General features: G+C 37.8%; 14 protein-coding genes and 2 pseudogenes across 20 annotated transcripts; 6 read left to right on the top strand and 10 right to left on the bottom strand.

Annotated features, from left to right (window-relative positions):
• Window positions 1-1,709: 1,709 nt before the first annotated feature.
• Window positions 1,710-8,059, top strand: LOC149026112 (eukaryotic translation initiation factor 4E-1-like). The gene is made up of 6 exons (XM_089146355.1): window positions 1,710-1,814; window positions 2,263-2,790; window positions 4,592-4,757; window positions 4,967-5,092; window positions 7,232-7,297; window positions 7,389-8,059. Exons 2-6 carry the CDS (start codon window positions 2,513-2,515, stop codon window positions 7,437-7,439), a joined length of 687 nt encoding a protein of 228 aa, XP_089002481.1. The 5' UTR covers window positions 1,710-1,814; window positions 2,263-2,512; the 3' UTR covers window positions 7,440-8,059.
• Window positions 8,060-8,158: 99 nt separating this feature from the next.
• On the top strand, window positions 8,159-16,347 carry LOC149026111 (uncharacterized; annotated as a pseudogene). The gene is made up of 5 exons (XR_016171817.1): window positions 8,159-9,386; window positions 9,476-9,556; window positions 14,149-14,251; window positions 14,995-15,069; window positions 15,159-16,347. The product of XR_016171817.1 is annotated as an uncharacterized LOC149026111 (transcript).
• A 13,074-nt stretch (window positions 16,348-29,421) lies between these two features.
• Window positions 29,422-32,302, bottom strand: LOC149026110 (uncharacterized). Its single transcript, XM_089146354.1, has one exon. The coding sequence runs from the start codon at window positions 32,213-32,215 to the stop codon at window positions 30,908-30,910; it is 1,308 nt and encodes a 435-aa protein (XP_089002480.1). The 5' UTR covers window positions 32,216-32,302; the 3' UTR covers window positions 29,422-30,907.
• A 1,124-nt stretch (window positions 32,303-33,426) lies between these two features.
• Window positions 33,427-36,023, top strand: LOC149026109 (uncharacterized). Its single transcript, XM_089143620.1, has 4 exons — window positions 33,427-33,688; window positions 34,542-35,131; window positions 35,224-35,739; window positions 35,883-36,023. The coding sequence occupies exons 1-4, from the start codon at window positions 33,427-33,429 to the stop codon at window positions 36,021-36,023; spliced, it is 1,509 nt and encodes a 502-aa protein (XP_088999746.1).
• Window positions 36,024-42,135: 6,112 nt separating this feature from the next.
• LOC149026108 (ABC transporter B family member 9-like) lies at window positions 42,136-48,758 on the top strand. Of its 2 annotated transcripts, XM_089146351.1 has the most exons (13): window positions 42,136-42,194; window positions 42,276-42,612; window positions 42,790-42,844; window positions 43,178-43,353; window positions 43,437-43,658; window positions 43,740-43,978; window positions 44,063-44,588; window positions 44,701-44,974; window positions 45,059-45,707; window positions 45,851-46,079; window positions 46,618-46,884; window positions 46,968-47,231; window positions 48,102-48,758. In XM_089146351.1, the coding sequence occupies exons 2-13, from the start codon at window positions 42,334-42,336 to the stop codon at window positions 48,744-48,746; spliced, it is 3,825 nt and encodes a 1,274-aa protein (XP_089002477.1). In that variant the 5' UTR covers window positions 42,136-42,194; window positions 42,276-42,333; the 3' UTR covers window positions 48,747-48,758. The 2 variants fall into 2 exon arrangements, with proteins under 2 accessions (XP_089002477.1, XP_089002478.1); XM_089146352.1 differs by having other exon boundaries at window positions 42,145-42,612.
• A 239-nt stretch (window positions 48,759-48,997) lies between these two features.
• LOC149026107 (SH3 domain-containing protein) lies at window positions 48,998-53,188 on the bottom strand. Its single transcript, XM_089146353.1, has 10 exons — window positions 52,970-53,188; window positions 51,684-51,812; window positions 50,814-50,883; window positions 50,425-50,573; window positions 50,237-50,338; window positions 49,925-50,122; window positions 49,759-49,821; window positions 49,576-49,665; window positions 49,411-49,485; window positions 48,998-49,274 (listed from the first exon to the last, which is right to left on the bottom strand). Exons 1-10 carry the CDS (start codon window positions 53,027-53,029, stop codon window positions 49,155-49,157), a joined length of 1,056 nt encoding a protein of 351 aa, XP_089002479.1. The 5' UTR covers window positions 53,030-53,188; the 3' UTR covers window positions 48,998-49,154.
• A 1,602-nt stretch (window positions 53,189-54,790) lies between these two features.
• LOC149026106 (uncharacterized) lies at window positions 54,791-60,186 on the top strand. 2 transcript variants are annotated; one of them, XM_089146350.1, is made up of 4 exons: window positions 54,791-55,432; window positions 55,588-56,507; window positions 56,666-56,764; window positions 59,762-60,186. In XM_089146350.1, the coding sequence occupies exons 1-3, from the start codon at window positions 55,342-55,344 to the stop codon at window positions 56,756-56,758; spliced, it is 1,104 nt and encodes a 367-aa protein (XP_089002476.1). In that variant the 5' UTR covers window positions 54,791-55,341; the 3' UTR covers window positions 56,759-56,764; window positions 59,762-60,186. The 2 variants fall into 2 exon arrangements, with proteins under 2 accessions (XP_089002476.1, XP_089002475.1); XM_089146349.1 differs by having other exon boundaries at window positions 59,759-60,186.
• A 255-nt stretch (window positions 60,187-60,441) lies between these two features.
• LOC149026105 (membrane protein PM19L-like) lies at window positions 60,442-62,154 on the bottom strand (annotated as a pseudogene). Its single transcript, XR_016171816.1, has 4 exons — window positions 61,849-62,154; window positions 61,022-61,241; window positions 60,875-60,920; window positions 60,442-60,759 (listed from the first exon to the last, which is right to left on the bottom strand). The product of XR_016171816.1 is annotated as a membrane protein PM19L-like (transcript).
• Window positions 62,155-65,560: 3,406 nt separating this feature from the next.
• Window positions 65,561-68,359, bottom strand: LOC149026104 (uncharacterized). Its single transcript, XM_089146348.1, has 2 exons — window positions 68,257-68,359; window positions 65,561-68,101 (listed from the first exon to the last, which is right to left on the bottom strand). Exon 2 carries the CDS (start codon window positions 68,091-68,093, stop codon window positions 67,083-67,085), a length of 1,011 nt encoding a protein of 336 aa, XP_089002474.1. The 5' UTR covers window positions 68,094-68,101; window positions 68,257-68,359; the 3' UTR covers window positions 65,561-67,082.
• Window positions 68,360-72,135: 3,776 nt separating this feature from the next.
• LOC149026103 (uncharacterized) lies at window positions 72,136-74,371 on the bottom strand. The gene has a single exon (XM_089143248.1). The coding sequence runs from the start codon at window positions 74,231-74,233 to the stop codon at window positions 73,805-73,807; it is 429 nt and encodes a 142-aa protein (XP_088999374.1). The 5' UTR covers window positions 74,234-74,371; the 3' UTR covers window positions 72,136-73,804.
• A 5,502-nt stretch (window positions 74,372-79,873) lies between these two features.
• Window positions 79,874-87,496, bottom strand: LOC149026102 (mitogen-activated protein kinase 10-like). The gene is made up of 10 exons (XM_089146347.1): window positions 86,847-87,496; window positions 85,235-85,643; window positions 84,942-85,069; window positions 84,740-84,799; window positions 83,658-83,807; window positions 83,332-83,487; window positions 82,880-83,091; window positions 82,684-82,785; window positions 82,306-82,472; window positions 79,874-81,216 (listed from the first exon to the last, which is right to left on the bottom strand). The coding sequence occupies exons 1-10, from the start codon at window positions 86,868-86,870 to the stop codon at window positions 80,765-80,767; spliced, it is 1,860 nt and encodes a 619-aa protein (XP_089002473.1). The 5' UTR covers window positions 86,871-87,496; the 3' UTR covers window positions 79,874-80,764.
• An 8,413-nt stretch (window positions 87,497-95,909) lies between these two features.
• LOC149026101 (large ribosomal subunit protein eL32z) lies at window positions 95,910-98,169 on the bottom strand. 2 transcript variants are annotated; one of them, XM_089146346.1, is made up of 4 exons: window positions 98,005-98,169; window positions 97,815-97,915; window positions 96,345-96,526; window positions 95,910-96,227 (listed from the first exon to the last, which is right to left on the bottom strand). In XM_089146346.1, the coding sequence occupies exons 2-4, from the start codon at window positions 97,902-97,904 to the stop codon at window positions 96,098-96,100; spliced, it is 402 nt and encodes a 133-aa protein (XP_089002472.1). In that variant the 5' UTR covers window positions 97,905-97,915; window positions 98,005-98,169; the 3' UTR covers window positions 95,910-96,097. The 2 variants fall into 2 exon arrangements, with proteins under 2 accessions (XP_089002472.1, XP_089002471.1); XM_089146345.1 differs by having other exon boundaries at window positions 98,028-98,168.
• A 2,534-nt stretch (window positions 98,170-100,703) lies between these two features.
• Window positions 100,704-102,778, bottom strand: LOC149026100 (large ribosomal subunit protein eL32z). Its single transcript, XM_089146344.1, has 4 exons — window positions 102,681-102,778; window positions 102,478-102,578; window positions 100,950-101,131; window positions 100,704-100,838 (listed from the first exon to the last, which is right to left on the bottom strand). Exons 2-4 carry the CDS (start codon window positions 102,565-102,567, stop codon window positions 100,709-100,711), a joined length of 402 nt encoding a protein of 133 aa, XP_089002470.1. The 5' UTR covers window positions 102,568-102,578; window positions 102,681-102,778; the 3' UTR covers window positions 100,704-100,708.
• Window positions 102,779-103,856: 1,078 nt separating this feature from the next.
• On the bottom strand, window positions 103,857-106,089 carry LOC149026099 (large ribosomal subunit protein eL32z-like). Of its 2 annotated transcripts, none has more exons than XM_089146342.1 (4): window positions 105,980-106,089; window positions 105,767-105,867; window positions 104,437-104,618; window positions 103,857-104,323 (listed from the first exon to the last, which is right to left on the bottom strand). In XM_089146342.1, exons 2-4 carry the CDS (start codon window positions 105,854-105,856, stop codon window positions 104,194-104,196), a joined length of 402 nt encoding a protein of 133 aa, XP_089002468.1. In that variant the 5' UTR covers window positions 105,857-105,867; window positions 105,980-106,089; the 3' UTR covers window positions 103,857-104,193. The 2 variants fall into 2 exon arrangements, with proteins under 2 accessions (XP_089002468.1, XP_089002469.1); XM_089146343.1 differs by having other exon boundaries at window positions 105,957-106,080.
• A 3,439-nt stretch (window positions 106,090-109,528) lies between these two features.
• On the top strand, window positions 109,529-111,147 carry LOC149026098 (L10-interacting MYB domain-containing protein-like). The gene is made up of 2 exons (XM_089146341.1): window positions 109,529-109,899; window positions 109,993-111,147. The coding sequence occupies exons 1-2, from the start codon at window positions 109,540-109,542 to the stop codon at window positions 110,578-110,580; spliced, it is 948 nt and encodes a 315-aa protein (XP_089002467.1). The 5' UTR covers window positions 109,529-109,539; the 3' UTR covers window positions 110,581-111,147.
• A 430-nt stretch (window positions 111,148-111,577) lies between these two features.
• Window positions 111,578-122,622, bottom strand: LOC149026097 (16S rRNA processing protein RimM family). The gene is made up of 10 exons (XM_089146340.1): window positions 122,375-122,622; window positions 122,067-122,203; window positions 121,837-121,971; window positions 121,317-121,427; window positions 120,330-120,611; window positions 119,066-119,265; window positions 117,082-117,382; window positions 114,346-114,459; window positions 112,491-112,682; window positions 111,578-112,077 (listed from the first exon to the last, which is right to left on the bottom strand). The coding sequence occupies exons 1-10, from the start codon at window positions 122,574-122,576 to the stop codon at window positions 111,733-111,735; spliced, it is 2,019 nt and encodes a 672-aa protein (XP_089002466.1). The 5' UTR covers window positions 122,577-122,622; the 3' UTR covers window positions 111,578-111,732.
• Window positions 122,623-125,506: the final 2,884 nt, after the last annotated feature.

Genomic DNA, 125,506 nt, shown 5'->3' with positions numbered 1-125,506 from the left:
GATTATTTTGGAGGTTTTTGAAAAAAATGCAAACATGTCATATCATTAATTAACTTACAAAGCTTAATATTAGGGGTAAGGGTGTTAATTGCGTACTGAAACTGTTTAACTGTACCAAACCACATCGTCTAAAACTGTATCGTACCGCACCGTTCAAAATTTGGTATAGTACATATCAAAACTAAATTTTTTTGGTACAGTTATAGTTTTAAGTACTCAAACCATCGGTATGTATCGAATTGGTACCATACCAAATTAAAAGATATAAATGTAATTTTACAATTAAAACACTTTATCTTTACCCTCCCCATAATTCCTTATTTCAATTTTTCGTTTCATCTTGCACTCTTCTTCTTATATTTCCTTTATCTCTATTAATATCAAATTATATCGATTGTTTGATCCCAATTTCATTATGATCGTAATGAACTAATAACAAAAGTGGCATGGGTTTGTTTGTACTAAAATTGTACCGTCTGAAACCGTACCGATTGACACCCTTAATTAGGGGCACTGGTAATTTCAAATAAAGTCTAATGTTAAATTAGTAATTTCAAAAACTATAGAAGATAATGTTGTAATCAAGCTTAACTTTTTCTTTCTAGCGGATAAGTAATTATCTATTGTATAACATTTTTTGTCAAACATGTGGAAGCAAGGAGCTGAAGGATGAAATTTAAATATGAGTGTAATCCATTTTTGTCTCCAACGAAAGTTGTTTTGTAAAAATATTTTTTTAATACAAAAATTAAACTTGTTCATTTATGAAGAATGATAAAATACATTTTGGTGCTCCGAAAATGATAAAATGCAAAAAAGAGTTTGCCATTTAGGTTGACTCTGATTGTATATTCCAGTCCCTGAGGTGTACACGGGAGTCGGACGATTCATTTGAACCGATTCAATTTGATCCCTAGCCCTATTTGAAAGCAGGGAGCCGGTCTACCCAATTGGTTCTATTAGAGTCGTAGAACCGATTTTTATTCTTAGAAGTACCATGGAAAGTAACGCTGGTTTCGCTCACCGGCGAAACGAAATAAGAGGGCGAAACGATATCTGCCGGATATCGCCGAACTAGCGATATCCGGCGATATCTCGCCGGATAATCAACACTGTTTGCCTCTTTCAGTCTTTCTCTTCTTTCTCTCCGTCAATCCGAGGGAGGTCTTCATCAGTGCTGTCTTTGGTGTTGGTGGTGGTAGTATGTCTTTTACCGGCACCCAGAGGCACCGCCGCAGCAGCAGGCCGCGGAAGGGGGGGGGGGAGGGGCTCAAGGGGAAGAATGGAGGCGACGAAGGGTGCCTACCTGAGCCTCGCCAAGCTTTATCATCCAGATGCAGATGCAGTGACTTCCGGCCACTGCTGGTGAGAGTTCGCCCTACCGTTCATGGTGAAGATGAAGATGAGAAGATGAAGATGAGATTCAATCTGATCCTATAAAAAGCAACCGTCATTCTCAATCATTTATGAAAGTATTAAACATTGGTAAATCATACCCTCCTTTTGGCTTTGGCCTCATGTCACATGGCTCTTCATGACCATGATTGTTTAAAAGTACAAAACAGAACTTCACGTAACTGAATCGTTTGACTATCGCTTTTCGTTTTCACATATTATTATTTTATGTAAAAAAAACCAAAACTCATACATATGTGATATGTTTTGAATTTTTAATTACTATTTGGGGTGAAATATCTCCGAAATCGCTCTTTCGCTCAGTTGAATTGAACGAACTATCGTTCCATGCTTAGAACCATGTCCAAGACCAAACGGATTGGTTCACGATCAAACTAGATACAAATGGCTGGTCTAAGGCTCTTTTTGGAATCAATTATCATTGTCAATTATGAGAAATTTTCATTATTTTAAATTGTTTGGCATCTATTCGAATTTTATTTTTATTTAAAATAATAGAAAAACCCCAAAATCCATAATGAACTTTTTGTCAATTATGGATTATGATGAGAATTTCATTATCTTCATTTGTGTAAGTTTACTTAAAGTTCTATAAGTAAGATGAGGGTAAAATAGTCAATACACATTCTTTTATAACAACCATACTTTTTCCTTCTTTTCTCACTTGTTTACTATCATTTTTAACAATTTTTTATCTTGACACCAAACTTATTTTCCATTTCATAATTTATTTTCGATAAAATTCACCAAACCATTTTTCATTCTTGACCAAAAATGAATTCTTGTACTTATTTATTTTAAATAGGCATAATAGAGAATGAGAATTGATACCAAAAAGAGCCTAAGAAACCAAACATGACCAACGATTTGGGCCTTCTTTTAAGTGTTGCCGTATAAAAAGCACCTTGCGAACCAGACTTGGCCAGCTAGATATCACCAGTCCTAAAGCCATAGAGGGTTCCTCCTTTGTCTGTTGTTCGAAAGTGGTCTGTTTGTTAAGCTTTCTGGAACGGAAAAACAAATCTAAAGAAGAAAGAAGAAGAAGGAAGAAGAAGGAAGAAGAAGAAAGAAGAAGAAAGAAGAAGAAGCTGAGAAGATGACGGAGGAATCAGAGAACTTGAAAGCTGGACTAGGTTCCAAAGCTGCAGAAGAAGAGAATGATGGGGTAGGTGGTGGTGCTGGTGGGGAAGAACCCGAGGAAGGAGAGATCGTGGGGGACGATTCTTCTTCGACGCCGGTGGCACCGCAAAGTCACCCTTTGGAGAATTCATGGACTTTCTGGTTCGACAATCCTTCATCCAAATCCAAGCAGACTTCCTGGGGTGCCTCAATTCGTCCCGTCCACACTTTTTCCACCGTTGAGGAGTTTTGGAGGTACCCTTCTTTCGTCTTCTCTCTCCCATATTGTTTTTATTTTCTTTGGTTAAGTCATTCGTAATACCAATCCTTTTTTATCCGGCCGACCCCAATATTATGGAAGAAAGGAAATTGTAGGTTCTTTGTGAGGAAGAAATGTTCGGTAATCATTTCATGATCAAGAAAAATCGCTAGAATTATTTTTCAAGAATTGATAGTAGGATTAGGAACTAATTTAAGACTCAGCTAGGTATCAAATCAATCAGTTATTTATTAATTTATTTATTTTCTATTTTTTCCTCCTCCTGAGCTTGCAGGTATGTTTTAGTATCCCCCCTCTCTTCTCTAGCTTTTATTGATTGAACCTAATTTTCTTAAGAAAATTGTATTTGCAACTGGGTTTCGAAATGATCTAGAGGTTCACAACTGGGTTGTGGATGATCTATAGGTCTTTTATATGGAATAATACATGAGCTGATGTGCTGCCTTTTTTTATATTGAATTTCATAAGTTGTTGATTTCCATCTTTGTCAAGATTTACAAGATCAGTAGAAAATTAATTGCTAAAAGTTGTAATGAAGCTCTATTTTGTCTGATTGATGTTCAAAGATTCAACCGTATCATAGTTTGTCAGTGGCCTTACAACTAATGCAAGTTCTTGATAGGATATTCAACACCTGTCTACTGTTGCTACGCTTAGCAGGACAGAAGTATTCGTGTATGTTATTACATCATTTTAGTGAATTCGGAGGGAAAGCCTTAGGTGGATGAATGATGAAGATGACCTGGTGGTAATTCGTATGTGGTCATAAGGGGGCTGCCCCTATGTGTGAGTGTGTTATTTTAACTGAGTTAAGAGTTGAGACAACAAAATTTTATTTCATATTTCAAATACATGTCCCCTTGCAGAACTACGAAGAATTTTCAAATGAAGGAGTATCCCCATACATTTGGTAGATTAATTCTGTTGACTGCTGTAGGATACTAGGATTAACCTGTTTAAGCATGGTGCACATGGTGCTTTGTTGTTTGATAAGATGAATCTTGATCTTTAAAGTTCTGCCCTGAAACAATTACCTGATCTTTTTCTGGTTGTTGTTGTTGTTGGAGAGGTGTGGGGGGAGTCAACATATATGTAGATTAGTTCTGTTGACTGCCGTAGAGGATTAACCTGTTTAAGCATGGTGCACATGGTGCTTCTTTGTTTGATAAGAAGAATCTCGATCTTTAAAGTTCTGCCCTGAAACAATTACCTGATCTTTTTTTCTTTAGTTGTTGTTGGAGAGGTGTGGGGGGAGTCAACACATATGAAGGGCACTCAGAAGCTCTCTTTTGACATTATTAAAAAAAGAAAAAAAAAGAAAAGAAAAAAGATGAGTTTCCTATTCTACTAAAAAGAGCTAGAGTTGTAGATACAACTTTTGAGAGTGCATTTGAACTAGATGTGGTAAATGGAAGTGCTAAACACAAGCTTAGCTACTCTGTCACAAAATGAAGAATCTCCAGAAGTCATGGCAACCCAGATTTGTTCATTATAAAATGCATATCAATTGATCTATGGACCAATTACGACAAGATGGCCAGTCCACATGGGTGTAGATCATTTATTTGTATTTGATCTGCATTATGTAGAGATTGAACACTTTGGGCTCCCAGTTTTTTCCTGCTGACTTTGCAATAGCTTCTTTGGTAACTTAATTTTCTGCACTGGCGAAGATTGCTGAAATATCTCACTTTCCAACAAACAATGTCTTTCTTCCAATTTTAGGTTTTCATTTTTATAGTCGTGACAAATTTATTTCATTTATTTTGCTTTCAGCCTTTACAATAATATTCATCATCCAAGCAAGTTCGGTGTGGGAGCAGACTTTTACTGTTTCAAGCACAAGATAGAGCCAAAATGGGAGGACCCTATTTGTGCTAATGGTGGGAGATGGACAATAACCTTTCCTAGAGGGAAGTCTGATACGTCATGGTTGTACACAGTATACTTCTGCTTTTAGTAAAGTTCTTGTTTTTTTTCCTTCTTTTTTCTGTTATGGGTGGCTTCAGACATTCCATATGGACTTGTACTTCCTTTCTGATTCGTTTTTTGATAGGAGTTGCTTCTTATTAGAGGGGGTGGGTGGGTGGTGGAATCTGATTGTCACATGATCTCTATATAATTTATTATTTTCTACGCCAAATTTTCTAGTTGCTGGCAATGATTGGTGAGCAGTTTGACCATGGTGATGAAATCTGTGGAGCTGTTGTTAATGTCCGAGGGAAGCATGACAAGATCTATTTATGGACTAAGAATGCTTCACATGAAGCTGCTCAGGTAAGTTAATTACTTTTTAGTGGTATTGGATTCATAGATGCTCTATCAAATATTTTTTAGTTTCTCTATCTTATCTTTTGGATTAATATGATATAGTTTTAGTTGAATGATAACAGAAAACACCTTTCTTAGTTGGTAGCATTTTTGAATTGGATGGTGTCTATAGATACAATCAATAGTTTTTTATTGGGTGGGATGATAACATTTATAGTGTTGATGAAATTTACAAGCTGCCTGGCGCCTGCACAATTTCACACCTTATCATTTTGCAATAAAATTAATCAAACATTTGAGCATATCCATATTATAAAAGGCTCTTCACCAATTTAACTGGTCAAATTCAAACAAAAAAATGATGCAGGAGCAATTTCTTGAGTTGGCTGATTTGTTGAGGGGCCAACCTGAACCAGGCCTCTCTCCTCCTCCTTCTCCTCTGCCCTGTCCTTCTATATCTTCCTTCAATCCCATGCCCACCTTGGCGCTGCATGCTAGCATATCACATATAGGTGGTGTGCCTGTCTCTCTCCCTTATTTTATTAATTTCCTAGTTTGTCTAGTTTCTAATTAGATTTTGTTTCTTTTAAATGAGCTTGTAATGCAATTCAACTTTTTTCCTAGAGTCCAACTAGTGGTTTCAACTGAGATATCTTGGTTTCCAAGTTGGACACAATATGACCATGTACTCCAATTTCAACCAAACCAGTTTCTGTAGTTTCAGCAGTTTTGAGCAGCATTCAGATGTTGAGTTTTACCCAAAAATACCTGTTTTGGACCTGGTTTCTACCAAATTTCAATTTCTAACTAGTCAAGATTGGTCAGCACTGGATTTTTTTTAATCCTTAGGATGTCTTTAGTGTTGTCTGATCCTTATGAAATTGATTCTCTTTTGGGCAATCTAGCTGCTTTCTGTTTGGTTTATGATTGGTATGGTTCATTTCTAGCTTTTGTGTGTTTGGGTTATGTTTTACAGAATATTTACTGTTAATTTAGGTTGTGATATGAGATGCATGGTTTTGAAGATGGTTTCCCCCCTAGCATATGCAACCTGGAATTTACATATAATATAATGTTATTTCTTTGCTGAGGTTGAACCCAGGGTACCATAATATGTTGCAAACACCAGAAACCTAAGCCCAGTTCTCCCTGAGCTACCCATGACCCAGCTAGTTGTGGGCTTTGAGCATTTTGATTTTGAGTTTGGCTCTGGCTGGGATGGGGAGTATAACATCTGAGGGATGTTGAGGTTGGTTCAACTATACTGCCAGCTTGCTTAACTCGTGTGATATCCACTCTGCGCTGACCCGTAGCAGTCTGATTTATTGTCCTTTGGACTAGTGCTTGACTACAAGTGTTTTACCCAGTTAGTATAAAATGTAGCTTTTAAGTGTCCTCTAGGACTTTCCTGTCTTTGGAATGTTGTTTCCATCACTAACATAGCATTTGTTGATATGCTGCATCAAGAGTTATTCCCTTGACATTGCGCTATCATAATATCCTGTCAGTCTGAGGCCTTTCCAAGGTGTGTGAACAAGAACATTGAAAATCCCCGGTGGATAAAGTTTTGGTGTCATGCAATGGATATGCGGGTGCTAGACTAGATTTTATTGGCTACTTCATAATTAAAGATCATTTGGACTAGTCATAATTTCCCCCCTTGATTATCACTTATCAGGTTGCCATTGTATATGTACTTGTTCATTGAATGTTTTGACCAGAGTGATGATAGTATGATAACTCGAGTACATGCTTCAATTTTTTGGATGTTTGTATTTGATGATGCACTTCTATTTCGGTTTTCTACACTGCAGCCAACCCCATTTAGTTGGGACAAGGTTTATTGTTGCTGTTGTTGTACACTGCTGCTGCATCAGTATATTTCTCTGTGTTTCTGCTGCCCTTCTAGGGAAATGCTCAATTACTTTTTCCTGCAGCAAGTACTTTATTTATTTACAAAAAGTCTGGAGAGTCATTTTCCTTTATTTAAACATCATTTGATTGGGAAATAATTTGCGTAGTGTTTTTTATGGCTAACAAGTCGGCGCTTAAGGTCATTGTTACCCTGACTGATTCAATATTGCTTGTGGCTTGTCTGTAATGATTGCATTATTCTGATCTTATGGCCTGCCTTTTTATTTGCAGATTAGCATTGGGAAGCAGTGGAAGGAGTTTCTTGATTACAATGACAATATAGGCTTCATCTGTCATGTAAGATCCCACAATTTTAATGTGTTGACACATGCATTTCTGTTGCACTGAAAATTGAATGGGTAATGATTTGTTGAATGCCTAATTTCAGGATGACGCGAAGAAGCATGACAGGATGGCAAAAAGTCGCTTTACTGTATGAGTAGAAGCCATTCTACTCTGAGGACCAAGCAAATACAGAAAGTTAGCTAATCAGCCTATACTTTGTAGATTTGTCTTTTAGGGCTTTGCTTGCATTTTCTCTGGTATAAGCGAATTTGCAATTAAGAACTCTCTTTTTCTTTTTAGTTTTTGGTTCTGGAACTAATTTCATTGGCAGTAGGTAGGAATTCCTCTGTTCTAGTGACAATGAGTTTGCACCAATATTTTGTATATAGGTTTGAAGTGTCATGTCATTACTCCTTCCCTCTCCCCACCCCACCTTACCCCCTCCCAAAATAAGGAAGAAGAGGAGGTGCTAACAATAAATGTGAAGATGAGATTTCCTACCTGATAGATAGGGCCATAGGGGCCCCTAACCAGGGCTGTATTCCCATTCGGTGTGCTGTAGAGGTGGGCCTGGAATTGGCTGGTTTAACTCTCGACAGCTGCTTCCATGCTGCGAGATATACAAGCATCAGTCAAGTGAACTGCTAGTCCAAGCATTAGTCTCGTCAATGTAGCCCCATTGGAGACTTAGTATAATTCATAGAAGTCGGTAGCAATCTCATGCCTAAGTCAAAGAGAACACAACTCCCTAGTGCTTGAAACAAATGAGAAAAAGAGATTCGAACCTAGGGTAAGGGACTATTAAATTGCATGAGAGTGACCTTGGGATCACTTGGTCTCCAGTACAATAGTTCGATGAGAATATGGTATATATAAGTATATAACCCCTTTGCATACTTTGTTGTTGCAACAATTTGGAAAGTGGAAGATGAAGAGGAAGGAGAAACAGAAGGGAGGATAACGAAACATGATTTTGGTTTGAAAATTGTTGATGAGAATATGATCCTTAACATCTTTAATAAACCAAGAGCCAATACTTTCTCATAATATGGCATGGTATCATACATTTTAATTGAGCCCTCCTAGAAAAGAAAAAAGAAAAAAGATCAACTACAGTGATATAGAAGACCTTGTCTCGACTGATCTTTGAGTTTTTTTACTGGAGGTCTGTACTTTCGTTATGTCATCCCGTCACAAATTAGGAAGGGGATTTAGGTCTAAATTATGATAAGGAAAATCAGAAGTGAGTTCCCTTCCTAAGATAAATGAAAAAAAAAAAAAAATACTAAAAAGCATAAACCTCTACTTTTCATGATAGAAGACCTAGACCTCATCTTAAAAGGGGAGTGCTTATATATATGGGAGTAGCTCCGGTTCTCAAAATTTTTGACATCTTCTTTGTGAGGTGTTGGTGGGTTTTGCCCTTAAGTCCTTTGAGAAAATTAAAAAAACCAAGAATATTTTTTCTTTTCATTTCTTTCATACAATCAAGCCCTTAATTCCCTGCAAAATCTAAAACCCTCATTGCTGCTGAGCCGTCTTTGCTGAAAATTGGTTAACTGAGGGAGAGGTACCACTGAGAAGAGGTCATTCATGGCGAATAGGCAATGCCTCAGTACTATCGCTCGCCATTGCCAATCTCTGTTATCCCCCAACGCTTCCCTTCAAAGCCTCAGGACTTTACCTCATCTCCCCACACTTGTAGCAGCGGAACCTCTTTCGGTTGGTCCAACTTCCCACTTCCATGACATCCGTGACTTTGGTTCCACTTTTGTGACTCAGTCCAGATTTCTTCGGCATTTTTCAATCGGAAGGAGAGGTTCTGATGAGTGATGACAACGATGTAGATGATGATGGGGGTGAAGTGGATGAGGATGAAGATGAGGACGAGGATGAAGAAGAAATGGGAGAATTTAGTGATGGAGATAATGAGCAGGAGGGAAATGTCCCGGTGTCAAATTGCGCTGAGTAGATCCTACTCATTGGAAGAGAAGGAGGTGGAAGCCGCCGCTATTGGGTACAAGGTGATTGGCCCTCTCGTTTTCGATCCTCTAGATCTCGACCCTTTAAGCTGCGGGAGGAGGCTTTTGCTGTTATTCAGGTTTGCTCTATGTTTCATCTGCTGGCTAATTTTAAATATGGCGAAACATGCTAAAAATTTGGTTTGGTTTTTCTTCCCTCTGCCTGTAGATTGGTTCTCACCAGTTTAAAGTGAGTGATGGGGATACTATTTATACCGAGAGGTTGAAATTCTGCGAGGTCAATGACAAGGTATGTAGCACTATTATTTATTCTGAATGGGTATTTGGCATTTACAGTGTGTCTATACGATTGTAGCTGTCATTTTTTTTGGGGGTGCGGGGGGTTTAAGATTGTACCTGTCATTTCAATTCTGAAATTGTTCTCACTCTCATGGTTCAGGCACATATTAGGCTTCAACGTCTTGTACGGTTTACCTTGTCAAGGGATGTCCACTAAAATCAATGAAAAAACAAAAAAACTTATTGCAATATTACCTGTATAAAAGGCTTACCTTGATGCCAAAAAAGGACCTTTGCCTGGTGCAAGTCCTGCCATGTAGTGAGCCTGGTGGAGCTTGAGTTGGTCCTATCCTTGGACAATATTTGCATATGGCCCCCCTTCAAATAAAACCAGGTCTTCATGCTACCAGACGAACACTCAAATCGAATTACTTTCCATACTTTTTATTTTATTTTATAGAATGGTCTCTAGTGTGGTTAATCTGATGGATGTCGCTATATTCTTTTCCATTGCATAATAAGAATCACTGCATCAATCTCTTGGAAGGGAAGGAATGAGAAGTGTGGTTATGCCCTATTTGATTCTCATACTTCTACTTTTTGGGGGATCCTGATTTACTTAAATTTTACTTTAGGTTACTGTCTCAGTTTGTGCTTTTGGTGCGGTTGTTGCATTATACAACCTTCCAATGCCACATTCTGATGTTGCTCCTTTAAGTTGATGCTTTGAATAATTGGTCAGGAAAAGCCTTCATCGGTTGAACTTTGTCATTATTTTCTTTCCACATATTCCACATCCCTATGCATTAGAAGTTGCAGCTTTACTTGCCACATTATCTGAAATTTTTGTGTATCAGTAAATAGTCAGTAGTGAAGTAAATACTGTACTGACGATTTGCTGTTGCATGAAAGAATCACTTTAGAATCATTTGACTTGCTTTTGTTAATGATTTAAACCAAATTAGTGATCACAAAGGGACGGGCCTTGGCGCAATGATTGGTGGAGCACAATTGTAGCCTGAGGTCAAGGCATCAAAAGCCTCTCAGCAAAAATTGTTGGGTCAATGCTGTGTAGGAAAATTGCCCCCCAGGACTCTGCTTGTGTGGAAGCCTTTAGCACTGGCTTTGCCCTTTATATTTTTAGTGGGCTGCCTAAACATTCGCCAATGCTGTCAAGTTTTATTTATCATCAAAGTTGTTATCAATGATAAGTATGTTTTATGCAAAATCAATCTATATCTATTAGGTGCATTAACTCTCCTCAAAAGAGAGCTGAGCATATTCAACATTTCTCTATCATAAGATAATAGTGGATTGGCAACTACATATAACACCACTTTTTGTTAATGTTTTATTAAGAGATCCCAGATCATCCTTTGGCAAATTTAAATCCCCAGCACTACAGAACTTGTTTAGTAACTTAGCTATGCTGGCTATAACGGACAGCACTAACTGTACCCAATATAGACTTCTATCTTAATATAAAGCTTTTATTTACTATAAAAAAAAAAAGGTGGATTGCAGAAATTTCATCTTATAATTGGAAATGGAAAGTGGTGCTGATCATTCAACATTTTCTGTTGGATATTTGGGAATATACCATCATTCTTTGTGACGTGTTAATTATAATTGTTCTTGGGATATGAACGTCAGCCTAATTTCACCCTGTGGGATAGCTGGTAGGGTTCAAAATGTGCTTGTAGATTTAGTTAGTTATTTTCATGGGGTCCTGATGCGGTTACTGGTTACTTGGTCCACTATGATTAAATAAGCATTATCCCAGTCAATTGGTAGTCATAATTTCTTCAGGAGTTTCTTTCAAATTCTACTGTACTTACAGAATTTGGTTAGGAGACTTCCTCTTTCCTCCCCTTGCTTCCTGTTATACCTATAATTAAATCTGTCAACTCTACTGCTAAGAGCTGCAAGTGTGGAAGGGTTGTGGTTCCTTTTCCTCTGTTCCCCTTCATGATGCAGGTCTTATACACTCTGATCTCCTTTGATTTTCTCTTCCTTCTCCCCTTCTTGTCTTTTCAGCTTCCACCTTCTTGTTGACATATCTGTGTTCTGGTGGTACTTTGCTTGGTAAGAAAGAACTTGATCTCTCTCAAGAAAGTACCATCAGTTATGGTAAATGATACTGCTGTGGTTGATCCGTTAACTAACAATCTACTTAGTTACTAGTGTTCCCTTGCTAAGTGATACTGCTGTGGTTGACACCACCTCCCCTAGGTTGGTTGATGATTAGTAGGCCACAATCACATATTTAGAAAAGAGAGTGGGGTCTGTGGCATTGCAGCTTGAACAAATCCTGTATTCCGGTCATAGTATACAAGATCTTGACCAAATGGATCTTTGAAGGGTCAGCCTAGATATACTTGACAAGGGAGGGTCTCAAATGTTAAACGGCAGTAGGCCCTGTAGGTATACTAGAAACACAGCTTCTTCTTTTTTTTGGGTAAGGGTACTAGGCACAGCTTAAATCTCATATAATATGCAGCCTTCAAACTGGATGGTGAGGGCAACAATTTAATTTCCTAGATACAAGGACAATTTTGGTTTCAGGCTCAGAGTAGGAAGGTAGAGGAGAGAGCAAACAAGCAGTCAGTGTACATGGAGGTGGAAAAACTGAGGGAGAGGCTAGGTTTGGTGTTATCTTGAGAAGTAAGTTTCCTGTCTTGATTCTGAAGCCTTGCATAATGGAGTAAACAAAGTGGGTTTCCCTGTCATTAATCGGTTTGCAATCCATGTTCCATATCTAATGTTGCATGTCCTTCCTGAGAACAGAGATCAGGCTTTCTGATCTATAAAATTTTGAACCTTCAAGAAAATTAGGATATATGCCACAGGTGGCAGATGAAACTAGAGTGATCTTGGAAGACAGATTTCTCTTGGTCTTCGGAAGATAAAGAAGCAAGAGCCAACTGCATGCAAGAGTGAACCCTAACTGTTTTGGATATGTTGGGCACAAAGTTGATGCACTTCAGATGCCAAAATTTTGAAGCTCAGGATACCTTCAGTGCACCTCACCCGTACCCTAATACCTTAGTGAACACCGAATAGTGGTTCCATTGGGTCAGAAGGTGCAGTTCTGGCTTTGGGCTCCTGACAACTGTTTCGTTGTTACTGAGTTTGTTTCATTTGAACTCTTTCTTGATTGGTTCTGCATCCATATCTTGTTCTTTCTTGGATCCTTGCTTGCTTCTTCATCTCCCCACTCCTTAAACTTGCAAAAGAGTCTGATATTTTGGGATGCATCAGTAATCATAGCTGTCAAGGCACTAGGCATTCAGCTCTTAAGCATCTCCTGAGCAATCCCCTAAGTGGTATGAATTGCATTTAAATATTATTTAGTAATTACTTATAGTTTAATAGGTTCACAACTTCCAACATGATGGCATTTAAAACATAATTATGAAATATAAGGGAAAGAAGGCTGTGAAAGACTTTAATCACTGATATCACAGATTTATATTCACAACTTGATGACATAAAAACAGAATTAAAATGTTATGGGGAAAAAAAGGCTGTTAACAACTTGAATCCTAGATTTACAATTCATGACATGATGACATAAAACGATGGGGCTAGGGGAAAGGAGAAATCGGAAAAAAAGGGTGGGTGTATGTGGAAGACGATAGGGCGGGGGAAAAAGGATCGGAAGAGAAAAACATTTACTCAAGAGTATGTAGAAATCAGTTTCCTAAAAAGATTAGGAGAAAAATAAGTTAGTTCCTTTGGTTTAAGGCATACCAAGGTGTCCCCTAGGATGCTAAAGTGATGATTCATTAGCCAAAGCAGATGGTTTTTGGCTTTGAAAAAGACATACAATTGCTTTTGACCTTGAACAAATTGCCTTTTTGCTTTGACCAATATGACCATAATGCAATTGCTAATTGCTGCAAAAGGGTTTATTGCCTGAAACATCTCTATGCTCTTCTTATATGGCATAGAAGAAGTGTCGCTCACATGAAAAGCTTATAATTTCCAAATTTCCATGAAGCAGGACCTAGCTATAACTAGTTTAACTTGTCAATGCATTGATTAACCCTTCACTTTTTTCATTATAGTTAGAATGTCAATGATAACAAATATAACTAGCATTTGTGTATTGGTATATCGTTATCTTCATCTTACAGCTGATTTTTTTTCTTCTTCCCTGGATGAATTAATAATTTCATTGCCGAAACACCGAAGGGGAAAGAAACAATGTCACATTGGAAGAGGTGGGTGGGGGAGGGAGCAAGTCTTCAAGGGGAAGGCACCTAAGTAGAACCTAAACCCCAGATATGAACAATAAGCTTGTTCCTTGGGGTGTCTGCAACAGGGGGATGGGGGAGTAACTGTAATCTGGAAACATCAAGAAAGATGGCTTTCCAAATCATGTCCATGGATTTATTACGGTTGATATTACCTTGTTGTATATTGGCCTAGCTATGGTTGATTCATCTGCACACTTGCGGATTTTAAAACTGAGTAGCCAACATTTGGTTTTAACATTTCTTATACATTTGTTGCTTTATTTTCTAGCTTGTGCCATGATCCTTTCCCTTCTATATGTTTGTGCACACTGCCATGCTTTCCTGACTTTTCCGGTTGCAGTTGATTCTGGACAGGGTTCTTATGCTTGGATCACGGACCCAAACAATCATAGGCAGGCCTATGTTGCCAGAGGCAGCTGTTCATGCAGTTGTTTGAAGAGCATGTAAGAAGCATGGATTTGTTTCCTTTTGTGGAGATTGCTTGCAATCCTTGTCCATTATAATTTTTGTAAAAAGAGCATGCGCTCATGAAAGCTATCAAAAGTTAATCAAGCTTCATAAAATAATTGAATGCACTGCAAAGTAATTAGTTAATTAACATTAAATGCTCCCATTTGGTAGAGAGTTATTTTAGGCAATGCAATATGATTTCCACGAGTTAGGGAAGATGGCAGCTTATCGGTTTGGTGAAAGTTTGGGAACGTACCACTGTCCTGGTCCCCCGCGGGAAAAAAAGGAGAAAAGTGAAAAGGAAAGAGAAGACCAAAAGATGGGGGTATTGGGGTGGAAATTTTGATTTACACTTCAATTAATTAGAAACAATTAAATTTGTTCCATCTGCATCTCAAATTATATAATGGAATGTGACAAAGGTGCTGCAATCTAGGTTGCCTGTTTAACTGGATATTCCTTATGGCTAGGGTCTGTTCACTCATCTGTGATCTACTTGCCCTCGTAAGGAAAAGAATTTGATTTTTTATGTCTGACCTGCAGGTTGGGAAATCAGCCTCTATGGCTCTATGTTCCTTTGTTTTCATCTTCTTTTCATGAGTTCATAACGAGTCTAACTTACTGAGGTTTGTCGCTTTCCCTGCCCTTTAATTAGATCTGTCTAGTGCATGGAATTGCATGAGCCATGCCATTTTTCTGAAGATCCATTTTGATCTGTAAACCATCTGTTTTTCAGGCATTGGATGCCAAGGTAATTATATTTAAGAAAAAGAGAAGAAAGAATTATTGTCAGACCAAGGGGCATCGCCAAGTAAGTCAAAGATCTACCCATTAGCTTGTGAATTTTCTTGCCATTTGGTTAGATTCTTGTTTTCATGAAGCTTACGAGTTCCCTTCCAGGAATTGACGAGGCTTAGAATTACTGACATTGAGGGAATTCAGAAACCACAAAAGGCAAAAGTTGAGAAACCAGAGAAGGCTGTACTTGAGAAGCCAGAAAAGGAAGCAGTTGCGGCATAAGTGAAACCCTACATCTCTGATTAGCAAGATTCCATTTGCTTTTCTTGTTGTGGAGTTCTCCATTTAAGTGTTCAGCAGCAACCCCTGCCTTCTTAAAAGTTGCATGAAGTGGACAAAAGGGCAGGCAAAGGATCTACCATTAAACTGGTATCTCAGGAAGATTGTTGCTGGAGGAACTATAAACCAAAGCGGACTGTATTCTATTTTCTCTCAATATATGCTTAAACATTGTTTGCTGTGAAAAGGAAATTTAGTGTGACTAAAAGATCAATGGACGATGAGAAACTTTTTCTATTGATCATCTGAAGCAATTTTTTGATCTGTTTCCTGGATTATTCATTTGGTCCCAGATGCTGTATTGGGTTTCTCTTGTTGCAGGGTTTTGTACACTCTTTTTGAGTGCCAACAGGTTCTAGAACTATAAATTTTTATTGCATTAATTATGCTATGCTGTCACAGTAAGGCTTCATTCTTAGTGCAGTAGTTGCGTATCAGAGTTTTCTCCCAATTTTTTTTAACTAGCCTCCATGGGTTACTGATGGGAAGAGGACGAAGGTGAAGGTAATGCTGGTTGAATCGTCATCTCTGTTTTTATGGGATGTTAGTAAATGGTGGTGGTCCAACGGTTCAGCCGCTTAGTGATTAACTTGTACATTGTACGGTGATAGAAGTTCATCGTCCATGTCAAGATAACACCTGATAAAGATGGGTGAGAAATGTTTTTGTCATTTCATTTTAAGTAGGTATATCATATCCCATACATGTTTTATCAATACATGATGACAGATCTAATACCATGGACGCTCTAAATCATAAAATCTTCTCCTTTCTTTTTAGAACTTTTTGATGCAATACCTCTAAAGAAGAGAGACAATAAGTGGAGTGGATCTTAAGAGTTGAAGCCTTGAAGGAGTACGCATTGGGTGGCCAAGGACAAGACCTGCATGTCCACTGGAGATGAAAACTCTCCCATGCCAAGTCCTCTAGCCCACTTTAATGCCTTGGTCTTTTCGTAAGAACTCATACTCATTGTTCGTTTACTTATATAAAAAGTAAATTAAAACCATTCGAAAAGGACATATAGGGTATTCAAAATATTTGATCAACTTCAGAATAAAGAACAAATTCTGCCTATTATGTATGTTAACACACTTTTCTTCGTAAATTATCTCTTCGAATCTTATTTAACGATGCAATCTACATTTCAATTCAGTCATATTATGGAGAATGTGACGACCATTCTACAACCATGAACATAAGAGAACAAAACGAAAACACTACTTGAGAAACACAAGCTTTCACTGCAGAAGTAGTTGATTCAATTCAAACCCATTTGGCATTTGTGATCCGAATCTCCAACAGAGTTTTTTTTGGCATTGTTCAGATTTAGTAGGTGCGGATTTAATTGCATCTCCTGAACAGAAGCTGGTAGGGAATGAGAGTCATGAGCTCTTTCACTAGTATTTCTTGACCCCAAGTATGACATCTAAATCCAATGGCTTGGAGTAATCATATTTTCAAGATGGGACTTTTCTGACACTGGAATAGGAAAGAGTGAGAAATCTGGGTACAAAGCATCATTCAGTGGTTCTCACGGAAATGGTTGTTTCGATCCGGGATAATAATCATCATCAAGGATTTTTGGCAACTCCATCCACCTAACTGAGTAGGACAATCAATTGTATAGATTAGACATGAAAGAGAAAAGTATTTCGTCTACCTTGTCATGTCCATATCTATATCCAACCACCCATTGGAGAGAGATTTTCTTCCACAGGAAGTCTATCAAAAGCGCCAACAAGGGAGAATTCTACCAAACAGAGATTTTCGTTCAAGTGATGAATCACACACCTCGTTCAGAACAGTCCTGTTTACTTATAAATCTTAGCAGAATTCTACCAAAAAGAGATTAGCGGAATTCATGAAAACATTTAATACCTATTGAAAGGTAACTGCACAAGAAGAGCAATTCTCGTATGGTTGACCTCATAGACAGACCTCTAAGGATAGTAATGAATGTCAAATATAAATGTGAACGATTTACCCAAAAATAGAAAGATTTAAGTGGAGAAAATAACAAAGAAAATGCAGCACTGCATCCAAGATGTAAAGAATTTCAAATAGCTGAATTCATTTTAACAATTCAAATATAGTACAAAATTTTATCTACTAAACGGACCAATGGCTTCATTCCCTATTTCAAGCTTGGTGAATTACCGATTCATATATCCCGAACAGTAGTGAAAGGGATAGAAATTTCTTTCATCTATGATGTTGGAACGTGTGATCCTTGAAGAAAGTGCCACCATCATCTCTGAACCTAGCAATGAGAAAAGGAAGACGGTTAAGTGTAGGAGAAAAGCTTTAGATTCAGATCGTAGACAAGAGATGCACCAAAATTGAAAAAGATTTACAAGAAAAATGTAATGACAGATGAGCAAACACCATCCATAGTGCAAACGATTTAAAACCACATGAACATCATGGGAGAAGAGGCTTGGGACACTGCCAGGGTGAGCAGCATGTGTACTCCTCTTTCCTCCCCCTTAAAAGCTGGTGGCATGTCCAACCCTCTCCATAATGTGATACCAAAACATCCCTCAATATTTCTTCAAAGCAGAGACAAGGAAGCATACATATTTCTCAAATGCAATTCAAGCACTAAACAGAACATTGGGAAAGTCATGGTTAGATGCACCGGACAAAGAGTATGATTCACATCTGTATTCATCGTACTCTTTGTACAAGTATGTTGCTTTAATGATCATATCAAGCATACGCTAAATAATGTTTAGATTGTGGTTCAGCAGAAAAAATTATTACATAATAGCACATTCGTTCCAGCGGGTCACTTTGGGGGTTGTTTGAAGAACAATAACCTGCATAATCTAACCAAAATAATTATAGACATTCACAGTCCATTTGCAGAAGAATATGTGCGTGTTTTGTTCAATCTGGGGATAAATAATTTGTAGAAATTTCTTGCATAAACTTTACTCTGATTTTATGGTTTCAGTAATGAGCTGAGACTGGTAACCTTCCACATAATTATATACTGCTTTGTATGGAATTCCTGATCACACTGAAAGGGATTAAATGTAGGAGGAGCAGTGTGCTGTATCGATAAATTCAATGACGTAACCATATTCAGTTTCTTGGTCAAAAGTATCTACTTTGAGGAGTAGCCTAAGGCAGTCTGGAAATTACTAGGAGAGGAGCAGAGCTACAATGTCTAAGGACCATGTCAGCAGTTGCTTTTCTGGCATTAGGTCAATCAGTATATTAATATCATATTGCACTGATATGCCTTATATATTCCATATAAGCTCAACAATACAAAATTATCATTTCCAGATAAATTTACTCATAAACCACACTGAGACCTTAGCAAGCCCCATCCCCTCCAAGGCCTTGAGTTGTCTAGTTGCTGCCATAATTGTTCACAATGTAAGTTAAATTTCAAAATGGGCTGAGGAGTGAGAACTGTACATTGAAGCATGACAATGAAGCTAGAGCCTGAGAGTTGAAAACTCAAGAGTTAATACAGTTTGAATTTCACAACCCATAAACATATAAGGAGTCTTCAGACACGGTAAAGCCAACAAGAGTAGAGTCCTTCAAGTGGTAGACTGAAGGGTTCACATGGAAGAGTTCCTAGACATGAGATGGAGGGATCATATAAAGAATACATCAGGTGATACATTTCTTCAGAGTAATAAGCATGCCAAGCAAGCCCTGCTATACATTTCTTCTCCACCAACCATAAAATAAAATTGCAGGATGCTGATACAACATAGCCAAAGAGTCTTTTTTACAGGAGAAGTGGTTGTCTGTGTTCCCCTTTCAGTTGGGTCTCAAAATCTAAATTTGGTTCTTCAACTATGTGTTAACTGTTAACCCAGTCCAGAAAAGGAAAGACTTTGAGATCAACAATTAGCCCTAACCCAAAAAAAAAAAAAAAAAAAACCACAGATGAATCTCTCTTCCAGTTGATGCCAACAATGAAAATATCAAACATGTTCAATCATAAATGCATCCAGGATATCACTTCTGAGTGCAGAAGGAGACAAAATCTCAAAAGAGGCAAAAAGCCCTTGCAGCGACAACTCTTCTGGAGAGACCGCGGAAGTTCACCCTAAGACAGTTTTAGCATCAAGTTCGTTTAGCAAGGCACTCACACAACTCATGTAACGAAAGCATAAGAACCAAAACCCTCATGGACTAGAAACCAAAAGCGAGATTCAACCACAAACATGAGACACAATCAAGTGACAAAGAAAAAGGTAGTCAGTTTCAGCAAAGAATCCAAAATTTGCTATGCATCCCCACTTCACATTCTATGTTTTCAGCATAACAAGAACGAAGAAAACGCCGCTAACGTCAAGCTTAAGTCCGACATTGCATAACAAATAGAATCAAACTTAAATCATTTTATAAGCCCAAAAATAAAAATAAGAAAAACCTAGTAAACGACAAAACCAGAGGGATTTGTAATACATTACAAAACAACCAGTACAGAATAATGCAGAAGAGTTGGTTCACCTTCGTCACAAAGAGAGAGATCTTTCTGGGAGCTGCTATAGAGGCCCTCCCAAATAAGGAGCAGAAAAGCATAACGGTGGAAGAAGAAGACGATGACGCCATAATCAGCAAGAGCTCCGGTTCGAGTCACAGCTGGGGACATTGTTATTTGTTGAACCCTAATGCCTCCACAATAAAAAAGAGGAGTGTAGAGAAGAGAAGAGCGTCTCAGAAACTTGTGCAGTAAGACTAGTAGCCGTAATAGTAATAGTAGCAGCAGCAGTAGTGGGATTTAATTCGATCTTTCAGTTTCTTCTCTCTGGGTGTGTATGTGATGTGAAGACTACGGAAAGTGGAGTTTAAAGAGAGTTGCAGAAAGAGAAAGAAAGCAGGAAGGAAGATCACGCGCATACGGAGACGCAGAGACACAGTTTCGCCTTGCTAGCAGCATTGTCTGTCGGATATTTGTCTTGGTGTCTGCCGTGCGTATATGGGAAATGTGGTCTCTGTGCAGAGAGAGAGAGAGAGAGAGAGAGGAAGAGAAAGAAATGGATTTTTAACGGAAAGATGCAAGCTTTGCACGAATCCAGAGGCGCAAAGGGTGGTAGAGGTGGAGAGAACAGGAGAACATAGGTAAAAAAAAAGGGATTGTCGTTCTCCTTTGCAGTTTGCCAGTTTCGAGGTTTTGGAAAGAAAAATCAAATGGCCCCCCCTGCTGTTTGGATCCCTTTTGCCCACTTTTTGTTTTTGTTATTTTTTTTTTCTTCTTTCTCCTCTGAAATCGCAACGGGCACCTACGTCAGTAGGAGTAGACCCCACAAGACAAGACCACCATGACAGAAGGTGCACAGAGAGAGATTGCATTTCAGAGAGGTCTTAATAAAAGAGATGCCAGAGAAGCTCCTCTATTGTCTCCTCATTTCAGGCTCTCATTTCACCGCTAATGCCTCTTAACTGGCTTCACCAGTTTCCAAGAAGTACACTTCTTAATGCTACTGGTCCTTATTAATTGCTCTCCCATCTTCCTTCCTCCTTTCTTTCCTTCCTTCCGGAAGGTGTATCTTCCAGGTATGAACTCTGCCTCAGACTTGAGGACCTCAGGTGGGCAGCAAGTCAAGTTTCAACTATCAACATTGAATTAACTGTGATGGATTAAAGTACTTCGAACCGAGTGACCCAATCCAAAAATGATCTGGGTATGAACCCAAAAACTAGATTGAATCAAAACCAAAATATAAGGAATTACCCAAAAAAGTGTATAAAATTATTAATTTTTTATAAAACCCACTTTATTGAAATCCACTGAGTTGAGACAAATACTGTCACCAAAGAGTGGATAAAGGCCATTGAGTCATAGTTGAAATCGAAAGCCTTTCTTGCGAATCCGGATCTTCTCCTCGTCGGAGGAGCACAACCATGGTTTCTTGACCACAAAAACCAATGGGTCCTTACTGGTGAAAAATAATAAAATTTTTTTTTTTTTCAAAAAGTATTTTTCACCGTGGGCCCCACTGATGTTTGTGCTCCCCATCGGGTCGCTGATCCGGACTCCTTTCTTGTTAGGTGGTCTGCAGCAAAGTTGATCATCCTTGGGGAACAAAGATATATGATGTCAGCTCTAATAAGGCTAATGTCAAGTGGGGGTATTGAAGATCCTGTAATGGTGAGCTTGATCAGCACCTCGCAATCCGATTCCACCACTACTCTGTCCATAGCCTCCGCCATTGTGTAAAGAAGCCCCGGTCGAAGTGCTAGGGCTTCGCATATCAAAGCCAATGAAGCTTGCTCCGGTTCTAAAACTGCAAAAATTGGGTGACCCATACAATCTCTTATGAGAAAGCCCAAGCCCGCTTTAATTTCACATATCCTTGGGTTGGGCATGTCCATGTGGTCCGACTTCCTTCTAATAATTGTAGCCTCAAAATAATGCTTGAAAAATTATGGGCTAAGCTTTCTCCATCAAGGTCCTGGGCCTGATGCGCTCCAATAAATTCCTGGGCCTTCAACACTGCATGAGCTCGTACTTCATTAGGCATCCAGATGCGCTACCTAAATATTAATTCATTTCATGCAGTCCAGAGATTCCAACACATACATTGCCATACAGATCACCATATGCTGTTGGGCCTTGGATTGATCCTGCCCAACATTGCTAGATGGAAAGAGTGAAAGCTTAATCTTCAAGATAACATCTCTATCATTGGCATGGAAATATGCATTCAACAAATCATCTTTCCAACGTCTATTCTCATTATCAATCAGTCCATAAACATATTTGATTGGGCAATCTGGTGGTTTTGGGTGTTCTACTTTATGACTTGGCTTTGTTGGTAACCATTGGTTAGTCCATACTTCTATCTCTTGCCCTAATTCCACCCTTCATATAAGATGCCATTTCAAAATTTGTTGCCCCTTCCATAATACTCTTCCATGCCAATGAGTCCTGAGATTTCACCTTGGTATCTAGAAAGAACCTGTTGGAAAGTAATTAGCCTTTAAGAACATAGCCCAAAAGGAGTTTTGAGTACTCCATAATCGGTATGCTACCGTCATAAGGAGTGCCTTGTTTTGTAGGAGAGTATCCTTATACCCCAGTCCCCCTTCACATTTAGGCTGACACATCCAATCCCATGACTCCCAATGTGTTTTAGCTTAGTCACCCACCTCACCCCAGAAAAAGTTAATTTAAATCCTTTTAATTTGATCATGGTAGGATTTAGGTAACTTAAAAATGAGAGCATGCATATTGGGGTAATGCAAAGATCATGGATCTAAGAAGGGTGTCTTTCCCAGCATGAGAGAGTAGCTTCACCTTCCATCCTTCTAATTTCAGAACCACTCTATCCATCACTTCTTTAAAAATTTGTTTTTTAGATGTGCTTATCTTCATGTCCAATTTCATGGCTAAAAATTTCTTCTTCCCTTTCTTCTTTTTCTTACCTAGTGAAATATTTCATGAGCCAATAAAATGTTATCTGAGATGACCCTTGTTGGGATGAATGCCGATTGAAATGGAAATAGAGATGGTCAAGCACTGTTTGTAACCTGAGAGCAAAGATCTTAGAAATTAATTTGACTGCAACGCCTCCTAGATTGATAGGTCGCTATTGCTCAGCCAATTCAGGGCAATCATTCTAAGGTAAGAGGCAAATATATGAAACATTCAAATCTGCATTCATAACACCATTGTGAAAGAAATTTGTATCCAAAGAAATTATATCACACTGAATCGAATCCCAAAGTTTTTGAAAGAAGGGAGGAGAAACCATCCGCCGGCTTTAAGACGGCCCTTGAGATAATGCCTTTGATTTTCGTCGATAGCTAGATGTTTATGTCTCTCAGTTTTTTTTTTTTTTTTTTGGTAAACCTTATTTAGAAATAAAAAAGTAAAGCGCATGAGTTCAAAGGTTCAAACAAACCAGGGAGACCCTCTCTCTGCGGTGGGTTGGGTCAATATCCATCCACAAAACCCTTAGACAAACACACCACACCCCTGGGGGTTCACACCCCGGGGATCCGCTTGCTTGAGTGTTTTTGTTCTTCGCTCGGACTTGTGGTTGTTTGTGTGAGCCACGAGTTGTTTGTTCATAAAAGTAGATCTGGCCTATCTGTTTTGGCGGGGGGGGGGGGGGAGGGAGGGGGGGGGGGGAGTGAGGGGGGGGATGGGGGTCGTGTTGGGGTGGGGGGGGCTGGTGAGAAAGGGCGGTGGGATCGAGTGCGAGCGTCTCTCCTCCCTTCCAATGCCTTGCTTTGTGGGCCGACTGATCAATAGGCTGTGAAGTCAGGGCAGAAGTGAAGCGATCCACAAAAAAATAAAATAAAAAAATAAAAAAGTATACCATAATATTATTCCCTTCCCTTCTCTCTTCTTCCCGTGTTCCACACAACCACGAATTTGGATCATCACCCCTGACGGGGAGCACTCGATGCTCCCTGACGGTTTTTCCACCACAAAACGGTGGGCCCCCCCCGCCCCTGTTTTTTGTGGTGGTAAGCGGTCGGGGAGCACAACCACCCTTGGTTTCAATTTCTACTTCAAAGTCCAAAGATTTTCAAAACCATTCTTCAAAACCATTCTCAGAAACTCTTTTTTAGGTAAGACATTCTCAGAAACTCTAGGCATAGGCATTATGGTTAGGACTTAGGAGATGATATAGTTATATTAAAAGTTCAATTTGAATTTTAACGGTCAGAAACTGGAGAGAGTCTTTGTAAAGTTCTGAATTTGGAATAGATATGCCTTGATTTGATAGAAACGTAGAGCCTAGGTAAATAACTCTGTATCATAATGTTTCAAAGGCATTAATTGTTTTGAGGAGTCTAGATTACCTCTCCGTCAAGGGAAAATAATATGTTTTCCCATTACACAATACTGGTAAGACCCTCACTAGGACTCACTAGGGGTTCCACTTATGATTTATTTTATTGATATTCATAGATAAAATCCACCACTATTATGTGATAAAGAAGCATCACGAGAGCCAGCACATTTAATCCTCACCACTATTGCGTGGGGAGCATGAGGATGTGATGGGAGATGAAGGAATTATAATAAGTGTTCTTGGAAAAAACCCAATTCAACCTGCTATGATAAGCTACCATGGTGAAAGCATTTGTTTTTTAGTGATTGAAAAGAAAAAGCCTTAGTCAGAACCTGGTATAGAATAGAGATTGTGGTTCCAACCTTATAGTAGAACTATTAATTGCATCCTTAGCTAAGCTAACATAAATTACCTATAGCATGGGGTATCCAAACATAGAGTACTTAATTTGTTTTGTTGCTTCAGCCATTGTAACTAGACTATTAATATTACTAATTGGCCAAGGTTTAGTGGGATTGGGCAAAAAGGTTAAAAGTTCAGGATTGTTGCTCCATATTTCCTTGATCTCAATATTCATTGCTTTAGCTTTGTCCAAGTCCTCTTGGATTGCTACCAAAATTGTCTCCCCCGCATTTACATTATCAATTCTTCCATACCTGCAATAGTGTATATGACTGCTACTATACATCCCCATGTTCCAACTTGCGCTATCTATCCGTTTGTTAGACATCCTTGCACAAAGCAACATCGGATGATTAGTATCATACACGCACAAAATGGGTCTAAGTTGATTACCAGTGGCAGGTGCATGAGGGTTTTGCAGTAGAGCTATAGGTTTAGTGATCGATGCTGAGATTTGTAAATCTGAGATCCATTTTTGGGATTTACCCTAAAACATTTATAGCATTGGGTTGAGCTTTTTTGAAAAGGAAAGGTTTCCATATAATGTAACGAGTAATTGTAAATAAAGAAATAAACCAAGTTTTTAATTGCTTATTCATTTGGTTGGTGGCATGAAATGCTTGGCAAAAATGTAGTACAGATTGGTACGTCCAATTATCTGTCCTCAGCCCAAGTGATTTTGCTGCATGACTCATCTTTGTTCAACAACAAGAAATAAAAACATGCCATGTTGTTTCTCTTTCTTGGTTACATAATAGGCATCTCCACCACTTCGAGAGCTCATTCCTCATTCTTGGGAATTTTTGTCTCACTTAACCACAGGTTGCCAACTTTGTGGTAAAACTTCCCTTTGAAGAGAGTAGAGAGGACCAAGAGTCAGATTGATTAGAGATTAAGATGGGAGAAATAGAGTTTTTTGGGGTATCGGATTGAAGATCCCCTACCACGCAAGCCACTATCGCATTTCTTGGCCAAATGGATAAGTCCTATTGTTCAGATATGCTTCTTTGCAGAGAAATGTTCCATGGGTCAAACCGTTTTTTGTCCATTCCCTATTTTTCAAACCACCATAATCCTTATAAAATGACATGGTTACTCCCACCATCTAAGGAGATGAGATGGTCTAATCCGACCAATTATCAAATTTTAGACTCAAATTCAATCAGACTCCAATAACGTATGCTTATGAATCTTAACATACAAATCCAAGCATGTCTACACTTCTAGCCACTGCAGTAAACTTCAACAGAACCATGGAAGACATTGAAAAAAAAAAGGAAAAGAACTTTTTATAATTATATACCATATAGCTAAGATGGACCAGATTCCTTTCATACTGGGGGACTAGACTAGATTCCTTTATCCTTTTGAACTCAACAAATGTATTTCCATTTCTCATCTCAATGCTTTAAGAAGAACTTGGATGTCTTACAAGTATTTGCAAGATGGGAAGGAAAAATTCTACCATCCCAACATCTGCAATTGTATCACTTCAGGACAGAAATGGTAACAGATGGGAAATGCTAGGTGACTGATACCTGTGTACCACCCGAAACAAGGTTCCATCCTTGCTGTTGCACTAGCTGTGCATTGTGAAAAGAACCTGAATCAGTTAAGAGCAAAATAAAACATCACATTTAGAAAACTTGTTTGTTCCACTTGAATGTGCAAATCATTTGGTCAGTACAATAGTGTAACCACATAGACATTGCTAATTTAACAACTGGAATTATAATAACTTCAACAGTTAATTTAGGCACCAAACATAGAAACCAAAGCTTTTAAAGCACATGAACCAACACGACCATCTTTCAGTGATACTATATTCAGGAAACCCGAGGACACAGATGCAGTATGGGAAGAACATGATGGAAGAAGGCAAAAGCTCTGGTTCCCGTAACAAGCGGAAACCTGAAGAGTCAGACGACCCAGAAACAGAGACTGAAGATGCAAATGACCCAAGCAATTGAACATTATCAACTGAAATGAAATGTAAATATCTTAAATTAACCAAACAATAAACCTGGTCCAGTTACACTAAACCAAGCGGGAAAAAAAAGTGTAAATCATAAACAGAACAGGACTAGGAAATCCCCATTAGATGACTTTTCACAGGACAACCTCCTCACATTCTTGTAAAAGGTGTGGATCTAAGCAATTAAAAATAACTTAAATTGACCAGACACTGTACCTCGTCAAATTAGCCTAAATCAAGAGGAAAAAAATCTATAAGATAAACAAAGTATGGAAACACAAAAAGCAGTAACTATTGCCTTGACAGATTGATCACCTCTTGGGCATCTTCCACCTAGAATACACCTTAAGATCTGTGTCACTTTCAGCTGTGAAGAAGAATCTCAGAACAATAAACAGAAACAGGGGTCAGAAGTACCAACATCAAAAGAAAAATATAGCAAGAACATTTCCTTCAAATCTGAGATCTACCAATTCTTTCTTCCCTTTTATTGTCATTATCTTTTTTTATTCTACATTCAACTTTTAATGGTTAGTTTAGACATCTGTAGCTGTCAGCAGGTAATTTTTACTGGTTTCCATGGAAGCCAAATAGATTCTTCCTAACTAGAAGGTCGGATAGATTGTTGTGCAACGATTGCAAGGTGATACTAAAGAGAAGCTTGACCACACAACATAGACTAATGGTCTCGCATGTACACAACAAAAAAAGTTAAGTACTTAATCATCACTTTTAGGGCATATCTAGGGACTCAGTGTTTTGCTGATTAATTTGTTATAATTCATTCAGAAGACTTTTTCAGACTTGGGCTGGTATTCTTCAAACAAGTTAAACTTGAGGAATGGACCTTAAATATATAGTTTTGATCTGATATTAATAAGAATTAAAAGCACATCATTATTGGCAATTAGTAATGCTAATATGTGAGGGAAGCTATGTTTTGCAAATTTTTACAACCTTTGGTGTACCCTTATCCATGGTACAAGTTTCAACCATGATGGATTGAAATTTCGGAAAACATCTCAGATTTGCAAGAAACCAATAAGAGATGGCTCTGTACTCTATAAAGTCCTTGGTTTTGATTGGCTTCAACAGGTTTCAACAAGTTATGAAAATTTTGATTGTTAGTCCAATAGATAACAAGTCATGAACAATTTAAACAAAATTTCAACCAAGGCACCCAGAGGCCTAGGTGATACCTTGGTAATCATGTAAACCATACTTCAGCATACATCACACTTCTAACAGGAACATCTGCATGACTGAAAATTTGAATTTCTCCACTCAATGTCAATCACCAAAGACAAACCCACAAATATGAAAGTAAACTGAAACAGATGGACAATTCTTTTATGGCTTCGGCACTCAACTTGTAAGTTAAACTTTTCAAGGGGATTCTGAAACTGGATACCATTTAAAAACTTATTGTAAACCCAAATTAACTTTCTTGTGCTGTCAAAAAGATTTCAACTGGTCACACTAATTTCAGGTCAGATACCATAACAGGCTAGAATGTTACCAGTTCACACTTGTTTTATGGTCTCAAACTTAAATTATCCATATCAATCAGCACAACGTAAGAGAATCCTAATGATCTGTATCCTTTCCTAACACAAAAATGGGCAAAACTGAGGTTCTCAAAATGATTACTTTCAATAAAAATCTCAAATCTATGATTCTTTCTCCCTCTCTAATGGGTTTTTGCTCCATGCTGTATGTTTAATAATAATTAAAGCAGCCAACGAGACCATCTCAACCCAGAAAACTTCAATTCCTCCAATTTCAAACAGGAAATCTAAAAGATAGATAACCATACCAGAACCAGCCTTACCACTTTCAATTGAGGCAGATACTCACTGTCCTCAAATCTACCACAAGAATATAGTTGTCAAAGGAATACGAGATATGCCACCAAAAGTCATTGAGAGGAGTTGTTGAATGCTATGATTTCATCTGTGGTTTTGTATAGGAAATTACCGTCAGCTCACAAAACCAAAAGTGGAGGTCATAAGCATAAACTTAGTTCATCACACAGTGGTAGATATACATGTAGTGTGCCTTGAAGATACGCAACTCTGCACAAATGAGCAGCAATTCAGATTGCAGCATTGCAAACAAGGCCAACCATAGGATAACAACATTTGGAGTCCATACTCCATGCCTTCAGAATTTTGTTTAGACATCTCTATACTTTACACTGAGCCACAATAATCAATAATTGTGACAGTGCGTAGAGGATGCCAGCAAAAATGGAGAATTAAGGCACATATCCCTTTGAAGCATTTTTTTGTTTTTCAGTTTTATTTGATTCAAATATTAAAGATTTATTATCTCTCTATGATCATCATAATTCCTAAGGTTCCAAACCATTTCTATAATAACAACACAAGGGTTCATATACTGCCTTCTAACTCTTCATTAAATAACAACTACCACTAAGCACTTATTCAAACTACTGCATGGGGCCAGCTACATCTGTGAAGATAACATATCAGAAGTTAAAATAAAGAACAAGAACACCATAGAGTAGGAAACAAGGAGAGGACAAAAAATTTAGAGCAAATTGCACTGGCACCCCAAAATGGAGGCCTTAAAGCACTGACACCCCACTTTATGTTTAAAAAGCACAGAGACCCTAAAAGTGGATTTTCATTGAATATATTTGTCAAATTTATCACTGAAAACAGTTAAACCACTTTTATTTTTAAAAATATTCCTATAATTAACAGTGTCTGAAAGGTTTTCAGTGACAAATTGGACAAATATATCCAATGAAAATCCAATTTGGGGTCTCTGTACTTTTTAAACATAAAGTGGGGTGTCAATGCTTTAAGGGCTCCATTTTGGGGTGCCAGTGCAATTTGCTTTAAATTTTATTACAGCCCAAGGGTCCTTTTCAACCCCACAACACAGTGTGGCCAGAGCTCTTAGGACATATGGTTCCATTCTGTTCCCAATTTAAATAGACCTTCATGAATATTAAAAATTTGTTATACATGTGAAACTGTACAAGGTTCAGAATGGAGATAGTCCATGGTGGAAGGAGAAAGAGAAAGCAATACATAGAGTAGCATGAGCACATAACAAGCACAGGCTAGCCAAGTTATACCTAGAGCATTATGTAGATAGTTATGCATACCAGATCCTTCTTTCAGCGGCACCATTTAATATAAGTGGCAGCAAATTTAAACCATTAAAATCACCTTGCAGATCTTTCATCTCTATCTAAACTGGTTACAAATTCGTTAGAGTGCATAACAGATAGGCTGTTCAAAATTTTTTGGAGGAAAAAAAAACTTGGGATTAGTACTCAGATATGCATCATGGTAAGACTACAAATGAAGGCCAATAAAAAAATATAACAATAATATGAAACACAACACTAATACAAATCTTCCCACCACAAATGAGACATTATGCGATAACATGACAGTGAGTGCTATTTTGCAGTTCATTTCACTTCTTGTGTCCCTCATTTGGCTCTCTTTTAAGGATCAGAAAGTCCCTGCAAGTTACTTCCTTCATGATATATGATTTAACAACCTTTTTCTTTCTTACTCGAATATTTACTGATAACAGCTGACCACTAATCTGTCCAAACAATATATTGACAATATGTGATCTGGCTTCCAATTAATTTGTTGCTTTGGAAATGGATAATGTAAACAAGAAAATCCTTGCAGACACTCATCCCAAAAAGAATTGTGATACCTTTTACCTAATTAAAAAACAAAAATGCATTCGCTATACAGAGCAGCTGGTACAGGTCAATGAGCATCTTATTTATAGTTTTATCTTCCCCTGACAAAAAAATCAGTTGTATACACATTTTAATGGCCTACTTCTCCAAAGCATTTCTTATTTGCTTGCTATGATACCACATTCACACATTATACAGAGCCACGGGTAACTAAGACCAAACCAAGATTCACTAAGCCATTATTTGAAGTTCAAATCACCCGGCTACATAAATAATTAATATATAGAATCCCACCACGCAATTAAGAGGCATCTTGCACTGCAGCAGACAAAGCTTGATCTTGTCTTTCCCAGCAATTAAAACCAACTATACATCATCCACATAAAAAAAATTGCGATGAAATCTGACATCATTGAATATGAAAAGAATGTGAACAAAATTGGAGTTTGTATCATGTTACAAAGTAGAAAAAATTAACACAGTTAGAAAACTCAGGACACCACAGATAACTAATGGAGTCAAAGATTATATCCCCAATAAGTAACAGAGAAACTCTGATCATACAACCTCAAATTCTTGCAGTAATCACTAACTAATAAAAAGGAACAACGACAAAATACCAAAATTGACTGCAAAGATGAAATACTAGTGTACTTGGTTACAGGGAGCCCAACCAGCAGTAAAGAGCCCAGCTTCCTCAATAGAGATATTACTCTGTTTGTTTACTCTTAATCTTCTTATTCTTAGTCTTCATTCCAACATCCTTCAGCTTCCCTATTTTACTTTTCTTATTCTTCTTTGGCTCATCAGCAACTGTACGACTGATTTTATCAACTGCGGCTTCTTTGATCCCACTGTCTGAAGAAATTAGGCTCCTCCTCTTTTTAACAGCATCTCCCTTCTTCACCTTCTCTGACTTCCTTGGTTGTTTCTCACCATTCAACTCATTAAGAACCCCGTCCACCTTCACCACATGTACCTTCTTCCTCTTTGAACCCATCAACTCATCGGTACCCAAATCAGGATTCTCATTATCCTCGCCATTGTCAGAATCCTCATCACTACCCAATTCATCGTTGCCCAGCAACTCATCAAGATTATTATCCATGTAGCGCACTTCATGAATCCTTCCCTTCTTGGAAACTTTCTTTGCCGACTTCTTCTCATCCTTCAGCTTACCTGACTCCAATGCAGGTGTTTCTTCTTTGGTTTCCTCTTCTTTCTTCTTAAGCCCCTCGATTTTCAAACCCATGTCAGGAACAGACTGATAAAGTGGCAACGCCAGAGACTCAGTCATCTTCAAGTGAAAAGAGCGAACATTTGCCCACTTCTTTGGGATGATCTCCGCAATACCATCAATGGCAGAAACAACATTGGCAGCAATCTCATCCCGATCCAGAGAGACCTTAGCGACTTTAAGAACGCTACAAGTGCCAGTCCTCAAGTACAGAAGGGCAGACCCACAAGCAAACTCAATCTGCTCCTTCCAGTTCTTGTGGGTCAAATCAACTGGTATCGGAATCTTCTTTTTCTTAAAGAACTGCTTACCCAATAGCTTTGGAAGGAGAGGAATGACTCGCTTATCAGCGAAAAAGAGATCATAGGAGTGGCAGAGCTTCCGTTTGGCCTCAAATGGACGGTAATCGGTTTTGAGCTTGGAAACCTTGAGGACCTTCGAGACGGGGATTCCGTCGGCCTGGATTTTCTTCTTTGCAGCTTCGGAGGTGAGACGAGTTTTGGAACGATCGTCGATGATGAGACATAGTTCCTCTTCTTGGGAATGGAGAGGATGTGGTAAAGGGATCTTGTAAGGGTTTGTCCGGCCATTCGCAGGGATCTTCTTGAGGGTTAGAATGAGGTAGAGAAATTCATCCGCCTCTAATAGCTGCGCCTTCTGTTGCTTTTTCCTTGATTCATTCCATTTCAGAAGAGCATCAACTGCGTTTCCAACCGTTGCCAAGCTAACCCTCGACGAAGTTGAAGAAGGAGCAGGCACAGCAGACTCGCTCGAAGCCATGAAAGCCTTGCGACGATTCCACAACTACAACAAAGAGAAAAAGTTTCCCACTCTAAAACCCTAGAGACTTAAAACACTCTGTTAGTAAAACTTGAATCGGCTTTAGGGTTTCTCGGCATGAATCGGTCCCATCTGACGAGCCGGAATAAAAAATCGATCAGTCGGATCCCAATTCGAGTACCGATTCATAGATCCGAAGGTTTTTTGTATGAATCATGGTCACTTGGTCCGTTGGGCTGCAACCGGAGGCCCATGGCCCAACAAAATTATCTGTAAATAAAGGATCTCACTATCTCAGTGAGTAATCAGGAAACAATCCTCAAATTGGGATCTAAATGAATTTACCAAAAAGGGCTTGGACGCCAAAGATTTTTGCATAAGCAACATGTTACTCCTACCCCAGCAATTTTTTCTGAGACTTGAGATATGTTTTGATACTTGGACGCAAAATTATGATCCATCTAAATTGCTTAGTTGGCAATGGTCAATACCTTCCAGTGGATCCCTTTTAAAAAGATTATGCGTCTCTAGTCGCTTGTCTCCTAAATCTTCTAGTATGACTTTTACTAAATATGACCATTGTACACCGTCACGATTTCTTTATTAATTATTGTTCTTATCTTCTTGTTTTCAACAAGTCTTTTTTCTAAATGTATATGGAATTAATGAACTTTCCATTCGTCAATAAAAAATGTATTTTTCACTTATTTGAATAGTGTGGTCAATCACTCCAAGGAGTTGTTTCAATTAGTAAAAACCAATGTATCATAGTATGACGGCAACAATTTGAATCTACCTGGAGCCATAGAATAGTTATCTATACAAATGGCTAGGAGTTCTCAAGAAGAAAAAATAGTGTGCTAGCTTGAAAAAACAATTCCATATATGGGAATATTACTGGATTCATTAAGGGTAATGAAGAATGTAACCCTAATAAATTGTAGGATAACATCTCCACGTAAGAAAATGATGAGGAATAAGGCTTATGGAGGTAGATATATACAAGGGAAGACGCTAGGGTGTCCTAATTGGAAGCTTAATTAGTTAATCATATTAGAAGGATGAGGAGGAGAGAATTTTTAGGACATTCTCACTTCCATTGTTGTCTCCTAGTTTTTGGCAAACAAGTTCAGGGAATGTATCCATCTGTGTATTGAAGAGTCAGTTTTATCTCAAAGAAAAGAAAAGAGAGAAAAAAGAGTGAGTTAAAAATGGGGGGCTGGATAATCAGTAGCTTCATTTTTCTTGCTTTTCTCTGTAGTTCTAATTGTGAAACATCATCACTTGCTGTATTCTCCAACAGAGGAGAAGAAAGATATGTATCTGCAGTTGGCGATCCTGGAATGAGAAGAGATGATCTAAGGGTGGCAATAGAGGCGTGGAATCAGTGTAATGAGGTTGGATTTGAAGCTCCCCTCATGGGTAGCCCCAGAGCTGCTGATTGCTTCGACATTGATAATTCTAATTTTCCAGGTGATTGTTCTTTCTTGTACAACTTCCTTCAGGTCCTAGACACAAAGGTTTTGCCAAATTATCACTTCATAGAGAACTCTTTATGAAAAATAGAAATCCCACATCTACTGATGCTTCTCTCATTGGTCTCATGCTGGCAAAGGACCCATGTCTTCTGACAAAGAACTCTTCACCTATTGTTATAGCTGTTTGGGCTCTCTATATCTAAAGTTGGTCATTTCCCACTAGTTTTATAGTTCTTCAAACCTGAGTCGGGATTATCTCCTATTAGGGAAGAGGTATGTACTCCCCTAATGCTTCTACGTGACACCTGGCCGGAGATCTCACCTTTGATTAATTTTATTGATATTCAAAGTGAACCTCACTCCTATTGTAGACTTTTGTGGTAGAGAAACATCAATAAAGCACAACCTCTCCGGCTCTCTTTGACGGGAAGGTGATTCGGACTCCTAAAACCCATCAAATGGGTCTTCCAACGCTGTAAATCTGGAAGACCAGTTTGTAAGGCCATTAACTTGAACATATTCATGATGATGTAAGACGATTATAATCTAGATTCTAGAATGTAGATTTGATATTGGTGCATGGTTAATGTTTTGGAATTCTTGGTATAATACACTAAATTTTCAAACCCATTAGATAAATGGTCTGGTTCTTATGATGCTATCCGTTAGGATTTCAAAACTGATCAAGAACCAGACCGGTTGCCCAAAACTGGATCAATCTAAGAATTGGAATCACCAACCCTGCTCAAGACTTGCTGTTTCATCTTCACTTCCAAAGAAGAAAAGTCATTTAATTTTCATGGCCAGTGTAAAGCAAGTTCACTCTTTTCTTCTTGATCTTATTTTAGATATCAGGTTAATGCACAAGGTGGATGAGACAGACAACAGGTTAGGTGTAAGTAACTCTACTATTGATGGAGTAGCGCACAATGTAGACGAATTTGCAGCCGCAAAAGAGCTCTACCTGGGTAACAAATGCCAAGTACGGGATGAACCAAGGCCATGGCAATTTTGGATGATTATGCTCAAGAGTGGCAACACGGATACACTTGCAGCAGCGTGCCCGGAGAATGGGAAGAAATCAAAACCTTTCCCACCTGAACCAAGGTTCCCATGCTTTGGCAAAGGTTGCATGAACATGCCATTAATATACCATGAATACACAAGCTTACATCAAAATAACATGGGGATTACCACCCTAAGGGGTAGATTCTATGGGACTTGGGATCTGGATGCAGATGTTAAGAATGGACCAATTTCAAACACTTCATACTACTCTGTGACTTGGATGAAGAAGCCTGGTACGGGCAGCTGGAACTTCCATCATGTGTTGGGGACAAATCATAAGTATCCATGGCTTATGCTCTACTTAAGATCCGACGCAACCACAGGATTTTCTGGTGGATATCATTACCAAACAAGGGGAATGTCAAAGATTGTAAGTTCTTATATCTATACTACTTGTTCTGCTAAATCAATGATCTCTACAGTTGTTACTGAACTAAAAATTGGTATATAAACTGTTTGCAGATCCCAAAATCTCCTAATTTCAAAGTGAAGTTCAGTCTAGACATAAAGAAAGGTGGAGGTCCAAATAGCCAATTCTACCTCATGGACATTGGAAGTTGCTGGAAGAATGATGGCACTCCTTGTGATGGCAATGTAACAAGTGATGTCACAAGATACAGTGAGATGATCATCAATCCCAGCACCGAGGCATGGTGTCGGCCGGATAATCTTAAGATCTGCCCACCTTACCATACACTTTCTAATGGCACCAGAATCCATCGAACAGACAAAGAGAACTTCCCTTATGAAGCTTACCATGTGTATTGCTCTCCAGGAAATGCAGAGCATCTAGAGGAGCCGTTTAACTATTGTGATCCATATAGCAATCCTCAGCCACAAGAGATACTGCAAATACTACCACATCCAGTCTGGGGAGAGTATGGTTACCCAACAAAGAAAGGTGAGGGATGGGTTGGTGATGCCAGGACTTGGGAGCTTGATGTAGGAAGGTTGTCTCAGTCACTGTATTTCTACCAGGTCTGTTCCAGATTCCTTCTATTTCTCTTACAGTGTTCTGATCTGTTAAGAGTATGTTCAACTCTAAAGATGAGATTTAAAGTAGATGTTGCTACAGTTTTAAGTACTTAAAAAGTCAATTTTTATTGGGTTTTGTCATGCAGGATCCAGGCACTAAGCCAATAGAGAGAAGCTGGCCATCCATAGATTTGGGTACAGAGATATATATAAGCAACACAGATGAAGTTGCAGAATGGACTGTTAGTGACTTTGACATTGTTGTTCCAGATGGGACTTCGTATTAATTTAATCAAGAATTAACAAAGGCTAATACACCATTAAGGTGTATGTACCTCTACACAATAATCTTTAGAGAGTTTTTTTTTTTTTTTTTTGCATGGCATCCAATATTTCAAGACTATATAAATGATACATACAGATTCAACTCAATTTGACAGCTTCCCTTAAAATGACCATTTTGCCCCTGGTGTGATTCTCGTTTTCCATGTCATAAAAGTTGGCCAAGATGCTTTTATGACAATATAAATTGGTCAAGTTGAGTTACTTTAAAATACTTTTTCTAACTTTTGTAAAATGACCGTTTTACCCCTAGCAAAGCTCTTTTACAATTTTGGGCCTTGACTGATGATTTCATATTTCCCTACAGAATAAATGGCTATGATAGCAGGATTAAGAAAGCTCAACCAACACAAACCACAAACTTCACAGTATCATGTGGAGGAATCACATCATCATCATCAAGAGGAACCTGGTTCACATCCTCTACAATTTTCCTTTTTAAAATATCTAGTAATTCCTTCTAAGATTGTGACATGTAACATCTAATAATCGTGTCACAATTGAATGCCCAATCACAAAAGAAATTTGCATCGAATTTCGAGCTTGTGGTCCTCCTTTGAGTGTGGGTTTAATTGGATGAATCTGTCAAGTCAATGTCATCATATGTACTAGCAAGGATGGTGCATTGCCTATTTCTTGTTCTCGCTCAGGAGCCAAAATGAACACACCTGCTACCTACTGTACTAGACCTTCGACTAGGCATTCTAACCTTGTCAAATTGGAACCAACCACTGCATTGCTCTCAAACAGTTGAACGACCGCCTACAACTTCCGTGCACAATTAAAATTCCTAAAATCTTTCTCTATTTTTCTCTATGCTATCTCCTCGATCACTATATTGAAAATATCCTTAAAATCTCTCATGATTCTATTTTCTCTCTCATGAAATCTTAAAAATCCCTAAGGGCCTGTTTGGTTACATGAATCCAGAGATTTCAAATCTTTGGATTCATGAATCTGAGAATTATACCCGTTTGGTTGTAAAAATCTCTAAATTCATGAAATCTAGAGATTCAATCAAATAGTTTTTTAGGATGAATTCACATATTTCATTCCACAACCAAACATTTAATTTTATAAATTATGACTCCATAGATTTGAAATCTCTAGATATTTAAAATTTTCAGACTCATGTAATCAAACAGGCCTTAAGGACCTATTTGGAGATTTCAAATATCTAGAGATTTTAAATCTATGGAATCATAATATTAACTGTTTGGTTAAACTAAATATATAGATTCATCTAAAAAACTGTTTAGTCGACGTGATTTTATGAATGCACAAAATCTACAGATTCACATTTTTAGTGTAAAAAGATGAATATCTAGATTTCATAAATCCAATGAAATTCACAACCAAACAAGTATAAATCTTGCATTTATGAATCCAAAGATTTGAAATCTCTGGATTCATGTAACCAAACAAGCTCTAAAATTCTCTCATGACTTTCAAATTCTCTCCTCTCTCCTCAAGGTGAGTTATCTATATTTTGGTCTCTATTTTCAACCTCAAAATATAAATAAATTGCAACCTATCTCTATAGCAAACATAGATTTTCGAACCTCGTTAAAAGCTAAAATTGTATTCCTCTCTCTTTTACAAAATACACATTGAGACATGAGAACTCCATAGAGAGACGAAAATTGAGAATTGCATGCAAGGATAGATTTTATTTATTTATTATTATATTTTAGTACAAATGTGTTTTTGATATATAGAAGATGAGAATATTACATATGCTATCAACATATAAGTCCAACGAATCTATGATCTCTTCACTAAAAGGTGTCGGATAATTAGATGCTACATATCGCACTCTTTAGAGAAATTACAGGAATTGCAAGGAGGGGAATTATATATAGAGAATGTAAATCCCATAAATCTGATGTTCATAAAATATATATATAGTTGGTGGGCTTCAACCTATGAACAAGGAGCAAGCTTAGCTGTTTCCCCAAGACTTACCTTTCCCATGTCTGCACTTTCAGAAGCCTCAGTGCACTAGGCATGTCTTTTTCAAAAGAAAATTTCAACTTATTTATTTATGTCTTTCCATATCTCCTAAAATCCCTCTAGATAATCTCCACTTAAAAAAGATATTTCTTATCTTTACTCTCTTTGAGTCTCTTCAATCTTCTTTTTCTTCTTATGTTATTCTCTCCTTTTTTTAAGTTTAATACCTTTTCTGCATGCAATAGTAGAACTGTTCATCATTTTTTTCCCCGACAAAGGTAGCTTTTCTATATAGATATGCATAGAATTAAAAGATAAGAATTTGTAGTATTTCTTTCCATTGAGATCATCTCTTATTCTGTCAAATAAAATAGTTGAAGCATACTTTGGAAGTTTGAGTTCAAATCAATTTTCTGTGTAGAGCCCAGCTGAAAAATCTGTACAGTAACTTGATTTTCCAACATGATGAATAAACAGCACTCTAGAAATTTTCATGCTCGCTCCTGAATGCAAGAGACTCTATGTAGAACTCAGTTGCCCAAAACTAGCCAGATCTGTTCATCATATTATATAATCGATCAAAACCATCAAGATCTGTTCATCATATTCTTAGACTTCAAAATCTACGTTCACTGTATCTTCCTCAATGCCAAGTGTAACAGATTTGATTCGTACCACAAATCTAAAAACCTTTCGTATCCCACTAGCCCAAAAACTAGAATCTTGAAAACTATTCCTTGGGTCAAGATTCTATTATTTTTTTCTTCCCCCGATCAAAGGGCATCTTTGGTGAGCCTTATTAATTTCTATACCTGAAAAACTTTTCCATTTCGATACAAAATCAGCCTTCGCTTTCTCTCTGACCTATTACAAGGGAGATGAATGAAGAAGGAGACGAATGAAGAAGATATGTTCTTCACCTTTCTGGGTTTGATCATATAGTATCCAATACTAAAATTCTAGGTTGGAATAGAAGAAATTAATCTAAAAAGGTTGGTCAGTTGCCACTTTCTGTGATGTAAACACAAGTATTTTTATGAAGATAAAACAATTATTGGAGAACTTTTCCCAAATATGATTAAGTATTTTCTTTGGCTCTTGAGAGCTTAAAAAACTTTGGCTCTTGAGAGCTTAAAAAATAGAATGTAGATATAAATATCTAATCACTTGAAATACTATTTTATTCTTTCTTTTTGTAATCTCCCTTCATCCCCTAAATCAAATGCACATTCACTTCAGAAATATTCTTTACTCTTTATCATCCCTTATTCCTAGCCTCCATAAATGCTAAAATCTAAACCCATGACATCAGCGTATTTGATTATACATCGAATGAATCAAGAGGGAAATCTTTTGCTTTGGTTCTTCAGCTTTTATCATGGAAATTGAGCCAATTAGAGTAGAGACGCCCTAATTTGTATTTTAAATCTTAGGATCAATCAGGTGGAGATATTTTCTTATTGCTTACTTGCCGTCAAGGCCTTAAATGGCCAGGTGCAATCTTTGGATTAGCCTAACAACGCCATTATCCTAGATATTTTAAAGTTTTCAGTTGCTTTTTCTTTTATTAGATTCAGTTACATTAGCAGGTCCTTCAATGCTCAAGCAGATTTCTTTGCCAAGGGCTCAAGGGATTTTAAACTTAGTAGGTTTTAGAGGTTGTCCCCTCCTTCTTGCATTGTAATGCCTTATTTGCTTGCCTTGAATCTTCGACTTCAAAATCTAATATAATTTTAGCTTTCTATATATGAATCAGGCTTCCCCACAAAAAATGCTGATCTATTTTAGTTTATCTAAACAAAGTACATCCCTTTCCTTTTACACGATCTAGAAAATTATAGTTGCAATATCTTTTTCTATCAATGTGTAGAGAATCAGATTCTTTTGAATTAGTCATTGTTTGAGTAAACTAGATGGTTACCTAATACATGTCCATCATAATAAATATATATTTATATATACATACAGAAAGTGTAGATACAAGAATAGAGTAACTCTACGACTAATTACAATAACATTCTCTATTCCTTAATAGTCATACATGCATTTAAATATTTTTCTAGTCCATTCATTTAACATTTGGCCACATCCAGCCAGCCACATCCCATAGTTGACATCAGATTGATTTCAATAACTCAAAAGAAAATTCTTATTTCTTATAGAGAATATATAAGGATTTCAAGTAAAAAACTTTTTTGCTTTTCAAAATCTTTGTTTGTTATTCTCAATTTCATTTCTTAAGATTTAGTTGGATCTCAGGTTCAAATCAAATCAAATTAGATAGAGGATGATCCATATCTATTTTGGGTTTTAAAATTTTGATTTTAGTCTTATGATCAGTGAATTTTGTGGAATATTTATTAACCATTCTGTTGAACTTTCTCTGTGTTTTCTTCCCCATCACTGCAGCACCACCTCAAGTGATACCCTCCCTCTTTGTCTCAGACAAAAGAAGAATAAACAAAAGAACTCTCATAGTTTGTCATCTCTGCTCTTAACTTTTTCTTATCAATAATTTATTTCTTTATCCTTATTCCTGATGTTTTATATTTGGAGTTTCATTGTACATTGCTTTCAGGGTAGGATTAGATTAATCTGAGAATTGCATTTTATTTAACTTAATATTTAGGTTATGAATTATTAAGGCTTTACAATATTTATAAAATTTTAAAAATATTACACAAGTTTATCTTTCACTCTAGAAATATGTTTTTATATAGGTTTCCTACTTATTTTTATTCTATTTTAAAAACTGAGATATGGAATGCAATATTATTTTTATTTACATATCCGGATTTGTTCTAGAAAGTTTGATGGGATTCAAGGTGGACCAGTGGAAGAGGACTAAGTATTTGACACTTGTCTTTGAAGGTTTTAAAATTCAACAGTTTCTTGGCTTATAGGTTACTTCCAGTGGATCTCTTTCAATTCCTTTCATTATGTCGTGTCATGGTTCGAATTAGCTTTCAATTGGAGTTGATTTTTATATAAACTTAAAAAATTATGTTCAGGTAAGTTCTATATTATAAATAATAAGTCCTCAATTTTTTCTAATTCCAAATTCTTACATTATACAAAACTATGAGCTACATATTCCTCTATAATAATTCTGCTGGTACTTGTTAATCAAAAAAAAAAACTCAGTTGGTTTTTTTTTTTTTGGTTTAACTTAATATCTAACCATTATTAAGATTTTTAAATTACTTGTATCTAGTATATAATTTGCTACATATTTTCTATGTAGATATTATTAAGAATTTTATATAGGAGAGCAAGATTTTGGATTGTGTTACATTGGATCGAGACGAAAACATGTGTGTGTCATATTTATACATTATATATTTTAAATTTATTTAATTTCTTACTGGCCCAAATAGTGGAGGATCGAGGAAAATTGATGAGCTAGAGCGACGGCGGACATCGAAAGAACCCTAACGAGAAACCCTTCTAGGTATGAAATTGGTATCAGTGAGGAATAGAGGACCCTAGCTAATCACTTTGTAAAATTAATGGAAAGATTTTCATACTACAGGTGATTGATGCACATGCATTGCTGACAAGCATCAAAGTACATGCAATTTGTGGAATTAATAAGCTGTTATATTCTCATGCATGTAGATGATGAAGGTGGTGTTGTTGGAAGAAAATTAATAAAGGAGTGTTGACAATAAATATGCTGCTCCACCACTTTTTGAAGCCTTTTATGTCTGCTTGAAAGTAACTTGTTAACAATTGTAAGTCCACATATATAGGATCTTCATGCACTTCTCTTTACTTTGTTTCAAAGTTAACAACTCATACTACGTAGGCTGGAGATGAATGGATTCGTAGGATATAATGAAGAACCCATCTTTTAATCCTGCACAATCTTTTACACCAAATTGCTTAGAACAGTAGTGTCTGAGAAAAGCATATATCCATTCCATAATGATCTCATTCCATGGAAATCTCCAGTGAATTGAATTTGTTCAGTCAATGAAAGAGAATATAATAATCTCATGTGATCTTCTATCCTTTGTTATCCATTGCAGTCCCCACCAGCCCAGCTAACCAGCCTTTTTAAAGGCCTACTGTTTCAGTTATTATTCTTTGGCCTTGGTTTGCGTTCGGATCAGTGTTCTTGCGGTCAGAATCCCAAGACAGTTCTTCCTCCATCTGTTGAGGTCTCTATTTGCTTTTCTGAAGATCTCGAAAAGTGAAATTCTGCATATATAAATGCTAATGGTAGTGGCTCATATTGTCAGGTTGTAGTGATCTTTGATAAGCAGAAAGAGAAAGGTACAGCAAGAGATCAATAGATTGATGAAGGATATGAAGGAAGCTTCAGAGCAAACGAAGCCGCCACCATATGAAGGGAATGGAGCAAAAGGATCAAAAACGGGAGTGGATCAACAATTCAAGGTCCCATTCTACAGGCTCTTCTCTTTTGCTGATAGGCTTGACATGGCACTGATGACTGCTGGCTCAGTTGCTGCAATTGCAAGTGGGCTGGCAACGCCCTTCATGACTCTAATATTTGGTCAACTCATTGATGCCTACGGTTCATCTAATAGATTACACATTATGGAAGCTGTCTCAAAGGTAGGCTTATTCATTCCTGCTTGGTCAATTAGTTTAGACATACATACATTCTTCCATGAATAACTTTCAAAGGACGTCTAATGCTAGCCGATTCAATCTTTCCTTGAATCTGGAAAAGACTGAATAGGTTTTGTTTTGAGCTTTCATGTAAATTTGGGCTAACTGGGATACTTTCAGGTGGTCATCAAGTTCGTGTACCTCGCTATCGGAATAGGCATCGCCGGATATCTCCGTAAGTATTCATGATTATCTCTTCCTTTTCTGATCAAACCCAGTCAAAATAAGAGGAGATTTTTCTTTACAATAATCCGTACTGAAATTTATGGGTAAATCACGTTTCATAGCTTTAATAATTGGTCCACAATCAACATTATGCAGAAAATGTCACTAAGTTTAGATGTGTCAGATAGATAATGCGTTTGGTTCTGTAGAAAATTAGTGCTGACAAATTGGACATGACCAGTCATTTCTGTATAAAGCTAAACTGGTTAGCAATCAGAGAGTGAATGCTTTACTTCTTTTAGCTGTAAATAGTGAATTAATCATACTCCACTTGTGATACTAGAGGTGTCATGCTGGATGGTGACTGGAGAAAGACAGGCCAACCGAATTCGATCTATCTACCTGAAAACTATTCTCCGACAAGACATCACGTTCTTTGATACCGAAACAACCACCGGAGAAGTCATTGGCCGAATGTCCGGCGACACTATTCGAATCCAAGAGGCTATGGGAGAAAAGGTAACTATTATCTTGATCTCTTTTCCCTTTTCAGTTTTCATCTCAATTTTTAATTCCTAACTGAATGTAGTTCTTTGTTCCAGGTTGGGAAGTCTATACAACTGATGTCCACTTTTCTGGGTGCTTTCGCAATAGCATTTGCAAGAGGTTGGCATCTAGCAGTGGTGATGCTGGCTTTCATTCCCTTGTTTGCAGTCGTCGGCAGTATCATGGCAATGCTGGTTTCAAAAATGTCAAGCCGTGTACAAACTGCATACGCTGAGGCTGGAAATGTTGTAGATCAAACAATTGGAGCCATTAGACTGGTAAGGATTCTGAAGACAACTTCACTAAAGTTCTCTGCTGTTGCTACTTTTAACTAACCATAATTCTGGTTTCTGTTCAAGGTTGCATCTTTCACCGGAGAGAGTCAGGCTATCAACAAATATAACGAAGCACTGAAAAGAGCCTATGCATCTATTGTTCAACAGGGATTGATCTCTGGTTTGGGAATTGGTTCAGTGCATGGATTAAACTTCTGCTGTTATGGGCTGGCCATATGGTATGGTTCGAAGATGATCATCGAGAGAGGATACAACGGCGGGCAAGTAATGAATGTCATTATTGCACTAATGAATGCAGGAACGTAAGTCCCAAATCTGAGTCTTTTTAAGTAATTTTTGTGCATGCATGCATCCATTCCTCTGAAATTCCTCCTCTTTCCTGTTAGGGCCCTGGGCCAGGCATCTCCCTGCTTTGATGCCTTCGCAGCAGGTCAAGCTGCAGCATATAAGATGTTTCAGGCAATTGATCGAACCCCACTTATCGATATAAATGACACTAGAGGGGTCACATTGGATGACATTGAGGGTGAAGTGGAACTAAAAGATGTATACTTTAAATACCCATCGAGACCCGAAGTTCAAGTGCTTGCTGGTTTCTCATTGCATGTTCGAAGTGGATCCACTACAGCTCTAGTTGGAAAAAGTGGAAGTGGGAAATCAACTGTCATCAGCTTGGTCGAGAGATTTTATGACCCAGAAGCAGGTGATATTCTCATAGATGGTGTCAACCTAAGGAAGTTGCAGCTCAAATGGATTAGGGAGAAAATAGGACTCGTTGCTCAAGAACCCATCTTGTTCACAACAACTATAAAAGAGAACATAGCATATGGGAAGGAGAATCCAACTGATGAGGAGATAAGGATAGCAATTGAGCTTGCTAATGCTGCAAAGTTCATTGATAGGTTACCCGAGGTAGACTGCATTCATTTAGATCACTTTACTTTTTACTCTATTGTAGGTTTCGACAATCCTTCCATAATGATAGCAGATGCATATGATAGGATTGAATCCGGTGTGATCACAGGGGCTTGACACAATGGTAGGTGAGCGAGGAACACAACTGTCCGGTGGACAGAAGCAGAGGATAGCAATTGCAAGAGCTATCTTGAAGAACCCAAAGATCCTGCTTCTAGATGAAGCAACCAGTGCATTGGATGCTCAATCCGAACAGGTGGTTCAAGAGGCACTCGTAAGAATCACGTCCAGCCGAACGACCATCGCTGTGGCACATCGGCTGACAACCGTCAGAAATGCAGATATTATAGCCGTAATTCACAAGGGAAAAGTCGTGGAGCAAGGTAATAACAAAACTTCCATTTTCAATGTTACAATCTACACAAATGTTTGTCCTATTTTGAAAATTTTCAACCCTTGATCATCAGGTACACACAGTGAATTAATTAAGGATTCAAATGGGGCATACTCTCAGCTTGTTTATATGCAAGAGGGTGCCCATCAAGCTGAAGGAGGATTATCTTTGGACTCGTGTAATATAGACCAGAACTCTATTGTTGAGGGGGCCATGAACAGATCTGCAAGATCCATAAACAGAGGTTCTTCAAATGGCAGCAGCAGGCACACCACCTCACCTTCAATTAGTATTCCACATCCTGTGACCTTAGCTGATGCTGAAATGCAAAGGGATGATCATGGTAAAGTAGGTGAGGATGAAAGGATACACAAAAAGGTCTCCATCAAACGACTAGCTTATCTGAACAAGCCAGAGCTCCCAGTTATGCTGCTGGCATCCATTGCAGCAGCTATGCATGGTTTGGCCTTTCCTATCTTTGGACTCCTGATGTCAACTGCCATTAAAATCTTCTATGAGCCACAGAATGAACTTCGAAAAGATGCAAGGTTTTGGGCCCTAATGTTTATGAGTCTGGGTTGCATTACATTGGTTGCAATACCAGCACAACACTACCTGTTTGGAGTTGTGGGTGGTAAACTGATCTTACGCATCCGATCCATGTCCTTTGAGAGGGTGGCTCACCAGGAAATCAGTTGGTTTGATGTTCCTGCACATTCAAGGTTAGCTTTGTTCATGGTAACCTAAACACTAAGCACAGAATTGCCACTGTTAGTTACAATCCAAACCCCATAGGTACTGCATCCCCATCTCCCCCAAAGCTACAGTATATACTTTCTAATAGCAAAATTTTGGCCTATTACAGTGGTGCAATAGGGGCAAGATTATCAATAGATGCTTCAAATGTGCGGGGTCTTGTTGGTGACACATTAGCCTTAATAGTCCAGAATATAGCATCACTGGTAGCAGGGCTTGGCATAGCATTTTCAGCAAATTGGCTACTTGCGATTATTATTCTAGTTTTGTTTCCTATGCTGGGTCTGCAAGGGTATGCTCAGACAAAGGTTCTACAGGGTTTCAGCGGAGATGCCAAGGTTTGTTCCTTCTTGTAACCCTAACTTGCAACTAATCAATGTGAAGAACTGGATTAACCCAACATTACAAATATATAACAGACCATGCCTCTAACAGATCCAAATTACCAAAACCCAGCCCCCACACCCCCCCCCAAAAAAAAAGAAAAAAAATGTACTATTTGAGACCTTAGATTTATAGACTATTGATGGCCTATAACGTTTTTATTTAGGTCAGGTAAAGTAATCACTCCCCACCCAAAAAATGAAGCAGAAGAGAATCTAGGGAGGATCATAATGTACATAGCCCTTACCACTGCTTTCATAGAAAGGCAGTTTACAGACTTGAACCGGGGACCACTTTATCACAAAGGAGTAACATTACCCAGCCTAAGGCATTGACATTCAACTTAAATTTCCTCCTGACCACATCTATCTGTTATATTCAACCTCAAGCTCTGGTGTCTCTCTTCTTGCACCCTCTCTAACAAGTGCCAAGTGTAGAAAACCCCAATCTGGACCTCTAATTTCACTAAGAGAAAAGGAACATTTTTTGCAGCTCATGTATGAAGAAGCAAGTCAAGTGGCAAGTGATGCTGTAGGTGGCATCCGAACTGTCGCATCATTCTGTGCAGAAAAGAAGGTCATTGAACTCTATAGGAAGAAGTGTGAGGCCCCAATGAAGCAAGGAGTTCGGATAGGAGTTGTAAGTGGTGCAGGGTTTGGCTTCTCCTTCTTTGCTCTCTACAGCACAAATGCCCTCTGTTTCTATGTCGGAGCTCTTCTCATAGAACATGGCAAAGCAACATTTCAAGAAGTTTTCAAGGTAGTGAATAAATTGGCTATTTCTTCTATCATCATCCTAAGATGCATTTTATTTTAGACTCTGAAACAACTATTTGTCTACAGGTTTTCTTTGCTTTCACCGTTGCAGCATATGGAATTTCACAGACCAGTGCAATGGCCCCAGATACTAACAAAGCTAGGGATTCAACTGCATCTATTTTTGATATTCTTGACAGCAAACCCAAGATTGATTCAAGTGCTGATGAAGGTACAACTCTACCTAGCATCAGAGGTGACATTGAATTCAAGCATGTCAGCTTCAAATATCCTACACGACCAGATGTGCCAATCTTCAGGGACTTCTGTTTAAGCATCCCGTCTGGAAAGGTATCCAACAACTGACTCACTACTTTTAAATACTCCTTACAACACAACCCTTCTAAACCTAGAATCTGCAGATTTTGTTACCTTCTTCCCACCACCCCACTAGGGTTCACTACTGAAAAATATGACCTGATATCGATTGACAAAAAAAGAAATAAAGTAAAGATATGAACAAGATCCACATAACCCATGGGGCTAGAATCCCACCAGGGTTCACTACTGAATCTCACAGCAGTCAAACACTCTTAATCCGCAAGAGTCAACACACATGAATCCCACCTATGCAAACACACTTTGAAATTCACAGATCTAGCCTGAAATCCACAAGCCAATTGAGTTGAGGCCCGATAGCTTCTTCTATGTTTTTTTGCTGTATCCCTTCCATATAGTGACAAGTTTCAGCAAGACAGAATAAGACGGAAAAGGAAAGGCTAAGGTCAAACCTGACACGAAAAAGAAATGAATAAAACAGAATGACTATGAACCTGACAAAAAGAATAGAAAACCAAATCAAATAAGGACCAGATTTATAGTAGCCTAATGCATTTCAGTTATTCTAGGAAACAACAATTCAAATACAAGATTTAAAAAAAATAAAAAAACTGAAAAGAAATTGACATGGATAGTAAATGGGAACAGTAACCCGGGCTGTCAACACCACGCACATTTTTACAGTGCTTCAGCAGGGTTTGACCTTTATTTGTTATACTTAAACTCATGTCGTACAGCAAAGTGGCAAGCGTACCATGCTGCTGTGACAGCTGCCTTGTTGTAAAAACAGGCTCTTTTTTTTTTTCCCTCCCCTTCTTCTTTTGATGCTCAGATGGCTTAAATTTTGCACCAACCGATAACATAATTCTTTACCACCTACAGACTGTTGCTCTTGTGGGAGAAAGTGGATGTGGAAAATCAACAGTGATTTCACTACTGGAGAGGTTTTATGATCCTGATGCTGGCGAACTGCAGCTGGATGGGGTGGAAATTCAGCGGTTCAGGCTAAGCTGGCTGAGGCAACAAATGGGTTTGGTGAGCCAAGAGCCTATATTATTCAATGGGACAATTCGAGACAACATTGCGTATGGAAAACAGGGAAATGCATCCGAAGATGAGATCATCGCTGCTGCAAAGGTGGCCAATGCACACAACTTCATATCAGGCTTGTCACAAGGTTATGATACCTCCACTGGGGAGAGGGGAATACAGTTGTCTGGAGGGCAAAAGCAACGGATAGCCATTGCAAGGGCAATACTGAAGGACCCAAGGATCCTTCTACTTGATGAGGCAACAAGTGCTCTGGATACAGAATCAGAGCGTATTGTTCAAGAGGCATTAGACAAGATTACAGTGAGCAGGACAACAGTGGTTGTTGCTCATCGCCTCTCAACAATCAAAGGCGCTGATATCATTGCCGTGGTAAAGAATGGTGTGGTTGCTGAGAAGGGAACACATGAGATGCTAATGAAGAAAACTGATGGAGCCTATGCATCTCTTATAGCACTCCACATGAGATCCAAATGAGGAAACATAAATACCAAAGTAACGTTTACAAGCCAGTGTATTGCATACTTACAAAACCATAAGTCAGTCAATCAGGAATTAATGAGAAAGCCTGCATGATGTTTATTAGAAGGAAGAGGAGTGATAAGAAGAAACTAGAAATAGGCTTTTTGCTCTTCTTGAAGTAGCCATATTGACCTAGGTCCAATAAATACAATATTCCAATGTACAAAAGAATTTTCCATTCATAGAGTGAACACAAAACCTTTTCTGTTTAAGGTAAAACCATGCATATAAATACAACTATTACAAGCACCATATTTTAACAAATACCATAATGGCCAATGGCATATCCATTTAGCAATATCTTGTGCATTTGATTGCCCAAATAGATCAAGGGAAAAAAAATAACACCGCACAACATGACAATTAAAGAACTTCAGCATCCACCTTATTAGTGGGAAGCCCTAGGCGTTTCTCAACATATGCTGATGGAAACCATCCCGCTTTACCTTTGCACTCCCCTTCTGACCATCCTGATGGAGTCACCTAAATCAATATTGAAACAATGAAGGATTACAGAAAAGCAAAACAGATCCTAAACCATTGTTTATAAATGAATAATTTCCCTGACCAACCAAACAGAGGCAGCAGCTAAAAGACAAGAAAAGATGGGGAAAGAAACCTTCCGGACCACAACATAGTCACCAACAGCCAAGCTCAGCTCCTTTTCTGATTCAGCATAAAATTCATGCATTGCCTGTGACAAACAATAAAAAAAAATTTTGACAAGTTCATGCTTGAACAACTAGAATGAGAAGTTTGAAAATTTTAGATGCGGGGAACATACTTCAGCCAAGAAATACATCGTTTTCTCTGGGCGTCCAGTCAATGGAACTGAAGGAGGAGCAGATTCTTTTCTTTGTTTCTCTGAGACCATCTAACAAAAGGATTTCATGCTATGATATGAACTTAAATTTTTTTAATACATCGATTTAACTCTGTAAGGAAACAAGAACAGGAAGAAAATCACCTCAGCTTCAACTTCACTGAATATCGCAGCTACTCTCTGATGATATGTTTTTTCTCCCTCAACCTTAAATGATTTTAAAAATAAATAAAAAAACGTTAGAACTTCAAATACCTAGATTATGGAAGACATAAAATGGAAAACCAGAAAAACTCCAATAGATGCATACCATTGCCACAAGTCTCTGGAAAGTTAGTCTCTGCTGTTGAGCTTCAACAGCAGCCAATGCAGCAGCTGCTTCTTTACCCAGAACTGCCATGTTTGCTTTCAGCTCATGCATTTTAGACTCTGCAGCATGCAGCTTTGCAGAATTTTCAGCGGTGGGAGCTTCCCTTCCTCTTGCTCGCCTTCTAGAGACTTCTGCTGCCTGTTTGCTTTTCGTTGTCAATTAAGATTACAAGGGGGAAACAAAAACTGGACAAAATGATCATCCAACCAGACATCAATTATAATAGCACAGTAATCCCATCCATCTCAGTACCTGTGTCTCTGCCTCCTGCCTCATTTTACTGTAACGCTGAGCAAGGTGACGAGCATCTTCCAATGGAGTACCAGTGATCATTGCACTCAAGGGTTCAAAAATCTAAAAATGCAAAAAATATGAGGCCTGAATTTCTACTGCAGGGGAAAATACCCGATAACCAACAAACAAGAAAACAGCAGAAGCACCTGGGAAGAGAGCTGATTATTTAAGTCTTCTTGCTCCTTCTGCACATGATTAAGACCATCGCCATATAGAGCAGCAGCCTTGGCTAGAACGTCATCATTATTTATATGCTCTCTTCCATATCTGCTACAATCCTCTGCTAGTTTGGTCCCTATCTAAGGAAAAAATGAAAGGCTAAAAGCATGTGGCTTTTTTTATATAACTGGAAAGAACTATTTTGTCACAGACAATTGCAATTAAGTATCAGAATGGAAAAAGATTACAGCACAACTATTTCCATCTTTATCTAATTTTCACTTGACGAGCATTAGAGATTCTAGTATTCTACAATTTACATTGAAAGGTATGAAGCCTACAGGTTACATGCAGAAAACTAGAATCAGTTCCTCACCTATTTCAATTTTCTTGCTTCCTATTACATTCAATGCTTCAACTGCTCGTACAATATCCTTTTGAAAATCCTGAAACCAAGAAATGTAAAGTGTAGCATATATTGAAACAATAATCCAATTTGCAATACTCAAAGCCAGTTACCAGATAGAAAGCTGAAGACAATTTTGTGAGTATCCAAAATTCAAAATTTTGGCAAAGTTAAGAACTCAAATAAGTAATCTTGGAGTAAAAATCTCCACATGAAATTGATTAGCACCCACAATTTTGGTCAAATACCCCTACATTCAAGGAAAGCACTTCTTTTCTTTTGGTTTCTTATATGAAACCCTTGGTTTTAAACCCAATTATGTGGGCCGAGGGGTTAGGGGGTGTCGAGAACGTGAACTATGTGCACCCCCATAGAACAGGTTAGAATTACAAAAGAAAAAATAAATAAATAAACACACACAGAGATTCCATTAATCTATGGCCATTAGTTTTCAAAAGAAAATTTCAACATGGCCATATTACCCTTCAAATGCGCAATATGACCATCTTACCCTTAGCTGATGTGAGGTTTAATTGAAAGCTGAAAAGGTCAAAGAACAATTAAAATGGAGTAATGAAATACCACAATGGCGAGACTCTCCCTACCATGATAAACTACAAAATTACATTGTACCACCATGGTTGAATAAAATACCCTCATGATACCAAGTTAAATATTAAATGCAATTCTCCAATGGAGAAAATATTCACACAGATACCTACCAATATCAAATTTGGTACAGATATTTTTCAAGTTTCAATAATTATTATGGCACATAAATACGGACCATCAAATTCAGAAATTGAACCAGGATACATTATCATAACCAGATATTCATACCCTGCCTGCACGAGTAGATCTGTACAATTTCTCTAGTTGTTGATGCCTCTGTAACTCAACCTCATCTATAACCATTGCATCAGAACTTTCATAACCAGTCCCACTGAATTGCTTTATTACAGCCTGCAACTGAAGGAGGAAAAAATTTGGAAAAAGCAACATGCGGTTCAAATAAAAAAAGGAGGGAAGAGGATGAGCTCAGATAGATAATATGAAATAAATTATCCCTCAAAAGAAAATAAGGATTGCAAAACTAATCTTTCCACCAAAATAAGTACTATTTATTGCTTTTCATTTTCATTTTCTCTTTTTTTTTTCTTTCTTTTTTTGTGGGTGGTATCTACTATAATCTCTCATTTACCTTTCCTAGAACCTTCTTTTGTCCATAAAATAAACCTAAAGTGCAGTAGAAGTCTAGTAAATCCAAACGTGATGCACCGAGGGTGTTTTTGCAATATCTTACCACTATCATTGTATATAGCTTGTATAGTACTCCTTCCTCTTGTGAGTAAATATAAAAGGTTCTACTTTATCATAATTTATTTTCAACGAATAACAATTTATAGGGCCTTTGGCCAAGAAGTGGACATGTTCGTGTAATATCTCCAATAGTAACCCACCAAATGCAGACCTCCTACAATCACACCTTGAATCACATCATACATTTGGATAAGGCCTTGTGTACTTATATACATGTACATTTCTCTAATCATCCTGATCCTAGCTAGTACATCTACTAAGGAGTTAGAATTTGTTAGCCTCCTTGTTAATAAGTTTTCTTTCCCCTTCTTTTCAATGACTTTTTTTTTTTAAGGATAAAGGTACGAGCTCTCAGATGCTGCACTGACCAAGGAATTTGCTCCCTTCTCCTTAAAATGTCAATATTAAACTTGGAATCCAATCTAATAGCAATTCTCTACGGATTGAATGCATTGGTTTCTTCCCCAAAGAGATTAGAAAAATTCGAGTTCGCACTAAATCGATTCTATATAGTTATGTTCTGTTTGTGGGTAATCCAGATTAACAGCTTGTTTAGAAATCAAACGCAAACTAAATGTAAGCACCCCCGCCCCCCATCCCACCCACCGATATTGTTTATCTCAATAGTTGAAAGATCGTATAACAATACAGATATCGCAAACGATTCTGCTTTCTTATAATATTCTACCCATAAACAATTAGGGTTTTGTTCAGTTGGGTTAATTCCTGGGGTTTGGAGAAAGAATTCTATGAGATGCAAAGAACGAAATAAAGATAAAAATTAAGGTCAGGGATCGCAAACTCACCTGCTGCTGTTTGGCAACTTGCTCCTTGAGCTTGCTAGCTTGTTTCTTCAGTGCATACATCGTTAGCAGTCACCTACCTCAGAGATCTCACCACCACTGTATGTAGCTTTCGCCCTTGACCTCCTAGAGCTTCCGATCTGCGATACGAGTTCTGATAAATGAATGGATCGTCGAAGTCGAACCTCTATTTTTTTTAACTGATTGATTTAATCCCAAACGAATTGCCTGGATGGAGGGGGACTATTAAATTATATTTTGGCCCTTACAGTTTATGATAATTTGAAAGTCCTCCCTGAGTCGTTGATGGAACCATTTCTGATACCCAAACACAGTCCTTGTCAAACCGTCGGTCCATTCTGATTTTGGCCGGTCTAATTTGGTTTTGCGTAAGGGTGTGAATTAGCTTCGTTTCATTTATTGATTTGGTTCGGCCTTAAATCCTCCTAGGCAGCCTTAGCCCTGTCCATTTTTACTGAGAGATTGTTTCAATAACTTATCTTTAGACCACAACTATTTCTTAGATGTTTTCAATACATTTTTACTACTTGGTAGGATGATCGAAAAATCATCGAATTTTTTTTTTTGGTAAGTTAAAAGCATCAGAATTATCATATCATACTATTATATAAAAGAAAAGCATGAAAACAATTATAGACGATCTTGTATATACCCAAAATACCCTCACTATACCCCTACTAAAGCACAGTTACTTTGGAAGAGCCATGTCCAAACATCCCAGCAAATACCCCTTGAAATGGGCACACCCCAAATTGCCTTCAACCCACCGTTACCCGTACTTCGCTTATGCACACATCATTCAACACTGCCAAACCTAAGCTAGCAAACACACACCTACAATTGAGTCATACATACCCGAGCCCAATGACCATCCAAGTCCTCCAAAAAAATAGGACATGTCATTTTTAGTCTCTGGAGTTTTGGTATTGAGCTATTTTGTTTAATCACTACATTGCTCGACATTGGTAGGTTCCTGAGCCTTATTTAGAATGATTTTGAATCTTCTATTTTGTGATCCAAAGCCTGCCGAAACAATTCAATTGTACTGGGAGCAAATCAATGGTAGAGCAGCTCCAGTTGTATATTTTTAATTCTCTAACTTGACCTTTGTCCATAATTTTGTGAAGATCTATACTAATAGGGATACGGTAGAACAGTAATTACGGAGCATCCTCCTCCCAGGATTAGCTATAGTTACCATTGTACCACACCTTGTATGCACTATGAATAGTGTATTATAGTTATAATTAATATATAAGTAAGTTTAACATTACAATCAACAGATTGTTCAGTTAACAATGATCAACGTTACTTAGTGAAGAGACCATGGGTTTAATTATCTATAATGATACATTGACTATAGTGATATATTGAAATGACATATAAAAGTTACCTGAATGTAATCAAAGCACACAAATAAACATGACTCTAATCATCAATCATCTACCGGTCAAGATAAATGATGCAAGTTCAGAAAGTATTATACTTAGTAATTAATTATTTTAATAATTATAATTAATATATTAAATAAATTATTTATTTATTTCTAAATGTATGAAGATGTGACAGAGCATAATTTCAATCCTCAATGCATCATGTATAAAGGATCCAAATTCTGTAGAGTAATTAATTTTGACAACGACAACTGTTAATACATTAAATAAATATAGTGGATTTGAATCTTCCGCGTCTCACTCCCTCCCAAGTCTGTGGTGGTGATGATCCCAAGACAGATGATATTCGTTGGTAGCATTTAATTTGAGAGCATGAGAAGGAAAAGGTTATGGGGTTTAGAAAACGAAAAACCTATTTTTATCCACCTTGAATCAACAGCAAAGCTTCACAGAAGATTGAGTAGTTGAAGCAATGGCCCTAAACTCACAAAATTTTGTTTGAATGAACAACCTTGCTGCTTCATGCCTTCATCACTTATCATTTTTGCCCAGATAGAGAAAACAGTTCCTGAATCACCTGATTATTTTCTTTCTATATTAAAATTGGGTAGTAACAGCTGGGCAAAATTTTGTCTCTTTCGTTTCATTTTCTAAATTCCCGCCCTCAAAAATTCAATGTTCATATGTTCACATTTGCACTTCGCTTTTTGAGTTTCAAACAGACCCTTCACTTCAAACTCTCCAAAAATCCAGAGGACTCCCTTGTTTTCTAATCTATCTTCTACTGTTTTAGACTATACAAGAGGTTAAAGCATCATCGTCTAATTTCAGAGCAAACGCAGATAGGAATTTGAGAGATAGCTTGCTTGCAGGGCCCGTTTACAGAGTGTCAAGGAGAGGATTCTCTATCGTCATTCTCACACAGAGACACACACACACAAGAGCCCACAGTAATCAATCATGCCATCAAGCAACCCAAAGAAGCGAAAAGGTAAGAAGAAAAAGAAGGGAAAGTCCGCCAACAACCATTCAACACCTAACTCTCAACAGGGTAAGGGCATACCACTAGTTGCATCTTTATCTAAATCGAATCCATCTTCCCTTTTCGTTTTTCTCTACTTTAGTCTTTAGCTTTGTGGGTTTCTTTCTCTTGCTAACATTTGAGCTCCTTCGGTTGATTATTGCTCTGTTTTTCAATCCAAATAGCGTTAAGGATTGGTGATCAGAAAAGACATGATGGAATAGACAGTGATGGAGGTCAAATCAGCCAACCCAGATCAGAACCAGATTATTCCCAATTAAGGGAGGTACAACAACCGAGGATTGTCGATAGCCAGGGTAAGAGTCATCTTGCTCCTGCATCAGTTTTCTTTCTCACGTTTAACGGCATGGAAGTTTTTATCGAAAACGGCAACGGCAATGGTGGAGCGAAAAGTAAGCTGAAGGAGGTGGTTGAGGTCGTTCAAGACGTTGAGAGTGTGGACGTTGAGGACTTTCAGGTTCCAAGCGAGTTGAAGCCTGATAAGAATTCCCAAATTGAGTCTGTTGAACAAGATGCCGGTAGTAGTGGCAATTATAATGAGGAATCTGGATCGGGGGATAAGGATTCCGGGGCAAGAGAGTCAGAAAATATGCAAGAAGGGGAGAACAGTGGTGGTTCAGTCATGGAAAACGTGATTGTTGATAATTCGACAAAGGAATTGGTGGAAGAGAAAAGTGTTGATTCAGTTACAGACACCGTGTTCGATGTCGATTCAACAGCGAGGTTGGAGGAGGCAGAACACGAAAAGAACAGTGATGGTTCATTTAAGGAAGCTTCACCTGCTATTGACTCGGCTGAGACAGTAGAATCGGTGATTGAGGAGAAGAATCAGGCTTCTGCACCCACTGTGGGTGTGGATGCTGGGGTTTCTAATGAGATCGGTTCGGAATCGAAGGATAAGGAAGAGATATCACTGCCAGTGTTAACCGAAAGTACTGAGGCATCGGATTTAGTTGATTCGACTGCAACAAAAGATGAGGAAAGGATGGTGCAATATTCTGATGCTCCAAATATTGAAAGTAGAGATTTTGGCAGCGCTGAACTACCCAAAGAGCCCGAAATTCCAGAAAGCTCAGAAAACCAGGTCAGCAACTTTAAACAATGAAAAGAGGGCGATTTTATCCTTTTATTTGGTTTTGGATTTAGTTTTTACCCTTAATATCTTCATTTGTATTTGTATTTGTGTTTTATCAAAAGTTGAAAACTGACTGTTTTATGTTCTTATTTCTAAATTTTCTGCAGCCGCTGTTGCAAGCAATTCCTCCACCTGTAGAGAGGACTTCTTGGAAAAGTTGCTGTGGCATATTTGATGTTCTGAGAGGCCCAGACAGATAAGACCAGGTGAATAAAAACCGTGGAAGGGAGAATATGTTCCTTCTTAAAATTAAGATCTCCCTAATAAATTTCAATGAATTCTGTATGTCATGTCATGGAAATTCTTACTTGGGATTGTAAGGGCTATGTGCAGATACTTTATTTGCTGTTGCAGATGCATTCCGCATGGTATCACAGTTTCATTTTTCTTGCTTTTACATCTGATTTGCTTGAAAAGCAGTTACAATTTATATGCAAAATGGGCTTCTCCTTTTAACATCTATCAATTTTCACAGATAAATTTAGAGTAACAATAGGGGAAAGATAGTAAGACGCTTCCTACCTAAAAACTACTAGAACTCAGTTAAGTTGTTTGTTGTATGTGATAGCTAAAACTAGAATTTTAAGCAATATATCAGATGGTTTTATACCCTTCTTGCATATACTGAAGTACTGGTAAAATTGTCTGACTGCTCTGTGCAGAGAACTATTTTGGCTGGGCATATTCTCTTAAAGGAGTGACCACTAAATTCTTTTCAAGATGCAGAATATCACAATCTTTCCACTTTTTGTAACACGATAATGTGAATTCATATTATCTTACTTAAAAATAAATAGAAGTAACTCATTGTTTAACCTTATTTTTTTGTTATGAATACCCTGATGCACTTTGTAAGAATCATCCATTTTTAATTCTTATTCAGACATATTGTAGGTGCATGTATGTTGTATATTCAACTACCTTCAGAACTTCCTTTTCCCCAAATAAATCTTACATATGAAGCACTTTTTAGTTTTTACCATATTTAATTTTATCGTTAGCCTTGTTTGCCTCCTATTGAAGCTGGATTGGAACTGCCTCAAACCATATCTAGAACTCTGTAAACTGGAAGGTCACTTCTTATACAGGGGAGTCAATGATATTGGTGACTTTTTAGCCCAAGGCAATTGCAAAAACTGCCTTTAAACATAGATCTCCCTTCCAATGACAAGAAGACTTATTTTGGGATGCATATAGTAGCACAAGAAATAGGTTATGATTGAGGGTTTAACGTTTTCCTGCTGTTGGCTTTGCTGAAGATGAGACCTTATTTTTTTGTATTTGTAGCAGGTAGGGAATGCCCTTCCTTCTTCCATTGTTATTCTTTTCCTTAAACTTTTAATAAATCTGACCTTTGTAGGAAAAAAAAGAAAAAACTACTTTAAAAGCTTGTTACCTTGTGAAATAGTTTTTTTAACATTGGAGGTGTACCTTTTTTCATTTCAAGATGAATAAACCTCCTATATCAACTGTCCGAATTTATAATTTCACGACTCGTACATTGTCCATTCACCAATCTTGATATTTCACCTCATTTGCGCCAGAATTCTCTCAACCTTCTCTCTTTTTTAATGATTGCCCAGCCTCATACTTAATAAACAATAATTCATCTTCAAAAGAAGGAACAGTACACTTCTATTCGCCAACAAATAGTATAATCATTTGACTGCAACCTCACTTTTATGGAAATTTTTGGAGTCTTGGAGGGCATGTAGAGCACAGGGCCTTATTCAATGGACTGATATTAGAACACTTATGTGAAAGTTGGTGCTGCTCCATTGCAGATGTTTGTGTAGGCAGTGTAATTTTGTCTGGCTTCTGTAAAGATTATTTTTGGGAGGCCATTCAAGCTTTAAAATATTTCTGTAAATTCTGTTACCCATCCCAAAAAAAAAAGTAACATACTGTTTAACCTCTAATTCTGACATCCTAAAATGCATCAGCTTTTCTTGAAGTTGGCTTGTCAGCTTCTGGTTTAGAAGTACTGACTAAAGAGATTGAATACATTCAGAGTCTAGAAGTAGCTGAGCTGTCTGGGTGTTTTGTTACTATCAATGTCTCAAAGAGCTCACTGGGACTACTTCAAAGGAAGGTTGCCTTGATATGTCAAAAGATTGTGTTTGTGAGCACTATTAGTAGCTTATTTACTATGTAAATTATGGAAGTACTTTTGTAATGGTCCCATGATTCTTGCTTCAGAATTGCGGTATCATTGGATCTTCTATAAAAAATTTCAGGAAGATATAACAGATTCTTGCTTCTAGTGCCTTCCCCTTCTTCAAATTTTGATTTTAGAAAATCATAAGATTATTGAGGCAAATTCAAGTTCTTGTAGGCATGGAGAAGCTTGCTGTTTTCCTGCAAATGGCCAACTACACTAGAGGGCCTTGATTTTAATCCTTGAATTCTAAGATAAATGTTCAACTGCTTTGCAATTAATCCCACTCAATGCCTTCTCCCTGGCACTTATTTTAGATAGTATTTTTTTGGCAAAAGGTGTGGATCTTCCGGCAACCTACATCTTCAATGATTATAACTGCAGATGAGGCTGAGTTTGTGTATTCTTGGGCCTGTGATACTGACTTTTTTTCGGGATCTGAATTGTCAGCTGCAGATATGCTTGGATATAATGAATGTTTTGAGGGGAATTCAGATTGAAAATCATGTTCTTCTTCAGTAGACATAGCCCATGATCAGCATGTGCTTGATTTACTAATATTATGGCCCATAAAGTGAATGATTATGCTGATTGAAAGGCAAGGATGCATGTAGCATACCCCATTTAGTTGGGAAATGATTTGTTGTTGTTGTTGTTGTTGTAGTAGAGCCCATCAAGTGAAGGTTTATATTAAGTCCAGAAAAGTTATCTTTATGTTTGGAAGTAGAAAATTAGTCATAGATCCATTTACAGAAGTTCATGTCAACTTTTGAGTTTTCAAATTGTTATTAAGTACTCATTATCTACAAGTGGCTTAAATTTTTCTCTGCTACTCAAAAATTTTCCTCTCTTGTGGGAGATTTTAGCATTAGAATTGGTGGGAATGTTGTCCTTCAAACCTCATTCTTCATGTGAAAATTATGAGAAAGATACCATAGACTTGGTTTTTTTCGTCTTACTTTTCATACGACTTCCAGTTGTTCCAAAGATCTAGTCTTGATTTAACTTATGTTTGACTCCCATTGGTTTTCTTTGATGGCAGCAGAGAGGGATGGCAGGGAATTCATATGAATGAGGAAATGTCAATGTATTGATGAAGTTGATGAAGCAAGTCTGGGAAGATTTCAGTGTATGAAGCTTTGATGTGGTTTGAAATAAAGTTGTTCCTTGTGATAGGTTTGCCTTCAAATTATCTTTGGAGTAATAATAGACAAGTGAGCTAATTGATTGAATAGCGTAAGTGAGATAGTTTCATGGTTAATTGGCTGCTTGAACTTGCTACCTTGGCAGAGTTCCTTTGCTTCATGATGGCTTTTGTTTTATTGGACCAATATTCATTTTATTTTTTTAAGGCAGATAGTGTTCATCAGTGTGCTTCAGTAAGGTATTTGCTCCTTTCCAATCAGACTGGTGATGAAATTCATTACTGTAATTGGTATTGCTCAATTTCGAGTTGCTAATTGTGTTCAATGCATGCATGTTGTTACCTTGGTTCATCCATTTACTGTGTACTGTCACTTATAACTGTAAGCAGGCTGATGCTGCAATTTTTTCGGTTTACTAGAAAAGGTATTTTCATATAGGTGTTCAAAGGAATTCAGCCATAGGTGTTCTTGGCAATTGATCCTTAAGAATCTACTTTCTTTAGTTAATTAGATGCTTTAAAACAAATTAAGATTCTGAACCAACAAAGACAATTATCCAGCCTTATTCTAACAAATTAAGATTCTGAACCATTGAGCCATAAAAACTGGTAGGTATGAGTTACAATATCTGAACTTCCATAAATAACTGAGAAATCACTCATCATATCCTCTCTTTACATTAATTTTTTTTATTATTGATTAAAATAAACCCAATCAAATACAACCACAAAGCAATCTGCGCAACAAAAAATGAAAAATAAAATGCCCGACAAACAACACATTTTCCACAGAAATTAACTCTGATCATCCCCTCCTGATGCTCGAGGCTCCATGAATAGCAATGAGATAGATCAGCTGTGTTACTGAAAGGATAATTAAGAAATGCTTCCATTGTCTTCTGCAAGAATTAAAAAACAAAGTAGTATTGTTATTGATCCATATACAAAGGAAAGCTTCCATCTTTTAAGTTGATGGAAGTAACAGCTAAGGGAGAATGCTGATGGAAGACGTACCAAGCGTGCATTCCTGATGTTTTTCTCAATCTCTTTATAAGCCAATCTACACATATAACAAGGTAGGTTAAATAAAGCAATGAAAACTAAAATGGTAGTATATCTGATGTTGATGAAACCACTGAGTGAAGCAAGAAGATCACATACCCCATTGCAAGGAGCGTAAGAGTCCAAGCAACAGTAGCAATTGATGCTGCTGAAGGTAAGCTGTCAGCATCCCATGTCCGAATGTGGTGAACACCAGCCAAGGCCGATGCACCACCTACGACTGAGGCAATCAAGGCAAACACCACAAAGAAGCCCGTGGCTGCATTCCCCATTGGAAAGTAAATGGGTGCAAAATGTGCTGGTAGTACAAGGTCAGGGCCTGCATTTCCCAAGGGTTAAAAACATGAGCAACATGTAACATAAGGGAGAAAAAGAGTAGAAGAAGATATACCAAAAGGTAAAGAAATGAAAAACAACCAGAACGTTTGGATGTTTTGATCTCATGGGGGTCCTGAGCTACTTTAACCTGCACGAGCTTGATGAGTGAACTATAAATAGGCTGGGTTTTGGGTTGAGTTGGGGGCTCTCCTGAGCTCAAGTTAGGACTTCAAGACTACTGGACCAGTCACAGCCCCAGCCATAAGGGCAATAGGACTTGAACTCCTAACTGCTACCTTGTGTCTTTGTCTTCCATATGGATAAAGCACCAGTCACTAATTTTTAACCTCTTTGAGACATCCTTATACACTGCCATGTTTGAGAAGATGGCAGAGACTAACAAACTTGTTGGGCATCAACCCAGTTAATTAGCTTTTCCAGCCCCAAGACAGGCCTTGAAACAGTGGATATCTAACTCCCCCCACCCCCTAAAGCTATAAATCTCAGATGTTTCCTACAAAACACGAATGGTGAATAAGTCTTATGATATCCTGTAAATGTGTAATTATAGCTATGTGGTAGTAACAAAAAGCTAGATGATAATTTACCGATGACGAAGCCATGGTCGATAGCTCTATTGAGGGCCCAACCTCCAATTGCTGCAACAACGATATACATGCAGAGGTTGAGGAGCAAAAGTAGAGTTGCAACTGGCTTTAGGGCTGCCATTAGTACAATGTGCACTGGTAAGGTGTTCGAAGGGGCAAGATGGATTATTAGGAAGAGGAGACAGAGAGAGAGAGAGGGAGAGCTGAGGAAGGCACAGAATGAAGGGCTACAGGTATGGAACCTTATAGAGAGAGGACATACAACAATGACTTGTTCTTTTCTTCCAAAGATGAATATCTTGGAAGTTGTAAAGTAAGTAACTTGAAAATCAAGGCAAGCTAGGAACTCTCATTTGAAATCTCTTCCAGATGGTATACTTCATATCCTGCCTTTGCTTTGATTCTTTGCTCAGCTCTTTTCTTCCTTCCCTCTGTAAAGAAAGAGAAAAGCAGTCCTCTTGAAATGAATCTGGAAGACTGGAACACTTTGTACAAATTTGATTCCTGGGATGCGTAACTCTTGTGGGTTTCAACTCTTTTTACCAATTTATCTTTTGGAAGAAAAAGAAAAAAAAAACTCTTTTTACCTCTGGAACCAACTGTTCAGTTATGGCTTACCATATATAGCCCAGTGAGTTTGATTGTAATTTCTCAACCATTATATCTTCTTAAAATCTTGAGGAATATTTGGAACGAGTATAAATTGTTGGGGAGAAACCAGACTTGTGGGATTGGAAAAGGGCCTTTGTGAGTTGTGAGAAGCAAAACCCGGCTTTTTAACTCTCTGCATGTAAAGCAGGAAACCATTTGCTTACCACGAATATCTGGGAGGAACCCAGATGAAGCATCCGATGTGGACTGTTACAATCATCAAACCGTCCATTTTTTTCCCCAGAGATGCCGTTGGGCCCCTCTGTATTGTATTGTATTGTATTGTATTGTGATGCCTTCCAGAGTCTCAAACCCAGCTCAGCTAATAGGGGTTTGCTTTTCCAAAAGAAAAGAAATATCCTCAGGATCTCCAGAATTATCCAGGTTTTCATTCCCTCTTTAAAGAATTTACAAATGGTAGAGTGATGCTACCTGCTTGCAAGGAAGGTCCCGGACCGCGGTGTTAGGCGTGTGTATCCGGCATGTTTTGTGTCTGGACGCGAAGTCGGGGTCTGGATACGTAGTCGTATGCTACCTTGGGATACTTTAACGCTTGCAAGTACTCCAGCTGAGCTAACTTTTCTGATGATCGATCTGCATTCTGCCCATCCCAATATTTGTTCAGGAGTGCATGACACGGGCCACTGTACAGCTCATTGGGTTGATGCAGTAAAGGAGAAGAAACAAACAGAACCTAACATAATCATAAGAGATCAAGAGTACTTCAAGTACTGTGCTTGAGAGTTGAGGCTGGCATATCAATCCACTTTGATCCCGTTTCCAAGATCAGAAACCTTAGTCAGGATTCAGAGCTAGAATTAGGTTTTTTAAATCATTAGGCATCGTTTGATTGCCAAATAAAAATAAAACAGGTAGAAAAAACAAACATATAACATCCCCTTAGAGTGGAATAGAGAAAAATGGAAGGATTTTATATAAAAAAATAAAAAAAAATTGTAATTATTGGTCATACTTTTATTATATTTTTCAATTTCCCACAAAATTCTATTAAAATATGTACTGTTTTTAAAAGAGATGGAATGAAAAAAATGAAACACAATGTAAACAAACATTTTTTCTTAATTTAGGGCTTGTTTGATTACTTGAATCTGGAAATTTCAAATTTATGGAATTATGATTCCTAAAATTAACTGTTTGATTAGCCTGAATTTTTATCTTTAGAATGAAATCTATAGATTCATCCTAAAATAACATCTATAGAGTTATGGTTTACCAATTTTAACACTTTTATAGTAAGGGAGGAAATCTCTAGATTTCACCTCATACCCATAAATCTAAAGACTTACGTTTTGAGTGTAAAAAAGATAAATCTTTAAATTTCATAAATTCAAGGATTCACACAACTAAAAGAGTATTAATCTCCCATTTGTAAATCCAAAAATTTTAAATAACTAGATTCATGTAACCAAACAGAACCTTAAAGAAGTTGGTCTACCTTTTTACCCCATTATACTAAACAATCCAAATTTTAAGATTTGTTAAAATTTTCACTTTTCCCACCATGCTTCATATTCTTCAAACAAACGATATTCACCCAAACTGCTCAAATCCAAAAATGAAATTAACAAAATCAAACCGAAACTGTTCAATGAAAATAAATCAAATCATTTAATGAGGTTGGGTTATCTTTGAAAATTAAGACCTTTTAAAATGATTTAAATTAAACCGCACCATTTAACACCCGTAGGTATTTTATTAGATACGTAAAGGAATCAAAATCGTAGAGTTCACCTGTTAAATTGGTATTTCGTTATTATCGAGTTAATATTTAATTATTGGCTAAACACTTAAATTATTCAAATCTAATAATTGGAATATCTCATAACTTTACAAATGAGAGCAGCTGAAGAATTCCGCATACAAATACCTAACGGCTTCTCTTTCGTTTACCTGCATCAAGCCGATCTGAAGTTGGAAAAAATGCTACTAAAAGAATAAAACGAACCATAATTGCTTCAGTGCACATTACCGTCATGTCAAATTTTGGATCGTCGGTTCCAAAATTTGATCCGACGGCCGAAATTGGTTAGCACAATGGTCTTAGCACAATGGTCCTGCACATCATCTTAAGCACGACCCATCATGAACTACGATCACTAATTTTAATATTCTTTTTTATCAGCGAGATTTAAGCGGCTTACTTCGTTCCACCGGCGGAACTGGGTGTTCACTGTGCTTGCTATATCTTTTTATTATCCATGGAGCGATTGTAATGGTTATCTTTCCAAGAAAAAACCTTTCAATCCTGAATGGATATCAAGACTCAGCAACTAATTTGGAAGGCCTGTGCAAAAAGCCTGAGGATCAGACATGTCGATGTGGATCCTGGCTGCCCTTGGTGTGGGGGGCGGAAACTGAAACTGAAGACAATCTTGGAGCTGTCTGAAGAACATAACAGGGAAGGACTTCAACCCAGTTTGGCAGCGTTTCTCATGTGGAAGATCTGGATTTCAAGAAATGATCTGATATTTAACAAGAAGATCCCTTCTCCGATAGAGGTTATTGACACCTGTGATGAGACGCAACTAGGGGAATTCCTTGAAGCCAATAAACCTTCCCACAAGAGGGATCCAGTTCCAGCAAAAGGAGAGAAGACTTGAAGTGGAAACCTCCAATTGGATCTTTCAAAACCAGCTCAGACCCAATCAGCCTTTGAAGTTGAGGCTCTTGCAATGAGGGGCAGTATGCTCTACACTGAGGGAAGGATACGATTTGGTAGTTTTAGAATCAGACTCTGCAGATCTAACTAATGCAGTGGACAGCCGTGAAACACAGGGTCCAGTGGGCAAGCTATCGGTTTCAGATGACATTCATTAAGAAAAGCAACTCATGTGCGAACACCCCATCCCAGAAGGTGCTATCTTTGTCAAGCGAGATAGCATGGCCCAACTCCGCTGCTTAGATGTCTTGCTGATTGAGTTGGTTTTCTCGGACGCAGCTTGGTATGCTCTTGTCTGAAAGAAGTTTCTTCACCCCCACCCCCCACCCCCACCACAAAACCCAATTGTGACCCTGCCTTCAGAATCATCCCCATTCCCTATGGCTTCTTCTCCCCGTTTACCATTGCTTCAAAGGCTGGATGCTAGGTTGGTAACTGGGGCTACTTTTTGATCTATAAAGGCTTCTGTCAAACTGCAAATGTTGCTCCCCCTATCCCAAGAACAGAACCTGGTTAACACCTCTTCTGTTAAATCTTGCTCAGTCCTTACTTAATACTGGGTTCTGTAATATAGTTAAAACTGGGAATATCAGTCCCTTACTATAGGTAGGCACCCACTGTTAAGTATGCTGGCTGTCTGGTGTGAATGCCCACAAGACTTTGTGTACTGTACTACTTGTTAAAAGGTGAAAAGAGTGAAAAGATCAACCAACAAAGAACCTCCTCATAAACAGGTGCCACAATAGGATCAAATTTGAACTTGGGGGTATTAACCACAGAACATATACATTCAACCCAATCGGACATTAGGCCAAAAGTTCTCATTTAAGAACGACTTTCGGGATGTTGTAAACTTCTATTAGCTTTATTCTTTATCATGCCCCAAGATCATTAAGTACTAAACCATAAAGGAAAATAATCAACCAATGACTGGTATATCACAAGGGCCAACCAAGAAAATAGGATGAGAAATGCCAAGTACATGGTCTTACAAGTCTTCACGGTGAAACATTACAATTCCAATACCAACATGACCCTGGTCGACCAGTGGAATAGTTGATTAAATGTTGTAACGTTCCTCTTATCAAGATTCTTCCGATGCTAGGAGTATTGTTTATGCATTTTCCTTTCAGAGTTAATACTGTTGCCTATCTAAAATGACTACCTACTGTGCTAGGCTTTGTTCTTCTAAACCCCTGCAGTTTCTAATGAGACAATGAACCATACAACAAAGTTTTCCACTGTCAATGGCAATAAGCAAATCCAACTTAAACTATTCTTTTCACTACTATATTACTATTTGATTAATAATTGTAGTCTGGTACCATATTATCACTCATAGGACCAAACCCTCCTCCAGCAACGAGGATTCGGGTTAAGGTTAGAATCTGCATCAACTTTCACACATTTTAAGACCGACCATTTGCATTACTATTCAAAGGAGAACCAAATTCTCAAAACAGAATTGCCAATCGCATGAGCACTTTAATCACCAGAAGACACTAGCAAAGAAGAATCACAATTCACAAACCCAACCATGAGGAACTTACGAGTATTTGAAGCTACAAAAGGTAAAAAAAAACATAACGAATAGGTTCACATGATCAATCAATTATATCAACTTTTATCCCTGGATAGAAGATTCGAAGGTAGCATCTCTACTCAATTATCATAATGCCAAAAACAAAATAAACCAAAATAGAGAAATATCCCATTCCTCTCTGTAGTGTATCCATCTATAACGGTTCTTCTATGTAGACTCAAAAGTATAAATCCAAGAAAAAAATCATCAGAAAATTTGATAGAAAAACAAATCTAACTCGTAGTCAAAACATCGAAACTCACCTTTTTCTCTTTTTTCCTTATTATTGATTAGATGTCGGTGTCTATAATTTTTTCCTCCCTACCTTCGCCTGGCATAGGTGAGATACAGTAAAGCCGCCGCTGCGGCAACAGTTCCGGTAGAAGCCACCGCCGTTTGCCAGTGAAACTTCAGGCCTGTCGACTCGTTCACACCATCCACAGCGTCCAATTCCCTGGCCATCGCAGTACTGTTAGAGTTCAGTTCCTTCAATTTCCTAACTGATTTTTCCGATTCTTCAAGAGCATTCTGCAAACGGTTGGCCTTTGCTTCCGTCTCGTTCAATTTGTCAACTGATTTCCCCGATTCTTTAAGATCATTCAGCAAATGGTTAACATTAGCCTCCATCTCCTTCAATTTCTCTTGGGATTGCTTCAGAGCTTCTTCCAAAGAAGATTTCAGCTTCCGGTCTTCATCCTTCTCCTTGTTTAACTTCTCCAAGACCGAAGAAGTCTCTACAACTTTGGATTCCAATTCTTCTGTTACTTTCTGGAGCTCCGAGATGGTAGATCGTAACTCCTGTTCACGCTTGCTTCCCTCATCGATCCTTTCCAGCAGAGAAGCTTTCTCCTTCTCAAGCTCTTCGACCTTTGCCTCCTTGTTGAGATTGCTCTGTTTAAGCTCTTCAAGTGCATCGTTCAACTTCTGCAACTCTCCCATCCTTTCGTCGCTCTCCGTCATCGTGGACACCAAATCGTGTTGTAAGCGAGAAATATCAGTTTCCAACTGATGCGCATGGGCCGAGACAACTTTCAGAGCATTCTTTTCTTCAGAGAACTGTTCGATCTCCTTCTGAAACCGTTCTTTCATCGAAGCACTGTCAGTCCTCAATTCTTCGATCTCCACCATTAAGCGCTCCACTTTTTCATCGCTCTTCCCCTTTTCACGTTTCAATTCAGAATTTTCCTGTTCCAGCACTTCGATCTTTTGACTCAACTCAGAAATGTTGGTCTCTTTACCGAAATCGGTGTCTTGCTTCGAATCCATATATTCTTCCCCTGTTTGATAATCGATGTCCGATGCGACGCCATTGCCAATCGCCGCTTCCGCCATTGATGAACCTACTTACAGAGAAATGTAAACAAGAAGATTTTAGAAAATGAAATCAGCAACAGAGATTAATTGAAACAACAACGAACAAGAAGAAGAGAATATTGAAGAGTGAAAACGATCGAACCCTGAGAAGAGAAGAGGAGAGATGTTGAGGAAAGCTTACCTTTTAGGGTTTCAATGGCAGAGGAGAAAACCCTATCGCTTTACGAGTTGGTTACTTTTGTCAGCAAGGCCAATGTCCAATGAAATGAAAAGAGGAACTTGCAAATAAATCGGAAATGAGAGGAGATTAAAGGGAGAGGGCAGTTTTAAAGAGGAAAAAGACGCCCGCTCACTTACGTGACACGTGTTGAGTCAAAGGGTGTTTGGGGAAAATGCTTTTAACAGATTTATTACGTTTGAACGGACATCATTCATCATTGTGGTCGAAACTCCAAGTGTCCGAAATTCCAATGGGTTTAACTTTAACCGGTTCAGGGATCCGAAGTATCCGAAATTCAATGAACCAATCTCACCAGATACACTCTCAAACACGCGAAATTACCGTTCTACCCTATGGAATGGGCCAAATTCCTTTCACGATCAAACCCTCTTCCACAGCTATGTTTGAAAAACCCAAATTCCATTACCTAGCATAAAATCTCCTGAATGCAGCTACTACATATCACCATCGGATTTTGGTTTGCGGCAGCGGCTGCTGCCAGCTGCCAATGGCCAAGATCTTGCCACGTGTAAAGTTTTAAATCTAATGGTTGAAAATCAAAATATTGGATATAAATGTAAATATAAAAGTTTAAATTACAATCAACGTCTTTAGTTTTCGAATTTTACTTTTAAACTCAAATTGCTGCCATGTGGTCCCCCTTCTACTCAAGTGGGGATTCCAGATCGTTTTTTCGGTGTGGACTCTTCCTTTCTTCTTCCTTTTCGTTTTCTCCGTCCTCTTTCTTCACCGGCTACATCGCCTGTACCCATAAAGAATCGTCGAACAAGAGACCCAAATGTGTTGCAGGTGCGAGAGTGGTGATGCTGTGGGGTTTTGGGAGGGCTTGGGAGTTGGGGTCGTGTGGTTGGATCGTTTATTTCTACAATTTTTCGCGTGGGGTTTGGGAGGGGACTTGGCGGTTGGGGTTGATGGTGGCTAACTCATGTTTATTTCCGCATTTTCAGCGATGGGGTTTATGGGAGGGTTTGCGTTGGGTCGATGGTGCCTGGATCTGTTTCTCTTCACAATTTTTCACGTCTTACCTCAACATCTCTAGGATCTATTAGAGGGGATAATCATGTTTATTTCTGCAATTATTCAGCACTACTTCCCTCAACATCTCCAGATCTAATAGAGGATATGCGCTTTGGTTGATGATGTGCCTAACATCGCAGAGGGGAGCGGGCTTTATTTTGTAAATTTATAAATAGTAACCATTGAATGTAAGAAATTTTATTTGCATTCATACCCTCACTTTTCCCTTCCAACCGTTGGTTATTTCTCATATCGTGGCAGTTTCCGTTGGCGCGGCTGCTCCCCCTCGCGCTTCCATCACCATCTCTACCTAGGGGTGTAAATGGATAACCGAAATTCGCTCTCGAATTCGCATCTGTATTCATTTAGAGGTATTCCGAACCGTCCCACCATTACTAATATGATGCGGATTGGTATACCCTTTCTATCCGGTTATTATCCGTTCGATAAAATTATCCGATTAAGTTACTTATTTGGATTTGTTTTTCTTATTTTATATATTTTTTACTTGAAATATGTGAGTATTTTTCTAGATTTTTTGCTAAAATAACTATTAAAGTTGTTAAATTCTTAAATTTGAAACCTAACCCTAAGAAATAAAGTGGTAAAGATATTAGTAGGTATACGAAAACTTATATTCAATCTATATTCATTGCCATTTAGAATAATTTATTCAAAAAAATAATTATCTGATTATCATCTGAATCCAGTCCAAAATCCAATAAGATATTATCTGAATCCGTCCGAATATAATAGGATGCGGATATGGTATTACCACTATCCGATCCGAATCCGATCCGTTTACACCTCTATCTCTACCTACAAAATAATCGAGATAGGAAAGATACATAAGATGTGTGATACCAAGTCAACCATGAAGAATGATTTTGTACATTTATTATTTCATTAGTTGAGATCCATGACCACACACCTTCACTAATGACTTAATTTTTAATATTATTATGTAATGCTAGAGATCAAAATGTGACGTGCACCTAATAGTGCCCCCAACGTCGGAATGCCCATATGATATTAAGATTTGAGATCATTTCACCACTACTCTCTTAATAAAAATACAAGCTTGCCTCTTTGACAAACACAAGCCCAATTTTCTGGGAATGGGATTCCTGCAGGGCTGTGCTACGGCCCAGACAAAGCCCAAGTGTACTGTTTTGACCCAACCCAAGATGGCCCAATTTGTAAATCTAGCAACTTGGGCTATCCGGCCCAACCCAGCACGAGCTATGATGATGATTTAGATTTACACAGCTCTTGACCTTGCTGCAATCCTTGTGCAGGAGCAGGCAGACAAGGGTTTTTAACTCGTTTGACCCACTAGCACAAGCAACTAAGCAAAAGCATCGTTCTGAGGTTTGAAGGACAATATTAATTTGTTCAACACCCTAGTGTCAAGTGTGTCTGACCTGGGCATGCATTTCATTAAAGTTCTCCTGTCTTGTCTTTCCTCAGGTCACATGAGGAAGATCTTCTCAGGTCTCATACCATTACGAGATCCACCTCTCTTCTGGTACTGTTGGGTTTAGTCCTTCAGATCGATATAGGATTCCCAACTAGCTTCCAAGCTTTGATGATATATCTTTAATTACTAGTCCTTCTTTGGCATCTCATTCTGAAAATTTCCCTCTTTACCTTACCTTCCCAGTTTACTCAGTTTCCATTGAGTTTGTCCTATTAAGGAAGGAACCCAATAAACTACTCTATCTATCCTCGTGAACCCAAAGCTTGCTTGTCAACAATCTTGTAAGTTAAAGAACTGTACTATACACACTCTGTGTCCCTATGCTAGCCCTATTTGTTTTTACCTTTCTGATAATAAGAAGACGATTCATTAACAAGAGAACAAAACTACAAAGCTATCAAAACCCAGAGGCCTGTAGAGATGGTCAGGAAATAGAGGCAACGAAGCAACTTAAGACTCCACAGAAACAGAGAGGCCTAGAAACCAGAAACCACCTTAGCTTAGCTAGTGGGCTTGGTGGCTTGATGTTTGATCTCATCTCTTTCTTCAAAACAGTAAGACATGTCAAAATCAGTACTACAAAATAGCCAAATATCATGTACCAACACTACTTATTGCCCCCTCATTCGCTTCTGCTAAAACCAAAGCCACTGATCATCTGCCAGAACTGCAACTTGCCACGTTAAGACTGAAGCTTAGACAGCTCAACCATACAAGTCCTGTAGTTTTTTTTTTTTCCTTTCTGGGTTGTTTGAATTTCATCTCTGATCATCATCTCTCTTCTTAATCCTTATCCAGAACTTGGAAGAAAATGGTTGAAATTCCTGTTTCAGTCATAGGCAGCTTTATTTGATTTATTCAGTGCAATGTGGCAGTCCATGTGCCTTAAGGCTCAATTAAATGCATTTTGACTGTATAAAATTCTCATCTACTTATTGGGCGAATCAATGGAGTGATTTTGGGAAACAAAATAAGTTCCATAACCAGTTTGGTCAAGAAGAGTTCGAACAAAATAGTCCTAGACAAGAAAAAAAGAGTTATGTATAAGGCTGTAATGTGTTGGTTTTTAGACCAGCAAAAGCTGAAAAATTCCATCTCCCATAGGTAATAGTATCAAAATTCACCTACCTAAAGCTTCTGTGAGGGATTGATGTTAATGGAACTGTTGGTTAGATAGGAGACCAACTGGGAGAACCACATGAACAAAGGCACTATAATATAATTTTACACTTTTTTTTTGTATTAATTAATATTAGTCTTTCAAATTTTCTTCTACATTTATTTCAAAAAAGGGTTGGGAAGAAAAAGGGTTGCAAAGCTTGATGGACTATTCATTTGCCCTTTTTTCAAGTTGGAGAATATCATTACAAAATAGATAGAATATGACCCACCTTATTCAATGGTGTTTGTGACACACCCTTTTTTTTAAATTACACTTAATTCATGATTAGATGATGATTCTCATGTTTATGCATTATTTCCACAACCTAAAATGTCTCTCCTCCATTCAATTTGTTCTCTGGGACAACAGCTACACTCATACAAAAATCTTTTGAGTTAGTTGGCTTAAAAACTCAACCAATGCATCACATTTAAGGAAGGAGTCTTAAGTTCAACTTCATCAGCATAGTGATGCATAGAAATTTTCCACATTTGCTGACAGGGCAGTGATGCATCCATGGACTGTCAGGAATCTGGGGAATCCCATGAAAATGCCTCATTCAGGGAGCAACACTGCACCAGTGACATGTAGACTCTCTCCCTCAAAACAAGTTAGAGGCAGTGAACCCATTCTGGACTTCTGGTCTCCCCCAAGAAGCCAACAAGATTGAACTTTGAAGAGCCAACTTGCCAGGATCCTGCAATGCAGTCATTTCAAGGAGCCAAAGTTTTCAAATCTGGGTCGGGTTTGGGTTTGGGTTTGGGTTTGACCCGGATGTTTGTCAGTCCGTAGCATTACAAGAGAAACAACAAAATCTTGGGTTTTGTCTCTAGGAAAGACAAGGTGGGTGGGGGCAGAGCAACCTGTAGGCTATCTTTGATGCTGTAAACATATCTTAGTATCTTACTCACTGTGTGGCATCTTAAGGATAAAGAAGAGGGTTGTGACTTGTGATGTTACACCACTTATTTGTTGCCGCTCACCCTACCAGACACTCATAATCATGTTCCCTGTGGAGTTGAGAATTGAGATAGAGAGAGTAGGGAGGGGAAGGGGAAGGGGATGAAGGTGGAGGTGGGCCAACATTGTACACCAGAAGGGCCCATGAGGAAAAAGGCCCACGGGCAAGTGGGAAGGGGCACCTGAAAAGTAAATTGGACCCATTAGCTCTTCCTCATTTTCCTCTTACTGCCCAAACCCAAGTGTGAAGTCTAAAAGCCAACCTGCAGATTCACTTTGCCTAACCATTCATGATTCATATGGTCATATGGTCATATGGATTGGGGAATTGAACTTGAACTTTAGCTAAACCAGTGACTCTAATGATATAAGGCTTCTTAGGCTTTCTCAATGAAAATGAAAACAAAAACAATGGTCCCTCACCTAACTAACTAGCTAGCTAGCTAGTTGATTTGCCTTGATCTCTTCTTCAATAACAGCATCTATCTCATGATCTGTATATCATCTAATACTGGTCAGAGATCAGGACCGTCAGGGCAAGCAAGAAGCACCTGATCGACTGTTTGAAGATATGCCATGTGGGCCCAATCCATTCAATATCAAATGGACAAGATTATATACATACACAAGAACAAAAGAAAAACAAATTATGCTGGTCTCTCCTTAATTCCCAATTTACATGAATTAGGCTTGCTAAAAGCCCTACAATGGCATATCACCAGAGAACATTACCAGCCAGCTTCCCTAAGAAGATTAGAAAAATTAAGAAGAGAAAAATTGGGGGAGACTAAATATGAAAAATAAAAATAAAAAGAAGAGAAGAGAAGAGAAAGGGAAGCAATTGGGTTTACAGAGAGAACTAGGAGTAATTAACCTCCAAACTTGGACATGGACTTCTTCTCCTCAAGTGTCTCAAAGAAGCTGGTAAGAATCTTCATGGCCTTCACTTGGCCTTGCAGAGACAATATATAGAGAGCTGTTTCTTCAAAAAGCTTGTCGATCCCAAGAGAGTCTCCTCCAGGGATGATACTCTGCAACAGCATGATTCTCTTCTCTATACCAAGCTTTTCCTCATCGACCTGATCTTCACAATCATTACTCTTCTGAAGCTTCGCCCTTGTGCTGTTTTGCTTCCTGCGGAGCTTCTTGTTAATGGGTTTGGAATGTCTTCTGCTTTGGACGAAGCCATTAGAGCAGGAGTGAAGAGATTCATTACTATCCTCACACTCTTGATGGGTTCTCTTCTTTTCTCCCGTTGAGAATGTGGGTGAAGCTACATGATCTTCCGCCGTATCCATCGATGTGTTTCTGAAGAAAAGAAAAAAAAAACAGAGAAAAGGAAAGAAAAGTAGGAGGAGGAGAAGGTGAAGAGAAACAGAGATAGCACAGCTCCTTGAAGGAGATGGAGATGGAGATGGAGATGGAGATGGAGATGGAAGGGGAGAAAGGGAGAATGCAGAGAATATTGAGGGAGAGAGAGGGGTTAAATTATTGTGGAGTTCTAGAAATGTCAATGCCAACGAAGCTGGGCCCACAGAGTTTTGGCTTCCCAATTACTGTTTTTGGATCACATGTGGACATGCATGATAGATGATACTGTTGAGTGTTGATTCTGTGTATCTTGGCTTTCCTTGAAAGAACCCGGCTTGGCTTCATTGCCTTATTGGCTTGGCTCTCTCTCTCTCTCTCTCTCAAGCAGTCTGATCATCAGTTCATCACACTTATTAATATAGACATTTTAGAATTCAACAGATAAGCATATGGGCTGTTCGAAAAGTCAACGAATCCCTCTTTGAGCCACGTGAATCCCAATTAAGAACCGTAAATGGGCCAGAAATCCGACATCTGTTTCTTAATTACAAGATTAAGGATAAGGATCACCACCACTTTCTCTCATCTCATGGCCTTTTTTTTTGTTTTTAAACTCTAAATTGGACCAGACAAATCAACCCCTCAGAGTGGTTGGTCTGAATGAACCTGGTAAGAAATCACATATGATTCGATGGACATTAACCATCTGTTTCTCATGGTTCAGAAGTCAATATTGAAAGTCAAAGAGATAAGATTTTCAAAGGTTGACTATGTCATTTAACATCAATTAAAACATTTTTTTCAAAAATTAATATTTTTATGAAGGATTGTTAAGATAACTTTGGCCATGGTGTAACTTTCATAACCCACTAAAGTGAGCCGGCAAATTAAGGCCCACAGAAAAGGCAAAGACAAAGGCAAAGCAACTTGGGGTGTGTGTTGTTAAATTGGGGAATAGGTTATTAATAGAATTTGGATGACACAGAGAGCTGTCTTCCAAAATTAACTTGACTTGGGTGAACCGAGAACCAGAATGACCGGGTGGGTTTACCTAAATTTGAGCCGGGGCGGTTCAAGAATGAGAACAGAGGAAGTGGACAAAAAACAGACTCCACCTGGCAAAAGACAGAAGAGTCCAAAGAAACCACGAGCCAAGCCGAAGAGGAAAAATGGAGCAAAACATGTGAAAACTGGAGAAGAGAGAGAGAGGTAAAAGCATTAACAAAGCAAAAGAAAATGGGGCCACTCACTCAAACCAACGGAAAGCACATGCGATCACATGAATTTCTTGAACCTACCACCCCCCCATGTGCCTCTTTCTCTCTCTATCTCTCTCTCTCTCTTCCATGTTTCATTTCATTACCACCTAAGCATGCGTGCCACGTGTACTCTTGGATGGGGTCCACCCCTTGAGCCCCACAATACTGGCCCCCACTCCCCCATCAGAAGAAGCCAAGAAACAGGTGGTGAGGAGCAGTTGAAAATTTGCGATTGTCCGATAAATGACGGTGCGGGTGCGTGGTGGCGGGTGGTCGTGATGGTGATGGTGATGGTGGTGGTGGTGGTGGTGGCGCTGGCCGTGGTAGTGGCGGTGCTGTTCCCAAGGAGGAAACCGGGCCGACACTGATTGGGGATGGCTTATAAAGATATTGTTGGGCATTTGGGGCTCCTTCTCTGCTCTACAATTTTCTCACTAACAAATCAAATATATCTATTGATTAAAAATCCAAATCTCTTTCCATAAAAACTGGCAAATTGCCCTTTCCATTCTCCAATTTAAAATTGGTATTTCTTGGATCACTACATCCCTTCCTCAGTTCCTCTCCGCCTTGCAATTCTTTATTTTATTTAAATGACACTATGAGTTTCGTACCACAATAGGGGAGGGGAGGGAAGGGAGGGGTTGTCCTTTATTTTCCGTACACTAGCATGAATAAGGGTGAGGTAACGTTAAATGGGTATTGTCGGGTAATCCCCATTGAGATTTGGATCGATTAATTCAAATTTACTTGGGTAGATGAGATGAGATGAGATGAGATCTTTGGTGGGACACTTGACGAGTTTAGGAATAGTTCCACGGTGCTAGGATTCCCATTGTGAGGTAGGCCCAGCAAGTAGGGGGAAGATGGTGGGTCGGGTCGGGTCGGGTCGGGTCGGGTCGGGTCGGTGAGAAACACCCATTAATCCACCGGACCTAAATATAGGGTTTGGTGGTTGTAGAGGTCAGAGGGTGATTAATTAGCAATATCCTTGGAAAAGGTCCTTGCTGTCACCATTCATTCATTCATTCATTCATGCCTTGGAGTTGGAGTTTGAGTTGCCTTGAATCGGATGCTGCCGATTCCAATCGAATAATAAAAGAAATTCATGGCCCCCACCAAACCCCTAAAGCAGCTTCACAATCCATTGATCATATACCCTCTGATCAAACCTGATGATGGGACGCACGTTGTGAATATGAAAAGAAGGAATAGGGGAGTGGGGGCCCACGAGGCCACGAGAGTCCATCCATCGATGGCATCAGCCATGGAGGGGTTTTGGGGCTACAGCCGCTACACTAGTGGAAAAATTGAGTGGTGAGCGGGAAACACGATATATATAATTGCGTCGATTACGATAAAATACAATAAACACCTCATGCAAGGAAACACTGTCCTTGTCAGACCCAGAATCTGACCTTCTTCTTTTTTTTTTCTTTCTTTTTTCTTCCTTTTAACTATTTGTTTTATTATTATTATCAGTGGTGGTGGGGCCGCGGCTTGGAGTTGGGAAAGCTGATACTTCATAGTCGACTCGGTATCGGGATCGCCAAGACTCAAAAGTCAAATATACCCCTGCATGTTAACCTTCTCTCTTACCGCCGTCAGGTAAGAGGACCGGTTCGATATTCCAACGTTATTCACACTAAAATCAACCGGTTCAATATTTGAAGTCCCTCCCTGGAGACAAGTGAAGATCATTTCCCTGTCCAAACTCCTTTCACTATTCCCCTATGATCATATCATGTGAGTCTATTCTCTCTGCATGGCCATCATTGTAAGAATCCAAATGCTAGATAACAAGGGAGAAGTTCTTATGTTGGAACTTGGAAGAGACAATGACAACCGAAATGGTTAGATTTTTTACTCATTTGACTTGCCATTAAAACTCATAGATCTACTCATCTACCTAAGACTAGTTTCTTAATCTTGCAACCAAACATCCATCCTCTTTCATTTCTTTCCATGCCAACAAACAAGGATCATATAATTATTGTCATCTTTTTCTAAAGGTCTATCTTGGATTTTAGCAATTTGTCCATCTTTTAGGGGGAGGGGGGGCATTAGGTGAAGACAATCCCCATGTTACCATGTACTATTGGATTTGCTTGTTTTTCATAAATTGTCCATCTTTTAAGGGGGGCATTTGTGGAATTTTAGGTTACAAACTCGATCTAATAATCTATGTCCTAAACTAAACTGCCCCAGTTTTCTCGATCACAGAGATTTAGAGAATCATCGAAAAAGCTTGGATCTTGCGCAGGATCTTCAAGCCGAAATTTTGGCTGTAGGATCCGAAATCTAGGTCGAGATTTCAATCTTGACTGTTGAATTTCGACCGAAATTTCGATCCTATCGCCCAAAGTGAATGGCTTGATGGTCCTGCGCATTTATTGCGCAGGACCCAAGCAAGGTCCGAGAATCATGAACCATAGACATGAAATCCCAACTAAATAAAACCAAATTAATGGAAAACTAGCTAGACCTATTTAGAAGTCAATTATAGCCAACTTTATATAAAAATGATCTCTCCCTATTTCTGATCTTTACAATAAAACTTATGAATTTCTAAGATAGAATGATTATAATTTAACTAAAAGATGGTGAGAGTCATCAATATCACTTTTACTTTGAAAGACAAGGTCTAAGAATATGTGATGATCATAGGACTTTAATCAACACAACACTAATGACTTCTGTGGTGCACTCATGAATCTCTTTTTCTTTTCTTTTCTCCTAAATTTTACAATTTTTACATACTTTTAAGTATGCAACTAAGGTCATATGTAATGATTTGGTCGTCTTTTTAAGGGTGAAATCTATTTTCATTTAGATCTCAATGAATGATTAAATACCTTTACCTGTCAATTCTCATGTCTTCAACTTATATCCCTGAGATTTGGGTGTTCTGAGGGTGGTTGCCCCTCTCTGAGATTTGGGTTTTTCTCAAATCAGAGTCGATGATTCTGAAACCTAACAACCCTTCTCTCTTCTACCAAAAAAAAATGTCTTCAACTTTATCCCAACAAAGAATTTTGAGGTGTTTGTTAATTTCAAGATGGTGAAATTTGATTTTAATTAAGTCAAAATCATTCATGTGGAAGTAGGCCCTGAACTGGATCCAAGGTTAGGCATGTGAAAAGCATAAATCCATCCATATTCTGTTCTGGAAAAAGGAAAACTACATGTCTGTGAGCATGTGGAGAGCATTAAATTCACATCATTTATGTGGACGGCAAGGAAAAAGAAAAAAAGGAAAGAAAGAAATTTTCTTTCATTCTTTGGTAGTTGGTACCCTGTTTGATTGGTTGCATTCGGAAACAAAATTTTCATTAATTCTGAATCTCGTGGTCCCTATCCTTACATTTGGAACTAATTTACTATCGAATTTTTTTTTACTACTGCAATCTTACCCAACAACAAAGTAGGGAAAAAAACTACATGAGAATGAATGTAAGATGAAAATTCATTTTATTGGATAAGGGAAATCTTTCCCCCAACCCCACTTCTATTTTTTGTAAATCAAAAGCATTTCTAACGGTTGATTGGATTGTTTTTGGGTCTGAATAATTTATTTCGTTGTCTTATTATTTAGATGAGACTATAAATAGTAATTAATCTCTACATAAATGATAAGGCAGAAGAAAAGAATAGTCAAAAAACTATGTCAAGTATATCTGCATAAGTCCAAGTTGGTATACGTTCACCTCAATTAATCCTGCCTGAAGAACTTAGAAAGGGTTGATTTTGCCAACTAATCAATTTTTTAGGGTTTATAGAATGTTTTCAATCTGTCATGAAAGAAATAAGTCTTTGTAAATAATTTACTCTTTCGCAGGTGAAGTTGATGAAAACTAGTTAAGCCAACATCATTTCTCTCAACAAACACAGACAATATGAAAGAAGATCACACATAATACTACAAGTTATTTTTTAATGATGTTGGGTTAAGGGCTATTTTATTGTCTTTTAGAATGACTTTTTTGTGAGAGTCCTTTTAGGATTTCGCAGGATTTTAAATTGATTAGTGGGTCATTTGGATAAGATCCTTCACATATAGGAAGGTTCCTAGATAGTTCCACCAATATTCTTATTTAATAGCAAATCTTTTGAAAGAAAACTAACAGATCGTACCAAAAAATATATTTTTGTTTAAAGAAAACTTAGAACCGTACCCTAGATAAGACAAGTTTTAGAAATTATTTCTTAAAGTGATATCATTTGAGGACAAATTCATTTAATAGGACAAAACACACCTGTCCTGATCAGCTTAACTTGTACCAATTGACATGTAGATTTATCTGGGCATCCTGCATAAATGAGAGATTATTGTCAAAACTCAAAAACAGAAAGAGGGGTTTCACTTGATTTCAGACATCTTCCCATCATTAAAAATCAAATTTGTAAGGCCTCCTTCCAGCCCAATATGGGCTTGTCTGGTACACACACTGAAGCATTTTAAGATTTTTTTACCAGAAAAGAAGAAGCTTTAAGATTCATAAACATTCCAGAGCGATGAGTGGCAAACATTAATGTATGTATTCAAATCCAGATTACAGAGTACTGCTGATTAAAATCCTAAAATTCATTTATTAGTAAACATTGAAGGTAACTTCATATTTTATATCACCAACACCAAATTCGATACAGTATCAGTTTTCATATCAACAATGCTCATTCAGATATCATGTACCATAACCATGGAATGGTGACTTGGTCATTCTAAATATTTCATACAGTTGTTCATGGGACACCAAACACATATATATATATACATTATTAAGGCTAGAATCGATCACAACTGTTTTCCCCTGGTGGGAGATGTTAAAGCTAAAAGGGGTCGTGTCATTTAATTTCATGAGTTCATCCATCCGTCTCATCAATATCTACAAGGAACTCGTAGGGAAGACACAAGTACATGGTGACACTAACAGAAGACGAGAGGAAAAATGGTACAATTTCTCTCTCTCTCTCTCCCCCCCCTCCCCCTCTTTCCTTTCTCCTATTCTTTTATGCCACTTTCAAATAATGGAATCTGTATCTCCACCAAATGATATAATTAGTGACTCCCAACACAAACTACTGTTTTGATATACCCCCCCACCCCTCCTTACAAACAGCCATGAAACAAAGAACCCTCCGATATAGTAAGCACCATATCCTCTCCCGTCCTGTCTTTCCTTCGAATTCTTCTGTTCAAATATCTGTTCAATTCTTCCCTGAGTGTGTCCATCAAACTACACCATGGTGTTTCCTTCTCTAGTACATCCTCGTCATGCCATACTGAACAGTTCCCACATTTCTGTGAGCAACTGTAGCAGCAGCAGCAGCGCCAATCCCACCGAACTGAGATTTGGCTTGCAGCAGGTTTGCGTCAATAGCAATTCGATCGTCTACTTGGTCTGCTTTCATCACTCCTGCACGGGTTAGGTAAAATGGAGAGGAGTTCATGTCTATAGCGATTTCTGGTGCTAATTTAGTTAGCATGCCACATTGTGGGGGTAGCTGTGGTTTCGTATGTGACAAGTCCCTCTCACCCTCTGCTCCTGATCTTTCATGCTTCACGCCAGGCCTGCGGTAACAGTATGGTGGAGGGATACCCTGAGGAGGAAGAACAGCATTTCTTATCAACATTTTCGAATTGGGCCCTTCTTTGATGGCACTTCCATTCTCATATGATATCACTGGCCCAACAACCTTCCCAGGTTTGGCTGGAACAACGGAAAAAAAAAAGGTCATTCTTTCGTCAAAATCATCATCTCAAACAAGAACCTACTAGTTATTTCGCTAGAAAGAAAGCCAACCTAAAGCATGTAAGAAAATATTAAAGCTAGCTAATCAATAAATGGGTAAGCATTTTAGGTTTGGAAGCAAAGCATGGTCTCTGCACCGGCATGAGGGCCAACGGATGCACAAAGGAGCATCAACAAGGGTGGGATTTCATGTTTCACAGTGATACATCTCTTGTCCGGTGCCAGGGCCATGCTCCTCGAGAGAACCCATTTCCCTTAATCAATAGAAAAGGTAAAACATCATAGTAAAGAGATTAAGCTTAATTTCAAAGAATAAAATGCAAGGGGAGGATTAGACATCAATGAGAAATTAAGCACCGCAAGTAGGGACTACTTCATACAGTTCATTCCTAAAACAGGAAAGAGAACACATGCTTTAGACTATCCAATTATCTAGATCTTTATTGATTTCAACAAGCATTATTTCAGTCCAACAGAAATTAGGTACTCGTCGACACCCTCACTCTAAATATTCCTATTTCATTCTTGAATTTTACTTGCCAAATTCCTCGACTCAGTCTAGCATTAATCCAATCTTCATATCAATCAAACAATACCTCTCCAACTGGTCCTAAATTACCAAAGAAATCCACTCGGTATTTAACTACCCCCCCACATTCCTGCCCCCAATAATGTAAAATTTTCCTACAGCAATTTCTTAGTGCCTAATAAATTTCATTGATTTTATAAAAGTCCACTACCATAATCATCAGTCATTTCTGTTTTACACATTCGTTCAATAATCGTTAAGGACTGAATTTATCTATTTCCTCAGTCACTTTAGAATCTTCCCTTTAGTCTCTCATCTGTACCCTTCGCTTAACCTGGCACCCCAGTCAGGTGAATAATATCTTAAACCAGTGTACAATCAATATATAAGATTAAGATAAGTATTGGAAAACTAACAGAACTCTCAGACCGATTCAACATCCAGATGTCATTCAAGTGCACAAATATAACATTACATAGATAAGGATCAGGAAGAGTATTTGAGTATTCAGTTCTCACCCATCGGAATTCGATGTGCTGCCTGCAAAGTTCTCGGAATGTGACTGTTTCCATTTGTCTCTCTTGAGTTCTTACTATATGCTTCCTCTGAGTTTTGCCGGTCTCTGAATGTACCCAAGTTTTGGTGTTCCTTGGGGGGTATTGTATTCGAGTGGACAATTGTTGACCTAAAAGAAAAAGAAATCAGGAAAATGAATATAACTCTATAGTACACTTATACAGTGAATCAATGCACAATTATAATTTGTTCTGCAATAAGGTTGCGGTTGCTCATGGTATGGTTTTTCCTTACTTTTTTGTATTCTTTTTCCATGCAGCTGATGTTAAAATAAAAATATCGACTAGTATCAAAACAGCACCAGAGTAAAAGGGATGTACCTTGGAAGAGAAACATGCTTCCTCTCAAGCGGAATAACTGGCCCACTCTTACCACCATTTTCCTCAAGATGTGCAAACTGCTTTCTGAATTGATCAACAGCGCTGCACATAAAGAGCCAAAGAAACCTTCAGTTGACAACAAAATTACGTTTAACATTAGAATGCACCAATCAAAGGATCTACAACCAATAACAACCTAGGATATAGAAAGCTTGTTCTTTCAGTTCCATTCATGTAATCTTTCAGAAGTTGTGGATGGTATTCTAATATCTCCCGGAATATTAGTTCCCTAATGTCCTCCTTCGTCACCCTCCGCCGCTCAAACTCAAACTCAAGCTTTGTTATTGGCTGACAAGAGGGCTCCCTCTCCACTTTTGATAGGCCTTTGAAGTAAGGATCAGCAAGTGCCTGTTAGAAAACATTACCACTAAGATGAATACATGGAAGGAAAAATTCTATGGGGCTAAGCAAACAGCTGAAAGAAATAAACAAGTAGTATATCTTGAAATACATCAATAACTGTGCCACTAAACAGATGCAGGAAATCCAGAAATTATCTAATCCATAAAGCAACTAACAAAAATTATGGTATACGACCAAATCTAAAGGTATAAACTTCAAAATCATTCCTTCTACCAGACCACAAACCTCTTCAGCAGTTGGCCGATCCTTCGGATCAAAAGCTAACAGTCTCTCTAACAGTTTTAAAGCCTGAGGATCTGCAGTTGGGAACTTCTGAGAAAATGGCATTGGCTGCTTTTTTCTCATGGTGGTCAAGTATCTCCTCGCTTTTTCATTACGGATCTAAAAACCAATCATGAAAGAACACCAGTGTCAAGTCTAGAAAGAGAAAATTGATTATACCCGCTATGCTTCAGAAATGAGATCTAAATCATTTTTTTGGAAGGAAAAAAGGTTCTAAATCATTTGATAATGAACACAGTTATAAGAGAAACAAGAGTAATGTGTCATACCCGTGAAATTGTCTCCAAAGAAGGTGTGCCAAGCAGATCAGTCATCAAATCCAACTGGTGAACCACATTCTTACCAGGAAACAGAGGTTTTCCTGTTAATACCTCAGCAAAGATGCAGCCTATGCTCCAAATATCAATTGCAGGTGTATACTGAAAGCAATAACCACTACTAGTCAAAATACAATCCACCAAAACCATTATTCTACACCACAATATTAAACACTAGACACAATTACCTGAACAGAAAGCTATTTCAACTTGCAGGAGAGAGTTATATCCCTTCCTGAACAAGCAATTTTTTTAATTAATGGCTTACTACTTACTTGAAAGCACACGGAACACATTTCCCCAAAACAGATTAAAATCAAGCTATGACTTGCATGAACAGCACTAAAATGTAGACTGCAGATACAGTCACAAAAAAATGACTTGCATTTCACAAGACTTTCTAAAAGACAGCATGGCCAATGCTTCTTAAATACTATTTATAACCAACAATTCCTTGTATTTTTCAAACCCTTTGGATAAACTTATTTGTAACACCTCAGAACCTTCCTTAACATAGTCGGCAGGGAAGTCCTTGGACCATGAATATAAAAAAGATCTCAAGCAAGTGACCACAATAGCAGCCGCAGCAAGGTATATATAAGGCATAACTAGTTCAACATGACTGCAAAATTAGAACACAGCATAATATATATATAAGATTATATAATAAAAGCTCACCACAATAGTCACTTGAATAGAGAAATTGAATGAAACCGATAAGAGTTTTGAACTAACATTTCATCTTTTGCCAACAAGTAAATAACTGATGAAAGAATGCATCAACATAGGCCAGACACAAAAACTAACAGCTAATAGCATGTGAATTCAAATCAAGTACTAAACGTCTAAATTTGGTGCATTTATGCAATCACTGAAACAACAAAGGAAGACAAGATAGCATGCACTCCCCCCCCCCCAAAAAAAAAAGAAAAGAAAAGAAAGAGAGAACAGAAAGAAAACACCAGATCACTATCATGCAGTTACTAGGTCAGATGAACACTTTGCTACGTTGTTTGAAGCATGCGAGATCATACCTTAGAGAAAAAGGAGCCACACAGCTCTGGTGCTCTATACCACCTCGTTGCCACATAGTCCTGCAAAATGTAGTGTTTCAGTGGAAATAACAATTATTTTAATACATTTGTAATAGTCATGCATGTCTCGAAAAGCCATTCATAAAAGCACTAAAAAAAATTATCTGTATAAACCGGTGCTCCAATGACTGCAGTTTATTACCGTCCAAAATATTGTTGTAGGAGTATCATTGAAGGCAACTCTTGCCAGCCCAAAGTCACAAATTTTGAGTTTGCAATTTGCATTAGCCAGTATATTCTTTGGTTTCAAATCTCGATGGTAGACATTTGCTGTAGAAAACAACTTAAAGAGTCAGGATGAAACTCCACAAATATTCAAAACCCAACCAAATGAGAAAGAAGATGATCATGAATCAAAATTGTCAGGTAACAATGATAATCACATTTCATGACCATAATTTTAGATGTGACAACAGTAGGGCAGTTTTTAGTTACCTGTGTGAATATACTTCAATGCCCGCAACAACTGATAAAGAAAAAATTGATAATGCTCCTTTGTCAAATCATCATTAGCTTTAATGACTTGGTGAAGATCCGACTCCATGAGCTCAAATACAACATAAATATCTTTGAAATCCCTCCTTGAAGGGGGCAACATAATATGCTTTATTTCAACAATATCCGGATGCCGAAGAAGTCTAAGCAGCTTGATCTCACGCAAGATTCTTGCAGCATCTGATATGTGCTCAAAAATGTCATGTATTTTCTTTATTGCCACTTTCTCTCCAGTATGGATGTCAATGGCTGAGCAGACAAGGCCATAACTTCCCTTCCCTACGACTTCCTGAATTTTATATCTGTTGGCATCACCATAATCTGTGAAGAAGTCCATCTCCGTAGGATTCTGTAGAAGAAAGAAAACAATTCAGATTTAATGCTATAATCACCACAGGCTTCTAATAAAAATGAGAAACAAATCGTCCATAACAACAGCACTGGCATATGATCATACAAATGAGTTAGACCTACTGAAACAGTCTCAAAAAAAAGCGCGCACACACACCAAAAAAAAAACCAAAACAAAAGAAAAGGAATCCCAGACACCCATGTAAAGGGACAAATAACTGATTAAAATGGAACAATGAATCCTAACAGGGATCGAATAGCGGATTGCATTCGTTAGGAAAAATGTTAGGCATTTGGTTTACGAATAGAAGGTGATGTCCAGACAACCAGAGAGACTTATTGCTATCATCTCTGATCATGATGACGAATAACTTCCCCCCTCTTGTACTAAGTACCATAGTGATTTAAACTCCCAATTTCAGTAAGATGTGAAAACAGCCTACTAGATTACAAATATCCCAGAGAAAGAGATATATAAATAGTATGCAAATACCAATCATTTTTTCAACAACTTCTTCACAGAAGTAGCAGAAAAAATGAGATTTCAGATAGCAAAAAAGGTAGACATAGATCGTGTAAAAATGTACCGACACAGAAAGAACCACAACTAGTGACACAAGCAAATGGATAAACAAGATTACCATTTCAAGGAATGGAATCAGATCCTACAGTAGACATATCTACAATAATCGCGACAGTGGAGCCCAAAAAATATAATAGATGCTCTGAAGGACTAGCTGCTTTTCCTCTCTCCCAGAAGAAGAAATCAAATATCGGAAAAGAAAATAACTAGGGAGGGGAAGATAGGAAGGCATTCGAAGAAGGCATTACTGATCTAACCGTCCACCGGAACACAGGGAAGATGACAACAGAAACAAAGACGGTGTCATAACTGTCGAAGACTAGCTGAAGCGAGGTGGATAATCGACGACACAAGAAGGATAAACATGTAATTGGATATTCCAACAACATGCATCAAACGCGAGCATTCAGAACCATTGATTTCTCTTGTAACTTCCCAGTGGATCTCATCCACAGCTCTCGCGATCCAAAGATCCAATTTTTCGAAGGAAAAAATGAAATCTGAGAATTCGAAATATTCAGAAAGAAAAGTCGTCCAAACTAAGCCGATCCCAAACTACCCTGGCTACTACTAAGATCATAAAAGAGGGAATCACAGTAAACAGCCATGAAATACGACCTTCTTTCTCTGGTCTGGCTGCATCTTTCGCAATTCGAAACCGTCCCAAAAACAGCACACAAAGAAACCGCGTTTCAGCTCCCTTTTCTGTTGAGAAACAATCAAACAGGTACTCACAAAATCCAGGTGCCAGTCGCCGCAGAAATCATCCACATTTCCCCCACCTACCCCTTCTCCTGATCACAAGCCCTGAATCTCGCGTTACTCTCTTGGAAATCTTGATGTAACATAGAAAACGAAGCAAACCCGTCATGCACTCCTCCGCCGAGGATTCCTTCCAAATCCTATGGATAACAAAGATCATAAAGTGTTCAGCCAACACCTCATGAAGTTCTGCATCGCATCACCTTCTCTTCGACTACTCAACTGAAGCATATAAAAGAATACAAAAGAATTATTATATATTCAGAGATATATATATATAAATAACAAGGTAATCGTCTTTTCAGCTCTGTTCTTCACGCAGGTTTCATGCCAAGAGAAGTTTCAGTAGAGATCTAACGAAACCTTGACGCTAACGAGCAGAATTATCAGAGCTCTAAAGCTCAAGAAAACCCTAGTTTTCAGAAGATCCGAAGAAACAGAGCAAACAACAGAGAGAAAGAGAGCAAGAGAAGAAAAGGCTGAGGTTCTGCCTTGAATCTAGGGTAATTTGTACTTGTCTTTCCTGCTGGTTTACCACCCGATCCGTATATATCAATTAGCGAGTTAGGTTGGATACGCTAGTGGCTCATTATGGTAAATACGTGAACCTTTTAGTCCCATTCTCGGTAACATATACAAATTTGGAATAAAAAAAGCCCCCAATTTGATCCAGATTCCAGCGTGATCCACTACTGCCTGTCTACTAACAATAAATTACCAAATTCTCCCTCCTACCTTTCGATGAGTTCGGTAACGAAATATTTGATCCACTTACATAATTACATTTCTTCATCCGCATAAGCGGGACACGTGTTCGTTCTTAATTGGACACAGCTTGATAAGATCGCAGAATCCCAATAATCCTAGCCTTTTGACAGGTTGGCAGTTGTACATAATGGAATTATTATGGATAGAAATGTCTAACAAATATATGGTTTCTCATGTTTCACACACCGTCAACGTGTTTTACTTCTACCCAGACATTAAAAAAAAACATTATAATAATAATAATAATAATTTAATAACCGCCGAGTACCAGCGTGATGAGTCATGAATCTTCCCTACTCCGGTCTGGTTTAGAATTTTGACTCGGTTCGGTTCTTTTTCTGTATTTTTATGATTTTGTTAGTGGAGATCGAAAGCTTAACAAACTTATTCGGAGAAACTTCCAAAATGCTCCACTTAGTAATTAACGTGACGTTTCCATGATTAGATAGAAAATATCTGCGAATAATGCTAATTAGATTCCACTACTTCACTCTAATTAGAAGTTAGAACTTAGAAGCATTAACACAATAGGAATATAATAAGTGTGTTCACGTTTGGATATCCACCTTATCCTGTTCCACTCTCAATTAAAAGTTCTCATCAAGAATCATAAAAGGAAAAATCAATTTTAAAAAACAATTTTGTAATGAAACAAGAACTTGCCCATTTTACCTGACGACAGTGCAACCTCTACTAGACAAAGCAAAAGCTTTAGATTAACTCATCAGGAATTGAAGATTCCATGTTAAATGTGGTAATTGGTTTGTCACTGTCAGTGAAGCTACCCCTCAGCTAGTAGAAGTTGAGAATCAACATCAACCACAATCAAGTAATGCTTGTGATGGTTTCGTCCTCTCTACCTTTAATGAATTTTTCATTCACAACATTTCTTACTATAATATTTATATATTGCCTCTGGACAACCCTGATATACGAATATTAAAATAAATCGATTTAGTACATTAATAGATTAAAAGACTTGATTCAATTTATTTGATCAGAGCTTTTGATGCACTAATTAAATACCTAACTATTATGGAATTAAATTGAAATGGATAATTGTTATCAAATGTGAACTAGACAACAAAAATCTTGGTGAGAGGTTAGAGTCAAATGAGAAACACTTGGCTTGAAGGGGAACTCCCATGCATAGGTGTATGATCACTAACACAAGTTATCAATTCATCCAAATGTCTAAGTGTCCGGTGGGAGTTGTAGAAGCTTTTTTCTCTTGGAACATGTCGTTTTCAAATTACAATCTTAAATGTTCCTTTTTTTTTTCTTGGTGATATTTTCAATTTCTTCACCTACCCACAAGCCTTAGACATGGATTATGGTTGTGTAGAACATAGATATTAGTCATTGGTTGGTGAGGCTGATTTTTTTTACTTTAGGGCCTGTTTGGTTACTTGAGTCTAGAGATTTCAAAAATCTCTAAATTTCAAATATGATTTCAAGTCATAGTTCATAAAATTAACTGTTTGGTTAGCCTGAATCTTTGGAATGAAATCTATAGATTCATCTTAAAAAAACATTTATGAGTCATAGTTCAAATGTTTAATGTTTTTATAGTAGAAGTGAAATCTTTGGATTTCACCTCATACCCATAAATTTATAGATTTCATGAATCCAGAGATTCACACAATCAAACGGGTATAAATCTCACATTTGTGAATCTAGAGATTTGAAATCTCTGGATTCATGTAACCAAACAGGCCCATGAGTCTGGAAATTTCAAATATCTAGAGATTTCAAATCTATAAATTTCAAATCTATGGAGTTATAATTTATAAAATTAGATGTTTGGTTGTGGATGATCTGGATTATCCTAACTATTTGTCGCGGTTTTGGATGGCTGTTGCTTTTTGAAATCTCGTTTCCCTCATAAATCGGTTCCTTTTGTGTGGTCTGTTTCTGATCGATTTTTACGGGATATTCTGATTCATGTAACACTTAAGTAATTATATATTTGAATCAACTAATTGAACGGCTAAGTTGACATTTCTATATCACAATTATATTCTCGTAATCTTTTTGTAATTAACTATTGAAAAAACTTAATTATAAGACAAATACTTTATATTGTAAACTTTATATTGTAAAGCTTCATGAATGAATCATGTTGAAGATGCAAAACCATGGCATGTTGCGTTTGGGGACAGCCTTGTAGTGATTGAAGGCTTACGAAATTGACTGATGGGTTGTCGGCAGATCATTAGTATATAATTCTTTGAATAAAAGGTGGAGCAGTGCAATTATAAATCATGTATTTTAATTAATTCATTATTAATTAATTAATATCTTATAGTATAATCCGATCTTAATTAATACATTACAAAAAAAGAGGTATGATTTTCAACACCGACAATATCACCCAAGAGTTGAGGGTCTTTTTTTATTAAATGAAAAAATAGTATTTCATGGTGAATAGCTCTTTCACATGGTCAAAGGAGAAGAGAAAGTACCAACTACCACTACCTGAGATGTTATAGAAAATCTCAATATGTTAGCATGGAAATTTCTAACTTGTAAGAAGTTCTCTTTTTTTTTTATTCCTTTTTTTTATAATTCAGAAGAAAATTGTGTAATTTCTATAATTAATCTATCTAAAAAATTATTCTTCATAGTGTCACAAGCTTATTTTATTGGATAAATTGTATCACATTTGAGAGGATCATTTGACATAATAAGTAATGATATGACTATACAACAACTCAAAGTTTTGAATGCTTATTTTCTTTGTAAACTCAAAAGTCATAACACTAAGTCTTATTGTTTTTCTTTTTTTACTTGAATTTTAGATGCCGCAACTTTCAAGCAGCGATAAAAACTTTTACGTTATTCTCCCCACTTCTTTATCTATTGTTTTGACATTCAATCTCCGTTCCCATGAAGCATGCCTCTCTTCTTCATAATGTAATACTATTTCCACCATTGTGGAGTGAAGGTTCTTCACCTCAGTGATGTGTTTTCATCATCCTTATGACGAGTTCTTCCACCTCAATAGTATATTTTCTTTTCCTTTTATATTTTATGACGTTTTTAGTTCCTCACTTATGATTCACATCATTAATTAAATCTACCATAGAGAGATTTTTTTCAACAATTTTGCCTTCACCGCCTCCATCTTCTTAATCCTCGTTAGCTTGAAGCCCCCAAAAAACAAGAACCTGTCTTACCGAACACTTGCATCCATTAAATCATTGTCTCTCCACACAACTCTTCACAAGTCATTGGCAAACACTTGCAACAAATTCTCAAGCAATCGCCAAGGTCTAATGTTTTGGTCCTTCACTCCCCAATACTTCACCCAACGTGGTAGATGTGCTTGAATTGCATTGCGTGGTGTTCAGTGCATTATGTTTCCATAGAAAGTTGTATTAGCATCTCTGTGTTTGATATAGAATGTTCTATTGATGGCAATGTTCATAGGTTCACTACTAGGTTCAACCATTTCCTACCTCGAAAGGTATTATCGCATTAACATGCAAGATCGTTTTGCTATATTTCATTCTATGGTATCTGATGTTTTATACCCAATCCATAAGGTAATCCATGTCTTATCTGAATGAATTTATTATTATCAAACAAAAAAATAATAATATAATTATTTAAATATTTAAGTTGTTATATGTTCATTTTCAAGCCACATAGGACAGAAATATTGCATCCTATAGTTCTAATGACAAAAACATTTCAATATCAAAACCCAAGGGATTGGTTTAACTAGCAAAGACTGCAACTTATGAGTATAAAAAGTCACTAAGTTTAAATTTCCTTGAAGCTGACAGAAATTAAACTACATATAAAAACTTCTCCCCATTATATTCAAAACTATTAAATGAAAATAACGTGTGAAATAAAAGCTTTTAAATAAAAAATAAAGGAAAGAACAAATAAAAAATTTTGCAAATTTTTCACTAGTTTGGTGATGTTGAGTTACACACTTGAATATAGAATCAGATATTTAATTATTTTTATTGGTGTCCTAAAATCACACACCACCAAGATAATAATAATAATGACTTGTTATTTGTTCTTTTCTGAAAAAATTGACACTTAATGAAAGCATAGTAGCAAATTTTTTCCTCCTTTCCTTCCTCTCTCTCAATCTCAATCTTTATTGGTTTGATGTATTTTAGTACTATTTTTTGACACAATTGAAAGAAAGATAATAGTAATAGTAGGAATTCTGACCAATAAGCAAGTGCTCGATAGAGTCCTCATACCTTTTTGAAGAAGGTTCTATTAGCCGAGCGGGAAGAGCCAGAGGAAATTTAGGCACAAACTCCCCATAGATGATCAAAGCCCAAAAACAAAGGATTCTTAGATTGCATTCGATGATGCTTTCAAGCAAGACTTGCATCTTCCCTATATCTCTGTTTTCTTATTTATTTAAAAAAAAAAAAGTTCTATCATACATGTAAGATCATTGCGTTTGAAAATATATTGCCAACGTATTAACTCATTCTCTTCCTGATACATTTAAATGAATGAATGACATCTTTAATACGATCATCATTTAGTCTTTGAGTTCTATGAGAAAATAGATATATTCAACGAAAGACTTCAATGAGTTGTTATTTTAGATATATGTTATTTTGCGAGACAATCAACAAGTTGGTGTGTCATCATATCGTTTATCATAGGAAAAGACCCTTTTATTTTTTATCATCCGACCATATGATTGATGTATTTAATTAATTTAATCAAATCAACTATACACCAAACCCTTAATAATTAGAGACATTACCACATCTTAACACTGGACTAAATGTTATTGGGAGTGGGGGTCAAGAGGGCAGCATAGAAAAATGATTTAGATCATAAAGTCTATCCATAATTATGTCTTACCCTTATAAAGTTCTTAAGTTAAAATGTGTGGTGTGTGAGCCTTATCACATTTGAGTTGCTATTGATACATCCATTAAGAAAAGGACAGGACCATTTCCAATGCATACAATTAATATACGGTTAGCTATTGAGGAGTTAGTTTAACAATTGCCGCACTTATCATGTTCAACGTAGACATGCTTTGAACATATCGTGGCCTCTTATTCAGAGATAATAAGACTAATGAAGTGTTGGGCTATGAATTCTCTCAATCTTTACATCTAACGAGTTCAAATCCTTTTCACCCTGGTAGCTCGTCATCTCATCCTTCCACTCTTACACATGAGTTAGATTAAATTTCGCTTTTGGGCGAGAGGAATCTCTTCACCCAATATTTTTATTTGCATCAATGATTGAATCCTTGTGCTATAAGCACGGTCTCATCTCTCTTATTTGATTCTCCTTTTCTCTGGTGGAACCCCTTCTTTGGTTCACGTGTTAAAGATTTGATTGGTCAATTAAATTAGAGATTTTAATCATCCAAGCGGTCCAGTAGTTGGACCGATTTGATTTAAGTAATAAAACTCCAAAAATTGGGTGCACCAATCATTGAGAGGCACCAATTGTCTAACATATTTGTTTTTCCCCTAAAACAACACGTGACACGTGACCAAAACTTCCCTATCCACCGACAAATTCCACAGCTTTATCATCAGTTTGACAAGCAAAGATTATAGTGTTCCACCATCGTTGGATTGGAATCGACCACATCCAACAAATTATACTCGAATTATTTATTATATTGTTTTGATTTAACATTATAGGGAGAGTGAATAAAAGATTCCAATCGAAAGGTGGAACGAAGATGAGCCCAGCTGTTCCTTAATGTACGAAGAAAGCGCCAGAGATGAGCCGCCAAAGCAAATCGGGCCGTCAAATTTGACTAGTTCGGGCGCCGGTGATTTGGATTCACTGTAGATTTGTAGCGACAGATTTTTGACTTTTATCGTCGTTTTCTCATGGAGACATGGATCATGAATTAAAATTATGGATTACCATTTATACCCCTGTACAAAGGTAGTATTTGTAAGGTTCACCTACATAAGTCGATACGGTGGTGTGTATACGGTAGAGAAATAGAAGCACACCGAACATATTCTTGTGGCGCTTGCGTGTGAATGGATATTCCTTTATATGTACACCAAAGTGACACTCGAACCACGTGAGCTCCCTCTTTTGGGTTTCAAGGTGGGGACCGCAACCGTCGGTTGCGTTCGCAACCTAACCCGCACACGACCACGAGGGGAGTGTATAGTTGGCAACTTGCCATGGAGAGACGTTGGATTGAAGTCGAGAATTAATAAACTTTGATAATTCCAGGATCTGAGGGACTGACGACGTGTTGACTTTTAAACCCTGATTTCTCTCTCTCTCTCTCTCTCTCCACCCACGCTGATGTTTGAAGCTGTCGGTTAGATTGTGTGAGAGAAAGAGAGAGAGAGAGAGAAAAGCTAAGCATTAAGCAATTGTGGATGGATCGGATGATTCTTTCACATCCAATTGGGAGGCGGTGACAGGTCATCCATCGTGTGGGGTCCATCAGCCCACGGGGTGCGTTAATTAATGTATGTAAGTAAAGCCCAGGCCCATCAGGTAACTGAGTACTGAGTTAGTACTTGGCCTGTACGGCATTTAATGAGGAGTTGTACAGTTGTCAGAAGAGGAGGATGACACGTCGAGGAGTAAGTGAGGAGCTCCATTGATCTTTAGACAACGGTTTTAGTGCCAGGCTGTGATATGGTCACCCAGTCTGCAAAGCGTAGTGGGGTGGGGAACTGAAGACGACAAAAGTATGTGGTGGTCTAGAGTCTAGACAGCGAGTTTCTCTCTTTATGCGTTTCTGTGTTTCTTGCTTCTGTGTTTGTGCCCGCCCGTAATAATAAGACTTCAACTCAACGGTTGAATTTGGTTGCCAGTTCACAAGTGATGAATGCAAGCCACCATGTGTCTCGCTGGTTCTGAAAGGATAGGATACTACATGCTCCTCAATCAATTATCTACTCATACGGTATCAGTAGCACTATTATGCTAGGAAGGAAAATTTTCACCTCATATGACGCATGTATCATAATGTGTTTACCTATCACTCTCATATATTTTTATTCCTGGACACTTCTATGTGTACTTCTTTCAAAACCCCTGACCAAGGGATAGAAAATCCAGACTACCAAAGAAATATCAAAACATTGATGCATATTTTGTTTGTAAAGGTTCAGTAAATAAATCAATCAAAGATTAGTCGAATGATTAAAAACCGGACTTATCAGAGAGTTCAACTTGTCGATGACATATGTAATATTTCCATCACTAATTTTCCTATATATAAAAAACACTTTTGTACACACAAAAAAAACAAAAAGTAAAGTGGAAAAAGAAAAAAAATAAAGATATATGACATAAATATAATATATTAGGCAACAGAAAAAGAAAAAGAAAGAATTTTTTTCACAAAGTTCAAAATATTTCTCACCTTATTGTTTTTCACATTTTTTTTCACAAAATTTTATATAATTATAGAATCTAAAAAAAAATATTAACTTATCAAAGCAACAATATGCCCAATGCCCACTTCCCTAAATACCTTGCTTCAGTCCCATTTAATGCATGAGACTATCAAGCAACACATTTTCGGCCGTTGAATATCAATGGCCGAGATTAAAATCTAGACCAAAATATTTCAGATCCCACGAACAGAAATTCAGCATGACAGTCCTGCACATTGAAACAATTTCCCTTTCCTACCCAAACAAACCACACCTTCCAAAGTTCATGTAAATATATACTTACAAATTTATTTTTTTCCCATCTCTTTTTTCTCACCCACTTCAAATTTAACAAACAAAAAAGTTGAAAAAAATCAATACCCTACCCTCAGGAGAGGTAGAACGACTACCTCCCAAGTTCCCAACAAACTGAGGACTTACGATTCCACAAAAGAAAACCCAGTTAACGTTGGCACCTGAAAATCATGATTAAGCCCTTTGATCTAAGTATTTGCTCCAACAATGTAAACACCGGCCAGAATCAATTGCAAAGGAAATCTACATTAAGAACACCTGAATCCATCTCGCCCACACATAAGAGTAGTGGTGTTATTTCAGAGGCAAGAGACCCAGACAATTCACTTTAGATACCAAACCCAGGAGAAAACATAAATTTCTTTCTGAAAAAAAAACCAGTTTTTTGAGCTCCGTAGTAGTGCGACTCTGCAACCAGTGCAAAATTGTACAAAATATGATTGAAGGGGTTCACCGGACGAATACCAAAATAAACAACAAATTAGTCTCGATAAGCAGAGTGGACTAAAATCACACTAGCTTCTACATCAAAATTCCAAAAACATTAAAAAAAAAAGCATGAATATAGAAAAGCAAAAAATGAATTCCCCTACTGAATTCAGTTTTAGATATATCAGTTGCACTGTAGGAAAAGAGATTTCCACTAACTCATTCATCTTCCTGGCTGCGCAACCTGGCAAGTTTGTTCGTAACAACAACATCAAGCTGAGCGGCACGTTCAACAATTTCTTTTCTCTTCTTCGTAGACACATTGTGTGCAATCTCCGCACAGTAGGTCCTAACCAGTCACAACATGAGAGAACAATAAAGCAATACTTCATAATTGACTTTCACAGAGAAAACTAAGAGATTAAAAATTCAACAGCAGATAAATTGTGAAATGCACTCATTTTACCTGTTATGCATCATCAGTATTTCAAGCTCCTTGACATTGTGCACCAAAAATTTCTTGAAACCATTAGGAAGATAGTGGCGAGTCTTCTTGTCTGATCCATAACCAATATTGGGCATCAACACACATCCTTTGAACTTTCTTCTAACACGAGAATCAATACCCTTCGGCCTACGCCAGCTAGGCTGTAATCCAATAAAACCAACAGTTGTTTAACTCAGAAAAATACTCCATGAAAGAAAGGGATAAAAGAAATTATACAGTATAAGAATTCTATCAGATGCATAACTGATGATGATTCTTTGATGACAAGCATCACCCAAAACGATGAGATCAATCAATCAACTAGTGCTGACAAGAATCTATTCCTACTAATTCAGTGAAATCATCAAGTATCCACACTGTGTAACCTCGATGTCACCAGTGCTGACAAGAACCCATTCCTATTTAGTTCAGTGAAATCCAATAGTATCAACCCTCATGACTAATGAGTAACCTCGACGTAAGACCATAAGCTTTTCCCTCTTTTCATCTAATGAGAACAAATAGCATGAATCCTCATTCTTAAAAACGTAACAGTTGCATGAAAAAGAAGATAGGATGCAATGTTGCATCAGAACCAGCCAATAGCTAGAAGAGACAAATCTATGGTTTTCTGAGATGTCAATTTCAAAATCAAATCCTCCATCAACAATCTAAGACAAGGTCTTATGATTGAAACACCCACTGGTGATAATGTCTCAGACTGATAAGCGTAAGCTTAATGTAAAACATAAAGTTATTGCCTTCCATTTAGTAAGAACAAATAAGATAAACCCTCATTCCTTCAAGTAAGTATTCATTTGACAAAGAAGAAGGGATGAGATGTAGGCATCATAGCGAGCCAATAGCTGAGTGAAACAGAGCAATGGCTTTCTGAGATGTCAATTTTAATATCAGATCCTCTATAAAAAAGTATGTGAGACACCAAACAAAGGTCTGTATGGTAAAAAACCAATCAGTTGTTCTTGTCTCAGAGGATCTGCAAAGTTTCAACCTTTGTGGCACTGTCAATTAAATCCCAAACAAGGTCCAATAGGCAATAACAAATATAAATTTGTTTTTAAAAATGCCCTTTCCGAAAACAAGTTCCAGAAATCCGGATAATGATCGAGCAATAATCAATTCATGGAAAATAAGTAAGGGTCAAGTGGAAAAAATTCATGTTCAGTATCTAAGATGGCGAAGCAAAGTAATTTAAAAGCAACTCAGGAAGTTTTCATCGCCTAGTTTAAAGGAATGGTAAAATTGCAGGGAACAATTATCCGAAACCTCCAATGTTCCCTAACTCTTACATATTCTCACGACACCCCCACCCCCCATAATGAAATAAACGCCTGCAAAATCAAAACCTTTTAGGAGATCTTAATGGCTTAACACGCTTGATACCCATTAACTCAATAGAAATGAAGCGAAGAAAGTGAAAGGAAATACCTTGACAGAGATCTTGCGGTCACTCTGCGGCCTCTTAAACCTCTTAACACGCTTCTTCACGATCTTCTTCGTCAACAAAGGGACGGCCATCGCTGTCTATTCTGCAAAATCACAACATACAAATTAAAAACTAACAACCCATCGCGAATAACACAGACTAAGCAGAACCTATGGATGAACAGAGATCTACCGAGAGTTGCTTAGGCTCCGTACCTTGGATATCAGACTATCAGTTATCACTGAAACCCTTTTCCCAATTCCCACCCTTGCGAAGCTAAATCCTGAAAGGTAAGCACTCGCGAGCTAGGGTTTCTTTCTTTTCTTTTCTTTTTTTTTTTTGGGTAATCTCGAGCTAGGGTTTCCACTCCGCAGGAATGATAAATTCAAAAAAAAAACCTAGTGCACTTCCATAGATGACCAATCCAACGGTGAACAGCTTACCCATAATAGATCTACGGTTATCAGTATTTCCTGGATAAGTACAAGTCATCTAGCCGCCCAATCAGTATCAGACAACAATACCCAGCGATGATTACGACCTCGGGAGTATTTTCGGATCAACTACCCACATGGGGAAGGGAATTACTCACACCCTCTCCATCTCTCACCGCCCAAACGGCATCAGACCACAAGTATCATGCACTGTTGATTTGTAACTTGTGGTACAGATCCAATACTGGAAGATGGGTGGGGAGAGGACACCCCCAATAATTTTATTGGAAGGCCATGACTTTGTTCGATTCATTCGTTGAATTAAAAGTCATAGTATTTACTTTTTTTTTTTGGATAATAAAGAGAATAATATATTATCCAATGAAGCATAACAATCACTGTTGTTTTTAGTAAATGCAGTGTTAGATCCTTCTATGATACTAGAACTACATCTGTTTGTTGCAGTATTCAAAACTAGGGATTGGAAATAATGTAAAAGTGTTTGGGATTTAAAGTTACAAAAAGACGCTCCACGCGCATTAGTTAGAATGTTCATAAAAGGCCGTTATCAATGTCAATGGACATGCCGTTGTATGAGAATTGGCTAACCCTTCCAACGCCTCATCTTGGTTGCACCAAATCTGTTGGATTTCTAGATTTTTAGTTTTCGCCCAGTTATTCCCTTTGTAATCACAAAAGTGCTGCATCAAGACCATTGTCTTTTTTCATCTGTCCAGTATCCAGGAAAAAAAACTTGTTTGTTGCCAAATATCCCCACACTCCATCCTGCAAAGCTCAATACTTCATTATATACCCCTTTGTCATAGTATTTACTTACACTCACAGGATTTGCCCATGTCAAGCAGGGCATTGTGAATCCACACTCAATTAAGTGTAGGTGAATAAGTGAAACAGGGAAATATAAACTTAAGTCATAGACCTAAAAAAAAATGTTTTATAAAATGAAATAGTTTTGCAATCTCCTAGTACATGACAAAAGAAAACTTTATGAAAAAACAACCGAATCAGTTTGATATTGTAATAGTGAGGCAAGCATGGAGTTATCCGTTTCCACCAAAATAAAATCAACATCATTCTGATATGCATCTATTAAGCCTTGGGCCATCACCTCACCTTGAAGGACAGAAAAGAAATGAGGCAAGTTCAAAAATTGCAGAGACAATGTTCTCTTAGGGGTCTCGAATGATATATCATAGGCCTACTTCCCTCTGTTTTTCACCGATGAGGCATCATAGTTCAACTTCATATATTATACGGTGCTGGAAGTGTGTGCCTGTATTGAATCTTATCTTGCATGCCACTCTGTCCATATTTTGTATGTCTATTACCTATTTAAGCTTCCCAAAATACCTTCCACACACCTCTGACACGAAAAATATGGTCACAAAACTCACCATGTTGGTGCATTATTCCTTCCTTTCTCTTTATCTTCTTCTTTTTTTTTTTTTTTAGGTGTAGGAACCTCAGAGCATTTTCCTTTTCGATGGAATGTTGGAGCATTTTTAATCCATAATTTCCTATTAAAATAAATAATAATAAAAAAAGATTAATAACACGTGTTTAAAAGGATTGCAAAAATTTAAAGGTAAGGAAGTAACTCAATCTAACTCATCTCTTCTCCCGCATAATTTTATTCATGACCAAAGAAATATCAGAACCTATAGATTTGAAGACAAGTGAAGCATACTTCATTTGTAAAGGTGAGATGAAAAAGCCATTAAAAAGGACAGTTAAATGGTTAAGAACCTGACTTCTCAAAGGAGTTTAACCCTTGCCGGCAACATATGTAATATTTCTATTCTCAAAATTTCTTATATATAAAAAGGGTCTTTGTAAACACTGGCCAGAATCATAAAAGAAGATCGAGTCAACGTTCGCACCTGAACATCATGAGGACTCACGATTTCCATACAAGAAGATCGAGTCAATGTTGGCACCTGAACATCATGATGATTAAGCCCCATAATCTAAGTATTTGCTCCAGCAATGTAAACACTGGCCAGAATCAATTGTATAGGAAATCTACATTAAGAACTTACTATCGTGAGCAGCACCTGAATCTATCTCGCCCACACATAAGAGTGGTGGTGTTATTTCACAGAGGCAAGAGACCCAGGGTATTCACTTATAGATAACAACTCCTGGGGAAAAACATAATTTACTTTCTGAAAACAACCAGGTTTTTGAACTCCCAAGTAGTGCGACTGTGCGAGCAGTGCAAAATTGTACAAAATATGATTGAACGGGTTCACTGGACGGAATACCAAAATAAACAACAAATTAGTCTCGATCAGCTGAGTGGACTAAAATCACACTAGCTTCTACATCAAAATTCCAAAAACATTCTTAAAAAAGCATGAAGATAGAAAAGCAAAAAATGAATTCCGCTACTGAATTCAGTTTGAGACAGTTGCACCGTAGGAAAAGAGATTTCCACTAACTCATTCATCTTCCTGGCTGCGCAACCTGGCAAGTTTGTTCGTAACAACAACATCAAGCTGAGCGGCACGTTCAACAATTTCCTTTCTCTTCTTTGTAGACACATTGTGTGCAATCTCCGCACAGTAGGTCCTAACCAGTCACAACATGAGAGAACAATAAAGCAATACTTCATAATTGAAGTTCACAGAGAAAAGTAAAAGATCGAAAATGCAACAAAATTGTGAAATGCACTCATTTTACCTGTTATGCATCATCAGTATTTCAAGCTCCTTGACATTGTGCACCAAAAATTTCTTGAAACCATTAGGAAGATAGTGGCGAGTCTTCTTGTCTGATCCATAACCAATATTGGGCATCAACACACATCCTTTGAACTTTCTTCTAACACGAGAATCAATACCCTTCGGCCTACGCCAGCTAGGCTGTAATCCAATAAAACCAACAGTTGTTCACTCAGAAAAATACTTCATGAAAGAAAGCCATAAAAGAAATTATACAGAATAAGAATTCTATCAAATGCATAACTGATCATGGTTCTTTGATGACAAGCATCACCCAAAACCATGAGATCAATCAATCAACTGGTTCTAGCAAGAATCCATTCCTACTAGTTCAGTGAAATCATCAAGTATCCACACTGTGTAACCTCAATGTCACCAGTGCTGACAAGAACCCATTCCTACTTAGTTCAGTGAAATCATCAAGTATCAACCCTCATGACTAACGAATAACCTTGACTGTAAGACCATAAGCTTTTCCCTCTTTTCATCTAATGAGAACAAATAGCATGAACCCTCATTCTTAAAAATGTAAGAGTTACATGACAAAAAAGATAGGATGCGGTGTTGCATCAGAACCAGCCAATAGCTAGAAGAGACAAATCTATGGTTTTCTGAGATGTCAATTTCAAAATCAAATCCTCCATCAACAATCTAAGGCAAGGTCTATATGATGAAAAACCCACTGGTGATAATGTCTCAGACTGATAAGAGTAAGCTTAATGTAAAACAGAAAGTTATCGTCTTCCATTTAGTAAGAATAAATAGGATAAATCCTCATTCCTTCAAGTAAGGATTCATTTGACAAAGAAGAAAGGATGAGAGATGTAGGCATCATAGCGAGCCAATAGCTGAGTGAAACAGAGCAATGGCTTTCTGAGATGTCAATTTTAATATCAGATCCTCTAGAAAACAGTATATGAGACACCCAACTAAGGTCTGTATGATAAAAAAACCAATCAGTTGTTATTGTCTCAGAGGATCTAGGAAGTTTCAACCTTTGAGGTCACTGTCAATTAAATCCCAAAGAAGGTCCAATAACAAATATTAAATTTTTTTTTTTTTTTTTAAATTGCCCTATCCAAAAACAAGTTTCAGAAATTAGGATACTGATCAAGCAATGATCTATTCACGAAAAATACGTAGAGTCAGGTGGATTAATTTCATGTTCAGTATCTAAGATGGCTAACCAAAGTAGTTTAAAAGCAACTCAGGAAGTTTTCATCGCCTAGTGTAAAGAAGAAATGGTAAAATTGCAAGGAACAGTTATTCGGAACCTCCAATGTTCCCTGAATCTTACGTATTCTCACGACACCCCCTGCCCCCGTAATGAAATAAACGCCTACAAATTCAAAACCTTTCAGGAGATCTTGATGGCTTAACACGGTTGATACCCATTAACTCAAGAGAAATGAAGCGAAGAAAGTGAAAGGAAATACCTTGACCCATTAACTGAAGAGAAATGAAGCCAAGAAAGTGAAAGGAAATACCTTGACAGAGATCTTGCGGTCACTCTGCGGCCTCTTAAACCTCTTAACACGCTTCTTCACGATCTTCTTCGTCAACAAAGGGACGGCCATCACTACCCTTTCTGCAGAATCGCAAACACAAATTAGAAACTAAGAATCCATCAGGACGAACACACAAACTAAGCAGAATCACTGATCTATCGAGGTTTGCTTAGGCGCCGTACCTTGGTTATCACTGAAACCCTCCCCCAATTACCACCCGATGCAAAACCCAGAAACGTCTCGCGCTAGGGTTTCCGGAGAAGTGAAAACTTGGAATTTTGCATTTATATAACTTCAAAAATACCCTACTGCACTCCCTCTGATCATCAAACCAACGGTGATCACGACGTCATGGGTAGAATAAGCCCCATCTCACCGCCCAGTTAGTATCTGATGCCATAAACCAGTGATGATTACGATCTCTAGAATATAAACCGATTAAATTCCCACCCCTCCCCATCACTCACCGCCCAAACGGCATCTTCTGACAATTATCATACATTGTTGATTTGGGGTGCTCTCTCCGTGCCAAAATTGGGGTGGGGAGAGAACACTTCCAACAATGAGTTGGGATTGATGGTATGTTCTCTCTTCACACATCTTCATTGTATATTATGAAAGAGCGGAAACATCTACCCGTCAAATGTAAAAGATTCGAACTCTCAACAACAATATTATTAGAATTGCAGTATAAGGGCTATGCAAGACCAAAATGCATTGGATAATTCGGATAGTTGTATAGAATGAAACGATCCAACTTTTGTTCAAAAAACACAACTCAAACCCTATTCGCAAAACTTGATGCTTGAGATATCCAACTTTTGTTCAAAAAACACAACTCAAACACTCTTCGCAAAACTTGATGCTTGAGAGCAACTTGTTCGTAATCTGCCTTTCTTGTTCAAAAACCCCAACTCACACTCAATACTTCAATCAATGCTGTGTCTCTCAAAATCTATGTTAAAACTTTTTTTTCTTTCTGCGCAAACTCCCAATCGACCCAGATAAACGTTGATGCTTAATCCCACAATCAATTGAGTCAATTTGACAAGTGAAGAGATTTTGCACACTCAGACTCAGCCATCCAGTGGTTAAATTTAAGCCACTCCACAGTAGTTCCAAGCATATGGTTTTAATTGTATAGCTCATCTACAATTTTTTCTGGTTTGACCATCCATAGCAATGCCCGGTTCATCAAGACTCCAAGCGACTTACCATGGTTTAAATTCAAATTTGGTTGTTGTGGGTTGCACTCTTAAATCTGTGTATGCAGTCTAACATTATTACACTATCCTTAAAAAGGAGCTGAAACAAAGTTACTTCCAACAAACAATTTGGGGGACTGTCCCTGCAAGAAATTTGAGTCGATCCTGGCACTTTGACCATCTCATTAGTTGAATTAAACCTCTGTTCCATGGACCAGTTGTGGGAAAGTACCACCAGTGCCAAAATTACTAACTAATTAATTAATACAAGATATTATTAAAGGAGTTCACTAGATAAATACCAAAATAAAAAAACAAATTAATCTCCAACAGCTGCGTGGACTATCACACAAGCTTCTATATTGAAATTCCAAAAATGTGCATAAAAAAACCATAGCAACAAACAAGCAAGATAGGAATTTTCCTACTGAATCTAGAATTTAGTTTCAGCAATATCACTTGCCCTGCAGGAAAAGATATTGCCAATAGCTCATTCATCTTCCTGGCTGCGCAACCTGGCAAGTTTGTTCGTAACAACAACATCAAGCTGAGCAGCGCGTTCTACAATTTCTTTTCTCTTCTTTGTAGACACATTGTGTGCAATCTCCGCACAGTAAGTCCTAAACAGTCACAACATGAGAGAACAATTAAGCAATATTAATATTTGATTTTCACAGAGAAAAGTAAAAGGTCAAAAATGAAACAGCAGATGAATTGTAAATGCACTCATTACCTGTTATGCATCATCAGTATTTCAAGCTCCTTGACATTGTGCACCAAAAATTTCTTGAACCCATTAGGAAGATAGTGGCGAGTCTTTTTGTCTGAACCATAACCAATATTGGGCATCAACACGCATCCTTTGAACTTTCTTCTGACACGAGAATCAATACCCTTGGGCCTACGCCAGCTAGGCTGTCATTTGATAAACCAAAAGTAGTAAATTCAGAAGACCATTCAATCAGAGAAACCCATGAAAAGAATCCATCCCAAAAACGATGAGATCAATCAATGCACTAATGCTGACAAGAATCCATCCCTACTTAGTTCGATCAACAAGTATCAACCTTCATGACTAATAAGTAACCTCAATGTAAGACCATAGGTTTTTTTTTCTCTTTTTGTCTACTGAGAACAAACAATATGAACCCTCTTCCTTAAAAAACTAGGGGTAACCTCAATAGAGAAGATACAGAGAAGCCATCAGTGCAAGCCAACAGCTAAATGAGGAAATGTGATGGCTTTCTGAGATACTGATTTCGGTATCAGATTCTGTACCAAGTACATTCTAAGACAAGATCCATATGATGAAAACCCCTCTGGAGATAATGCTTCAGATGAGGATGGTGTTTAACAGTTGAAGTTAGAGTCGCCACTGAAGAGTTAGCCCAGTTTAAGACCAAATGGTAAAAGTAAGGATCAATTTGACAACAGAAAAAGGGATGTGATGTTGGCATCATAGCGAGCCAATAGCTGAGCGAGACAGAGCAATGGCTTTCTGAGATGTCAATTTTAATATCAGATCCTCTAGAAAACATGTGAGATAACCAACTAAGGTCTGTATGGTAAAAAACCAATCAGTAGTTCTTGTCTTAGAGGATCTGCGAAGTTTAGACCTTTGTGGTCACTGTCAATTAAATCCCAAACAAGGTCCAATAACAAATATAAATTTAAAAATAAATAAATTTGCCCTATCCAAAAACAAGTTCCAGAAATCCGGATAATGATCCAGAAATAATCAATTCATGAAAAATACGTAAGAGTCAAGTGGATAGATTTCATGTTCAGTATCTAAGATGGCGAAGCAAAGTAATTTAAGTAATTTAAAAGCAATTCAGGAATTTTCATCGCCTAGTTTGAAGAAGAAATGGTAAAATTGCAGGGAACAGTTATCGGAAACCTCCAAAGTTCCCTAAATCTGATAAATTCTCACGACACCCACTCCCCCCAATAGTGAAATAAACGCCTGCAAAATCAAAACCTTTTAGGAGATCTTAATGGCTTAACACGCTTAGTACCCATTAACTGAATATAAATGAAGCGAAGAAAGTGAAAGGAAATACCTTAACAGAGATCTTGCGGTCACTCTGCGGCCTCTTAAACTGCTTAACACGCTTCTTCACGATCTTCTTCGTCAACAAAGGGACGGCCATCGCTGTCTATTCTGCAAAATCACAACATACAAATTAAAAGCTAAGAACCCATCGCGAATAACACAGACTAAGCAGAAATTATGAATGAACAGAGATCTACCGAGAATTGCTTAGGCTCCGTACCTTGGATATGAGTTATCACTGAAACCCTTTTCCCAATTCCCACCCTTGCGAAGATAAACCCTGAAAGATAAGAACTCTTAAGCTAGGGTTTGCACTCCGCAGGAATAACTTCAAACAAAAACCTACTGCACTCCCTTAGATGACCAATCTAACGGTGAAAAGCTTACCCATAATAGAATCAACGGTTATAATTATTTTCTGGATAAGTAAAGTCATCTAGCCGCCCAATCAGTATCAGACAACAATAACCAGTGATGATTACGACCTCGGGAGTACATTCGGATCAACTACCCACATGGGGAGGGGAATTACCCACATTCTCTCCATCTCTTACCGCCCAAACGGCATCAGATCACAACTATTTACCTACAATCACAGGTCTAGTGATCTCAAGCTTACTCCCAAGTGATTTGGTAAAACTCATATCTCAGGTTCGAATCCCCTCTGCTCATCTGTTTCTTGCAATGGACAGTTGTGTGCTCTTTGGCCTGGGCATGAATGCTACCGGCTTCTGTGGACTATACTAGGCCTCTACTGACGGTGCCAGTGCTTGCGTTTTGGTAGTGCACAGGGCTAATGCTTGCATAGGTTGCCCTTGATAAAAAGTTCGAACATTGCGTAACGGGGGGCGCTTGGTTGCCGCTACTACATCCCCTCTTTTTGTTTACCAAAAAAAAAAAAACAATCATAGGTCTGCCCATGTCAAGCAAGGCACTATGGGTCCAGACTCACTCATTTTAGTGTAGGTTAATAGGTGAAATAAGAGGCTGGGTGGAGGAAATATAAACTCAAGTCATAGACCTAAAAAAACTATTTAATGAAATGAAAAAGTTTTGGAATCTCTGTTACATGACAAAAGAAAACTTCCTGAAGAAACAATAGTTAACATTTGAATGTCTCCAATAATAGAGGATATCTCTAGAGGGGCTATAGAATCAGTTTGATGCTGTAATAGTGAGGCAGGCATGGTGTTATCTGTTTTCAACAAAATAAAATCGACATCATTCTTATATGCATCTATTAAGCCTTGGGCCATCACCTCACCCTGCTTCCTTTTGTTTTTCACCCATGAGACATCGCAATTCAGCGTTATATATTATACGGCGTTGAAAGTGTATGCCAGTAGTGAATCTTACCTTACATGCGACTCTGTCCAAATGCTGTATGTATATTTACCTATTTGAGCTTCTCAAAACTCCTTTCACGCACTTTTTTTTTTCTTTTCTTTTTGTTTCAAATGGTAGTAAGGAACCAATTTCAAGAGCATTTTTTGGTTCTTTGAGAAAAAAATCCAACGTGGATCTAGCAATCCCAAAAAGCAAAACAAGAGCACAAAACGAGTAGGTCAAAAGCCAAAAAATTTCTGACGTCAACTACAAATCCATTCTAAAATAGAGAGCATCGAAAAAAACCCGTCTCACAAAAAAAAAATTAGAAATGGATATATTCATGTATTCAATCCCCCGATGGGCCCCATGTTTTGATGAAGGTCCTAGGAACCTGATCCGAAACAGGGAAAGGTACACTCTTGTAGGCGGTTACCCCGACGGGATGGGTTTGATCCAAATTGTCCTCTGCGGGCCGATTTCTTTCTTTTTTTCCGTGGAATGTTGGAGCATTTTTAATCGATAATTCCTTATTAAAATAAATAATAGAAATAAAAGATTAATAGCACGTGTTTAAAAGGCTTGCGAAAAATGAAGGGTAAGGAAGTAACTCAACCTAACTCATAAAACGTCCGCCTTCTAAAACCCCTTTTGCTCTTCCTCACTCTTCTCTCAGGTATGGCCTGAGAAGACAACGGAAGAGAGATAGAGGAGACCGATACACCTGAACGCCGGTCAGATAGTTTACTCGACCAGACAATTTGCCGGATTTCTCGCATCCACAGATACCCATCATCAGGTACGATTATCTCTCTCTCTCTCTATTGATTACAGGTCAAGTCCTTTCCTGCTTACCTTTGATGTTGGTGCCATTTTTCCCTCATGACGCCTTCCTCTGTTGAGGTGATTAGGGTTTTTGAATTTCTACCTTAAACCTTCCTACATTTCGGATTTTTGGACCTTTCTGATACGGGTTGGAAAAAAATTTCTAACTACGAGGGAGAAACATATTTGTTTCTAATCTATTATTTCTCGTTTCCTTTCAAACTTGAGACGATTCTGACATATTCTTGAGAGATTGATGGCTTTTTGGATTTTGATTTACTGTTGTTGCATTTAAGTCTGAGCTTGAATTGTGAAGACTGGGGTTCTAACTTCTCGTAAAGGAGTAGTGTGTGTGGAAAGAAATTGATCAAATGCTCTTGTTTTAGCACAGCTCTGTTATTGGGCAGAGTTGTGCAGATTGTTCTGTGGTTACCGAACCAAGTTGGGTGGAATTGAGCTAGACTACAGGTTTTTAGTGTTGAGATCTTCTTTCAGTATTTCCTTTACACTACTTCCAAGTCATTCTCTTATATGCTGCAGTGTAGTTTTCATTATGAGACAGTATAGGTTGAAATAAAATTAGATTATTGGAGTCGCAAAGAATTGGTTTGGGATTCAGTTGATCAATTGTAAGGTCCGAGTTGCAAGATAAGCAGTGGTATTTTTTCATGGAATGAAATGGTCTTGTCCAAAGTGACAGACTCTGGCAGTTTCAAAAGATGGCAATGTGAGGGCGTCTTACCAACTGAATACATAAGTTTCAAACCACAACAAGCAGTGGTATTTTCCCATGAAGCTTGCGTGAACTATTGGGTGACACGTAGGCATTTTCCATGTTCTTTGTGATTGAATTCTCTCTGCCTTGTCGATGGATCAGATATCTTATGTTACTTCGGTATTTGCTTAATCTAAAAATACATGTTTGATATCTTTCTGGCTACTTTGTGCACTGCAACTCTACTTTCACACCGACTATCTGCTCTTAGAAATTCCCTCATCCTGTCAGAATGTAGCTCAGCTCTGTGAAACTAGGTTCTTCTCGTAAAACTATCTACTGCAGAATCCTGAAGATCAAAAGAGAAAAAGTTGTCGCTGCTTGGAGATTTTCAAGAGATTTGGGTGATATTGAAGTCATGCATGCAGTCCTCATAGCAAGCCTGATATTTGAGCTCCATGGATCCTGCATTCCCTTTTTTTTGGATGAATTCCAATTCTTCTCTGTTAGGTAATTTGGCCAGAAATGCAATCCATTTCGGTCACTGTTTTACTAATAATTAAGATTTCTACTTTTGTTGTTCAGTTCTGAATATGTTGGGTCTATATATTCTGGTTTGTTCTCTTGGTGGTGTTGCATTAATGGATGCTTCTGCCTCATGTAGCTTCATCTCCTAGTTGATCATTTATGAATGGATGATATATCTTTCATTAGCTGTCTTGTGAATTGCAATGTTTTAGGAATCAGAAGTGAGTGTGTGAAAAAATTATTACCCTAATACCCAGTTTACAGCTCCTCAAAGCAACACTTAATATATTTGGATTGAAATCCAACTTTTCTCTATCATTTGTTCCCCCCCCCCCCCCCTCCCCCCTCATGTTTGTTCATTCATATTAACTAAAATTTATTTCCAGATGGATCATGGAAAGGGGATTCAAGTGGGCTTGAGAGGTGGTGATGTGAAGGGTCCAAAAGAATCGTATTGTTGGTCTGAGGAGAGAATAAAGCTACTAATTGACATTGCTTTGGATTATTCACGCAAAGGATACAAGCTGAATACTTCTTTCACAAAGGATGGTTGGGCCCACATATTGAGGGAGTACAACCAAAAAAGCAACAAGCCACTAGCCATGCAACAACTTAAGAATAGATGGAACGTTATGAAAGCTATGTGGGTAGCATGGGTTTTCTTGAAAAATAGTGGTTGGGAGTGGAACACTGCTTTAGGAACTGTTAATCCACCTAGTAAAGAGCATTGGAATGCTTTTGTAAAGGTATGAACTCATCTCATTGTGTGTCCAACTCTTTTTGTAGTTTTTCTGAAAAATAATTTGATTAAACAGTTCTGTCAAAAAATTAAACTGCAGAAACATGTTTATGGGAAGCATTTCAGGCATGGCCCATTGCGTAATGAACCAGAACTGCGGGAATTGTTCTACTCTATTGCTGCCGACGGTGAAGGTGCAATTTGCACCTACGAAGATCAACCATTACTACCCTCACCGAAAGGGGTAACAGCTTCCAACAGTGCAGCATTAAACGGGGAAGCTGATGACTCAAGTGATGATGATGTTATACCAGTTGAGATGTTAAATATGAAGGAGCAAAAGAAGCAGAAGAACAAGAGATCTATGGGGTCATCATCCAAGAGGTCAAAGAGTGGTGATTACGATGATGTCGGTGATACACTTAAGAGAATACTTGCTCTAGAAGAGCAAAGAAGAGCAAACATGATAATAGAGAAGAAGGATTCCACACTCAAGGAGGCAATTCAGATTCTTAACTCTTTGGAAGGGATTGAAGTTGGCAGTGACAACCATGTGCTAGCTTTGGAGGTGCTTGAAGACCCTACCAAAAGAGAGATGTTCATTGCAATGCATGAATCAGCTCGCATACCGTGGCTTCTTAGAGCAATTCAGAGGAAAGCAAGAGAGGAGTTTGAATCTCCCATTTAATGTGCATAATAGAAACTTCTTTCACCCTATAGTCTGAACCAAATTAGCTTTCATCATAAATTTAAGACTGAGGTGTATAAAAGATGAAGATTCTTTTCTTCTGAGGGAGGGAGGATTTGAGTACAAAGGGAAAAGATGTGTAAAAAGGGCATTCTATGAATATACAGGGGGAGGGAAGCATTGTTACAAGACGTGCAATTGATAAGTCTCTTCTTATGTCTCCCCAAGGTCGAATTAGTCTAGTCCCTGGGGACATAATTGTTTTTCCACCCCTTGCAATTCCAGCACCCTAGGGTATGTTACATGGAGAACCCCAATGCATTTGCAACTACTAGAAAGTAGAAACCTGTATTCATTTCTTCCTTTCATGAAAGCTTGTGGATCTACAAAGTTTTCTGGGGAATTTTGTTGAGGTTGAGATCATGTTTGGAAGGATCACACTCATATATGGCTCAAATTTATTTATTTTTGGCTCGTAAGTTTCTCCTTGATCTCTTAGCCAGGTGTGCATATTGCAGTTATCGTGCTTTTGGGGTGCTTGTAGAGTGTATACCTTACACCAAAACACCATGGATGTGCTTCTATGTTCAGTTTCATGAGGTTCTTCATTGTCTTTAATTTACATTCAAGCTTCTTCATTTCATGGATATTGGGTTGTGATTTCATTGAATTCTCTCACAATCTTTGCGGAGTATGGAATCTAAAATTTGAATGGTGAAAGATAAAGATGGCAAATTCCCATCTGAAACAGATAACATCTTATTTGCTTTGAGCCCTATAACCCCACCGCTCAGTGTTAAATGGACAAAACGAATCAGATGTCAAACCTCAGGCTCACTGCATACACACGTTAGTCAGGGAATAATCTTTTCCCCAGATGAACCATATTGCCCAAACAAGCATGAAGCAAAAAGTTGCTAGCTTTTGCAGACAGTAGAGTTGCAAGTATGTAATAACACCTTACAAAATCAAAATAATATAATTTTCACTCTCAACGGTAATCTTCATGACACTTTCTCATATAACCCTTTACAAGTTCCTCTATGTAATGATAATATACAGAGCTTCATATGTAACTACAGATATACATGGTAATCAGCCTGTGGTAAGTTGCAGACAGCAGCTGTCAACCTAAACACTGCTTCAAATATTTCAATCTGTAAGCTCCATTACGCAAATCTTATCAGAAGGGCAAGCATTCAAGGAGCTGTAAATTGAACAACGCATCTCATATGAATTGGGAGAAGCTGGCTCAACATCAACCCACTCCTTACCAACCTTTTCAACATATGCATTTTGCTTTGCAATAGTGTAATACTGAAGTTTATCGATTTGCTTTGTTATATTTTTCAGAAACCCCATGGAGAATATCATGTCAAAATGTTTCTCAGCATCTTCCATTTTGTTGATCTTGACACCAATATCCGCCTTGCGAGAATCAACCAACCCAAAGAACAACGGATGTCCAACAACAGAGTTTTGAACTAAGTTGCTTATCTGCAATAACATGGAAGCGCCGATGAGCAGAAAATAAGAAAGAGCTAAACAAATCATAGACCCATAAAATTTGCTCGTAATTGTGTAAAAAAAAGAGTCAAACTAATAAATATTTTTATTAGCCTGAAAATATTCTAGGCATTTATAGTGGAAGGATATAGCAACCAAAGTTGTGCAAATTAATTCAATGTCTACCAAAGTCGCTGCCAAATCAATTTTCTCAGTGGCTATACCATATTAGCACCGAATGTTGTAATAATAATAATAATAATAATAGATAAATAAAAACATGATCTAACAAGACTAATAACAGAAGAATTCTCTACAAATCATTGTTCTCCGTATCCAAATTCATCAATATACATAATCAATTTTAAAAAGCTAATATTATGAATCTCATTGGAATAACAAACCTGCACATACTCCACATTCATTTCTGTGAGAGTCTCTAGAATGTTGTTGGATGAAAGTAAGCTGAAGACCCCTCCGGATCCCACTGATGACTGGAGTATTTCCCATGGTGACTTCATTAGAACCATATATTTGTTTTGCTCTTCTGTTGAACTGGTAACAACTGGCAGCTTCATCTCTTCAAAGAACCATACCTGCAAAGGGTTCAGTTGGTTGTACTCCTGATAAGAAATATGAATTACACAAGATCTCAAATAATCATGCCAAACACCACAACTAGAATAATAGATCACTCTTGACTTTCCACCTTTCCTGACCAGATAGACACCAACCTCCTTACCACCAAAAAATAATAATAATTTAATGATAACTATTAATTTATTAAATTTAAAACTGAAAAATCAACTGAGCATTTAGCCAAAGGATGCTACCAAACAACTGTGGGATGTTAATTTAACATCTTTGAAGGATCCTTCTATTCACTCAACATGTTACATTGAATCAAATTCAAAACTATGTTCAAGAGAAGACAGCAAAATACTGTGCCTCATAACTAGTAGACTTTAATATTCCTACCAAAAGACGATCATGCACATTAACTAGCAACTGAAGATGTCTTCCACTTGAGTCATAGAACATGATCGAGTCTTGGAGCCTCAACTAATGTAGGAAACTGAAAATTTAATGTCCCACTTTCACATTGACTCTGAAAGAGTCAAAAACATGCCCATTTGGCTTAATGGCTGCCACAGGAGAGTTCTCAGACGTCAGTCTCATTAACACACTATAGGAGCCAGAACTTTGGCAGGGTACAGTTGATAACAAGAACTATCAATAACCACTTATGTCTGAAGAGTCTTGGCATGTCCAAACAATTTGATAAGCTCCACAAACACCCACATGAAAATCTCATGAACACAATATAGGAGCCAGAACTTCTGCAGGGTACAGTTGATAACAAGAATCATCAATTATCGTTAATGTCTGAAGAGTCTTGCCATGTCCAAACAATTTGATAAGCTCCACAAACACCTACATGACCCCTGAAATCTCTCCCCACATGTCCATTCAGATTCCTTATGGTAATATTTTCTCCTTGACAACAACATTGCACTAATCTATCCATGTGATACTAGAATCTCCTTGGAAAGTCTTCATGTCTTACACCGATGGCATGAACATTTATGCCCATTAATCAAACTTCAACATCAACTTGTATATATTTGGCAAACTTCAGGGAATGTTATTTTGTCTCTCTAGGTGGGGAAAAAGGAATCTATATCCCATGCTGTGTGCTGTATATCCTTTTAATTAGTTTACATAGGTACACAAACATTACCAATTTATACAATGATCGGTCCCAAGCATCAATCTCCAGTTGTCTACAAAGTAAACTTGGTGATCACAATTGAAATCCTAGAGCCAAGACAGTTTCCTGAAGCCCAATTTAGGCTAATCTTAAGTGCATTACCCGCTTCATCTATAAGGTTTCCACTATTTCATAAGCTCATACTTGCATCACAAGGGAAAAAAGTAAAATATATGCTTCACATCACATCATATATAAAAGAGAAAGTGCTCATACTTAAATAGTCAACTTTACAGGTCAGCCCTTTGTCTCTATTTCTTTATTTCTGTATATGATTCATTATTCATTAGTTACCAAAAGATAATATTACCCAAGTAGATCAACGATCAAAGCAGAAAAGTCCAAGCAAAAGAGAAGTCTTTTTTTTTTTTTTGTTTTGTTGGTGGGGGTGGGAGAAGGGGGGGACCCTGTTTAAGCAATTCAAGCTGGAGACCACAACTTCTAAGCAGATAATAACAATGTTACTGTTGTTAAGAAATCAAACAAACCTTTTCCTTGTCCAGAAAAAAGTAGTCATGATCAGAGAAAATCTTTTGGAGTGGCTGGATGTCATGGGCAGGGGAAATCATCATCACTGGTGGTGAAACATTTTCTTCATCAATCTGTAATTACAAATCAATAACTTATTAGATGAAACTATAGAAAACTATCAAAATAAAGCTTTGATGACATCAATTTAACTTGTCCATAAAATTGATGTTTATATATCATGTACATGTCAGACTACAGCATTGTTCCTACTAAATGAGAATTTCAATGTGAAACACCATCAGCTATTGTTGAACCACAATCTGCCTAAACCAATAAATCTGTTGACTCCATTATGAAATTTTAAACCACATGTCTCAAGTAACAAAAACTGAAATGCTGAGCGGAACCATTCAAAGGGGACACAAATATGTCTAAAGTCAAGTGGGGAGGAGGAAATTGGACTGAAAATAAATAAAATTTCTTAATCAAATCAAGACTGGAGACATACTGGCTGCCTATAAGCAGGAAAGTAGTTTCAAGCCAAACACAACTTATATTCATCCAAAAAAACCACTTATTTAATAAACTTCCCTTGTGGTGGACCACACCGTGAAAGCAAAGCATTTTGAACTGGGGACAGACATGGTACAAGTGCTCTAGAGGTGACAGGAAACTAATACCTCACAAAAGATCTTCACTTCTGTCACTCAAATATAATAATTGATATCAGAAGTTCAAGTATGAGGCTCTCTTCATTATCATTTTTGTTTTTTATTTTTGCCTGCTTGTAAGAATCAATTTTTATCAAAAGCAACAAAAATCTATAAATGTTAGATGATAAATAGCTATAGAATGAGAAATGGTATGGTATGCCTATGTGAAGAATAGTTTTTTGAAGAAAAATTGTCCCCAATTATCAAATCCCATATCTGGTGTAAGTGGTGCATGAAGAGGTTCTTTTCCCACCCAGCTTTTTTTTTCTTTCCTGGGGATGAATCTTACTTGGGGACTTGGAACCTTGAAAAAGCTGTTGCACCAATCGTGACTGATTGCATCTACAATTTGGCATTTCAAAACCTAGAAGAGGAAGAAAATTTTCTTCTAGAATGAAATAATAAACAATGAAAGGGAGGGAGAGATGGAAAAGACAGATGAAAGAACCTATCCAGGTTTTAGAGTCTGAAAACACGAGCACATCTGATGGACAAATCTGAAGTAATAGACATGATCAGCGGAAAGGAATACACATACTAATACTAAAACGGAGGCTTGAATCAACCTAAACTTCAGTCAAAAGACACAATCAAGCAGATCATTAATGCCTCATAAAGTTAATCAGATCTACTGGTCAGGTCTGGAACAATTACTGCTATAAATATCCTTCAAAGAACTGCAAAAACAGAAGAAAGCCAACTTGTGCTGATGATATTAGATAAACAGCTCCACAGGGAAACAGAAGAGCAGCAGTAGATGATGGACAGTAACCAAAAATCACAAATAAAAGGGAAAAAGAGAGGGGGGGGGGGGGGGGGGGGTTAGGAAAGAAAGATGAAGGGTGAGAAGACAGGGGAGGGAAAGGGTGGGGTGGTGGGCTAGGTTCAGCAGGGCGTAGGCATGGGTGGGGTGGAAGAGAAGAAGATAAGGAAGTGGATGGAGTTGCAGAAAAATTAAGAAGGGAAAGAGGTGGATAAGATTGCAGGAGGACGGAACAGGGTTGATGTTTCATAAATGAGAAATTGAGCTTCATACCTTTCAATTTCAAACTTACAGGTACATGCACATTAATGCCACACAGAACTAACTAATCTTTGGCCATAAGATAAGTAGGTTTGGATCTATTAGTGGTTTTTGTGTTTTTTCTGAAATCATTTTTATTAGGAAAAAAATAAATTCCATAAAGAACCAGAAACATTTTTGGGAGCAAAATCAAAAACAAAAAAGATACCAAAGAGGGCTGAAATTTATTGAAAATTCTATGTTGAGCAACTTATTAAAGAATTGGCATCGTCCTTATCCTTCATACCCTTAAAGCATATATTCTCTATAGGCAAGTAGATGAAATGAAATGTTTCAGGTAGCCATCAACCAATGCATTACTTTGTCAAAGACACGGGATCTTAAGACTGCTATTCTTTTATACTAGTTACATCTTGGATAGTTGGATGTTAGCAGTACAATCATTTAATTATCTCTAGAAAAGGGTGAACCTGGTGCCAAAGGCTTCTACACAAGCAAAGTCTGGGGGGTGCAATTTTTTCCTACGCAGTCTTACCCCATCAATTTTTGTTGGGAGGCCATTTCAACTGTCTCTACATTCTATAAAAATCAAAATAACATAACTTATGTTATTACAAAAATAGGTTCAATAAGAGTTGCCACGGTAAATTGCAGTCAAAGATGCCAACTATCACAACCTTTTCTTTTTCTTTAATATTATGCTTAAGAGGTGAAGGATGTAAGTAATTTATCTTAACCTCACTGGTAATGTCTTCAGTTTTGTTGTGTTGTCTGGGGGTTGTAAAGTGAAGCAAGCTAAATAAAAATTTACAAGTTGATAAATCTTAGTGTTGCATTCATATTAAGTGAAAATAATTATTAAGGAAAAAAAAAGTCAGATCAGTGATTAGTTTTCAGTTAAAAAATGCATGATGCTTGTTCACACTCATATACAATACTAAAAGGAGCTATCACAAATAGGATCCAAGCAGTCATGCAAACAAAGATAGAATACAGGCCAGCCATCAAGTATTCACCTTCACAAATCTCCTTTCATCATTAAGTAGTAACTGAAGGAGGGAACTGGATGAGTCTTTCATACTTTCAGAATCACAAATGTCATCATCCAACCCAAAGGCATGATTGTCATTGGAATCCACTACAAGAATAATGGCAACTTTTCCTTTTAACATGAGATCATTTCCCCTATGCTGCAACTGATGATTTTCATCGAGCTTCCCTGTATGTCCAGAGCAATTGAACCAAGTCTTCGGTATCTTCAAGGAATCTTTGAATAGCTTGGTTGAATTAGAAGCAATAAACTCAGAGAAATCCCATCTGATTCCAGAAGCCAAACATAGAAATTAGGAACAAGAAATTGAAATTGCAAATCATCTTTACCTAGTAATTCAGACTAACTTATAACTATAAGCATATGCAGCATGAGAAAACATTAAGATCAATATCAAGCCAAGCTCTACCATAAGTTTCAAAATTACATCATTTTCTTTTCTTTTCTTTTTTTTTTTTTTTTTTTTTTTTTTTTTTTTTTTTTTTTTTTTGGGGGGGGGGGCAGGGCCTAGGGGAGGGGGCGTATGGGAAGAGTAACTCAAGCAAGGACTTTCCAGGAAAGAACTTTGGAAAACAAGGGCAGAGCAGGAAATTTTCCAGACAAGGGAGCACTTCACTGCCAGGAGCACCAGGAATGTCCAAACATCTAGGAAATGTTTAAGAAGATAAAAAATCAACAAGCAGAAGTAAAGCAGCTGGCTAGTTCAAACATGAAATTGCAATGTTTCACCATGTAATGGAAGCAGCCTCAGCAATCTTCAAGAAAAAACCAAGGAGATACCTTGCCCATATTAGGTAGATCTGAATTCTGAAGTACCCACGTGGTCCAGCATATACTATTCTTGTCACTTGTTATGGACACCTCATTCAAATACACAAAGCAAAACACATGCAAGTATGCAACCACCTCAAACTCTACAAACATAAGTAACAACAATTACTTAGATTACAGAACTGAGATGTTCTGGAGCATTTCCAGCCCTGAGACTTGCACTGAGAAGAACTGGATCATTCAAATCCAACACCATGTCCAACAGCCATGAACCATACAAAAATACAATCATCTTCATTATCAATTTCACATAGATTTCCATTTTCCCCTTTTCCATAAGCTTCACTAAAAACTTCCATGGTAAAGTGAGCTGTATACACAATGAGTCAATGACCCTCACAAACCCCACAGCAGCAGGAGCTTGCTGTGCACTGTCTATGCTCTCTGTAATACACCCATAATAAATGAGAAAATTGTAAGCAGATTCACCTTGGGAAGAAGGATTCTTTAATTTAATCTTTATTCTTCCAACTTCTTCAACCTTGGGAACAACAAACAATGTTTTTAGGTCTGTTGTCTGAATTCGCTTCATATAACATCAGGAAGTGGCTTACTAATTGATAAAAAAATTTAAAAAAATTAAAAAAAAAAGAAAAGAAAAAGAAGGGTGAATAAGGGATCTCAAAAGCTGAAATGGTAACACTTCTCCTGGTCTAAAATCCAATTATTAGCGTGCTTAGTAAATTATGATACACAAAAATAAGTTGATAAGAATAAATATCAAACATCAATGTTCGATATCCACCAAAATCAGAGTATACCGGGATTATGCATATTAGCTTCAGAGCTAACCACTCCATGCAAAAAATTGACACAAGAGATTCCCATTATCAAATTAATTTCATAGTGTTGGAACCACTTTGTTGAATACAAGAAAAGAATGTAGTCGTAGAAGAGGCCTCATATATTGAACTCATGCACGTACTGGTGGTTGATGAACTCAGAACAAGCTACTGGTGAAAATATAAGAAATGGAGATTAATATTACTAAGGAGTAGGGACAGCAAGTTTGAAACCCACATATCAAGGGAGAAATTTACAGATTATCATGAACAGAAGGATGTTTTGGATTATATTCAGCATAGATTGAACTTTCTATCATTAAAGTTATACCCTACCTTGCTGACGGTATTTCAGTATTCAGCATTGCCTGTTGAAGCAAGTGTGAATTTACACCCAAAATCTGATCTGCTAGCAAGCTTCTTTGCGCTTTCTCACCATATCTGAACCCATTAAAAATATGTTGCTGATTCAATTCACACAGTTTCTTCTTGGCTGCTATGAGACGCTGTTGGAATTTCTTTCTCTGTTTCCACTCCTGCAATGATTTTGGAGACCAATTAATAACTGGATTTTCAGACAATACAACCAGAGAACTCATTCAAATACAAGTGGTTAACTTTCATCCAGTATACATCTGAGCAGCCCAAAATTTTGCCACATAGCTCTTTAAGGAGTTCAAATTTTATAAGACAGTAGAGTATACCCTAGGGATCCATACTCACATATAACACATTTCTTTAATTGTTGGAATCACCACATAATAGTATAATACTGACATAAGAAATCAAAGTGGACCATATGGAGAGCCTTTTCTAGACAGGACAGTTGGTTTTACAATATCTCTATGAACTTGTCATCCAAGGACAGCATTGGAGGACAAAAGAATATTTATCATCTACCAGGTACAGGTCCAATGAAATGGAAGCTTGGTAAGCATGTTCACTTTGAAATCCTTTACTTTGTCAGGTGAGTAATATAAAAATAAATACATCGTTGGAACTATAACAACCAACGACAACTCTTTAGTAATACTCCAGGAAAGAACCTGGCAGATAGAAGCACAGTGAGAATTGAATGGAGTACAAGATACCAATGGTGCAACTGATAAACATGTAGATAACATTAAGGAAAAATGTCATCTGTGTAATGTTATCTGTGGGGATTGTAACTCCTCAACCCAGACAAACAGGGGGGGGAGGTGGTGGGTGAAATGACCACCCTGTCGATGCTTCTCAGTGTGTTACCACTGGCACCATGTCCACACTCACCCACAAAGAACTCTTGCCATTACTTTAATTTCTAGCATGGTGGCAAATGATATTGTAATAATAATTGAACAAAATCTCAGTTTCCAGAAAGAAGAGCCAAGAGAATTGTTGTCCGAAAGCTTGCATTAGTATCAACCATATTAAGGTGATAAGCTCTATCTGACAAATGATAATGCAACAGCATACATGTGCTTCTTTGTTTTATAAGTTGCAAACATGCCTAAAAAACTTTCATTTTTACAGTTGTACTAGGATAGTGAAATGAATGACCGCAATGAGCCGAAAAACTCCCCTAAATGATGAACTGTAAAGGAAAAGGAGCAGTACCAACCAGTTGGCGCCTTTCTTTTTTGGATCTGTAATCAGAGCGTACATTCAACTCAAGAAGACCCCTTGGGGGTGTGATATGCATTTCTCTTCTCACCATATCAACATCTGGAACAATTGCTTCAACAAAAGGTATCCACACAAGTGGACCAGAAGCATCTTTTTCTGGCATTGGTGAACCATTCTGATCAAGCATTTCTTCAGATGAGTTAAGCCTAACCCGTAGAATGTCATTAACTCCACTTTTGTAGACATCAACAACATTTCCCACTGGTTTGCCTGTGTTCTAAAAGAAAACAATATCATCAACATTTTTAAAACTAAGAATCTGCAACAACAATCTTAACAGTAAACTCCAAAGAGTGTGACAAAAAGAGAAAACGGGAAGAGATCAACAATCTGGATGTTTTTCCCAGAAAAGGTCAAATATGGAAGCAACTATTTCTGACCCCAACCCCCACCCCCCCCCCCCCCCCCCCCCCAACCACCAAACCCAACCCCGGTCCACCGGTTTCGATAGATTGTATAACAAAAGCTCTTAATTTTATGAAAAAAGTGGCTATGTCGTACACTGGCAGCAAGCACACGATCTGTTGTTCGAAGAGGTTTAGCATCTAATTCACCATTTATCAACATGCATTTTACCAAAAGTAGTTGCAGAGACAATTTCATTTCAATGGACTAGCTTTCGACTATCAAATCAAAAGAGAATAAACAATAACCAGTTAAACCATATGAAATAATAAACATAAATCCATATAGATGTATGAATGCGTCAAATTTAGGTGGAGAAATCTAAGATTTCATATTGCATCTGAAACCACCAAAACTGTAGCAAGTCTAATACATTCCAACTTCCAAGCATCTTACTGTGATATGAGGAAAGTCATTCTTTTGAATAATGCTAAGATGCATATCATAAAGAAAGTTGACTTGCAATTTTTACTTCAGTTACAGCAGTAAATTAGATATAAAGGTAACAAGTCCTCACCTTATCAATAACTGTCATGCCAACAAGATCAGGCGTGTAAAATTCACCATCTTCCAGGACTGGCCTGTCCTGTTCCCGTACAAGAAAAGTTGAGCCCACTAGTTGTTTAGCCTGAGAAAGAATAAAGTAACTAAGACACTCGGGGTAACATTTTCACCTAGGAAGTATATTAAACAGAGTGCTCTTATGTTGTAATGTATTCTTTCATTGCCTCCCAAAGCCTAATCTGAGATGTAAATTAAATTTAAAAAGAACAGAAAGTTTAGTCACATCATTTTTGGGCTGATTGCCACTTCCTTCGATTACTATTAAGAATGTTTATTTTTAAAAATAGGCTTCAATTTCATGGCCCAAGACACTGGTAAGTAAAACGTGAAGCTACAACATAATTGAGATTGTTTTTTTTAAATTGAAGACCTCTTCCTAACTAAATGAAGCCGAACTTTAATGAGTCAAGGATATATGGCATGATAAGTAATAGAAAATATTCAGTTCAGAAACCAGTTAACAGTAAACTAACCTTGTCCACTGTATCAATTCCACTCAGACTAACAATCCAACTCTTCTGCCCAGGGTGACTTCTTCCTTCAAGCAGCTCAACTTCTCGGATTATTTCCCTTCCCAAAATTCGTTCCCTCAACCATCTCTTCCCTGGCTGAAAATGGTGACTTCTACTTAGACTACAAGCTAGTTCCAGTTATAGAAATATATAGCCAAGCTTATTTTCTTGGGATTCAAATCACCACTCACCTCTATAAATCGCAGCTCAGGAAAATCAGTGCGAGGTTGTACTCGTAGCTCTCCTTGGAGCCCATGAACAGCGGCTATGTATCCAATTTCAATGAATTCCGACTCACTGGTACTGGTTTCAACAACTTCTTCGACCACTGAGGCGCAAATTTTTAGAGAATTAGCAAACCCAGTTCGCGCAAGAATCCACATTCAGTTGGAAAATGATTGAAAGAAACAGAAACAAATAACCCTTATCAATGGAACCGTCTAGAATAGAATCCACGATTCCACGATATCAGGTCTAATTATGAAGAAGAATAAATTACCAGTGGTCTGCAGAGCGTGGAGGGCAGGCCGATAGAAGCACAACGAGTTCGATTGAAGCACTACCCATGACGGAGAAGCAAGTGGTTTCCTGCAATGTCTTACAGGACGAACTTCTACGCGTCGGCTGTTAGGGAGAAGATGAGGTGGCGGCAAAGAAGACGAAGCAGAAGAGAGCACCGAAGAGCTCTGCATCTTTTCCATTCACTCGCTAAGTCGCCGTCGCCCTGTGGTGCACAAAATGGGAATAGATAACGGTAGCTTCGACTCATGAAACTTCACGACTTCAATTACCAATTTCTCCATCAAAGGAAAATGGGCCAATGGACTGGGTACTCGGGTTCTCATCAATCCGGCCCATGAAAATACAAACGTGTAGGAAATGGGTTTGATCCTTGACCAACCCTTCCTAGGGCAAATTTATCAAGAAAATGGATCATCATTTCTTTATAGATGTATGCCATGTGTCCCAACATCACATCAAATGGTTGAAAATCATTTATAAATCACATCAATCATTTGACGTGATTTATAAATGATTTTCAACCATTTGATATAATGCTGAGACATATGTCACACGTCTACAAGCCATTTCCACGTAGATGTTTGACATGTGTCCCAACAAATATCCTGCAACCAAAAAGAGGAAATCTACTAAGGAGTCGAGCATGCAATTGATTGAGCCTTCTGAGTTAGGAGATTAGCCACAACATTGATATTTCTATGAATACAAACAAACTCACAAGATAATGATGCATCCAAAAATTGTTTTGTCTTCAAAATCCTTGAAGCTTGCATGCAAAATAAGGTTAAATATGGGTGACCGCTCCGTCAAAAAGCAACCTCCGAAAGTTAAGTAAGCAATTGATCACCACAGAGCTATGACTAGTTGTAGCGCTTAATTGAATAACCTTAATAGAGGGAAGCAATTCAGATACATTTGTTTTATGCGAACCTTTAGTTTATATAGTTATTATTAATCATTGGATTCATTCATGATCTTTCTTGGTGGCCGTCCGATTATAAGGTTTTTCCCTCTCTCTCGAGTCCATTTATTGTTTCTTCATATGGCACAATCTTGTTTCCTAAACTCCACGAGACATGTTTCTTTTCATAACCATCGGATTCCTTCTTCCCTATGCTACTTGATGGTTCAATCTTTGAACCAGTCTCGACCAAGTCATCGACCCAACAGTGGTCAAACCGGATCCAATGTTAATTTTTCATTATCAGATAAAAATGTAGACAATAGGTAGCGGATATCGTCTACAATAAGAGAGACATCTGAGGGTGAAAACACTTTCGCCTGGTTAATGTAATCAATCAGTCCCAATAATCAGGTGATCAAATACATCTGAGAAAGCATAGACAAGCGGCTACCAACCGGCAAAGCCTCTCCCATTAACACTGAAGTTGCGGAAGTGGGCTCCGAAACCGCCACCAAACATTTTCAGCTACTTGGGCTGGGCTGGGCTTGTTGTGTGTTTTTCTCGAAGAGGTCAGAATTTCTTGCCAACCAAAACAATTCACCTAGAACTCGGATTTGAAATTGGCTTAAAACAATTTTTATTTTTTAAAATTTAACCAGTGGGACCGCCACAGCATAGGTTTGGGATTACCAAAGCAATTAAACCAGGGCCTGCCCAGGTGCTGGGATGTAGCATATTTATTGCTTAAGCTAGTGGTTGAAAACCGATAATAATTAGAGACATAACACAATTATTTTTAATAAATGGAGCGCCGCTTTGGTTTTTTATTTTTCTGCCTCCTGAGAGCTCACACTCTTTAAGTATATATTTACCTTTATGAATTGGAAATTTTTCAGCACCACACCTTCTATTAGAATATGTGTGAATCTCAACTATTTTTTTTTTACTTATTCATTACCATCTGTTGAGGTAAATAATATTCTCCTTTAAGCTCCGGTTCACTTTTGATCTGGTTCTGGTTTTGGTTTCTCTGAAACCAAAATAGAGGTGAGAGTGGGCCGCTGCCTTTCAGGACGGGAAACCACCTCCAATGATTAAGTTAGTCCTTGTAGGAGAGTTAAGGATTTCTTTTTGAGAAGTAAACGCTTAAGAAGGGTTCAACATAATGAATAAGAGAATGTTCTTCATTAATTAATAAAGGAGATTAATGGCTAGAGAGCTCTCTCCTTACCTGCATAGTAGTCCTTCATTTATACAGCAAACACTTACCTTTGAAAGCCATAGGATCCGTTTCGGCCCTTCGATTGGGATGGTTTTAATGGACGGTCGAGATGGCTTCGAGACGTGACTGATACTACTGGTTGGTATGCGTTGTCCTTAGCACATGGTGGCTCAGTAGGTGAATCAAGAAGTCAGCGTGAGTATGATCTTGATGTGACATTGTTCATTAATTGGGGGAACAAAATGAAAGTTCATAGTATTTAAGACAGCCTTAGAGCGAATGAGAAGCTTCTAGCCTGTCCCTAGGTATTTAATGGGATTCAAGCCATTTAATGTTGAGTTAGGACGTTTGGGAGAGGATGCTCAAAATCTTCAGTCCATTGCTATTTCATCTGAAAAGCCATAAGGCGACAGCAGAGTGTCACTGAGCTCTATAGCTCCTGCCCTTTTTGTTGACATCTGCTCTGATAATTACCATTACCTGAACTCTGCCAACAAGTCTTATTTGCATCAAATTTGGGATCCTTGGTCTGACTCGAATGATTCGCTTTGGTTCAACAGTTCACATCGGCTTGTTCACATCCTAAGTTTAAAAGCACTATTCATGTTGAATGACTTCCAAACTTTTTGAAGGTTTGTGATTAGGAAATGCATGCATATGTTACACATGATAGAGATAGATTAAAAATCAATGATTTTTTTCGTTCAAAGTTATTATTGTCATCTTAAAATATTGAACTTACTTACATCAACACTTAACTGTAATTTCCTAACAACAGATAATGTCTTTAAAATATTTTTACATTATAATAAATGATAACATTCATTTTAAGAATAACTTAATGGGTGGCATACAAAATTTCCCTTAATAATTTACTATTGTACCGTGATGAATCTAGCTTCGTTTTCTTGTGTTGGGTTTGACTAGTAGACTAGTAAGAAATAAGATTGAGTTATAGGTATGTATGAAACTTTTGAATTCAA

The sequence above is a fragment of the Hakea prostrata genome, chromosome 2, assembly GCF_041222555.1.
Source record: "Hakea prostrata isolate BN-2017 chromosome 2, UWA_Hpros_2, whole genome shotgun sequence".
Lineage (NCBI taxonomy): Eukaryota > Viridiplantae > Streptophyta > Magnoliopsida > Proteales > Proteaceae > Hakea > Hakea prostrata.
This window is presented reverse-complemented; position numbering and strand designations above follow the sequence as displayed.

Excerpts from the sequence above, each read along its gene's own strand:
- LOC149026104 (XM_089146348.1), bottom strand. The coding sequence starts at position 68,093 with ATGGCGGAAGCGGCGATTGGCAATGGCGTCGCATCGGACATCGATTAT.
- LOC149026102 (XM_089146347.1), bottom strand. The coding sequence starts at position 86,870 with ATGCAGCCAGACCAGAGAAAGAAG. Across the intron at positions 83,092-83,331 it reads ATCGGCCAACTGCTGAAGAG|GCACTTGCTGATCCTTACTT; the intron begins GTTTGTGGTCTG and ends GTTTTCTAACAG. Across the intron at positions 82,786-82,879 it reads ACAAGCTTTCTATATCCTAG|CGCTGTTGATCAATTCAGAA; the intron begins GTTGTTATTGGT and ends CTTTATGTGCAG.
- LOC149026109 (XM_089143620.1), top strand. The coding sequence starts at position 33,427 with ATGGGGGGCTGGATAATCAGTAGCTTCATTTTTCTTGCTTTTCTCTGT. Across the intron at positions 33,689-34,541 it reads TGATAATTCTAATTTTCCAG|ATATCAGGTTAATGCACAAG; the intron begins GTGATTGTTCTT and ends ATCTTATTTTAG. Across the intron at positions 35,740-35,882 it reads AGTCACTGTATTTCTACCAG|GATCCAGGCACTAAGCCAAT; the intron begins GTCTGTTCCAGA and ends TTTGTCATGCAG.
- LOC149026098 (XM_089146341.1), top strand. The coding sequence starts at position 109,540 with ATGGATCATGGAAAGGGGATTCAAGTGGGCTTGAGAGGTGGTGATGTG. Across the intron at positions 109,900-109,992 it reads ATTGGAATGCTTTTGTAAAG|AAACATGTTTATGGGAAGCA; the intron begins GTATGAACTCAT and ends ATTAAACTGCAG.
- LOC149026100 (XM_089146344.1), bottom strand. The coding sequence starts at position 102,567 with ATGGCCGTCCCTTTGTTGACGAAGAAGATCGTGAAGAAGCGTGTTAAG. Across the intron at positions 101,132-102,477 it reads ACCGCAAGATCTCTGTCAAG|CCTAGCTGGCGTAGGCCGAA; the intron begins GTATTTCCTTTC and ends ATTGGATTACAG. Across the intron at positions 100,839-100,949 it reads ATACTGATGATGCATAACAG|GACCTACTGTGCGGAGATTG; the intron begins GTAAAATGAGTG and ends GTGACTGGTTAG.
- LOC149026106 (XM_089146350.1), top strand. The coding sequence starts at position 55,342 with ATGCCATCAAGCAACCCAAAGAAGCGAAAAGGTAAGAAGAAAAAGAAG. Across the intron at positions 55,433-55,587 it reads AACACCTAACTCTCAACAGG|CGTTAAGGATTGGTGATCAG; the intron begins GTAAGGGCATAC and ends CAATCCAAATAG. Across the intron at positions 56,508-56,665 it reads CAGAAAGCTCAGAAAACCAG|CCGCTGTTGCAAGCAATTCC; the intron begins GTCAGCAACTTT and ends AATTTTCTGCAG.
- LOC149026107 (XM_089146353.1), bottom strand. The coding sequence starts at position 53,029 with ATGTATGCACTGAAGAAACAAGCTAGCAAGCTCAAGGAGCAAGTTGCC. Across the intron at positions 50,123-50,236 it reads GGCAGGAGGCAGAGACACAG|GCAGCAGAAGTCTCTAGAAG; the intron begins GTACTGAGATGG and ends AAAAGCAAACAG. Across the intron at positions 49,275-49,410 it reads ACTATGTTGTGGTCCGGAAG|GTGACTCCATCAGGATGGTC; the intron begins GTTTCTTTCCCC and ends ATATTGATTTAG.
- LOC149026112 (XM_089146355.1), top strand. The coding sequence starts at position 2,513 with ATGACGGAGGAATCAGAGAACTTGAAAGCTGGACTAGGTTCCAAAGCT. Across the intron at positions 5,093-7,231 it reads CTTCACATGAAGCTGCTCAG|ATTAGCATTGGGAAGCAGTG; the intron begins GTAAGTTAATTA and ends TTTTATTTGCAG. Across the intron at positions 7,298-7,388 it reads ATATAGGCTTCATCTGTCAT|GATGACGCGAAGAAGCATGA; the intron begins GTAAGATCCCAC and ends GCCTAATTTCAG.
- LOC149026099 (XM_089146342.1), bottom strand. The coding sequence starts at position 105,856 with ATGGCCGTCCCTTTGTTGACGAAGAAGATCGTGAAGAAGCGTGTTAAG. Across the intron at positions 104,619-105,766 it reads ACCGCAAGATCTCTGTTAAG|CCTAGCTGGCGTAGGCCCAA; the intron begins GTATTTCCTTTC and ends ATCAAATGACAG. Across the intron at positions 104,324-104,436 it reads ATACTGATGATGCATAACAG|GACTTACTGTGCGGAGATTG; the intron begins GTAATGAGTGCA and ends GTGACTGTTTAG.
- LOC149026108 (XM_089146351.1), top strand. The coding sequence starts at position 42,334 with ATGAAGGATATGAAGGAAGCTTCAGAGCAAACGAAGCCGCCACCATAT. Across the intron at positions 43,354-43,436 it reads AAGAGGCTATGGGAGAAAAG|GTTGGGAAGTCTATACAACT; the intron begins GTAACTATTATC and ends TCTTTGTTCCAG. Across the intron at positions 47,232-48,101 it reads TAAGCATCCCGTCTGGAAAG|ACTGTTGCTCTTGTGGGAGA; the intron begins GTATCCAACAAC and ends TACCACCTACAG.
- LOC149026103 (XM_089143248.1), bottom strand. The coding sequence starts at position 74,233 with ATGGATACGGCGGAAGATCATGTAGCTTCACCCACATTCTCAACGGGA.
- LOC149026097 (XM_089146340.1), bottom strand. The coding sequence starts at position 122,576 with ATGGAAAAGATGCAGAGCTCTTCGGTGCTCTCTTCTGCTTCGTCTTCT. Across the intron at positions 121,428-121,836 it reads GAATTGATACAGTGGACAAG|GCTAAACAACTAGTGGGCTC; the intron begins GTTAGTTTACTG and ends ATTCTTTCTCAG. Across the intron at positions 112,078-112,490 it reads TGAATGTGGAGTATGTGCAG|ATAAGCAACTTAGTTCAAAA; the intron begins GTTTGTTATTCC and ends ATGTTATTGCAG.
- LOC149026110 (XM_089146354.1), bottom strand. The coding sequence starts at position 32,215 with ATGGCTTCGAGCGAGTCTGCTGTGCCTGCTCCTTCTTCAACTTCGTCG.
- LOC149026101 (XM_089146346.1), bottom strand. The coding sequence starts at position 97,904 with ATGGCCGTCCCTTTGTTGACGAAGAAGATCGTGAAGAAGCGTGTTAAG. Across the intron at positions 96,527-97,814 it reads ACCGCAAGATCTCTGTCAAG|CCTAGCTGGCGTAGGCCGAA; the intron begins GTATTTCCTTTC and ends ATTGGATTACAG. Across the intron at positions 96,228-96,344 it reads ATACTGATGATGCATAACAG|GACCTACTGTGCGGAGATTG; the intron begins GTAAAATGAGTG and ends GTGACTGGTTAG.